This window comes from Moschus berezovskii, chromosome 26 (genome assembly GCF_049115385.1).
Source record: "Moschus berezovskii isolate FMDL1 chromosome 26, NW_MosBer_1.0, whole genome shotgun sequence".
NCBI lineage: Eukaryota > Metazoa > Chordata > Mammalia > Artiodactyla > Moschidae > Moschus > Moschus berezovskii.
In genome coordinates, this window is record NC_142485.1 from 8,281,280 (window position 1) to 8,384,108 (window position 102,829).

The 102,829-nt window shown below is 50.6% G+C and overlaps 1 protein-coding gene across 1 annotated transcript; it reads right to left on the reverse strand.

Annotated features, from left to right (window-relative positions):
- Positions 1 to 212: 212 nt before the first annotated feature.
- IKBKB (inhibitor of nuclear factor kappa B kinase subunit beta) lies at positions 213 to 48,860 on the reverse strand. Its single transcript, XM_055416658.2, has 22 exons — positions 48,703 to 48,860; positions 48,174 to 48,295; positions 37,392 to 37,486; positions 35,231 to 35,348; positions 32,633 to 32,702; positions 20,224 to 20,312; positions 19,094 to 19,183; positions 16,465 to 16,589; positions 13,037 to 13,144; positions 11,635 to 11,764; positions 11,221 to 11,415; positions 10,560 to 10,674; positions 9,824 to 9,947; positions 9,148 to 9,299; positions 8,926 to 8,987; positions 7,844 to 7,953; positions 6,864 to 6,913; positions 6,679 to 6,778; positions 6,370 to 6,517; positions 4,767 to 4,894; positions 2,462 to 2,552; positions 213 to 1,445 (listed from the first exon to the last, which is right to left on the reverse strand). The coding sequence occupies exons 2-22, from the start codon at positions 48,276 to 48,278 to the stop codon at positions 1,380 to 1,382; spliced, it is 2,271 nt and encodes a 756-aa protein (XP_055272633.1). The 5' UTR covers positions 48,279 to 48,295; positions 48,703 to 48,860; the 3' UTR covers positions 213 to 1,379.
- Between the last annotated feature and the right edge of the window lie 53,969 nt (positions 48,861 to 102,829).

Sequence of the window (102,829 nt, forward strand, 5' to 3'; positions counted from 1 at the left end):
GACTCTGAGCTCAACACTTATCCTCTCCCTAATGTGACCCCACCCTGGCCCACCACTCCGGTCTGAATTCCCACTGTGTTCCTCACCAGTGTTCCCTAAATCACGCGTTATCGCGCTCCAGTTCTCTGGGCCGCTCATCAATGTTACATGCACACGAGAGAAAAATAAAAGGTGTTATTGTCGAGCGAGTTGGGGAAACAGCAGATTTAGGCAGAATTAAGCCAGTTTATTTTCATGGGGCTTTCCTCATCCTTCAGTAAACCAGTGCACAATGTGAATTTCTAAGAGGCACTTAAAGCATGAACCGTTGTTCCCCAAACTTCCTTTACATGGAACCCATGGTACCGCCTCCACGGAAGGCACTCTGTGAAACTCTTCTCGTCTGGCTTTCTTCTCCAACCAAACTTGCCTGCTTGGGATCATCCAAGCTCACCATGCTCTCCTTCTGTTACACAGAAGAGAAGCTTTTGTGAGACAGCAGAGAGGCAGTGCGGGCTCTGGCACTGTTTGATTTCATCAAACGTTCCATTACAGTTGGGTTTTTGAGTTTGTTAAGTCCTAACCAGAGGTATTATAAAAATAGACAATGGGATCTGAGTTACATTGCAAAATAGAGAATCTGTTTTTTAAATACATTCACTAAATAATACCGCGAGAGGATACAGAGGCGGAACCTCCTCCATCTCCTCACGGCCACAAACAGGGCAGGGCTGTGGTCACAGGGGGTCAGCAGGCTCGTGGGTGACAGACACCCTTTCCTTCTTCTCCAAGGCAGCTCACTCCCAGGGACTCTTTGGGACCCGCAGGAAGGGAGATGCTGTTCCCTCCTGGCTCCAGACAGTCATGCTGGCTGGAAGGACCGCAGCCTGGCAGCAGGTCACAGGTGGAAGGACAAATGTTAGCAGCAGTGAGATCAGAGGAAGGAGGATGGGGCAGGGCAGGATCCGGGGTTTTGAGGTCTGCTCAAGAGAAGCCGGATCCAGAGGAAACTCGAGCTACGCAGACAGACCTCCTCTGGAGAGCAGAAGGGGTCAGGAGGAGACAGCTGGCACCGAGCGCCGACCAGACCTCGTCCTGGGAGCCAGTCGGATGCGGCCACTGAGCCTGGAGCACCCCTCTCCCGCCGCAGGAGCAGTGGCGCCCTGGCGGCACCTCCTACACGCCGCCCCCGCATCCACGTCCGCTGGGTCTCTGGAGCGTAAAAAATCTGACGAGTGGACGAGCTGCTGGCCGTGCCCATGGAGGGCCATGCCTTCGGTCCACGGTGACCATCACAGCTGCTGGAGGAGCGCGATCTCCGTCTGGGTGCCGAGGACGCCGGGCACAATGACGCTGGGGCCTCGGGCCAGGCGGCCCGTCAGGGCCAGGGCCACCCACTGTCATGAGGCCCGCTCCAGGCTCTGCTGTTCCTCCTCCTCCGACTGCAACCAGCTCCAGTCTAGAGACTGAAAGTCAACGGTCACGTTAACAACCCTGCGGCCGCCCAGGGACCTGGTTTTCTTCTTCGGGAGGCAACCAGCACGATTTAGAAGGAAGGCAAGAGCCTTTCATTGACAATCGAGTTTCTGCAAGGGACCCCAGAGCCGGAGCTATGTCTTCAAGACCGTGCAGGAGCTTATCTTCAGATGGGCATGCAGCCCGAGACTCTGGCCAGGCGATGTAAGTGTTATTCCTGCAGCTCACAGCACTGACCTACGCTCACTGCACGCCCAGGTGCCCAGGGCTCGCCTCAGCTCTCCACCTCCAGCCTCACCAGGTGGAACCGCCTGGCAGAATTCCTTTTCCTCCGGCAGAAGCAATCAGGTAGTGCAAGTATCAAAGCGTACAGGGCCCAGAGGAGGAAGAGCAGCAAGAAGGAGACACAGAAGCCCCAAACCGGAGAAGGACACTTGAAGAAGTAAGAGGTGATTACCATGGGCAGTGACCCCGCCAATCCTTTCCCAAACCGAGAAGCTCCGGAAACTCTAGCGCGGGACTATATTGGCAGGAAATGGCCATTAAAAGACCCAAGCGAACGATTAAGCATCCTCTCAGCAAGTTCAGCTTTGCCTCGATGTCTCTGCACCTGAACTCATTTTTCTTTAGATCAGCTTCCCTAGAGTTAGGCTTGCTGAGTCCCTAAGCTCTGAGTCCCTGAGAGATGGGGTGGTGACGGCTTTGTCCCTGGAGCCAGCACTGCACCTCCGATGTGCATGTCCAGCGACTGCACGGAAGGAAGAGCGGGACAGAGGCCTTCCCACAGGGATGCTACCGGCCTCGCAAGGACCTAGCACGGTAAGGATGAGAGCAGACAGAGCAGTTAAGGTACCTGCGCTCGTCTGATGAATAAGAAGGGTGTACCAGAAAACCCCAAGTGTACACTGAGATCAAGGCAGCGGGGCGTCGCCTCTCTCTTAGCTTCTCCTCGTTTGCTGCAGAAAAGCAAAGGTGTGGAGCAGCGGGGGTCCCCGCGGGCCATTACCCTCAAACTCTGGTCCTGCTCCTTCATGGTGTCCTGCAGGGCGTTCTCCAGCTGGGTGCACAGCGTGTGCGCTTCAGCCACCAAGTCTTCACTAAAGAAAACAACTGGATTATTAGAATGTGATCAGTGTGAACTTTTCAAAAGTAATATATTACTGTGTACAAATATGCTAAAGGTTTCTGGAAAGATTTTTAAAATTAAATGATTATTCTGATACTGAGTGTCTTAAAATAGATGGCACTGCCTCGGGGATTTCATCCATCTTTGTGAGCGCTGTTACAGAAGCTGGAACCCAGCCGTGAGCATCGCCATTCACAACATGAGCAAGCAGAGGCCTGGCCTAATAAAAAAGTTCAGAGCCGAAGAGATTTCTGAGGCTTTCTCTAAACTGCCACAATCTGAAAATCTCTCCCCAATCACCTGTTTCACAGTTGTTGAAACTGACAAAGGCGTACAGACCACGAGACTTCCCCCGGTCTCCTTAGCTCCCTGAGACTAGGAGAGGCGTATTCTAGGAACAGATCTCACCTTTCCTATGATGAGAAATGCACATGTCCCACCTTCTCTACGATAAGAAACACACGTCCCGAGAACAGGCCGTGGCTGGAAAGGCGAGAGCAAAGCAAGCTATCTGTCCTGTTCTAACCTTGGCTCCAGGACGTGGGCAGACAGACGGCAGCCTGCGCCCCCAGGACGCGTTTCCTAGAGCTTTGAGGATCTCGTGGAGGAATGGGACAAACCCAACAGGAAGGGCCCTGCAGTTCCTCCTTTCACCACAAAGTGGGCGCTGGTGGGAGGAGCAGAGCCCAGACTCAGCCACCAGCCACTGACCAGGCACCAGGCTCTGGGCCGGCCCCAGAGGCCCCAGACCTGGTTACCATCCTCAAGGAGCTAACTGGAAGTTGGGGAGAGAATTAAGAATCCAACACGGGGAATTCTCTGGTGGTCCAGTGGTTAGGACTCTGTACCTTCACTACCGAGGGCCCAGGTTCAGTCCCTGCTCAGGGAAATACATTCTGCAAGCCAAGAGACCAAAAAGAGAAAGAAAAAAAGAAACCCAAACAGTACAGGCTACAAACTCCCCAAGTACAGGAACAGGACATTTTGAAAACAGCTTTACTGAGATATGTTCACAAACCATAAAGTTCGCCCGTTCAAGGTGCACGAGGACATGCTCCTGGTGCGCAAACAGCGTCGCGCATCCATCGCAGAGGCCTAGCCCTCGGCCGCTTTCAGCACCCAAGAGAAACCCTGCACCTGCTGTCAGTCATTCCCCTCCCTCAGCAATCGAGTCTCCTCTCTAGTCTGTAGATCTGCCCTCAGGAATCGATCTGCACTGTCTCCAGTGCCTGGGGCCCAGCAAGGGAAGGCTCTGAAGAAACGGGTGTGAGGCTGAACCAGAAACAAAGAACCACACAGGTGTCTCAGGAGACAGCGATCTGTGCGTACGTGTCCAGGCCGCGGAGGGGGTAGGAGGCAGGGCCGGGGCGGATGGAAGATGCCCCAGGGAGGGCGTCAGCATAGCCGAGAACCTGGGACTCCAGGATGCAGGGGGCTCGGCCCAGCCTGGTTACCCGGGGCTGCTGATCCCGAACCTGCACGTCCAGCAAGAGCCCAGAACCCACTGATGCTGCTGGTCTGGACCAGCCTCCAAGACCCCCAGGCTGAGCCAGGAGCTGCCTGGGAGTTGGGGTGAGCCTGGAGCCTGCCCACGTCCTGGAGGCTGGAAAAGGCTCAGCCTTGGCCCCGAGGCAGCTGGCTGCCAAGGCTGGTCCCTGAATATCCGGAAGAATAACTTGATCAAAACCGTCTCCAAAACCCGCCAAGGTTTGACCAGAGGGGGCCTGGGGGCAGCACTGGGCAGGAGGCAGGGAGGGAAAACCTCACGGGAAGGCTCTGAGGCTGCACTCCCAGCTCTGCAAAGGGGAGCGCACAGCAGGCAGGGCGGGGAGCGGTGAACGGGGTGGGGGAGAGGAGGGACCGGCGATGCGTGACCAGGACGCGGTGACCAGCAGACACCCTCGGGGACCTGCTTCTATGAGCAGATAGCAAGGGATGGATCCCATCCAGTGAGAGCAGCTCAGCCTCAGATAAGGACACCTGGCTGGGCAGGTCACAGGCAGCTCTGCGAGCAACACACCACACCCACCCCCACAGCGCCCAGCACAGGGGCCAGACACCAAGGGGAGCGCACGGAGCCACTGACGGGTGATGCGGACTGCCAACAAGACACCCACGCTTCCGCTCCCACGACCTCCCGGCACGCCCTGGACTTTGGCACTGGGCGCTGCGGATGAGGACTTACCTCTTCTCGGTGGCCTCGGGCAAGCTGTCGGGAGCCGCGCAGGGCTGCGACATCAGCTGGCCAGGGTGACTCAGGCGGGAGGCGTTCATGCTGTCCGGGCTCCCGCTGACGGGACCCCGGACCTTGCTCTAGAGGGCAAAACCGGAAAGAGAGTCAGCGGCCTGGGGGGCAGAGGGATGACTGAAATTCTGCTTTCATGGCAGGATGTTTTCTCATGAAGACACCTGGCCACGAGACACATGCTCTTCCTGCAGAAATCAGGCAACATTGCCGTCTGGTGGTTTGCACTTCAGCTTAGAAACTGTGTCTGCATCTGCAGGTATAACTTTTCAATTAAGGGCTCTAAATAGAGATTTGAGGGTTCTATTTTTCTTTTAATCAACCACTGGCCATTTAATTTTGGGTTTTATTGGCTCTGCAGGCTCTTGACTGCAGTCACAGGCTTCCCTAGTTGTGGCATGAGGGCTTAGCTGCCCTGTGGCATGTGGGATCTGAGTTTCCCGACCAGTGAACGAACCCTCATCCCCTGCATTGGAAGGTGGATTCTTTACCACTGGACCACCAGGGAAGGCCCTGAGGCTTCTGTTTCATTAGCTGGATTACTTAACAAAGGATATGAGAAGGATATGAGAAGGAAGGTACATTTACTCTTCCCAAGGAAAAGACAAACACACGGAGGTCCTAGGTGACTTTCGGGGACTTGCGCCACCTGGGGAACAGAAGAGCTCTTTGCTGGGCTGCGGCAGCCGGTGCACCTGCAGCCCGAGGCCGAGCGGCGCTGCTGTCAGCCTCCTCAGCCCCCCTGCTGCCTGCAGCGCGATTCCAGGCTTCTCTCGGCTCTTCTCCAGTCTCCGTTCTGCGGTTTCCCTCCGAGCCGCACTCGTGGGGTCACAGCTACACCGGGATGGTGGGCTCACACAGAGCGGGCTGAGCGCCGCACAGCACAGGCCTGGCTCAGGGCCCAGGAGGCACGCCCCACGGGGGCTGCACGCGGGTCTCCAGGAACCCAGGGTGTGACCTCGTTTGGAAAAAGCATCTTTGCAGATGGAGCTCAGGGTCCCATGATGAGACCACTCTGGATTATCTGGGTGGGACCTAAACCCAGGGCCAAGTGCTTTTACAAGACACACAGAAGAGGGCTTCCTTGGTGGGACAGTGGATGGCAGTCCGCCTGCCTATGCAGAGGACACAGGTTTGACCCCTGGTCCACGAAGACCCCACGTGCAGCGGAGTGGCTAAGCCCGCGCACCCTAGAGCCCGTGCTCTGCAACCAGAGAAGCCGCCGCAGTGAGAAGCCTGCACGCCGCCAGCTGGAGAGTAGCCCCCGCTCACCACAACCAGAGAAAGCGCGCAGGCAGCAACAGATCCAGTGCCGCCCAAAAGAGACAGATTTTACAAAGAGAGACGGAGAGAAGAAGGCCACACGGAGTCAGAGGCAGAGACTGGAGTGATGCTGCCACGAGCCAAGGAGTGCTGGGCCAGTGGCGTCTGAGAAGCGGCGAGGAGGGATTCTCCCCTTGAGCCTCCCGAGGGGGCCCGGCCCAGCTGACGCGTGGACGCCGACACTGCCGCCTCCAGGACGGGCCTGCCAGGGCTCACTCACACACGCGATCTTCAGGAGGTTCCAGAGCTCCTTCTGCCGCTTCTCCTGCAGCCGCACCACCGTCTTCTCGTCCTCGCTCATCAGGCTGACCACCTCCTCCACCTTGGGCAGCAGCTCCAGGGCCTTCTGCTTGCAGACCACGGTCTTACTGTGAAGACCAAGAGTGACGAGCTCCAGTGCACCCGGGTCGGGGGAGCAGGACATGGGCCCCGGCGGTGGTGACTCTGCTTGGCCACGGCAGGCAGGAGCTCCTCCGGGGCCCAGGGGAGGGGACGGGGCCTCTCCTAGCTCCACCCTCCGGCCTGATACCTGAGCTGCGTATAAATCACTCGCACTTTCTTCTCAAAGCCTTGGATTGCCTGGAGGAGCAGCCGCACCATTTCCTGACTGTCCCCATCAGTCCGCTGGTCTGCAAAGCGGGACGGAGCCACACGGTCTGTGGGGGGACCAGCCTGGTGCCCAGGCGCGGGGGACCTGGGAGGCGGCCCACTCACCTCTCGGTCTCTCCCTCAGCCTGCGGTAAAGCTCCCGCGCCTGCTCTTCTCTGAAACACACAAGGCAGTGGCTCCATCAGCACCGAAGCCACTGCCAGCAGCATCACCGACTTCTAGAAGCTGGGCGGGCAGCACATCCTGGCTGGAGGGAAGGCTGCTTCCTGGGGATGTCACGGGTGAAACCCATGACACAGGAAGACCCGGCTCACTGTTGAAACTCCAACTCAAAGCTCACTGTCAAGACTTCCTGAGAGTGCTCAGGACAGAAGCCTCCTCTGTCCCTCAGCATTCCCCACCTGCCTGGCCCCTGCAATTCAGAGGTGCGGGTCCTGAGTTCAGAGAACATGGCCCCTGAAACTCAAGCCAGGAGCAGACATGCCCTCCCCTGGGCCCGAACACAGTGAGATAGGCTGACATTTCCAGGGGTCGACTGTTTGAAAACCAGAATATAATAAAACACTGAATAACCTGACAAAATACAGGCTACAGATAATCAGATTTCAAAGACTGGAGCCTCCGGTCCCAAGAGTCCTGGCAGAAGCATCAGAGGCCTGGCTGAGCCCCAGGGAGGGTCCCTGGAGCCAAGGCCAAGTCCTGATCACGACTCAAATGAAGAGCCAAGGTCCCACCTTCTAAGACTTGCCTGGCTCCTTCCCTTCCTACTTCCTGCTTCTAGGGCCATGCCCAGGTTGGGATATGCTGGGCAGCCAGGCATCTGACCTGATGCTTTGGAGTTCACAAACCATGGCTCGGGGTGTTATCTGAACTGGTCCCCACAACTGTGAGGTCATACAGTTCTTCTGTGTCAGGTGAGGCTCAGAGGAAAGGAGGTTTGCCCAGGCCCAGCTTCCAGACGTGCTGAGAAGACCTCCCCAGGATGGGGCTGCACGGGAGTGCGCGCTCCAGCAGACCCGCGCTCGAACAGCCTGACCACCCACGTGCAGACACACGCCCGCGCGTGGACACACGCACACACTCACAGGTCATCCAGCGTCCCGCCCTGTTTCCGGCCCATGGGGCTGCGCTGCAGGTCCACGATGTCCGTCTGCAGGGCCATCATCCGCTCCACCAAGTGCTTCACCTCATTCTCCTGGACACAGAGCCGCGCAGAGACTGAGCCCCAACGGACTCGGCCAGGGACTCCCGAGCCTCAGCACGGACCTTCAGCTGCCCGGCTGGAAGGGACATGGCCTTGGGAATCCGCAGCTGGGATCTAGGCCTGCCACCCGCAAGCTCTGTGGCCCTGGGGCAGGTCACCCTGGCCCCAAGCTGCAGTCTCCCCCACCGGAAACTGCAGCGAGATGTGATGGGGCCTGAGAAGACCTGGCCTGGCCCTGGTGTGGAGACGAGCCGGGGCACGCTCCCCTCTCCTAACTCGTCCTTGATCTCAGGGGTTACGCCCACGAGGACAGAGATAAGGGGAGTGGGGGAGTGGAGTGGTGGCTCACGTCCCCGTGCCTGAACAAGGTGTCACCCACCTCGAACGAGGCACATCGGCACCAATTTATAGAAACAAGATGCTATGACACGGAGGGGAGGCTCCCTGCCCGAGTCCACTGGGCGGATGGTGGAAAAGTCCAGGAAAAGGCCTTCGGGCCCAGGCTTCCCGAGTGAGGTCCACCAGGGCACCCCGCCTCCCTGCCTAGCCTCACGATCAACACTATTCAGCGGCATCTGATTCACAGCCCTCAGACCTGCCCCTTCAGACCCGTTCCTTCCTATGGGTTCAGTGTCCCGAGGAGGAGGTCAGGGCAACTTCTGACATGACCAAGTCCTGCTCCTTTATCCGAGGGCCCCTCTCATAGGGAGAGGTCTGCGCTCCCTGGGACACGTCACGTCGTAAGCCTGACTCAAATCTGTGTGGCTCCCGGACCAGCCACACTGGGGACCTCTGCCTGGCACCCCCCACCTCCTTCCAGCAAGTGCTAGCTGAGGACAGCGAGCCTGGCGAGGAAAATGTGATTTCTGACACAGAAGCTGGACTGAGCATTCAGTGAGAAAGGGGAAAAATGGCAGGGAAGAGGGTGCCCTAGGCCGGGCTGGGACCCAGGGAGCCTCCTACCCGTCCGCAGAGCTCCACGGCCTGCTCCATCTCCCTCCAGGCTAGCAGCAGCTTGTCCGATGCTGGAGGAAAAACACGGAGGAAAAAAAAGTTAAAAACAAAATGAAAACACGCCAAAACCAAGAAAGTAAAAAGGAACTCCGTTATAAGAGGACAAAAGAAACACTTGAGAGAGAAGAAGTTTAACGGTCTCTCCAGATTGATTGCAAAGGACACACTCACTGATCCCAAACTCCGTCTGCTCCCTGTACTTCTCCAGGTCAATCTGGATGCTGGTCTTAAAGAAGTCCAGCTTGGCCTTGAGCTGCTGGGACATGGAGGCCATGGAGTTCTTCATCTTGGACAGACAGCTGTTGTTCCGCAGCAGATTCATCCTGCAGGGGCCCCCGAGAGACACACCACGGGCATCTTTGGGATCCAGATACCACTTCCCAGACAATAATAAAAGCGGCCTCCAACACCTTGGCAGGCCCCTACTATAATTAGTATAATCATAACAAGAGCAGCCACTTATAACCATCACGACAATTTCCCGGTCCGTGGCAATGGGTGAGGCTCTGCTCCGAAACTGGAATTAGGTGCAGTGCCACGCAAAGGAACCCAGACCAGCCATAACCTGGGGAAGGAGTTGGCCCAGCCCGGCAGGGTGGCCGACCCACAGTGGAGCCAGGTCAGCCCTCCGGCCAGCCACTCCCCGCCCCGCCCACACCCCTGGTCCGCGTGCTGACCACACGCGCCTGGTGGGTCTAACAGGCCCTCCCTCCATCCCACCCGCCGACGGTTTCCTGCCCTTCCAGAGCAAAGTCTTCCTTCCTGCCCCTCCCAACGGCGGCTGACCTGGGGCCCCCGCCTTAGGCCCCACCCTGCGGCTGGGCCACCGGGCACGCTGGGCACCTACATGGCTGCACGCTGGCCCTGCTGCAGGCGGCTGCAGTCTTCCTTCAGGGCCTGGATGCTGTGCCAGACTTGGCCCCACACCTTCCGCAGCTGGAAGAACGGGAGGTTCCTCTTGGGCTCTTGCACTGAGTGGAAACAGAGGCGGAGGTCAGGGTGCAGTGCCTGTGGTGGACAACAGCACCCCGCCCCTAGAGCCCGCTGGCTCAGCCACGCCACGCGGTTATGTGACGGCCTGGCCATTGCACAACTGCCTTGGGTGTTGAGCCTACTTCCTGTCGCTCGTTTTGCGCCCCGGGGCACACCCACATCCAAATTTACAGACGCACAGAACATGCTGCAAGGAAGACCCAGGAGTCTGGCGGCAGTTTTCCCTGGGAAACTGGGGACACGGAGGGGCTTCCCCTTCACTGTATTATTCTATCGTACCTTTTGGTACCTTGTGCATGTATCCATCACCAACGTACAAAGACAACTTCAAAAATAAAATGGTTTTACAATTCAAGGTCAACAGCCATCCTCCCTGTCCTCTGTTCAGCTGAGGCTGGCATTAACGGAGGATGTCCTGTCCTGCCTCCGGCAGGGCTGCTCCCCACATGTGCGACTGGAGACGGCTGTCTGAGGACCAGGTGGACTCGCCTGCTTGGGGGGGACCCCTCGCTTGGGCCAGGGCTTTCCCCCTAGCTTTGTCCCAAGAGCTCTAAGGGATCATTTTTTTTTAAAGTATAGGCCATGCTTACGGATGCAGCTGACACTTTCAGGCTGGGGCTGCGGGGAGACCTGGCTTTCATAGGCGACCCTGCTGTTGTCAAAGAGGAAAACGAGGTCCATGTCCAGCGTGCGGCCCTCGTTCAGCTGCAAAGGGACCAGAGGCAGAATGAGGTCTCGTGGCCCCCACCCCACCGTCCCCCAAGAAACGGGGGAGACTACAGAGCATGCTCGGCCAGGACGTGCCAGGCACCCAGCAGGCCTCTCCCAGCGCCTCTGGCCTCTGCTGCCCTTGGCTGCTTCCTTTCGGCTTCTGACCTGAACGCACAGCTTGTCTATGTTCTGCTCTATCCTCTGTCTTTACCACGTGACTCAGACGCCTGCCATCTCCTTCACTGTCCAACGCCTCTTCCCCCGCGTTAAATCTGCAGCTCATTTTGTGCAGCAGTCAGCACGGTACCGCACGTGACAGGGGGGTCAAAAACAGTTTCGGTTGATGTGGAAGAATGAAGCGTCGCTTTGGCAGCAAGGACAAAAAGCATTCCCAGTGGTCTGGAAGGAACAGGTAAAGCGTGGGGCTATCCGTGTCTCCTACCAAGCCTGCGGGATCTCGCATTCCCACCTTGGAATGGGCGGGCGCCTGCGCGGTGGTGTGGCGGACCGGCTGCAGTGCCCGCAGGAGGCTGGGCTCACCTTGCCGTCCGAGAGGCACTGGGCGGCGGGCTTGTCGGGGATCAGGGCCAGCCCCGCTTCCTGCAGCAGCTCCTGGTCCTCCTCGAGAATGCCTGTGTCCTGGCGGATGCGGACCTTCAGGCTCTGCAGGCTCTCGTCCTCAGCCACGGGGTAGGTGTGCAGGGTGCCCGTGACCATGTTCAGGACATGAAGCAGCTGCAAAAACCCGGGGGTCACGGGAAACACGGCTTGATGGGGACGCCAGCCTACTGGCCCTGCCTCTCTGAGGCCCCGCCCAGGGTCTGCACGCCGGAGTCTTTACCCTCCTGTGCGTCCCCACCGATGGCTTCATGACCCGTCGGTCAGCAAGGGTCCCATCATACCCTCACAGGGGTCAGGGGGCCCACGGCCTGGGGGGACCAGGCGCAGGCTCACCTTCAAGTTCAAGATGTCGTCCAGGGCCTTGAAGCAGCCGTTGGGCCCGTAAACAGGGTCGGTGCCCCTCTGGCGCGGGTGCCACATCAGCATCAGCTGCAGCCACTTCTCCAGCCGCTGGGCCAGGACGCTGGGGGTAGGCAGCGGGGGTGTGTGTGTGTGCACCCACGCACGTGTGCGAGGCCCAGCACCAGCTTCCCATCCCATGTGTGTGCCTGTACGCGTGTGAAGCCCAGCACCAGCTTCCCGCCCAATGTGTGTGCATGCATGTATGTGTGAGGCCCAGCACCAGCTTCCCATCCCACGTGTTTGCATGCACGCGTGTGTGAGGCCCAGCACGAGCTTCCTGGCACACGTGGGGACTGAAAAGCACACATGCATCCCACTTCCCACGTGACCATCACACGACAAGGCCAAAGTGATCCCTCAGGCTGAACCACCCGGAAGAAGCGTGAGCCTTCCCCTAACAAGATGAATCGCTCGGAGACTTGACCCCCCCACCCCCAGCGAATCTACGCAAACACCCTCCCGTTGGGGGCCCCCGGGCAGAGGGCCTTGCGAGACCCTCCAGGCAGCTTTCCAGGTGCTGAGCAGCCCCCTCCCACATCAGGAGCGCCACCCAACGATCTGGCCCACACCGCCGGTTCGATCCGCATTGTCAGTCACTCCCTGGAAAGCATCTGAGGGGCCCACACGCACTGCTGGGAACCCCCAGCACCCCTCCCTGCCCCCTGACAGAAGCCCTCCAGAGGTCAACAGCACTACCTGCTGCCTCTCCCTAGCTGCCCCCAAGTCTTTCCCCTTGAAGAGCCTTCCTCTTCACCCACCCGTCCTGCCTATCAGTCCAGATCCTTCCGGGAACTTCCAGCCCAGCTCCTCTACAGGGGACCCCATCCCCCTCCTCCTAAGACTCATGGAAACTGTGAGCTAAGTGCCTCGGCGTGGGGCTGCCGGCTGCTGTCTTCCGAATCATCTCCTGCTTCTGGTAAAGTGACCTGACGGCTCATATTCTGGCTCTGAGACCAGACCACTATGCTGTTCAAAATGCAAAGGTTTATGTATTGGCAATAACACAGTGCCAGGCTGCGGGAGGACAGGCGAAGAGCAGGAAGGGGCAACTCCCCACCCTTCAGAGGCTTGCGGCGGACCAGGACAGAGCCGCCACAGGTGAGGAGGGCGACAAGCGGCGCTGGGAACCGAGGCAGTGACTCCAGACGGGTGGGGTGGGGACAGCGTGCTGAGCAGCACCGGGGGCCAGGGACGCCGGCCCTGCCCCCTGTCTGCAGAAAGGACGGACAGGCTGCAGAGGAGGAGCAGGAGGGCCAGGGACGCCGGCCCCGCCCCCGTCTTCAGAAAGGACGGACAGGCCGCAGAGGAGGAGCAGGAGGGGCCGGGGCCGTACCTGTTGAGGTTGTTGGGACGCGGCAGCGAGCTGGAGAACCTCACGGCCCCGTTCAGGTCCTCGCTCACCACGATGTCCAGCTCGCTCTTCTGCCGGACTTTGGAGTGCCTGTGGATGTGGGGGGACCGCCATGCTGGGTGTAATGACCCTGATGTCAGCGGGTGCCCAACAGCCCCTTACACGGGTGACTTTCCACTTGACAGCCAGGCAGGATCCCCCTGGGGTGCTACTGAACCACTTGTGACGCCCAGCGCTGGGACGCGTCTTTGGGAGGCTAAGGGTGTTGGTGCTGCCTGGGGAGAGTCGGGAACCTGCGGGCTTGTGCTGCGGTCTCCTGACCTCGCCCCGGCCCATCCGGCTCACTCTTCTCCTTTCCATCTAACACAGAGGATGGAGACAGGATGTCCGCACCACGCTTCCTGCACATGAAACCTGCACACGCCACGCACTTCCCTCTAAATGCAACGGCTATGCCTGACTTCTGAAGGCAAGTGAAGCGCTAACATTTTCTAACTAGGAGACCCTTTTGATGTATCTGAAATAGTGTTTAAGGAACAAGGACTTTAAACTGGCTTCACATGTTCTCGGCGACAAGGGTGTTGACAGGAGTCTGAACAATGCTTCACAGAGAATCAAGCGCTGACAGGGAATGTACCCTTCTCCGCCAGGAGACCTCTGTGGGGTAGGCCGTTTTCAGTCCCCCATCCCCCACCCTCACCAGGTGAGGAAATGACCTGCCCAAGGTCGCACAACTAGAGAAAGACAGAACCAGGGACTTGGATCCAAGGACAGGTGCTCTTTCTATTTTGTCTGAATGTCCGCGTCCTTCCTTTCCAAAAAGACGTTGGAGGTTCAGACAGAAAATGCTTTAGCTTGCAGTCTCATTGGCAGGGGGGTAAACTGAGTCACGTGGAGCACACAGAGCCTGGAAGAGCCAGGGTGTGGCTCGAACCTGCCTGCTGGAAGTCAGGCTGTCATTACAGGATGGTGCTCTGATAGAAACTCAAGTCTGTCCACGGGAAACTACACAGATAAATGAAAGGACGGTGAGTGAAACGCTTACTGCCTAGATTGGCCCTAAGATGCATTTTCAAGACTGGTCCTTCAAAGCAGCTTTACGATAGGATAATAAAGCTCAAATTGCATTTGTCCTGAAATTGCTATCTACCTGCCATTTGAGATGACAGAGAAATTGTTAAAGCTGCTTCAGGCATTACAGGCAGACCAGAATGGCACGTCTCACAAACTCTTGGGTTTCAGAGACGTGTGCTTGGAAGTGGTCACCTGGCCTCCCAGCAACGTGAGGGAGGATGGCTCTGCAGACAGCTGGGCCATCAGGGATGGTTTCAAATGGCATTTCCTCTAGTTCTGATGGATTCTGATTCACCGTGCTATAAATAATGGAAACGCTCAACATTTGAACAGAACTGCAGTCATCCCTCGGTGAGTTAAAAACATGTCGCATGTACAGTTTAAAGTCACTGTCGTGACGGTCGCATGATGCGGCGTGACTGTAACGCAAGGAGCTAAATCAGCACTGCAGAGCCCAGCTCAGGGCGCAGCTTGTGCTACCGTCAGTCCCCACGGGAGGGCGCCCTCCGCCACGTCACCAGGGCCCTCGGGCGTGGAGACCGAGCCTGGTTCATCCTTCCCTGTGTCTGGTGTGTGAACGGTGACCGAACTGGACTGCATCACAGAAAGCCACTCTCCTTGGACAGATTCCAAAGGCTACGTCTTGGTCCTACAAACACACACTCTCATGATGTACATGTGTCCTTTGAGGAAGTCTGTGTTTTTGGTACTTCTAGAAAGATACTGAGAAACGTGACATCAGCCAGTGCTGCCCCACAAAGGGGGCAGGGGGAGAGGACCCCTGCCTGTTCCTGGTGGAAATGTTACTTATACAGACTTTCTGTGGAGCACGTTGTTAGTACAAACCAAAAACCTTGAACATGTGCACGATCTTTGGTATGTTGATCCCACTTCTAGGAACTTATCCCAGGGAAATAACTGGACGGACCAGGATGTCCCTGAGTTGTTTTGTTTAAGTGTGAGAGGCAGGCTCTGTGGGAGTGCGTATGGTAGCCTACTTTGTTTTTTGAACAAATGCAGGCACACAGAAGAAGAGTCTGGAGACGGAGGAATGTCAGTGGAGGCGGGAGGAGATTCTCAGTGTAAAAACCGTGGGGGAGCACCCACAGGGCAGCGTGCCTGCGATGTCATCACCGAGCTGAGGACGGGGTGTGACAAATGGGCAGGAGACAGATGCGTGCCTGCTCACTTGTGTACAGACAAAACATCCCTGAGGTGGACCCAAAGCCAACAGCGTCAGGCGTCTGTAGCGGGGACCCAAGTAGGAGGCGTGGGATGACTTTTCCCTCTTCTGCTTTCTGAAGGATGAACCCCGTGAACTTAGCACTGCTCCAAACACTAAAACTGGAGATAAAAAATTCTGGACAACGGTGCTACCGTTTTAGTTAGTGTGTGGTCCCTCAAAGAATCACTGTGAATGAACCCTAATTGGTTCAATGGAACATTAACTTTTAAATGACGCATTTCAGTAACGATTAACTTTTATGTATATAATAAATCACATATTAGTTTTACAATTAGAAGAAAAGTTTAAAAATATAGAGTAGATTTTAAAACCTTAATCGTATCCCTCATTAGAAAACATATTTTTGGCAGTGTACTCGGCTCACATTTTAAGCTACTGATGCTTCTAAAACCAAATTTCATAGTTTCTGATCTTATGTTTAGATCTTTAATCCATTTTATTGTGTATGGTGTTAGAAAGTGTTCTAGTTTCATTCTTTTACCGATACAGTGTATTAACGCATATATACGGAACTTACAATGACGGTAACAATGATCCTATATTCAAAGCAGCAAAAGAACAGACCACTGGACTATGTGGGAGAGGGCGAGGGTGGGATGATGAGAGAACAGCACTGAAACGTGTATGTTGCCGTATGTAAAAAAAAAAAAAATACTGAGGTGCAGTAAAATTTGTCAACAATAAACTTTCATATATATACGTCTCAAGATTTGTCATGTGAACACTCCCTTTGCTTGTTTACCAACAGAGAGTGTTGTTGGCATAAGCGTACACCCACCCCCTGACACACACACACACACACTCTGTAAACACACTGGCTTCTTGCCCTGCACAGAGCAGTCATTTACACGGACTGGATTTAAGGCTGTTAAGGCTCAGAATCCAGGCCGACACTTAACACTCCATCTCTCCAGGCTTTTGGAGCTCAGACTGCACACATGCTGGGCTGGGTCCCGACAGGACTTCCTTGGGCAACAGATCACAGGGGTCTCAGGCCCGGCCCAGGGTGCCCCATGAGACCGGGAAGGCGAGGCAACGTCTGACAAGGATGGGGGCCACCCTCCCGAGGGCGGGCCCGGGCCTCACTCACCACTGCACCGGCTGCCAGTTGGGCAGGAAGGGCCGGAAGCCGGTGATGCACTCGAAGGCCAAGGTGCCAAAGCTCCAGTAGTCCACGGTCACCGTGTACTTCTGCTGCTCCAGCAGCTCGGGGGCCTGCAGGGACAGGGGGCACACACCTGAGCTGAGCCTGCTCTGAGGGACCCCACGGTGGGGGGCACCCGGCATTCTGACCTGCCCCACGCTCCGCGGACCCTGCTCTGAGGGAGGAGGCGACCGCGAATCAGGCAGGTAGAACTGAGACTCTCTGGTCTCATTCCATCCCCGGGCTGAAACAAGGGCCTTCAGGGGGCAGGGGGTTGAGGTGTGTGTGTACCCTTCTCCTGGGCGCCATGCAGGGCCACAAGGGGAAGTGATCCAGGGCACACAAACCCGGGCACAGCATATGCAACGAATGCCGGCCTGCCCCCTAACGCGGTCCACAGCCCAAGATGGGACAGAATGTCACAGTCGGGCAGGAAAGGCCAGCTGCCCAAGCAGTCAGGCTGCGGTGACAGGAAGCTTCCCAGCACGGGCGGGGTGCGGCCGGCTCAAGATGCCTGAGGACAGACATCCCGGAAAAAACCCTGAGGAGCGGAGGTGTGCAGGCAGGAGTGAGCCCAGGCTGGCTGCAGGTGGGACACGAAGGACCACAAGCCAAAACGAAACGCATGGGACGGTCGGGCTGGCCTCTGTGTCTGGTTCTGGACAGAAGTTTTGGCCCCATGAATGGTAAGAGCTCGGGCCCCGGATTCACTGCCACTGAGCTGACAAGGGGTCCAGAGGACACGGGGCAGGACCCCCAGGACCCCGCTCTGTGGGCACAGGTGTTGAGTCACAGTCCCAGGTCCCCACCCTGAAACCTCTACCCCTCAGAGCAGGGGATAAAACCTATTAACCCCCACTGCCCAGTGGGGGTTAATAGAAAGTGTGGATGCACTCACAAGGACCTCAATGACTGCTTTTTCTCTTTTCTATGTAAGACCCAGGTAGGCTATTTAAGCTCATGGAGCCCAGTGGCTTTCAACGTTCTTCTGTTTCTCTTTCATAAACTGCAGACTCCGTTTTTCAGTCCACACTTCCTGATCATCCTTTGCATGCAATCGGTCACTAAGTCCTGCTGAGCCTGTTCCAGGCCTTTCTTGTTTTTTGTTGTTGTTGTTATTTGTTTGTTTGCTTGTGTGTTTTTTTTTCTGCCACACTGCGTGGCTTGTGGGCTCTTAGTTCCCTGACCAGGGATCAAACTCCGGGCCTTGGAGGTGAAACCGTGGAGTCCTAACCTCCCCAGGGAGGCCCCCCTTTCAGGCACTCCTTGAGCCGTCCTCTACATCCTCAGGGCTGCCCACCCCAATGGCCTCCAAACCACCGGCCCACTGCCTGCAATTCACCTTCCACACTGTGCCAAGTGCGATCTCTTCCAAAGGTAAACCTGATTCCTCTCAGGCTTAAGACCCTTCACTGTCCCTCCAGAGGTTTCAGGATCAAGTATGGAATCTCTAATGCAGCCAGGGAGGCTCTGAATGATCTGTTCCCCCGCCTCCCTCTCCAGCCTCAATCCGAGATGCCCTCCTCCCTCTCTGGTTCCGGCAGTGCCTTCTGGGCGCCTCCTGTCGCCCCACCACCTGGAACTCCCTCTTCATCCCCCTGGACCCTGCAGGTCAAACACCAGGTCCTCCTAACATATAACATCCCGCGCCTTCCCTCTGCAGTCCTTATCACAACTCTAATCACCTCATTATCTGTGTATCAGGGCCATGTCCATCTTCTTCCTAAACTCTAAAACAACACTTGCAGCATGTCTGCAGGAAGTGAGTAACAGCTTCCAGGAAAAATAAATTTGGAAAGCACTGGGTTCCAAGTAAAGTGGCTTTCTTAGTATAAGAAAGAAATATATTTAAGTGCGAGTTTGATGTATGAAGCAGGGCAGCCAGAGCCAGCGCCCTGTGACAACCTGGAAGGATGGGGTTGGGGAGGCAGGCAGGTGGGCGGGGGACTCAGGATGCAGGGGGACACGTGTATGCCTGTGGCTGATCCACACTGATGTGCGGCAAAAACCATCACAATATTGTAAAGCAATTATCCTTCAATTAAATAAGTAATTTTTTAAGAAAAAGCCTTAAATATATGCACGCGCAATGTGGTTCCCCTCCCCCCAAAAAATAAAACGTAAAAAGAAAAACTACAGGTGATCAGTATTTCTTAGATGAATGGGGGACTCAAATAGAACCACAATATTCAGACCAAATAAGAAGAAGAAAGGGTGGGAGCTGGAAGCCAGCCCTCTCGTGGCCTGAGCTGCTGCGTGGGAACGGAGGCCCCTCTGGAGCACCGGGAACCTGGTTTAAACTCTCTGGGTCAAAACACGGCCGCAGGGGGGGTTACGGGACACGTGCGGGCCCAGGAGCAGAGCCCTTAGACACGAGAGGATGACCATGCCCTCCACAGGGCCTCTGGGAGGCTGAGGAGTCTGACCTCACACACCAGTGTGTTTCCTGAGCATCCAGGAATCATCCAGAGAGCCGGCAAGCTCAGATGGCAGAAGGCAAGGAAGGAAGCAGAGCCCTGCAGCCACGGCCTCCTGAGAGAGGCTGACACACAGAGCTGGGAACCCCGCCTCTTACCAGGTACTGCAGGGTTCCCACGAAGGAAGTGCAGAGGCTGCCCTGGTCCAGCTCCTTGGCATACCCCAGGTCAATAATTTTGTGTATTAACTGAAAGAAAAAACAGGGAGGGGGAGACATCTGAGGGTTATGCAAGTCCGCTGGCCTTCAAGAATCCCCAACACCTTTGCTGGCACAGAGGGTATCTCTGAATTCCCAGTCCTAAGACCCTAAGCTCCTCAGGACCGCCAAATACGCAGGAGAATGCCCTAGACACGGTAGGTTCAGGCAAAAGAAAACAATGTAAAAACGCCAGGCACGTGTCCTCCGTTGCCTGGCGATCATCGGCTGGAGGAAGGTCAGAATTAGACCATGCACCGGCCGTCGGGACTGTGAACCCCGGACTGGACGTGACGCGAAGGACCAGGCGGGGCTCCTTCTCAGCAATACCTTACATTCTCGAACCTCCGATGGACTTCCGGGAATGAGTGACCGGGGACAGAGGCCAGGGCCAGGACGGGCGTGGGTTTCGCTGACGGAAGCCGCGGGGAGAGATCAGATGGCCCACGGATGAGCGGTTACATTCCACTCATCTGAGCCCTGCTCACCACCCAGCTGAACAAACATGGCCCAGCCCTGCGGGGAGGTGACCCCACACCTGAGCCAGGGGGCCCCCAAGAGCTCTGGAGAAACTGCAGGCTGGGCCGGGCCAGCTCCAAATACATCCTTTCGGCCACGTCCAGAACCCACCTACAGCTAGATTACCTGTGAGCTTCAAAAGCTGAGACTCCCAAACAAATGGAAAACAAAAAAATGTCGTTTCCAAGAAGTGCGAGGCCCAAAGGCTGGGGGGGGTGGGGGAGGGGTGGCAGTTGGAAGACAAACATTATTTTTCTTATCAGATTCCTGCAACTTGGGATGGTCAACAATGTGGTCTGTTCAAACTGGCTTCAATCTGTGAGCCAGAACTTTTCGCTGGATTTTGTTTCGATTCAAAGAGCGCTCCCAGGGAATCAAAGCAAATACGTGAGCAAGGAAACCCAAACGTAAGCAGACCCGCACAGCGCATTCCTTGCCCCCGCCGCCTGCCCCCAGCTGCTCAGCCCACAATCCCCCACCCCTCCCCGAGGCTGGCCCGCGGGGTCACTCACTCTCTGCTCCCCTTGCTGCAGGACAATGTTTTCTGGTTTCAGATCGCGATGGATGATTCTGTTCTCATGAAGGTATCGAAGCGCAGAGGCTGAGAGGGTGGAAAGGGGAGTGAGTTCCCGTTAAGCCTAGACAATGCCTTTCACGCGGCACTGCCTCCCCAGTGAAAGATGGTTATCGCATGTTCCGGACACACACCCCGACTCCATGCAGGGGCTCCCAGTGGCGGGGGGAGGACAGGCCCACAGACGCCCCACAGGTGAAGGGAGGGGGACCTGGCTACGTGAGCAGAACTTGGGCCAGCACCGGAATCTGCCTGGTTCACGCAAAGAACTCTGAGTCTTCCATCCATGAGGTCACCACCTCCCGTCTCGAACAGCAGTTCTCAAACGGCACTGCCCGGTCCGGCAGCATCAGACTTGGTACACAGAAATGCCAAACTCTCGGGTCCCACCCCAGGTGGAGTGAATCAGAAACCGGGGGTGACCCCGCGGTCTGCTCTTTACCAAGCCCTCCAGGAGGTGCTGATTAAGTTTGAGAAGGGGACCTTCTCTGGTCTAGAGGCTCGGAAAGTAAATTCTGCGGGGTGGGCAAGGGGGAGGGGGCCCTCTGGGCAGACAGCACTTGGTCCTCGGACGCAGAGGACGCAGGGCAGACGTGCCTCCAAGGAAGAAGCAGGGTGGGGAGCCTAGAAGGGGAGAGTGGGGGGCGCCTTCAATTCATCTGCTGGTCCAGTGTGTGCGTCTGCCGTATGCCCCGTCCTCTGCTGGGCTCTGAGGGCTGTGAAATAAGGGAGGACGTGGTTCTCAACTTAAAAGCCCTCAGAATCTAGCTGACAAGGAAGCAGCCTGCACCACCTGGCTCACTTGCTACCACAGCCTCTGCTATGAAGAGCAAAGGTGACCACATGACCCAGGATGGCCAAAGCTCAGACGCCCATCAGGACCTGGTTTTCACCCCTAAGAGAGGTTTTAACAGAAGTCCTAACAACCTGTTCCACAGATGAAAGAAACAAGGAAGTACTGGAAAGAGATAAAACGATCTTTATCTGGAAATGATCTGACTCTAAGCCTAGAAGACTCAATAGACCAAAAACTGGGGAAAATGTAGCAAGTTGTCTGGAAGCAAAACAAGTAGATACAAATCAACAGTTTTTGTCCCTGTCATAGATCCAGCTGAAAGGAAAAAAAAAAAAATCCCATTCACACTAACAGCAAAATGTCTAAAATACCACAGGATTGTTGTTGTTGCTAAGTCACTTCAGTCGTGTCCGACTCTGTGCGACCCCATGGACGGCAGCCCAGTAGGCTCCGCCGTCCCTGGGATTCTCCAGGCAAGAACACTGGAGTGGGTTGCCATTTCCTTCTCCAACGTGTGAAAGTGAAAAGTGAAAGTGAAGTTGCTCAGTCTTGTCCGACTAGTAGCGACCCCATGAACTGTAGCCCACCAGGCTCCTCTGTCCATGGGATTTTCTAGGCAAGAGTACTGGAGTGGCTTGCCATTGCCTTCTCCATACCACAGGATAAATTTAGCAAAAAAAAAAAAAAAAAAAAATTAGCACCATGGGAGGAAAACTATACAGCATAAAAAAAAAGCAAATAACACAAAGAGGTTTTAAAAGTTTATGGCGACTACAGAAAAGAGTACTGAGGGTCCTTAAACAACTAAAGTTACCAGATGAACCACATATTCAGTTCAGTAGCTCAGTCGTGTCCGACTCTCCGCGACCCCATGAATCACAGCACGCCAGGCCTCCCTGTCCATCACCAACTCCCGGAGTTCACTCAAACTCATGTCCACAGAGTCGGTGATGCCATCCAGCCATCTCATTCTCGGTTGTCCCCTTCTCTTCCCGCCCCCCAATCCCTCCCAGCATCAGAGTCTTTTCCAGTGAGTCAACTCTTTGTATGAGGTGGCCAAAGTATTGGAGTTTCAGCTTTAGCAGCAGTCCATATTACTATCTCTAATAAAATTAATTCAAGAAGATAGATGTACCACTATGTTCACTGAAGTGCTATTTACAAAAGCCAAACATGGAAGCGACCTAAACGTCCATTCACAGGTCGAGGGATGAAGATGACGTACATACACCACATGTACAATGGAATATGACTCAGCCATGGAAAAAGAATGCAATAACGCCGTGCAGCCACATGGATGGACCCTGAGATTATCGCAGTAAGTGAAACAAACCAGACGAAGATAAATATCACATGGTATCACTTACCTGTGGAATCTAAAAGAAAATGATACAAATGAACTTACATGCAAACAGAAATAGACTCACAGACATGGAAAAGGGTTACCAAAGGGGAAGAAGTGGGAGGGATAAATTAGGAGTTTGAGATTAATAAACACGCACTGCTGCTGCTGCTGCTAAGTCACTTCAGTCGTGTCCGACTCTGTGTGACCCCACAGACGGAAGCCCACCAGGCTCCCCTGTCCCTGGGATTCTCCAGGCAAGAACACTGGAGTGGGTTGCCATTTCCTTCTCCAATGTGTGGAAGTGGAAAGTGAAAAGTGAAAGTGAAGTCGCTCAGTCGTGTCCGACTCTTAGCGACCCCACGGACTGCAGCCTACCAGGCTCCTCCATCCATGGGATTTTCTAGGCAAGAGTACTGGAGTGGCTTGCCATTGCCTTCTCGCACTACACTATATAAAATAATCAACAAGGACCTACTGTATAGCACACAGAACTATATTCAATATCTTGTAATAAACTATAATGGAAAAGAATGAAAAATACACACACACATATATATAACTGAATCACTTTGCTGTACACTTGAAATATTATAAATCAACTACACTTCACTTAAAAAGAAAGAAAAATTTATGGCAAAAGATACTATACAAACAGCAAAAGACCAAAAAAAGGGAAAAAAATATCTGTAACACATATGCCAAAAAGCATGCATCTACAGACAAAAACTCCTACGAACCAATAAGAAAGCAATGCAGGTGTTTGGGAAGCAACACTACTATTTTTCAAAATCATGTTACTTTTCTAAAGAAAAAAATGCAGTTTTTTACTTTAAAGGAACATAAAAGAAAACAAAGAAGTGGTTTAGACAGGTGCTTCCCAGGGTTTTAGATTCAGGCCAGTAGAAATAAGGATAAAAACTGCGGATGGCGTTCAAGAGAAGATGACTATGTTTTTATTTTCCGAGGTTAGGTACATTTAAAAATAATATTATTTACTATCAACAGAACTGAGTAATTAGTGATTTAATAAAGAAAAGACTATTCCAATACACAAACAAAGAAAGCAAACCAGTAGAAAAACTGGCAAAGAACACATGAAGGGGTAACTTATAGGAGTAGAAATGAAACACAGCCCGCAAACGATTATGCAATTATGTAAGAAGTCGCTCAAGCTCACTGGCTGTCCATAAAGTACAGACGAAAGGAACAACAAAATGCCTTTTCACTTCTTCAACCAGAAGGAATTTCAGATGAGATGTAAAAGGCACTCCCTACATCGCTGGAAGGAGTAATAACTGCTGTGCAATTGGGGGAAAGAGACACGGCAAAAGGTATTCCAGTTTAAGATGGACATATCGTCTGAGCCTTTGCTTCTGCCTCTGGCAATCCAGCTTACAAGCCAAAAGCACCATCAGGCACAAAGATGGGTGCGGACTGCACAGTGTCAAGTGAGATCATTAGAGACGAACGAAGAGTCACCCATCAGGGAAGGGCTGAAGGAATCATGGGAAATCCACAGTATAACCGGCAATTATCAGAAATTACTTATGCTTACATCACCTGACTCAGGGATGTCAATGTAATAGCATGAACCTTTTTTTATTATTAGAGGCAGAAAAAGGTCAAAAGCAAAAGCGATAACCACACTAAGAAAAGTTTACTGAAGGGTGCTGGGCCAGGGCATAGCAGGGAAGGGGTGCACCCCCAGGGAGAAGAGACACCCTTCGCAGAACCCAAGGGACCAGATATGCTGTGTAAAGACTTTTCATGCTGAGTGTTTTCTGAAAACACAGGGAAACCCCTGAGAGTTAAACACCCAACTTCCACCTTCTCATGGGCGTTCCAGCTGCACATTATGTGAAATCGCAAAATCTCTCACTGAATCTGCCCTTCAATCCAGCCTTTGACCATAGAGTTTCAACACTTCTTACTTGTTCTCTCTTCTTCTTTGCTTTCACAACTGGGTACAGCAGATTGGCTTAGGCCCAACGAACATCCAGATGAAGCAACCTGCCCACTGCTCTCAGAGGGCACACCCCATATGCCACCCACCTTGTTCTGCTGGGGGACTTTCCTGGCCATCATGGCCATGGTTAAGATGCCCGTCCACTGCAGGCGGCACGGGTTCCATCCCTGGTCGGGGACTGAGATCGCACGTACCACGGGGCGTGGCAAAAAAAAAAAAAAGACTGGTGCTTCTCACCGGCACTTTCATTTTTGTTTTACTGACTTTTACTAGAGTCAAAGCACAGTGTGAAAACCGCCTGGGCACGACCCTGCCCGCGGGGATGCTGCCTCCTCTTACATGAACTCACGGCCAGTGGGAAGCACCCGTGGGGGAAGACGGGGTGTGTCTGCTCAGCCACCGAGTCCCCAAGGCCTGTGTGGCTGTGTGATATGAGCGTCATGGGCTCTTACAGAAAGGCGGCGGTCAGTTTGTCCAGGGCCAGGACACGTGAACGTTGGGACTCACTGTAGTTTGAACAAGTAGGAATGCCTGGACTAATGCAAGGCTTCTGACGCTGGACATGAACGTCCCAGCGAGAGAGGCGTGGGGTAGGACAAGCAGGGCGCTGCCCCGAGAAGCCCCTGGGGAGACAGAGCACTCACATCAGACGGAGGGCACAGCTCGGTGCCACGACGCTCGAGAGCCGTGCCCCGGTCTTTAGGGAGGACGGAGGGCAAGCCGGTGACCCAGCCGGTGACCCTGTTACCAGCGGGCTCTCCTCATACTGAAGCCACTGCACCTAACACACCTGAGCTCTCATTTCAGGAAGTCACTCATTTTCAAGTGCTTTTTATCAACCTAATCACATCTGGAATCACAATATCCTATACAGGTGTGTGTGTGTGTGTGTGTGTGTGTGTGTGCACACACTGTGTATCTATATGCAGACTATATACACACATTGACTACTCGTACACTGACAATCCCATATACGTCGTTACACATGGTTTCCTTCACTGAGTGAAATGGTCAAAATGTTGACGGGCAAGGGCTCGGTGACAGCGCCCCTTCCAGGATCAGTCCTTGAAAGGCCCAGTTCGCTCTGACTGTGTCTTATTTAACAGAATGGGACCACAGGGGGGCAGTGTCATGAATCCGAATTTTCTCAAGGCGAGAGAACTTAATTTGACTTAAATTCGATGGAACATGAGAATTTGAGATGGAAAAAAGAAATACCTGTGTGTCTGGAATTTTCTTAAAAATCGAAGCCCCTAACAGCAGAGGTACTGCACGCGCGTAAGACTGGAGAAGGGGACCACAAAGAGGGAGAGCCTGCAGGTCCCATGTTCTCATGCTCCAGTGACAGGACAGAGGTGCCGAGGGGCACTCTGTGTGAACTTCATTCCACGCGGTGGCACCTCCTCAGACAGACGCTGCTCCGGGGGGTCTGTGTCAAGCACCACACCTTCCTGGGTCCTTGCAGGAACAGCACTCAGGTCTTGGACTCCAGCTTCCCGTCGGCTCGTGAGGGAGACACGGACATATTAACTGCACACTGTGACACTCCCGAGTTCTCACTGATGAGCCAGAATCCCAAACCACGCTCCAGAGATGAGGGAACAGACAGGACCAGCTAGACTCCCATGCAGAGAAGCGGCTGTGTGAGGACTGTGTCCACGAAGCCTATGGACTACACCCTGAGCTGAAAGGGACCACTGAGCTCTCCTGAGGGTACGCTTGCTCGGGTTACATGCCACGGGGAAGAAATGCAGAGATTGATGGACCAGGGATGCTCCAGGTGGTCCAGCGGTTAAAGAATCTGCCTGCCAGTGCAGGGGACACAGGTTCGATCCCTGGTCCGGGATTCCACATGCCATGGAGCAACCAAGCCCATGTGCCACAACTACTAACCCCATGTGCCTAGAGCCCACACTCTGCAACAAGAGAAGCCCCCACAGTGACCAGCCTGCGCACCCCAAAGCAGAGGAGCCCTGACTCGCTGCACCTAGAGAAAAGCCTGCAAGCAGCAACACAGACCCTGCACAGCCAAAGATAAACAAAAGAAAAGTTCTTAAGAATTAAAAAAAAAAAAAGATCACAGACCAGCAAGCTGACACATAGATTAGGAGAGATAGAAAAGACAGTCATCAGTCGGTGGTTTAAGTCACCATGATGGAGAAGGGCAAGAGGACATTTGTTCACTCAGTAAAAGCTGGCTGTGACCCTACCAAGTGCCAGTCACTCTGATGTCACTGGGCTTTCCAAGTAAGACGGGATGGAAGGCCAAGTGCGGAAGTGTGGAGGAAGACCTAGTCCCTCGAATGGGTTCTTGGCTAAAGGAGAGCCTGTGACTCACGAGCGAGGTGGCAGGGTGGTGTTGCCAGTGCTGAGAGGGAAGTGCAGAGTCACCCTCTCTTCTTCCCGCTGTCCTAAACAAGTGTCTTCTGTGTGGCTGGAGCTGTTGAAAATATGCCGCTGGATCGAACCATTTCCTTCACTTACTGCGCAAATAATCTGGTCTACACAGCATGGCTCATATCCGAAAGGAATTCTAAGGAAATCAGTCCTGAATACTCATTGGAAGGACTGATGCTGAAGCTGAAACTCCAATACTTTGGCCACCTAACGCGAAGAACTGACTCCTTGGAAAAGACCCAGATGCTGGGAAAGACTGAAAGCAGGAGGAGAAGGGGATGATAGAAGATGAGATGGTCGGATGGCATCACCGACTTGATGGATGTGCGTTTGAGTAAGCTCCGGGAGTTGGTGATGGACAGGGAAGCCTGGCATGCTGCAGCCCGTGGGGTCACAGAGAGTTAGATATGACTGAGAGACTGAATGGAACTGAACTGAACTGAATCTGGTCTACAGGCCCCAAACCCAGAGGTCAGTCCTTACTGTCGAGGACAGGCAGAGGCCAAGCAGCAACAGTACTGGGTGGAGGAGGCCACGAGGGCAGAAGAATCCAAGAGGGAGGCCTGCTGTGCTCGCTGGGCCAGGGCGGTCCCCACAGAGGGGCAGGGGCCAGAGCAGCGTTCCGAAAGGCGCACGGGCAGAGCTCACGAGGGGATCAAAGAGGGCTCCAGCCAATCAGGAGAGACGGGAGGCTACGACTTTGGCCTCGACCCAGTGGGGGAACTGTGACGGACGTGTCCTCTCAGAAGCACGAGAGAGGGATCAGTCAGTGGGAATAGGCGCCCAGGAGAGTGAGGGGCTAGGGATGCTCTGAATGAGTGGAGGCAGTGGGCACGGGAAGGGAAAGCGGGCTGTGCACACGAAGGAAGACTGGAGGCTTCAAGCGGCGCGGGCGCGGAGCGGAAAGAGGTGCAGATTCTGAGAAGAGACGAGATTCAAAGTCGGCACCCGCGTCCGGGTGACCGGCAGGAAGGCGGAGCCAGGGACAGGAGGACGTCAGGGGGGGACTAGGTTTAGGGAAGACGTGGAGGACTTCACCTTGGAAGTGACCTGGGGAGAAGCACCATGGAGACATGGATCCGGAGCTGAGGATGGAGGTCAGAGCTGAACACACAGACTTGGGAGAAGATTCAGTGGATCGAGATGCCGTGAGAAAGACCCGGCAAACGGAATACTGGAGGCAGCGGGCAATCACCAGGCGCAGAGAGGGACACACAGGCAGGGGCAAGAACAGACAGACAGACAGCAAAGAGACGAAGATCTAAGAAGAGGATGCAGGAAGGGGGAGGCCAGGAGACCCCGGGGAGCCGTCAGGCAGGGGCGGCACAGCGAACGTCAGAGATATTCTAGGCGGCCTTTCTGAAAACCAGAACCCAAACAGCGAAGACGCAACACTCAGAAGAGACCCTGAGGCTCACCCAGTTCACGTGCTCATTTCAAGCTGAGGACACACAGGCCCAGAAAGTCACCTTGGTTTTCTAGAGGAAAGGCCCCTGAATGAGGAGGCAGAGTCAGGGGAGTGGGGAAGGCCAGGTCTGAGAGCAGCTCTTTTATTCTGATTATGTTCGTTAAACCTGGTTGCTTACGATTTTCCAGGTACTCTATATACAAATAATCTGAATTTCTGAGATTCAGCAGTCACCTTTCACGACAATCAGCAGTACAGGCAGAATGCAGGTATTCAACAGAACAAGCAAGGAGAGCCACAATGAAAGAAAACAGAGCAGAGAGCCCAGGGCTCCGATTCCCGAAAGCCCTGCGCTCCCTCTGGAACCCTCCCTGTCCTGTGAGGCGGACAGGCTGGACGTCGGCTAGGAGACGCTTCGGCAGAGACCAGACAGTGAATGAGAGAACAAAGCACAGACAGAACAGTGGGGGTGCCCGGAGGCTCGAGGACAGGGCGGCTGGTCACCACGACTCCCCGGCCGCCTGGGGAACCAAGATCAGTGCGGAGCCAGGGTCCAGGAGGGCCCCAGGGATCGCTTACTGTCCCATCCGGCTGGTCTGGGCGTGGGGAGTCCCCACCCCTCAGGCAGCAGAGACCCGGGGCTCCAGAACGGACAAGAGTTTGCTGTCAGCTGGCAGAAGGAAACATATGGCAATGTTTTTCAGAGGATAATGAGTCCACTGACTTACAACTTCCTTGAGCTATTTTAAGGTCGCTTTATGTGGAAGACAGATCACTTCCAGCTGCCTCAGCACCTGTCTCCAGACCTCTCAGCAGCGTAAGGGCAGCATTCTAACAGGCCCGCCAGTCCCGGCACAGGAAACGGGCTCACCCACAGGTTTCCCAGGCGTCTACTCACGTGCTCGTGTGCTCTCTGCAAGATCTTCTCAGGCAACGTGAAGCTCCCTGGGAAATTCCTGCCTGTGTCTATCATCCTGATGCTGCTCCGCCTGGGCATCTCTGGGAGACCAGTGGCACCGGAGAGGTTAAAGCTAAGTAGGGGTCATAAGCCAGTCAAAGCTATGGTGTTTCCAGTAGTCATGTATGGATGTGACAGCTGAACCGCAGAGGAGGCTGAGCACCAAAGAACTGATGCTTTTGAACAATGGTGTTGGAAAAGACTCTTGAGAGTCCTTTGGACTGCAAAGAGATCCAACCAGTCCATCCTAAAGGAAATCAGTCCTGAATATTCATTGCAAAGACTGATGCTGAAACTGAAACTCCAATACTTTGGCCACGTGATGCAAAGAACTGACTCATCTGAAAAGACCCTGAGGCTGGGAAAGACTGAAGGCAGGAGGAGAAGGGGGGCAGCAGAGGATGAGAGAGTTAGATAGTATTACCAACTCAACGGATGTGAATCTGAGCAAAGTCTGGGAGATACTGAAGGACAGAAGAGCCTGGTGTGCTGCAGTCCACTGGGTCACAAAGAGTTGGACACGACTGAGTGACTGAACAAGAAGAACAAGGAGGCATCCAGAGAGGGCCATGTACCCGCCTCGCGGGCAGGGGGCCTCTGGCCATATCTGCAGTCAGCCTGGCAGGGACCAGCAGGGCAGCTCCAGAGAGGGACGTGGTCAGCCCTCGGGACTAACTGGAACAAAACAGGCTCAGGAAACGTTCCAGAATACAAAAGAATTATGTGAGAGGACCTCCCAGAAACCCTTTTGAACTCGGGCTCTGTGACGACATTGTGCAAAAGAAATAAACTTCATGAATCTCGTACACAAATCAGAAAAGGGCCTGAAAGGACAATATGAACTTATCAGCAATCCCCCAATCAGACGGCCAGACGGCATCCAGGAGGCAGCCACTTCCGGGGAGGGACGTCCTGGAAGACAGCCACCCGCCCAGCTCACCGGACCTCAGCCCTGGGTCACAGCCCAACTGAGGACAGCGGAGGTTTTCAAAAAGGGGAACCTGGGGGGCTGGGGGAAGGACAGGACGGACGAGCGTGTGGCAACTGCCCTACCCTCCTGAGGGTTCTCACAGGCAAGTTTCATGCCCGTTTCACAGCAAATAAAGCTGCTGCCCTTCAGAAGTAACAGGGGACTTCCCTGATGGCCTAGTGCTTAAGAGTCTGCCAGCCAATCCAGGGGACACGGGTTTGATCCCACGGGCTTCAGGGACGAGGCCAGTGAGCCGCAGTTACTGAGCCCCAGTGCCACAGCCGCTGAAGCCTGTCCACACGAGAGCCTGTGCTCTGCAACAAGTGAAGACGTGCAATGAGAAGCCCACGGACCCCAGTGGGGAACAGTCCTGACTCGCCGCAGCTAGAGGAAGGCCGAGTGCGAAAATGGAGACCCGGCGCCGTTCAACCCAGATCCCTTAAAAGAAATAAGCAATGTGCCAAAGGGCACGCTGCTAACAGGCGGCAAGAGCTGGTATCTACTCCCGACGGTTCCTTTAATCACATGTGAACAGCTGTCCTTTTAAATAAAAACTAGGTCCTTCTAATTCCCTTTGGGATTTATTTCATCCACTGACAAGTATGTATAAAGCAGCTGTTACGCAAAGTACTGCTATTCCAGATGCTGGAGACACAGCGTTGACAGTCTTGGCCTTCACGAGTTTAATTCTAGTAGACCAGTACTTCAAAGAAAGGCTCGTTATTTCCAACTCGGGGCCACAGAGAGGAAGACAGGGAACCAGCGACCTAACGACCTTTGATATTCACCCACTGACAGGAGAGTGGAACCACATAAGCTTACCTGGGGCTTACCTGTCCTCACTATTCTGACTTACGTGTAACTTACAAACACACACACACACACACCTTGAATACATAATAGAAAGCTACCATAGGAGGCACTGGTACCTGGACGTGACACGTGGCCACACCGAGAATGTGAGACCCGCAGAGGCTCCGTAAGTACCCCGAGGGTCACTGGAGGACGCTGAAGGGACACGAGGGAGGAGACAGTTTTGTGTGCCTGAGACAATCACTCAGAGACTATCTTAATAACAATTTCCTGAACGCACAAATAAACTACTGAGTGAAAGCACAACATTTCAAGAAATAACATACAGAAAAGACTTGAAGCTCTAACCAGAAACAAAAGCTGTCCACAAAGAGCAAAAGAACACGCTCCAACCTTCTAACCTGCCTTCAACTCAAGAGAATAAACTGTGATGTGGCCACTGGTGCAGAAGACAGGTAAACATCCCTGCGCAGCGGGGATGGCCCAGCGTGGGGCAGGGGTCCAGGGAGCAGGTGGGATCTTGGCCGAAGGACTGGACTCTCCAGGGAGTCAGAGAGGGCGCCTCCCTCTCTGAAGAAGTCTGGCTGATGATGGACCCACACTCAGGTCACATAAAACTGCCGCAACGTCTTCACGCTGCACATCTGAAACTCACATGTGTCACACATCAATTACACCTCAACAGAGCTGGAAAAGCAGCCCCGGACTGGTGCCACGTCATCTCGTCCTCACCGTGAACCCCATCCACAGGACACACACAGGCTCGGGAGTGAGAGGAATTTTCCACATCCCACTGCTCGGATCCTAACCAGAAGCACACCATCACTCCATTCCCCCTCGCCCAGAGTGAAGAGGTGGCAGGGGCAATGTCAAAGCCCTGGGCACTGCAAGCCCCCCTACCCTCCCAGGCCAAGCGTCAGCAATGCGGCTTTACAGACGGGGTGAGAAGGCAATAACTGGTTGAACTGGGTGACAGGCGCATGGTTTTCACTGCACTGCTCTTCCGACTTTCCTATATGCTTGGTATTTTCCTAAACAGAAAGTCTGAACATACCAAAAGAAAAAACACACAGCTTCCAAGAGGGTGCAGTGGGCGAGGGGTGAAAGCGGTGTCGTTCCCCAAACTGGGGGCAAACGTTGAGTGACGAACCCTGGGTACCTCTCAACTCCCGATCTCAGACTGTCACCTTGCACCATCAACCTTGCAGATTTACCCCCAAAAGAGCAGGCACTAGGGCCGGGGAGCTGCTATCTGACCCCTGCACGCTGAGGTTGGGCTCCTGCCGCCCAGGCCAGCCGGGCCTGCTCAGAGGGCCATCAACACCCTCCTCGGAGGACGCCAAGGGTTAAACGGGGTTTAAAGGAGCACCACTTTTTCCTATGGCTTCGGCCAGCAAAAGAACTACCAAAGAGGAAGTAGAAAAATTCACTGCCAAGGGATGAGATGCACTCAAAGGACAACCCACCCCATCGCCAGCCGTTCCGGGAACGCTGGGAGCGGAGCTCTCTAACGGGAAAGGAAACTCACTCTTCTGTGCACGCGACTTAGCCCAGAAGGGAGATCTGTCTGAGTTCAGTGCCCCCACCCCCGCCAACCCCACCTCCGCAGAGACCGGTGGACCCGTCACCTCCCCTCCACCCCCGCGAGGCCCCTCCCTGGCGGGCACAGCCGGACATCCGGGGCCGGGGTTTACCGATGTCGCTCAGCAAGGTGAGGATGGCTCCTTCCCGCAGGCCGCAGCAGTTCTCAAACTGGTTCAGGTACTGTCGAGAAGGGGAGAGGGGCGTCAGGGGGAGTGGTCAGCAGCCACCAGTGTGCCGTCCACCAGGGTCCTCCGCCAGCCGAGGCCATCTGAGCACTCCCCGGGTCCTGGGCGGGCAGGCGGCAGGACTGGCTGGGGCCGGGCCGGGGCAGGGATGGAGGGAGGAGGCCTGCGAGCTCCTGGAGGGGCTCACGTGTGCGACCCTGACCCTGAGCCGTTCTTGGAGCCTCACCTGAGCCACGGTCCCGGGGAAGCGGGCAACAGCTAGATCAGCCACTGCTGATCCACTGCTCCCAAGAGCCCTGGGGACCCACTGAACCCCTCCTTCTGATCCCTTCCCCTTGCCCTGGGTGGGGATGACAGCAGGGACCACGTGGCAAGCACTCACCACGTGCCGGCACCAGGATGGAGCCAGAAGAGAAACGGGGAAGCACACGATGCTGGGTCTGGGAATGGCCAAGTGTGGACACAGCATCACCTGGCTGTCCTGCCCCCCAAGCCCCAAACCTGTGCACCTTCTTCCCGAGGGAAGAGTGAGGGGGTGTGGACGGAAGCAACCTCATTTTGGTACAAAGCCAGCTTGTGCCCAGAGCCCGCAAGGCCCTCGTGCTCTTCGTGGATGGAGAGCCACGTGGATGTGCTCCGTGGAGCCCTCCTGCCATATCTCACTGAATCCTGCCCTGACCTCCTCTGCGGCCAGCGTCGGTGGCCTTTCTGGCTCACGGGTGAAGATGCTGGACCGAAGGGGTCCAGGCATCCATCTGCCCCCACAGCCACCGCAGGACAGAGCTGCCCCAGGACGCAAGTCCACCTGAGGCTTGGGCCCTCCTGGCCTGGGCAGCCTATCGAGGGGCTTGGTCTGCTGCGAGAAGCCAGCCTCAACTTCAAAAACCAATTGCCCAACAAGAGGGGCACCGATGTTAAGTCCGTGAGCTATTCCCATACTGGGCACACACACCTCACTACTCTAATCAGTTCTGGCTTTTAGATTCACTCGCGCATTGGCCAAGCATGTCTCCCTGCCCAGGCGTGCGGATTTTGAGCGTTCAGGAGCAGGGAAAGACAGGCCACTCCACTTGGAAGCGAGAGGACGGACTCCGGGTGCTGAGGCAGCAGCACCACCCCGCCCTGATCCCCCCTGGTGATCGCGTGGACGCAGGCCCCGTGGGGCGCCACCCCGCCTCCACTGCCCCACCCTGCACCCCGGGCCGGGTCAATCACACCCCAGTCTGTATCACTCTTCCCCGGTGGCCCGGCTCCCCGCTGCCCACAAGATGACGTCAGAGGTCCTCTGCTGCCGTAAGCTGGTCGCCTCCCACCTACCGCCCACGCTGCCCGCCAAGGAGTGTCCACTCAGCTACAGGGACACGACTTTATGTCCCTAAATAGCAGCAGTTAGTAATCCAGTGGCTGTCAAAGGTCAGGAAAATAAAAGAGGAAACTGGAAGTGCTGTCGCGTCCCCGTTTCTCCTGTTATCAGTCCCTGCCAGGGGGCCGTGCCAGCAACTGTGCTCACATCCTGCCTTGACACCCCCGGACGGGCCACCCCCTGGGCAGGAGACGGCCACTCGGGCACATGGGCCTCATGGAAAGTCCCTCTGGAGAGGGGCAGGGGCCAGGAGAGCAGTGGGAAAGCAGGCAGCGCTGGCTCTGGGAACGGCCGAGGGGACACGAGGCACCTGCTGGCTGTCCTGCCCGCCCGCCCCATCCCTGACCGCCACACCATGCACCTACTTCTGGGGTGAGGACTGGGGGGGTGTGGACGGACAGGCGGCCTCTCTGCAATACCAAGCCGCCTTCTGCCCAGCGCCTGCACGGGCCTCACGCTCTGTCTTCACACTGCTGTTCTCATAGATGGAGCAGGGCCCGCGGCTGGGACCTGCAGGTGAGACCCGGGCTCTGCCGCTGCAGCTGTGGCGGCCCTGCCCCTCTGGGCCATGATGCGCCCCCCTTCACTGGGGATCCCATCTGTTTCCCCTGCATCGCGGGGCTGCTCACGAGGCCATGAATAAGAGCAGGTTGTGGTACCGTTTCAGAAATAGGACACGCACGGTCCCCAGGACCCACCCCGCGGTGCATGGTCTGATACAGAGACCTGCAGACGTGGCGGGAAGGCAGGCGGGGAGTGGAGCCCAGAAGCTGCGTCAGCGGCGGCTCTGGGTCCCCGGCCCGGCCTGTGGGGGCCGGAGTCAGTCCCTTCCTGCCCCGCTCCGTGACCCCAGGCAGCCGTGTCTGGGAGAAGCTGTGCTCACAGGGACGGCGGACACGGGGCACTAAAGGGCTGACACGGCCCTACCTGCTGGGGAAGGAAGGTCTGTATGGGGCTGGTCCTGCCCTGCCCTCGACTCAGACCAGGTGATGTTCCCTCGGCACTAGAGGGACAGCCGCAGGGTGCACGGCAAGCCCCACCCTGACCTCGGCGCCTCCGCCCCACCCTCCCCGGCCCGAAGGCAACCCCCACCCCAGGCCCTGCAGCCTCACCTTGCCCCTCCGCTCAGGGCCCCGCCCCTGCAGGCCCCACAGCCTCACCTTGCGCAGGTCCCCACCCTGGCAGTACTCCATGGCCAGCAGGGGCAGGTCATTGGAAGCCAGGCTTTGCATGCCTTCAGGGACGTCCCGGGCGGCCACCACATTGGGGTGGTTCAGCCTAGAGGGTAAGGGACACGGGTGAGGGGGCGGACACTGGGCTCACCCCTGCCCCCCAGGGCCTCGAGGTGCCAGGGCCTGGCGGATGGAGGGGCAAGGGCACGGCTGGTCCCTCACCCAGGGCCCGGCAGCGCTTGGTCCGCGCCATGAGCCCTGGTCGTGCGAGGGCCAGAGGGGGGCTGGGTTCTCCTCAGAGGCCCCACGGCAGGCCCCCCGCGCTCCCCAACCACTCTAAAACAGAGAAAGCAGAGGGACTGCGTCAGCACGCCACTGGGTGGGGACGGGGAGTGTGTGTATGTGCGTGCGTGCGTGTGGGGTGTATGGGGGGTGTCTGTGTATGGTTTGTGTGTCTGTAGCACATGTGTGTGTCTGTGTGGCGTGTGTGGTGTGTGTATCTATGTCTGCTCGTGTGGTGTGTGTTTGTGGTGTGTGTGTGTGTGTGCACGTGGGGTGTATGGGGGGGTGTCTGTGTGTGGTTTGTGTGTCTGTGGAGTGTGGGTGGTGTGTCTGTGCATGTGGCATGTGTGCGTGGTGTGTGTATGTGGTGTGTGCATGGGGGGTGTCTATGTGGAGTGTGGGTGGTGTGTCTGTATGGCATGTGTGTGTGGTGTGTGTGTGCGCGTGTCTGCTCGTGTGGTGTGTGTGTGTGTGGGGTGTATGTGGGGTGTCTGTGTGTGGTTTATGTGTCTGTAGCACATGTGTGTGTCTGTGTGGCGTGTGTGGTGTGTGTATCTATGTCTGCTCGTGTGGTGTGTGTTTGTGGTGTGTGTGTGTGTGTGCACGTGGGGTGTATGGGGGGGTGTCTGTGTGTGGTTTGTGTGTCTGTGGAGTGTGGGTGGTGTGTCTGTGCATGTGGCATGTGTGCGTGGTGTGTGTATGTGGTGTGTGCATGGGGGGTGTCTATGTGGAGTGTGGGTGGTGTGTCTGTATGGCATGTGTGTGTGGTGTGTGTGTGCGCGTGTCTGCTCGTGTGGTGTGTGTGCGTGTGGGGTGTATGTGGGGTGTCTGTGTGTGGTTTATGTGTCTGTAGCACATGTGTGTGTCTGTGTGGCGTGTGTGGCGTGTGTGTCTATGTCTGCTCGTGTGGTGTGTGTTTGTGGTGTGTGTGTGCGTGCACGTGGGGTGTATGGGGGGTGTCTGTGTGTGGTTTGTATGTCTGTGGAGTGTGGGTGGTGTGTCTGCAGCGTGTCTGTGCATGTGGCGTGTGTGTGTGGTGTGTGTGCGCGCGTGTCTGCTCGTGTGGTGTGTGTGCGTGTGGGGTGTATGTGGGGTGTCTGTGTGTGGTTTGTGTCTGTAGCACATGTGTGTGTCTGTGTGGCGTGTATGGTGTGTGTATCTATATCTGCTCGTGTGGTGTGTGTTTGTGGTGTGTGTGTGCATGCACGTGGGGTGTATGGGGGGTGTCTGTGTGTGGTTTGTGTGTCTGTGGAGTGTGGGTGGTGTGTCTGCGGCGTGTCTGTGCATGTGGCGTGTGTGTGTGTGTGAGGGTGTATCTGCTTGTAGAGTGTGCGGTGTGTGTGCACACGTGCTCATGTGAACAAGGAAACACCCCCTTCCCCGGGTGGGAAGGGAGCCCCTGCTGGGCTGAGACTCCCCCATGCCTTCCCAGCTGGGAGGGCAGCCCCCCAGCCCCCCTTCCCCCCACCCGCCCCGGCCCCCCTGGAGGAACAGACTCTGGCAAAAGGTTCACAGCAGGGACACTCACCTACCAGCTCAGAACTGGAAACACTTGGGAAAAGGATCTTTGCTGACAGAGAAAATGGCTATTTTATATCATATAACAAAGGAAGCCCACCCAGAACCCTGGGCGGGGCAGGGTGGTGGGCTGTCACTGCCGCTGCCCTGGCGACTACCCGCCTGGACAGCCTGGCTGGGGCCCTGACACCTCTATAAGGGTATCAGCGCTGGGCCTCACGCCTCTTTCCAGAGAGCTGTGGCTGTGGCTGCAGATCCTGAGGCCCTCCTCCAGAGTCACCGGCATCCCCTGAGCCCTTCGGTCCCCCACCCCCGCGTTCCCCCAGGAAGCTGGCGCCCAGGCCCTCACCTCCTCATGATCTGGATCTCCAGGCACCAGCGCTCGCGGTTCCGGGGACTGAGCTCCTGCCGGCACTGCTTGATGGCGATCTGCTCGCCTGTCTCCTGCAGAGGATGTGCAGGACGATCAGAGACAGCCAAGGGTCAAACCCACAGCTGTCGCCTCTGGGCCCAGAACACAGCCCGCGCTCAGCTCTAGGTCCCCAAGGCCGGCAGCGTGACCGCTGAACGGATGGCCCCAAGGCCCCTCCATCCCGTCTCCCGGCCTGCCCCCTGCTCATCTCAACCCACCTAACATCTGCACCCAGGCCTTGCCCCATCCCCACCTCCCCCTCGAGACCTCTTCGGACCACTTCTACCCAAGAGAATCCTCATTTCTTAACCCCTGGCACTACTGGGCTTGACCTCGGACCCATGCAAAAGGCACTTCCCTGTGCTTCAGCCTAACAGTTAATGCCCTGGCTTCAGGTTTCATGTTCCTCCCGCTGGGAGGGGTGGAGAGGGGGGTGTCTCTCTCCTCAGAGAGAATGCAAGCGTGGTATAGGGGATGGAACACCACAGGCTGATTCAAATCCCAACACAGCCGTTCACCAGCTGTGACGCCGGGCGGACCACGGGCCCTGGCTCGGTTTCTCGATCTGTAAAGTGGGAACACTGACACCCACCTTTCAGGGGTGCCTCGGGGCTGAGCCCCTAGCAGCATCCAGCCCTTAGCAAGCATTGGGCAACTCTCCTGGGGGCAGACCCACGCAGGCACCGCTGGCATTTAAAACTCCCTGAAGCTGGGCTCTAACCCGCCTTTCCATCCCCCTCCTGCGACTCCACCTCGGGTCTCCAATGCTCAGTCAGGGTCAGACCGCTGGCCCAGCCTCTGGTCTCTGCTCCGGGGCAAGGCCCGGGTGCCCCCCACAGCAGGGGCTCCTGCCCTCCTGTCTCAACAGGGCACTCCTTCACGGCACTTACCCACCAAAGATTTCTTTTCTGCAGGGTCACAGGGTTACTTTCTCTTTTCTCTGTTACACTATAGGCCTGTCCACGCTCAGGAGTTTAACCTCTAATGCAATAACTGACATAGTGCCCTTCATGGAAGCTTCATGAACAGGAAGGAGGGAATCGCTACAATTCTTGTGAACGACAGACGGCCTGGGTCCTGAGGATTAACTCTTCCCTCCCCCCCGGGTGTCCAGGCAGTACCCAGGTCAGCGCTCAGCCACCCCATCCCTGGCCCCTGGGGCCCCAGGCCCCTGCGGTGAGAGCCCCCTAAGAGCCCACATGGCCTGGGACCAGCTCTGACCTGCAGGGCAGGCAGAGGAGAAATCCAGCAAGAAAAGGCTTCAGAATGGTACCAAAATTCCACTGGGGCCCAGATGAAAGATGGGTGTCCTAGAGGCCCCATTGGACCATTTTCTCTGTTTATGAAGATGTGCATTATGAGGACTCCTAAGTCTTATAAGTGCAGGAATTCATTGGGTCCAGACTGGGACTCAATGGATGCATGCCGAGGTCATGGCAAGGTCCCCAGAACACATGCTTCCTCAGGGCGGCAGACACACATCCAGGTCACAGGTCCACGAATCCAGCCACAATCCCTGCAGAACAAGGGCCCACCCGGGAGGAAACGGACAGTGGGGGTCGGGGCTCCCCAGGTGGCGCTAGTGGTAAAGAACCCGCCTGCCAATGCAGGAGACGTAAGAGACTTGGGTTCGATCCCTGGATAGGGAAGACCCCCTGGAGGAGGAGATGGCAACCCACTCTGGAGTACTTGCCTGGGAGATCCTACGGACAGAGGAGCCTGGCGGGCTGCTGCCCACAGGGTCACAGAGAGTTGGACACAACTGAAGCGACTTAGGGCACGCAGACAAGAAACAGACAGTGTCCACTGGGACGCCTGACTCGCTGGTCAGCAGACCCATCCCTAAAACTGACATTCGCCAACGAAAGCTTCAGGAATGAGGTGGAGGCATCTTTTGACTGTGACAGCTCCAAGGCCAGCAGCAGATACTTCCAGCACCCCCACCCAGGGCACTCTCCCAAGTGGCTTCTATAAAGTCCCCACACGGCTGTGGTTAAGCCTCGGTCCCAGTCTCCTTATATGCTTACTCTTTTTCTTTTCCGAACAGCTCCACTGCGAAATCATTCACACACCATTCGATTCATCCATGGAAAGCACACAGCTTGATGGTCCAGGGTACACGCAGAGTAACGTGGCCAAAGCCACAGTTCGTTTCAGAGCACGCTCGCCAGGACCTCCCTGGTGGTCCAGTGGCTAGGACTCGGGGCTCGCGGTGCAGAGGGCCAGGGTTCAGTCCCTGGTCGGGGATCTAGACCCCACGTGCCGCAACTGACAGCTTCACACGCTGCAAGTACAGGTCCCGCATGCCACACCAGGACTGAAGATCTCAGGTGCCGCAACTAAGACCCACAGAGGCTTCACTCAGCTCAGTTCAGTCCTCGGTCATGTCCGACTCTCCGCGACCCCACGGACTAAAGCACGCCAGACCTCCCTGTACATCACCAAGCCCCAGAGCCTACTCAAACTCATGTCCATTGAGTTGGTGATGCCATCCAACCATCTCACCCTCTGTCATTCCCTTCTCCTCCTGCCTTCAATCTTTCCCAGCATCCAGGTCTTTTCCAGTCAATCGGTTCTTCACATCAGGTGGCCAAAGGATTGGAGTTTCAGCTTCAGCATCGGTCCTTCCAATGAACATTCAGGATTGATGTCCTTTAGGATGGACTGGTTGGATCTCCTTGCAGTCCAAAGGACTAACTAGTTAATTATTTTAAAAGAGAACATACTCATCACCTCCCACAGAAATCCCCACCCCAGGCCTAGATGAGCACCCATCGACACACTGCCTCTGCAGATTTAGCCGCCTGGACACTTCATATAAACAGGATTGTGTAAGATGTGCCTTTCTGTGGCGGCCCCTCATCCGGCAGGATTTTGAAGGCTCACCTCTGGCAGCCCATGCCTGCTTTGAGCCACGCTCCCCAGCATCGCCCACGGCAGCAGGTGCTGACGGCCAGGCTCTGCCACTTTGTCCACTCACTGTGCCGTCAGAACCCTGATCTCTGGCCAGGATTCAGAGATGCCCTTGAAGCAGAGCTGAGCTCTTTCAAAAACTGGCAGTCCTGCTGCTCTTGAACCCACCAGGACAACTGGACGAGCGACCTTGGAGGGAAGTCCAGCTGGCACTGCTCAAGAGTTAGGGTGTGTGTCAAGAGGCCACGGTTTCTTTCATCTTGACAAACAACCAGAACGCGTTACATCGCACGAGACTTTCCACCCTCTGCAGCGTGAACTTCCCGAATCCCCTGCTCTCAAACTGACTCGAATCTGCTTTTGAGTTTCACTTCCCGTTCGGGTTCAGACTCGTTTTTTTGCCCAGTTCTCTGGTAACTCCACCAACAGCCATTCCGATATGTGTCTAGAAGCTTGTTTGCAGGTGGGCGGGATCATGCAGAAATCTGAGCTCCAGCAACGAGAGGAGCCGGACAGCCACACTGCAGAGGGAGGTCAGGCCGCCGGGAGTGGCCGGTGAGCATGTGATGTTGAGACGGACGGCTGTTTTAAGCAGCCGTTCAGTAGAAGACGCTGCAGCTCATGGTTTGTTACTGCACCATCTCCCCAAGTTTAAACACCTGCACCTACTTTAATATACACGACCATGCATTCATTTTCCATCGCTGCTGCAAGACACTGCCACCAGCTCGCTGGCTTAAAACGACACCAATTTACTTCCCGATGGTTCTAGAGGTTCAGAAGTCTGGCGAGGGTCTCACGGGACTGAAGTCAAGCTATTGGCGGGCCATGTCCTTTTCAGAGGCCCTAGGAAAGAACAGCTTCATATCCGCCCTAGAAACTAGGGTCTGCCTGCAACCTGTGGCCAGCAGTGACCAGTCCAGCCTCTGCGGGCGTGCTGCTCACACCAACCCTCCAGTCTCCCTCATCACTTTCAGTGACCCCTGCGTCACACTGGGTCCACCCAGATCGTCCAGGATGAGCTTCCCAACTCAGGTCAGCTGATCAGCAACACTGATTCCCTCTGGAGCGCAACCTAACACATTCACAGGCTCAGGGGGTTAGGACGCAGACATCTTGGGAGGGGCCATCATTCTTCTGAGCATAAACAGTACGCTTCCTTCATGAAGATGACAGACGGGGCTTCTCTGGTGGACCAGTGTTAAGAATCTGCCTTGCAATGTAGGGGACACCAGGTTCGATCCCTGGTCCTGGAAGACTCCACATGCCATGGGACAACTAAGCCCGTGCACCACAACCACTGAGCCCGTGCTCTAGAGCCCGTGAGGCACAGTTACTGAAGCCCGCATGCCCAGAGCCTGCGCCCTGCAACCAGAAAAGCTACTGCGACGAGCAGCCCAGGCACCGCAATGAAGGGCAGCCCGCACTCGCTGCAATGAGAGAAAAGGCCGGGCGGGAGATGCAGCACAGCCAAAATAAGAACGAAAATGAATGAATGAATCTTAAAAAAAAAAAAGACAGATAAGTCAAACCCAGCACAGCCAAAATAAGAACGAAAATAAATGACTCTTTAAAAAAAAATGACAGATAAGTCAAACCCAAAGGGCAGACATTACACGCCTTAGGAAATATTTTATAGAATCCGCCTGTATATACACTGGGTGACTGCAGATAGCTGTAATTTCCTGCCTAACACAAACACTGGAGCTCACACACAGCCGTCACCTGGCCCATCCCAGAATCCGCTAACAGACCCTGATACTGAAGACTGATATTAAAGACTGAAGAACAGTCAAACTCTACCTAAAGAGTGAATTTTGTGACGTCAAAGCGGAACATACCACAGGGTTAAGTGGGCACAGGCCCCAACACTGAGTGGGCAGCTCAGCCTGGTCCTGCGGTGCCAGGGGAAACCCTGCCTTCCCAGGCCTGAGGGTCCCACACAGACACAGACACGTCTTACCCCATTCCGTCTTTCCATGATTAATTTTTCACTTGAAACAGAAGCCCAGTTAGAAGGACCTTCTGTGACTAAACACATATGTTCTCTGGAAAGCAAAATTCAATTAATCATGAACAGACTGTGAAGATGATTTTGAAACTCTGGGGATGTCTGTCCCCAAGTTGCAATGACACTCCAGGGCATGGATGACCAACTCTGTTTGGCCTGGAACCTCCCAGTCTCAGCTCAGTTCTCTGGAATCCCAGACTTGGCCCGAACCATCTTAGTACCCAACTCCTAGGAAGTTGGGACAAAATTTAAAAGCAGTGTATCTGGAGAAAATGGAGAAAGAGGACCAAGATGGTGTCTCCATCGAAGGCAGTTGATTACGAAGGTCCTTCAAGTCTCTGTGACCTTTTCACCTTTTGCGTACAAAGTTGAGTGTACTCTGAAGTGGGGCAGCTTGGCGGCACAGGCTCCCCCAGACTCTGGGACCCCTGGACGGCACTATAGGAGAAGCGAACTGAAAGCCAGACTCTGAAGGAGCCACTGGCCTCCCTGGCAGCCTTTAATGGCCGGGGGGCCACCAACAGGAAGCCAAGGGGTCTGTCCACACCCTCGGGTCACGAAGTCACCTCCTGTTACCAAGGCAACCACTCAACAGGCCTCTGTGGTCTAAGAGGGGGACTGGAAACACCTTCCGTGTTCCTTCTCAGATCCTCCTTCCCAGATGAGTGTTTCGGGAAGGAGGGCCCCAGAGACAGCACTCCTGCGCAGTCAGAAGGCTGAGGTCTGGCTGCAGCTCCGCCCAGTGACCGGTCCACATGGAGCCGGCTGACCCCGCCCACTGCCGGCGCCTCCAGACCCATCCACAGGAGCTCGGGAGGAAGCAGGTCAGATCACCGGCGATCCCTCATGCCTCAACTGGTGAATGTGTGACCTTGAGCTCATTACCTAAGCCTCTGGGTCTTTATACACAAGGTGGGGGTGACTGCACCCCTTCTGGTGCTGTCGGTCAAATGAGACGGAACGTCTGACCCTCGGGTGCACATCCCTACTTCCTCTCCCCACGCCACCTGCTGTCTCTGCTCCCCCCACACTGCGTGCAGCCTGTGCTCTGTGCAAAGTCCCTTCAGGCGTGTCCAACTCTGCGTGACCCTATGGACTGCAGCCTGCCAGGCTCCTCTGTCCACGGGATTCTCCAGGCAGGAATACCTCACCTCCCGTCAAATCCTGCCTGAGGATCCTCCTATCACGCCAGAGCATGCAGGAGGCGGCGTGGATAAGGCACCCAGCACACCTGGTGATGACACCCTCACTGAACAGGAGCCGTGATGATTTCTGCACAGTCTGGTGCTCGTATTTACACCTATCTGATATGTTCCTGAGTAGTCATTTCACTCCTTCGACTAGAGCGTGAGCATAGTAAGTCAGGATGGTCAAAAAGATGGACCCCTGATGGCTCAGGTCAGCGCTCAAAGCCTGTAAGACTTGAAGACACACAGGCTACAGCGAGCGTAGTGTCGTCCGGTGAGGGGACAGGGAGAGCTGGCCCCACTCCTCGAGTGGGGACCAGTGTGTCCACAGGGATCAGGCAGCACTTTCCAGCCCTTCCCATCACAGCACGCGGAGGGTGTGACACGAGCAAGGCGCCCTGGGACGCCTCACTCGTCCAAGACTCAGGATGCCAGTGCATCTCTGCAAGGTGCTCTGGTGGCTTTGGGCCCAGACAGGCTGACAGCAGCAGGGATCAGTAGAAGTCAGGATGTCTTCGGGGAGAGCTGACTGCCCCACCCAGCACTGCCTGGGCCCCGTTCCATGTGTCCCCCCGACCCAGAGCAGGGCTCCCTGCAGCAGCACCCACCTTCTGCACATCAGCCTCCCTTGCACCCGGCTCCCCTGTCAACTCACCCGCTCACACCCGCTGGCCAGGACCTAACCTCGGCAGGGGCTCTGAACAGGTCGCCCCCTCAGCCTGGACCCTCTTCCTACCCTCCCCGCCTGGCCAGAGCCCACCAACCCTCAGGTTGCTTGTTCCTCCCGCCTGGTGATGCCCCCAGGACAGCCTTCCCAACCCCCAGACCCCTCCTGATCCCCGGTATAAGGTCTCAGCAACCTGGGGTCCCTCTCCCAGGCTGTGATGACCATAGTTGAGAGTTTACGTTTATAATACTTGATTAACGGTGCTTTCCTTTTTTCAAAAAGGCCTTCACCAAACAGTGGCTGACTCTTGGGCACCCAATACATGCTCAACATAGAATTTCTGTGAGGGAACTGAAAGAGGCCCAAAGGCAGACAGGATCCAGGCTGACAGGAGCCCTCCTCCGCAGACACACTGGCCACGCGGGGGGCTCAGGAGCTCAGGGAGAACCGACCCCCAGCTCCGCCGGGTGGGCCTCGCTGACTGACCTGCTGGAGCCCAGAGGGCAGAGGCAGGGAGGGTAAGGGCCCCAGACGGCAGACTGAGAGCTTGGCTTTCGGTTCTTTTTTAAAAAAATAAGGTTTTTGAACAGAAGAAACTTGAAATAGAAGACACACACTCTCTATCTCTTGGGCTCACAGCTAGAAAGCCAGAAACAGCCTCCATCTGACAACCGTACCCCAAGGCCAGAGAGCACACAGGGCCCCCAGGGGTGGAGACGGCAGACAGTGGCCCACTCTGCGATAGAATGCTCTCTCAAGGAAGCCGAGATGTGGCTGCAGTGGGACGCAGGCTGGAGCAGAGACTCTGAAGGCCCTGGCCCGTCTGAAAGCGCCCGGCCCAGGTCTGTGTGGGCTGAGCATGGGGCTGAGCTCCAGGAGTTGGTGATGGACAGGGAGGCACGGTGTGCTGCAGTCCACGCAGTCGCAAAGTCGGACACGACTGAGTGACTGAACTGAACTGAGGAAGGAGCTAGCTCTTCCGTCCTGATGCCAGGGCTCTGCTGCACCCCCCTCGCCCCCGCAGCCACGGGGTTTGCTGGAGTCGGGAGTTTGCCGGGTGACTCTGAGACCTCCCACCTGCAGGACTGTCCTCGGGCCCCCACGTTCCTCCAGGGGCTGCTCCACCCATTCAGAGCTCCATGTCTTCCAGCTGATACGGGAGGCTGGGGGTCTGAGATGACTTCTGCGGTGACTGGCCGGAGGCCGGCATGACTCTCCCTGCTGGCTGCAACCAGGCTCCTGGGAATCCACCATCTCTTCAAGTCCAGAAGGATGCTCGAGGCCCTTCATTAAAAAGTGGGTACCTTCCCTCAAGGGCTTCAGTGTGTCTGAATTTTGGGTCAAGAAGCTAGTATTAGCTATAGCGTGAGTGAGAGTTCCCCCGAGCAGAGGTCTCCAAACTGGGTACAGGTAGGGGTTACTCAAAACAGGAATCCAAAAAAAACAAACACCGGAAATGAAGCTTTCCTGCTATTAACTGTGCAGCACCACGCTCAGAGCATCTGTCAGGTCGCGTGTCACTTCTAACACTTGGGGGATCCCAAGGACAATGGGTCTTCCACCAGCAGGGGCGGACAGGGGCCGGTGGGGACACGCTGGAGGTTCCAAGTGCCCCACTTACGTAGAATTGTGGACAGTACCATCCGATTTTAATAAGTTCAGTTCAGCCACTCAGTTGTGCCTGACTCTTTGAGACCCCATGGATTGCAGCACACCAGGGTTCCCTGTCCATTACCAACACCCAGAGTTTACTCTAAGTCATGTCCATTGAGTTGGTGATGCCATCCAACCATCTCATCCTCTGGCGTCCCCTTTTTCTCCTGCCTTCAACCTTTCCCAGCATCAGGGTCTTTTCCAATGAGTCAATTCTTCGCATCAGGTGACCAAAGTATAAAAATTTCAGCTTCAGGATCGGTCCTTCCAATGAATATTCAGAACTGACCTCCTTTAGGATGGACTGGTTGGATCTCCTTGCAGTCCAAGGATCTCTCAAGAGTCTTCTCCAACTCCCAGTCCAAAAGCATCAATTCTTCGGCGCTCAGCTTTCTTTATGGTCCAACTCTCACCTTCACACATGGCTACTGGAAAAACCATAGCTTTGACTAGACAGACTTTGTTGGCAAAGTAATGTCTCTGCTTTTAGTTGGTGATGGACAGGGAGGCCTGGCCTGCTATGATTCATGGGGTCGCAAAGAGTCGGACATGACTGAGCAACTGAACTGAACTGAACTGAAGGTTGGTCATAACTTTTCTCCCAAGGAGCAAGCATCTTTTAATATCATGGATATAGTCACCATCCGCAGTGATTTGGGAACCCAAAAATTCCCCATCTACTTGCCATGAAGTGATGGGACTGGATGCCATGATCTTAGTTTTCTGAATACTGAGTTTTAAGCCAACTTTTTCACTCTCCTCTTTCACTTCCATCAAGAGGTTCTTTAGTTCTCCTTCGCTCTCTGCCATAAGGGTGGTGTCATCTGCATATCTGAGGTTACTGATATTTCTCCCAGCAATCTTGATTCCAGCTTGTGCTTCATCCAGCCCACTGTTTCTCATGATGTACTCTGCATATAAGTTAAATAAGCATGGTGACAATATACAGCCTTGAAGTATATTCCTTTCCCAATTTGGAACCAGTCTGTTGTTCCATGTCCAGTTCTAACTGTTGCTTTTTGACCTGCATACGTATTTCTCAGGAGGCAGGAAAGGTGGTCTGGTATTCCCATCTCTTTCAGAATTTTCCACAGTTTGTTGTGATTCACACAAAGGCTTTGGCATAGTCAATAAAGCTGAAACGTTTTTCTGGAACTCTCTTGCTTTTTCAATGATCCAATGGATGTTGGCAATTTGATCTCAGGTTCCTCCGCCTTTTCTAAATCCAGCTTGAACATCTGCAAGTTCATGGTTTAAGTACTGACTTGGACGATTTTGAGCATTACTTCACTAGCGTGTGAGATGAGTGTAGTTGTGCAGTAGTTTGAACATTCTTTGGCACTGCCTTTCTTAGGGACTGGAATGAAAAGTGACCTTTTAGAGTCCTGTGGCCACTGTGGACTTTTCCAAATTTGCTGGCATACTGAGTGTAGCACTTTCACAGCATCATCTTTTAGGATCTGAAACAGCTCAACTGGAATTCCATCACCTCCACTAGCTTTGTTCACAGTGATGCTTCCTAAGGCCCACTTGACTTTGCATTCCAGGATTTTAACAGAAGGACTCTCATAAAATGGATGAGTCGCTTAAAGAGATTCTTGTGGAGAATTTTAGTGCATGTAACACCAGGGCACACAGGAATATGGAAGCCCTAAGGCTTGTGGGGTGAAAAACTCATGTGTCAAAGACATTAAGAAAACAATGAAGATCTATGAGGTGTAAAATTGGCGCAAAGAATTCAAAATTATAAAAATTACTTGAAACCCGCATGTTCACCCAACATCCTCATCGATAACTCTCATTTTCGTCTGCCTCTGTATAACTCTCGCTGTGAGGTATTCTGGGAAGACACCATAACTGGTAAGTATTTAAAATGTTTTTTAAATTAACTTTTAAAACATTCAAAAATGTTTTATTATTTTCACACTTTATATTTTTCTAGAGTGTGAAAACATGTTTGCATGTTTCATAACATCTAATACATCAGGACACCATACATTAGTAGGTGATAATATTAGGTTAGCAAAGATATGTAATTTTTAAAATATATATTTGAAGCTGAAAACTTAATTTTTGTTTTGACTATTTAGGTGACAGTAAAGGTTGGAGACCACTAACCTAGGGTCAGCTTAGGGGACCTGAGGCTACCTTCCCAGGCCCTTTCTCTCCCAAGAAGCCCAGGGCCAAGGTGAGCCCCATTCACGGGCTGGGGGGCGGTGTGCGGTGAGACTTAGTCTGCACCCCCAGCCCTGCCGCCCCCCGGCTCCTCCCAGCAGCACAGAGCCTACCTGATTGTGCCATCGGATGACGTTCCCGAATCCCCCTGTCCCCAGCCGCTCTTTCATTTCCCAGGCCCCACATGTCTGGGCTGGCAGGGACGGTGACCAGCTCATACTGAAGTCCTGCTAAGCTGCAAGCAGTGTGGGGGTGGGGGAGACGACAAAAGGGGACGGTTAGGAAGAGCGGGACTCGAGAAGACGGACACGGTCAAGGGGTGCCACAGCTGACTCTGCATGGCCCTGCGTCAAAGCAGGTGGCTGGGTCTGGCTCTCGTCTGGGGAGCCCAGTCCTGTCTCTCGCAGCCCCCCACCCAGCCCACCGCGAAGCCGCACGGACGCCGCAGGGGCAGGACGCCCCCCGCGCCCCCGGCTGCGGCCCGCTCGGCCGCCGCGTCCCGGGCCGGCACCACCCGCCGGGGCCTCCCGCCCGCCCGCCCCGCCCGGGAAGCCCCGGACTCGGGGCCGGTCACGCGCGCCTCCGCGAGCCTCGCAGACGGGGGCGCGGGGAGCCCCGGGGGCGCCCGCCCGAGGCGCTCACCTGGCGGCGGGGCGCGGGCGCCGCCCCGAAGGCAGGAACGCGCGGGGCCCTCGCAGCCGCCTGCCGGGCGCCGCTTCCTCAAACGCTTCCTGCTCTGACGTCACGGGGCACGTGGGTCGCGGCCTTAAAGGGGCCGCCGGCCCAGCCTTCCCCGCCCCTGCCGGGACCGACCCTGGGAAAGACGCCCGCGCGCGCCGCAGACGTGCGACTTCTACCTGAGCGCTTTCTGGGGAAGGTGGGGATTTCCTCTCCCGGCCCCCCGGCCCCGGGGTCAGCGTGACCGCGCTTCCTAGACTTTGAAGTAGGGGAATTTCCCGCTCCCCCTCCCTCCCGCTAGCATGGATTTACGGACGGTTTACGAGAATTAGCCTGGGCCTCTAGCTTTTCCGGCTGCAATCCCTCACCTGGTCTGCAGACTCCTGGGCTCAGATCGAGAATGATAAATCACACCTGTAGTCCCTAGGCGTGACAACCTCCGCTTCCCCCTTAAGAAAAATGAAGAAGGGGGGCGAAATCTAACAGTGTAACACAAAACTGCAGGCTCAGCCCCAGTAACGGGCGGAAATTGTCAGACGAGCTCTCAGCCTGTTAATGCTTCATCTCCTACCTCCTTGGCATCATGATTCGAGTTTATTATTGAGTTTCTCAGTTCGAGGGCAACATATTAGCAAAGATGTGTCTGTGTGTGTATTATTACTCAAGCAGGGATAAGTATGAAAGGCAATCTGAAGATGATAGCTCACTTCACAGAGTGACAGAGTGCTTAATAAGTCAGTCAGTTCAGTCTCTCAGTCGTGTCCAACTCTGTGACCCCATGGACTGCAGGACGCTAGACGTCCCTGTTCATCACCAATTCCCAGAGCTTGCTCAAACTCACTTCCATCAAGTTGGTGATGCCATCGACCCATCTCATCCTCTGTCATCCCCTTCTCCTCCTGCCTTCAATCTTTCCCAGCATCAGGGTCTTTTCCAGTGAGTCAGTTCTTCACATCAGATGGCCAAAGGATTGGAGTTTCAGCTTCAGCCATCAGTCCTTCCAATGAACACCCAGGACTGATCTCCTTTAGGATGGACTGGTTGGATCTCCTTGCAGTCCAGGGGACTCTCAAGAGTCTTTTGAACACCACAGTTCAAAACCATCAATTCTTCGATACTCAGCTTTCTTTACGGTCCAACTCCCACATCCATACATGACTACTGGAAAAACCATAGTCTTGACTAGACAGACCTTTGTAAGTGCCTGCCACAAAATCTGTACTTAGGTTTCCTCATCCAGTCCTCAAGGCCACCCTACAAATTATTATCTCCATTTTACAGATGAGAAGACTGAAGCTCAGAAAGAAAGTCACAGGCTTTTAAGTGGATAATGATCTGATGTTCAAACCCCAGCAGCTGGTTTTGAGTGCAAGTTTTTAATGTGTAGCTAAAAGTATCATACTACTAAGTTCAGAAGGATTTTAAATCTAGGTACTGCTGTTGACTACCTCTGGGACTTTAGGTACTCAGGTACCTAAAGACTTTAGGTACTTCAAGTTACTCAGACCACTCCAAGCAGCCCGTTGCTCTTTAAAATGTAGGTGACTTAGCAGCAGCAGCAGCAGCAACATTGATGGATGGACTTGGAGGGCATTATGCTTAGTGAAATATGTCAGACAGAGAAAAGCAAATACAGTATGATATCACTTATATGAGGAATCTAAAAAAATGCAACAAACTAGTGAATATAACAAAAAGCAACAGAATCACATACGGAGATCAGACTCATGGTTAACAGTGGGAAGAAGGCAGAGGGGAGGGACATGATCAGTTCAGCTCAGTCGCTCAGTCGTGTCCGACTCTCCGCGACCCCATCAATCACAGCACGCCAGGCCTCCCTGTCCATCACCAACTCCCGGAGCTCACTCAAACTCATGTCCATCGAGTCAGTGATGCCATCCAGCCATCTCATTCTCTGTCGTCCCCTTCTCCTCCCGCCCCCATCCCTCCCAGCATCAGAGTCTTTTCCAGTGAGTCAACTCGTCGCATGAGGTGGCCAAAGTATTGCAGTTTCAGCTTTAGCATCAGTCCTTCCAATGAACACCCAGGATTGATCTCCTTTAGAATGGACTGGTTGGATCTCCTTGCAGTCCAAGGGACTCTCAAAAGTCTTCTCCAACACCGCAGTTCAAAAGCGTCAATTCTTCGGTGATCAGCTTTCTTCACAGTCCAACTCTCACATCCATACATGACCACGGTAAAAACCATAGCCTTGACTAGACGGACAAAGTAATGTCTCTTGCTTTTTAATATACTATCTAGGTTGGTCATAACTTTCCTTCCAAGGAGTAAGCACAAACTACTATCTTTAGGATAAATAAGTTATGAGGATACATTGTATAGCATGGGGAATATATCTAATATTTTGTAATAACTATGAAAATGAAAGTGAAATCACGCAGTCATGTCCAACTCTTAGTGACCCCTTGGACGACACAGTCCATGGAATTCTCCAGGCCAGAATACTGGAGTATTCTTTCCCTTCTCGAGGGGATCTTCCCAACCAGGGATCGAATCCAGGTCTCCCACATTGCAGGCAGATATTTTACCAACTGAGCCACAAGGGAAGTCCAAGAACACCGGAATGGGTAGCCTATCCCTTCTCCAGTGGATCTTCCTGACCCAGGAATCAAACCAGGCTATCCTGCAGAGCAGGCAGATTCTTTACCAACTGAGCTAGAGTATAATCTCTAAAAATTTTGAATCACTGTGTTGTGTACCTGAAACTAATACTGTAAATCAACTATGGTGCTTGGTGCTAAGTTGTTTCAGTCATGTCCGACTCTTTGTGTCCCTATGGACTGTAGCCTGCCAGGCTCCTCTGTCCGTGGGATTCTCCAGGCAAGAATACTGGAGTGGATTGCCATACCCTCCTCCAGGGTATCTTTCAGAGCCAGGGTTCAAACCTACATTTTCAGTGGTTCCTGCATTGCAGGCAGATTCTTTACTGCTGAGCCACCGGGAAGCCCCCAGATCAACTGTACCTCGATTTTTAAAAAAGTAGACAGCATAAGGTTGAATTGCATGAAGTTATCATTTTTTAAAAATAAAACGAAACCAGTTGAAACATCAGCAACAAAGATTAGCAGTTTTATGTGGTTCAGCCTGAAAACAACAGAACGCACAAGTCAGAGATGGGAGGGGCTGGGGAGCTTGTTATGAAGGACAGATGATAAGATGGTAAGAGCCGTGCCTGACACAGAGAAACTCTGACCTGGACACAGCCTGAGTCTGAACTTAACTCTTAGGAACAGACATCAACACGAGCAGAGGGGTCAGTGCGACCAGGGTTGACCCAGGCATGCCAGGATGCTCAGAGTTTCTTCATTTATGCTATTGCCCCTGCTAACCAACACACTTGACCTCAAAGCAGAAAGAGAAAGGAACATGAGTAAATAGTTGTAAAACACTTAGAATAGTGCCTGACATGTTTTCAGTGCAATATGTTTCTTTAATAAATCAGTTTTAAAAATAAATTTATTTTCATAAATAAAAGAACTCCTATGGGTGCTGGGCCCTATGTAGAGTCTGTTTCCTGTGGGACATCACAAAAGATTTCCTTTTGATCCTGTTCTCTGAAAATCACTGTCCCTGAGAAACTTAATGAGACATCCATGGACATGCTAAAAATTCACTCTGTGCCACTATAATTTAAGCATTTTCATTTGCTCAGCTCAAAATAACTTTGTTTTCAACTGAATATAAATCTCTCTGATAAGTCACATATTGCTGGACTTAAAAAAAAAATTAATGACAGCCCAGGAAGGAGTCTCTGGGTTTTATCATATCCCAAGATGTTTATCTTGTTAAACTCCTATTCCCTCCAGATAAGATACTCACTGCCTACATCTGGTCTTTATCCTGTTCTAGAGATGAGTGAGCTGATTGTTTACACAAAATTATATTCAGATGCAGAGGAAAAATCTTTCTTTTTCTTCCTGTTTTGAGGCTGAATATGCTATTTTGGATAATCCACAAGCACTGAGCAGCCTGAGTGCCTAGCGCAATCCTGGGTACCACTGTACCAGGGGCTCCAGCTCTCATCAGAGGTATCTAGAATCTTATTGGAGGCATGTGACTCCCTGAGAGTTACCGTGATGAGAGATGGGGATCTCTCATCACCAAGTCATACAGAGTCCAGTGCTAATTTGTTCTGCTGTAGAGGCCATATGGCACTGCTGGTAAGGATACCATTTCCGAGGGGGTTATTTTAAAATAAAAATCTTCTTCAGAGGGTAAGTCAAAGATAAATATCCTCTTGCTCCGTCTTTGAGAACCAAGCAGAACTGAGCTCCTTTGAGTAAGGAAAGGACTGTTTTCTGAGCAATCTGGAAGCTGACTCATCAGTTCAGTTCAGTCGCTCAGTCGTGTCCGACTCTCCGCGACCCCATCAATCACAGCACGCCAGGCCTCCCTGTCCATCACCAACTCCCGGAGTACACTCAAACTCATGTCCACAGAGTCGGTGATGCCATCCAGCCATCTCATTCTCCGTCGTCCCCTTCTCCTCCCGCCCCCAACCTTTCCCAGCATCAGAGTCTTTTCCAGTGAGTCAACTCGTCGCATGAGGTGGCCAAAGTATTGCAGTTTCAGCTTTAGCATCAGTCCCTCCAATGAACATCCAGGATTGATCTCCTTTAGAATGGACTGGTTGGATCTCCTTGCAGTATAAGGGACACTCAAGAGTCTTCTCCAACACCACAGTTCAAAAGCATCGATTCTTCAGCGATCAGCCTTCTTCACAGTCCAACTCTCACATCCATACATGACCACGGGAAATACCATAGCCTTGACTAGACGGACCTTGGTTGGCAAAGTAATGTCTCTGCTTTTTTTTTACTATCAAGGTTGGTCATAACTTTCCTTCCAAGGAGCAAGCGTCTTTTAATTTCATGGCTGCAATCAGCATCTGCAGTGATTTTGGAGCCCAAAAAAATAAAGTCTGACACTGTTTCCACTGTTTTTCCATCTATTTCCCATGAAGTGATGGGACCAGATGCCATGATCTTTGTTTTCTGAATGTTGAGCTTCAAGCCAACCTTTTCACTCTCCTCTTTCACTTTCATCAAGAGGCTTTTGAGTTCCTCTTCACTTTCTGCCATAAGGGTAGTGTCATCTGCATATCTGAGGTTATTGATATTTCTCCCAGCAATCTTGATTCCAGCTTGTGCTTCTTCCAGCCCAGCGTTCCTCATGATGTACTCTGCACATAAGTTAAATAAGCAAGGTGACAATATACAACCTTGACGTACACCTTTTCCTATTTGGAACCAGTCTGTTGTTCCATGTCCAGTTCTAACTGTTGCTTCCTGACCTGCATACAGGTTTCTCAAGAGGCAGGTCAGGTGGTCTGGGATTCCCATCTCTTTCAGACTTAAATTGAAGAAAGTAGGGAAAACCACTAGACCATTCAGATATGACCTAAATCAAATCCCTTATGATTATACAGTGGAAGTGAGAAATAGATTAAAGGGACTAGATCTGATTGATAGAGTGCCTGATGAACTCTGGACGGAGGTTCGTGACATTGTACAGGAGACAGGGACCAAGACCATCCCCATGGAAAAGAAATGCAAAAGAGCGAAATGGCTGTCTGAGGAGGCCTTACAAATAGCTGTGAAAAGAAGAGAGGCGAAAAGCAAAGGAGAAAAGGAAAGATATAAGCATCTGAATGCAGAGTTCCAAAGAATAGCAAGGAGAGATAAGAAAGACTTCCTCAGTGATCAATGCAAAGAAATAGAGGAAAACAACAGAATAGGAAAAACAAGAGACCTCTTCAAGAAAATTAGAGATTCCAAGGGAACATTTCATGCAAAGATGGGCTCGATAAAGGACAGAAATGGTATGGACCTAACAGAAGCAGAGGATATTAAGAAGAGGTGGCAGGAATACACAGAACAACTGTACAAAAAAGATCTTCACAACCAAGATAGTCACGATAATGTGATCACTGACCTAGAGCCAGACATCTTGGAATGTGAAGTCAAGTGGGCCTTAGAAAGCATCACTACTAACAAAGCTAGTGGAGGTGATGGAATTCCAGTTGAGCTATTTCAAGTCTTGAAAGATGATGCTGTGAAAGTGCTGCACTCAATATGCCAGCAGATTTGGAAAACTCAACAGTGGCCACAGGACTGGAAGAGGTCAGTCTTCATTCCAATCCCAAAGAAAGGCAATGCCAAAGAATGCTCAAACTACCGCACAATTGCACTCGTCTCACACGCTAGTAAAGTCATGCTCAAAATTCTCCAAGCCAGGCTTCAGCAGTATGTAAACCGTGAACTCCCAGATGTTCAAGCAGGTTTTAGAAAAGGCAGAGGCACCAGATATCAAATTGCCAACATCCGTTGGATCATGGAGAAAGCAAGAGAGTTTCAGAAAAACATCTATTTCTGCTTCATTGACTATGCCAAAGCCTTTGACTGTGTCGATCACAATAAACTGTGGAAAGCTGACTCATACACAGTAAGAAAAGGCAGATTGAAAGATAGGAAGGAGATAAAACAGACCCCTGGGCGGATGGAGGAATTCCCCAGGCCCTCAGCCCCAGAGTCAGTTCTGGCTCAGTGATTTCGAGCGATTCTTTCATTATCGTTCCAAGTTCGTTTTATCCCAGCCCTGCAGGGAGAGGACTCTGCAAGTCAGGACGCGTTCCTGCAAAAAACAAAAATTCTCTTGTCACAAAGGTTGGAAAACGTGTTTAGTTGGAGGGCGTGAAGACATCTGCCTTTCTTCTAGAGCAGACGGTGAATGGCGAGGGTGGGCTGACGACTGACAGTGAGAATGAACTTGGGTCCATCTTTCGCACAGAGCCAGCTGCTGTGAGGAAGGGAAGGACGTGCAGTCAGCTTCTCCCTCTGCGAATGAGACCCTGGCCGGCTGGCCATCGGGCCTCGAAGCTTGGGTGAAACAAGAGCTGGGATTAGGGGCCCTGAGTCACCCTTCTTGGAGGGATGATACTGGGGGAGGAAATCAGTTTGTAAGCTCCCTTCATTTTTACGTGCATAGGTTTTTATTCCAGGAAATTCAAATGAAAGAGGAAGAAGTTGCCCATCCCTTGGCCGTGGTGGCGGGGAAACCGTGAATGTGGGTTGGGCGTGTGTGTTCTTCCTGGTAGGATGTTTCTTAGTACACCTTAGTTCTGAGGTCTTAACCTCTACTCCATGGGGGCAGAGATGTGGTTCACTGCTGCATTCTCAGTGCCTGGAACATCATAGGCTCTCAATAAAAAATGCACTGAATGGATGGGGAATGGGCCAAGGCAACTGGTGATACATACTGTACCCTTTACCATTTGATTAGAAGTGGTCTCTGAAGTCAGAGATGTGATCGTAACCCTGACTCTGTATTTTTTTGGTTTTGTGAAGAGGCAGTTCATTGGCCCTCACTGAGGTTTACTTTTCTTATCTCTAAATTGTTGTTGTTGCTAAATTGCTCAGTTATGTCCAACTCTTTGCAACCCCTTGGTTGCTGCAATGAGATACATCCTAAAATTCAAGAATGAAAGAAATAATTATACAGGTATACAAACTGAAAAGTAACATCCTTGGACTGCAGCACACCAGGCTTCCCTGTCCTTCACTATCTCTCAGTGTTTGCTCAGACTCACGTGTTTGAGGGTCTCCTATGGAGGCACGGGTCAGCAGTGGCTCCCTCTGGGGACAGGGGGTCTGGCTTCAGCAGACCTGGGAGGCATGGCACGTGGTATAACTCCTCCAGGTTGACATTAGCCCCACCACAGAGCTGCCGGGTGGACAATCCACAAATTATATCAAAGAAGTTCTCAAACTGCTGCGAAAGTTTGGGGCCCCACAAGAGACGTCCCAACCTGGCGATCTGGTAAAAGGACTGGGACTCCCCAGCGAATCTGACTTTGAAGGTCAGCAGGATGTTGTTACAGAACTCCCATAGGACTGGGAAAACACAGACTCTTGGAGGGCACAAACAAAACCTTGTGTGTACTAGCACCCAGGAGCAAGGGGCACTGACCCCCCAAAAGACTGAGCCTGACTCTCCTGTGAGTGTTTGGGAGTCTCCGGCGGAAGCCTGGGTCAGCAGTGGCCTGCAACAGCAGTCCGGGCAGGTGCAGCATGCTGGCATAAGTCCTTTTGGAGGAGGTTGCCATTATTCCATAGAAAGTGAAAGCGAAGTCGCTCTGTCATGTCTGACTTTGTGACCCCATGGACTATAGCTCACCTAGCCTACCAGGCTCCTCCGTCCATGGAATTTTCCAGGCAAGAGTACTGGAGTAGGTTGCCATTTCCTTCTCCAGGGGATTTTCCCAACCCAGGGATCAAACCTGGTTTCCCGCATTGTAGGCAAACACTTTTACCATCTGAGCCACCAGGGAAGTCATCCTACAGAACCTATAGCCTACTGTAGAGACTGGAGCTCCTAGGACTAAGCCCCTCAGTCCAAAATACAGGGAGGGAGCACAGCCTAACCCATCAGCAAAAAATTGGATTAAAGATTTACCCAGCATGGTCCTGCCCACCAGAGCAAGACCCAGTTTCCCCCATAGCGAGTCCCCGCATTGGGAAGCTTCAGAAGCCTCTTATCCTCATCCATCAGAGGGCAGACAGAATGAAACCACAATCTCTAAAGTGGGGGCTAATAATCATTAAAAAGTCTACAAATAACAAATGCTGGAGAGGGTGTGGAATAAAGGGAACCTTCTTACAGAGTTGGTGGAAATGTAAATTAATGCAATAGCTATGGAGGGCTTTCAAAAAACTAAAAATAGAGTTACCATGTGATCCTGCAATCCTACTCCTGGGCATTTATCTAGAGAAAACCCATAATTCAAAAAGATACATGTACCCCTATGTTCATTGCAGCACTATTTACAGTAACCAGGACATGGAAGCAACCTAAATATCCATTGACAGATGAACAGGTAAAGAAAATGTGGTACATATATACAATGGAATACTGCTGCGCCATTAAAAAGAATGAAATAATGCCATTTGCATCAACAGGAATGGACCTAGAGATGATCAGTTCAGTTCAGTTCAGTCGCTCAGTCGTGTCCAACTCTTTGCGACCCCATGAATCACAGCACGCCAGGCCTCCCTGTCCACCACCAACTCCTGGAGTTCACTCAAACTCATGTCCATCGAGTCGGTGATGCCATCCAGCCATCTCATTCTCTGTTGTCCCCTTCTCCTCCTGCCCCCAATCCCTCCCAGCATCAGACTCTTTTCCAGTGAGTCAACTCGTCGCATGAGGTGGCCAAAGTATTGGAGTTTCAGCTGCAACATCAGACCTTCCAATGAACACCCAGGATTGATCTCCTTTAGGATGGACTGGTTGGATCTCCTTGCAGTCCAAGGGACTCTCAAGAGTCTTCTCCAACACCACAGTTCAAAAGCATCAATTCTTCGGCGCTCAGCTTTCTTCACCGTCCGACTCTCACATCCACACATACTAAGCCAAATAAGTGAGATGAAGACAAATACCGTATGATTTCACTTAAATGTGGAATCTAAAATGTGACATAAGTGAATGTTTGTATGAAGTGGAAAGACGGACTCAGAGAACAGACTTGTGGTTGTTCAGGGAGAAGAGGGGGTGACGTGGAAGTTTGGGATTAACAGATGCAAACCGTTGTATGGGGACTGGACAAACGACAAGGTCCTATGTGTGGCCCAGGGAGCTACACTCAATGTCCTGTGATAAACCACAGAGGCAAAGAATGTGAAAAAGAATGTATATATGTGTGTGTGTGTGTGTGTGTGTATAACTGAAACTGTTACACAGCAGAAATCAGCACAACTTTTTAAATCAACTATATTTCAATAAAATTAAATCAATTGCGGGCTAGTAAAACCTACTCCTTGTGGGTGTATGGTTTAAGTGAGATAATATATATAAAGTGCCTAATACAGAGCTTGGTGCTTACTAGGACCTCTTTGAACAGTAGCTATTAATACTGTTGTTTTTAAAATGCAATAATCCAGAATGCAACTGAGACCCTTGTCCTTGGTGATTCAGGTGGAGTGGGCTCCAGCCCACCCCCACTTACAGTGAAAAGCCCTGTTTCCCTTCAGCTTTCCTGTCTCTCCAGGAATTTGATGCCAGAAGTGGTATGTGATGCTAGGTGAGACGGGTAATATGTTCCTCAGGCTCCTCTGCTTCTTGCTCAGTTCTTAACTGTCCTTTCTAAGTCACTCCTCCCCTTTACCACTGTCAGCTATTTTGTCTCCACACTCCCTTCTAGTCCCCAAGAGCCGTGATCACTAACGTTTTTTTCTTAAAAAAACTTCAGCTTTTTACTGACTCATGTTACAAAAGGTATTTAATCGAAAAGACGCAAGCCCAGGTCATCATCGGACCCCTAGGGTTCTTCTGTCTTTGCTTTCATTCTCTTCTCCTCCTCCAGGAGCAGGGCTGGAGGCAAAGGGCCATGAGACCCTGTGCTGTCCCTGAGGCTCCCACTGCCGCTGACCAGGGCCTTTGCAAATCAGCCTGGCCAGAGGCTTCAGCATTTCCCTCAGCTGCTTGGAGGAGGGCATTCCTCTTCTCTGTGACCGTCACCACAGTGGCCCAGGATGGTGGCCCAGGGTTGGGCTGGTGGCCGCCAGGCCTGGTGCCGATGGTTGCATACAGGGATGGTCCCCTCTCCCGACAGTGCCAGTGTCCTGCCTGCCTGCTCTGTGCCCCGCTGTCCCCACATCAACTCCTGCTGCCAAAGGCGCAATAACTGCACACGGGAAGTCTCCACAGTACCCGCTCAGTCATTATTTCTGCTTAGAGGAGTTTCATCAGTTTCAATGAATCCTTCCACCACCCTGGGTTTGTATATCCTGTGCTCCGCCCAGGCCTTCTGCTCCAATGCAACCAAGTGATCATTCGCAGATGGACTGTACTTATAGACTCTGCCAAAGGTTTGCAGAGATGGAGGACTTGCATCCCAGCCCCACAGGCAATTTGAAATAAATGTCAGACAGCTTCTCTTCAGCGATCCCATTCCCACGTGGCCCAGATCCCCCACTGACACCTCCACCCCAGTCCCCCACCCTGGTCCCCACCCTGCCCACTCTGGGTGCTTTGAGGGCTTTCTTTAGTCACGGTGACCAGGGACGTGTCTCTGATGGTTGTGCCAGGCTTCTTATTGCCGTGGCGTCTCTTGTCGAGGAACACGGGCTCTAGGCACTCAGACTTCAGTAGTTACAGAAAACAGGCCTGAGGTTGCAGCTCCCTGGCTCTGCGGCACGGACTCAGTAGTCGTGCATTGGCTCAGGCGCCTCTGAACGTGTGGAATCTTCCTGGACCAGGGTTGGAACCTGTGTCCCCTGCATTGGCAGGCAGATTCTCATCTACTGAGCCACCAGGGAAGTCCCCTAAATAAAAAAAAAAATTTCCCCTCATCTCTGCTGTTACTACTGCTACCTGCCAGTCTGGATCAGTTCGTGATGATCTGGTGGGTGGGTCTGTGTAGTGGGCAGAACCCAGAGGGACGGTTCTCAGGAGAAAAAAATTGTAGACCCTGCTCATTTCATTCACAGAGGCTATCAGGTCACTTGAACACTAGAGAAACGCTCTCCTTCATTTTGAGCATTAAAAAAAATTAGGCTTAGGGACTTCCCTGGTGGTCCGATGGTTTAAGCCTTCACCTTCCAATGTAGGGCATGCAGACTGATCCCTGGTCCGGGGAGGTAAAATCCCACCTGGCTTGTGGTCAAAAAACATAAAACAGAAGCAGTATTGTAACAAATTCCATTATGACTTTAAAAATTATCCATATCAAAGAAAATCTGTAAAAAAAATTAGGCTTATAGAGGTATTGTTGACATACTATCAAATGTACCAATTTTCACCGAAGGAGTTATTTTCCCACTGCGTGTAGCCTAGCAGCTCTCCTGTGAATCACCTGGTAGAACGTCTCCATCACGCAGTCTGCCTCCCTTGGGCCCCCTTGCAGTCCGCCCCGCCCCACCAGCCCAGCCCCTGGCCAGCACTGATGGAGTTATCACGGCAGTTACGCAGTTTGGCCCATGATCATGTAACCATTTCTAGAGAACTGCTGAGGTGGCCAGGCTGCTGGATTGAGCTGGGTTTCTCCTGCCAGAGTCAGAGGCTGGAGATGATCAAGTAGACACACTGGGAAAGGCCTGGGGCAGCAGCTCTAGGCCCGGCTGAGCCATCCAAGAAAGGGAGGAGGGCTCAACGTTAAGCCCAGGAATGTGGAACAGAGAGAAGAGGGAAAGGCCACTCCAGGGGGAGAAGGGGGCCACATGGCCAGAGATGGGAACGAATTAAAGTCCTGTTCTGTGTCGCAATTCAACTGTCAGACCCCAACCCATCCTGAGCCCAGGGTGCTGTCAGCACGTCCCCTGGTAGCGGAGTGCAGTCTGTCCCACCAGCCTGCCTTTTCTCCAAAGGCAGATCTCCCAATAGATAAAGCGGATCTTGGAATCCCCACCTGCTTCCTGCCTCCCTGTGCTGGGGCCTCTCTGTCTCCGAAGACATCTCACCCAGCTTCTCTCTCCCTTGGGCGTCTGACGCCAGCTTCATGCCCTTTTCCCTGAGGGGGACCACTTGCTGGGGCGCTTGCATTTTAATTGGAGAAAGAAAAGGAAGTGAATTCACATCTTTTACCAGATGGAAGGAAAAATTCAAACAGGAAGAAACGAAGTAAATGAAAAGTAAAAAATTCTCTCTCCAGGTCTTAATTCCTGGTCTGTCCCCCCAAAAGCCACCACGTCACCATTTCCTGTGTGTCCTTTGTAGTGGGAGGGACACACACACAAGGCTCTGTACCTTCCCTTTTTTGCTACGTCAGTCTTGGAACTCTTTCCATGGCAGCATGTGTATTAATTTTGATATAATTTCAGATTTTCTGAAAACCTGCAAGAACAGTAGAAGGAACCCTGTACACCCATGAGCCAGACTCACCGATGACTGACCTTTCACCCCCTTCACTTTGCCTGTCTCCCCATCTACATATTACTCTTCTGAACCATTTTGGATGATGTTAGAGACCATCTACCTCTTACCCCAAATTATATCAGTGTGTATTTGCCAAGGACAGGAACTTCTTTACCATAACTACAGTCCAGTTATTACTATCAGGAGATTTAACATCCATACGTAGCTGTTATCCGATTGACAGTCCATGCTTAAATTCCTCAGGTCTTCCTGCTATGTTCCTTATGGCTTTTCCACACCCTGCTCTACCCCACATCTAGGATTTAATCAGGGTCACACATTGCATTTCGTTGTCCTATCTCCTTAGTCTCCTCCAATCTGGAAACATTCCTCAGCCTTGCTTTGTCTTCCTGGACCTAAGCGTTTTGAAAGAGTGCACACCAGTTTTTTGCAATGTACCTCAGTAGGGGTTCACCTGATGTGATGTCAAAACTTGATGGCACATCAAGGTATCTTGGGGGGGTGGCATCATTTTACCCCACTTGTTCTTGGTGCCTTTAACTTTGATCCCTTGGTTTAGGTGGTTTCTGTCAGATTTCTGCACTTGTAAACTTACTATTTTCCATTTGTAAGTAAGGTGTAGTTTGTGTAAGGAATCCAACTGCTCCTTAGATTTTCGTCCATTTGCTTCCCATCCACTGAGGATGATCTAACACTGTCATTCCCATTCTCGTATTCTACTGCAAAGAACTTGATTTTTTAGCTGAAATTCTACTGTAAAAAAGAGCTTTCCTCTTTGCACCCTTTATCCATGTCTTTGTTTTGTTTATATTAGTTTAAGCCTTTGCATTCTTATTTTATTCAATGGATTGTAATCCAGTGTTATTATTTTTATAAATTAAAACAATTTAAGCTATTTTTTAAAATTAATTTTGATGCTTAAATTATCTCAGCTGGCCAGTGAAAGCCACTTCAACTTGGCTTCTGTGTCCTTTTGGTGAGTTCCCATCCTTCTCCGAGCCCTTCCTTAGATTCTAGAAACACTTTGGCACCAAAATGTTTCCAGGGTTTTCTGTCTATGCCACCGTCCTGGAATCAGCCTTTTCTCCAAGAAGTCCTGGTTCCTTTCAGTGGAAAATGATATTTGGAAGTGAAGATTAGGGAGCTGGCAGCATATACATTTTCACCTAATTGATTTATCAGCGGGATATGATTCTGTTGTATGTATGTAGCATGATTTCTAACCAGTCACCTCTTCATGAACATGTGTAGTGTTAATTTTAGTGATTACAAAAGTGCGCTGCTGTGAATATTCTCGATTTACATTTGGGAATATACCTGTAGAGAAGATTTCTAGCAGTGAAATGCTCAATCAGGTTTATGGGTTCAAAAATGTGATAGGGAATATGGAAAAGAATGCATGTGTATGTATTACTGAATCACCTTGCTGTACAGTGGAATTAATACAACATTGCAAATCAACTATACTCCAAAAAAATACATTTAAAGAAATGTGACAGGTGTTTTTAATTATTTTTTGAAAAAAGTTACTCTACATCAGTGATGGAGTGTCTATTAACCTGAATCTTTCTAACTCTGAATACTATAAAAAAATTTAAATTTTGTCAATTTGATGATGATTTTAAGTGGATTTCTTGTGTTACAAGTGACATTGATTGTGTTACATCATTGTGTTACAATCTTTCATCGGTTTATTGGCCATTTGTATTTCATATTGCCTGGTCAAATTCTTTGCCCATAAACGCACGTTCTCTTTATTCTTATTGATATAGAACTTCTTTGTAAATAAAGACATTAACCTTTTGATAAATTTTTTCCCAATTTATTTTCTCACACTGTTGAGTGTGATTTTTTTTTTAAATTTCCAATAGCAAATGTATTGACTTTTCGAGGCTTCTAGGCTTTATATTCTGATTAGACAAACCCTCCCTACTACAAAATTATCTATAAACCTCATTCAAGTTTTCTCTTTGTACTTTTGTGGTTTCTTTTTTTTAATTATTTATTTATTCATTTTTGGCTGTGCTGAGTCTTCATTGCTGTGTGCAAACTTTCTCTAGTCACACAGAGTGGGGACTATTCTTCATTGTGGTGCGAGGATTTCTCATTGCAGTGGCTTCTCTTGTTCCAAAGCACAAGAGGGGCTTAGTAGCCCCTCAGCATGTGGAAACTTCTCAGACTAGGGCTCAAACCCATGGCCCCTGCATTGGCAGGTGGATTCTTAACCACTGGACCACCAGGGAAACTCTGTGGTCTTCTTTTTTAGGTTTTATCGCTTATTTAGAATTTTGTTATGTGGAAAGAATGAGGTAGGGATTTATCACTATTTTCCCACTGCCCCGGGAGGCTAGTTCCAGCCATTTATTAGAAAATCCATCTTTTTTCACATTGCATTGAAGATCACCCTTATCAGAAACTTCATCCTCCACTTTGTTTCATTCAGCTCTCTTTTATTCTCTGTGTATGGGGGAACAATTTTAATGATGGCAGCTTCATACTGTCTGAATATCTGGAAGATGATAGATGATCTTATTTAAACTTCAAAATAACAGAGAGAAAAATATTTTCTCCTGTCATTGACAATGAGGAAATGGAAGAGACAAGAGACATCTTGCTCCAGGCGGGAGAGAAGTTACTAGAACCCACTCCAAGAGAAGTTACCTGGACCCACTCCAAACTGTCTATTGGTCTCCTGGACTTTTTTTTTTTTTTTTAATGTGTGACCTTACAGCACGGCTTAATAGGTTCTGAAGTCCTACTAAGGCTCATAAGAGCCAAAAAGTCATTAGCTTTTTCCTGGGACAAAGTTCTTGAAGTTCATCTTGCTGCTGCTGCTAAGTCATTTCGGTCACATCCGACTCTGTGCGACCCCATAGACGGAAGCCCACCAGGCTCCCCCGTCCCTGGGATTCTCCAGGCAAGAACACTGGAATGGGTTGACATTTCCTTCTCCAATGTGTGAAAGTGAAAAGTGAAAGTGAAGTTGCTCAGTTGTGTCCGACCCTTAGCGACCCCACGGACTGCAGCCTACCAGGCTCCTCCATCCATGGGATTTTCTAGGCAAGAGTACTGGAGTGGCTTGCCATTGCCTTCTCCGAGTTCATCTTAGATACCCCCAATTAATAGAAATATTCCTTGCTCTGTGTAATAAGCTGTTTCTGAAAGTTTGTATTAGCCAATTTTTACAAATTTTACAATTTTTTAAAATGAACCAGAGTAGTTCTCTGTTGAAAAAAACTTCAGAGATCTAGCAAAGCAGAGTCCTCTTGCAACTGTAAAATTTTCTCCTTCACTGATCTTTTAGTGACTATCATTTGGAGCGGATATTCAGACCTCTTAAAAAGAGGCACACCCATTCTCTTAGAAGCTAACTGCATATGACAAGGGTGCATGAACCAGAGGTGAAAGGAGTAATAAGGTTGGACTCCGTAGTAAAGATCAGCACTTCCTAGAGAATAGCCTTCTTCTTTACCAGCATCTGAAATTCACTGAATGGTTACCTGGGAAAATGACCAGCAAGGCAACGGTGGTATCAACAGTCTAAGACACCAGTTCACCTTCCTGAGACAGGAAACCTGAAATTGCTGTGTAGGGACAGTCAAAGGGCGGTAAAGCTGCTGAAGAAACTGTTTTCCACTGGCTTTCCTGTGGTTTTCTGCACCAAGATCAAGAAGGTTTCTAACTAGATGTTTCCTGATACACAGAGTTATGGTTGAGTGAGCATCACCCCAGGCCTGATCCGTGCTGAACAAAGCAGAAGTGTACAGTTCAGAAAGTGAAACTCCCACAAGGCAACTCACAGAGATTAACTCTACTGCAATGCTTTTCCACTTAATACTCTGTCTTGAAAACACGTCTGGGGACGTCCCAATGGATGAGAATCCGCCTGCCAAGGCAGGGGACTTGGGTTCGATCCCTGGTCTGTGAGCCACAACTGCTGAGCCTGAGCTGTAGAGCCCCAAAGCGCAACTGCTGAGCCTGCTGTGCTGCCCTTGCACCCGAGAGCCAGGACTCCACAACAAGAGAGGCCATTACAATGAGAAGCTCGCACACTGCAGCCAGAGAGAGAGTAGCCCCTGCTCACTGCAACTAGAGAAAGCCCACGCAAAAGCAGCGGAGACCCAGTGCGGCCACAGTCAATAGTCCAGTTCAGTTCACTCGCTCAGTCGTATCTGACTCTCTGTGACCCCATGAACCTCAGCACCCCAGGCCTCCCTGTCCATCACCAACTCCTGTAGTTCACCCAAACTCATGTCCATCGAGTCGGTGATGCCATCCAGCCATCTCATTCTCTGTCATCCCCGTCTCCTCCCACCTTCAATCTTTCCCAGCATCAGGGTCTTTTCAAATGAGTCAGCTCTTCGCATCAGGTGGCCAAAATATTGGGGCTTCAGCTTCAACATCAGTCCTTCCAATGATCACCCAGGACTGATTTCCTTTAGGATGGACTGGTTGGATCTCCTTGCAGTCCAAGGGACTCTCAAGAGTCTTCTCCAGCACCACAGTTCAAAAGCATCAATTCTTCGGCGATCAGCTTTCTTTATAGTCCAACTCTCACATCCATATGTGACCACTGGAAAAACCATAGCCTTGACTAGATGGAACTTTGTTGACAAAGTGATGTCTCTGCTTTTTAATATGCTATGTAGGTTGGTCATAACTCTCCTTCCAAGGAGTAAGCATCCTTTAATTTCATGGCTGCAGTCAGCATCCACAGTGATTTTGGAGCCCCCAAAAATAAAGCCTGACACTGTTCCCACTGTTTACCCATCTATATGCCATGAAGTGATGGGACTGGATGCCAGTAAATAAATAAAATGAAAGAAAAGGAAATAGGTCTGTGTCAGTTATTATTTTTGGAAGCTTCATATCCCACCGATGGACGTATCGCTTCTTAACCTTTCTCCTATTGATGCTGTTCCACATTTTGGCTACCGTATCCCTGCTTCAGTAAACATCCTTGTACAAGTACATTTGTGCACTGGTCAAGAATTTCAGAGACATCCCTGGAAGTGGAATTGTGAACTCCGCAGTTACGCAGATGTAAATGTAGTAGTAATCATTACCACATGGCTTTCCAAAGTGTCTGTCTTTTACAGGCTTCTCCAGGTGACAGATCTGGTGTCTGGTGGGCTGAGGGCTACCTTTCTCCTCTGAGTCTGAGGGTCCCTGATTCTCCTGTGATCACAATATGATTTAACTACGGACTCCTAGAGCACTTCCCTGGTGGCTCAGTGGTAAAGCATTTGCCTACAATGCAGGAGACACAGGTTTGAACCTGGGCCAGGAAGATCCCCTAGAGGAAGGCATGGCAACCCATTCCAGTATTCTTGCCTGGAAAATCCTATGGACAGAGGAGCTTGGTAGGCTACAGTCCATGGGGTTGCAAAAGAGTCAGACATAACTTAGCAACTAAACAGCAGTGGGCCCCTAGACACACGGGGTCAGTCTTCATTTACTTTGTTGTCACATGGGTGCCCCGTGGGGTCTAGATGAAGCCGTCACAGCTCTCTACCTGCCTGTATTATTCTCAACCAGCCAAAGGCTTCTCCACTCAGAGCCAGGTGGCTCCTGTGGCTGGGCCATCGTGAGCACAATCCAACTGCGATACTGAGGGGGTGACGTGTCTTGACCTGTTTGGTTGTCCTCCTTAGGTCAGAAGGAGTAGACCCATGGCATCGATCAATTGCGATGCTCCCACTTTTTTGGGGGGTACTGCTGGGAAAGGGGGGGTGACCCTAACTTGTACAGAAGCATTAATAGTGTGATTTCTAAACAAAGGGCCTAAAAGCCCCTTAAGGCTAGAGCTTTCGAGATGGTCCCCCTGTCTGGGGAAGGACACACAGACCTTGGCACAGCCAACAGGCAAGCCTTGGTACCCCTCTGACTTCCATTCAGAGGGAAAGCCAAGTTGCATTTCCTGAGGGTTCCCCGTGTATCTCTGGACTAGTCAGTGGGGGAATCAGTCTCTGAATCCAGTACCTGAACCCAGGTCTCACTGATTCAAAAGCCTGTCTAGAGAAGGGATAGACTTTTCAACAAAAAGTGCTGGGAAAAGTGGATATCCACATGAAAATGAAGGAACTCGGACCCTTAATTTATGCCATATGCTACAAACACTAACTAAAAATGGGGATATAGCAAGAATAAACCCCAAGCAATCCAATTAAAATGGGCAAAGAACCTAAATAGACATTTTCCCAGAGGTGTATGGCACAGCCAGCAGGTACATAAAAACATGCCCAGCATCACTGATTAACAGGGAAATGGAAATCAAGACCATGTGAGACATCACCTCACACCTGTCAGAACAGGTGTAAGGGTGAGGATAAGGATGTGGAGGGAAGGGCACTCTCGTGTGCGCTGTTGGGGGAGTTGTTTGGATTGATCAAAAGTTCCTTTGGTTTTTAAATAAAAGTAAAAGACACATTTTTTCATTTTTGCCAAGAGCTTTATTGAACAATGTATCCGCCATTTTGTTCCACTACCGTCTGCCATTTTTAAGGCAACTTCATAATTCCATCTTCCCAAAACTTTTACCTTTTTGAGCAAAGAATTGTTCCAGATGCCTTCTAAAGTCTTCCAGGGAACTGAAATTTTTTTCCATTAAGAGAATTTTATAAAGACCCAAACAAATGGACATCTGAACGCACAATGTCTGGTGAATAAGGCAGTTGAATCAGAACTTTCCAGCCAACTTGTAACAGTTTTTACCTGGTCATTAAAACTCTTAGAAGAAAACATAGAGGAAAAGGTTCACAACTTTGGATTTGGTTATGACATAAGCAAAACAAGCAGCAACAACAAAAAACAGGCAAATTTGACCTCAAAAAGTTAAAATTCTGTGCAGCAAAAGACATAATCAATAGAGTGCAAAGACAACTCATGGAATGGAAGAAAATATTTGCAAACATCTATCTAATCCAGAATATATGGGTAACTCTTACAACTCATCAACAACAAAACCCTTATGCGCAGAGGGCTTTGAAGAAATCCTTTGTCTCCAAAGAAGATATGCAAGTGACATAGAAGCACATGAAAATATGCTTAGCATCATTCAGTTCAGTTCAGTTCAGTTCAGTCGCTCAGTCGTGTCCGACTCTTTGCAACTCTTTGTGACCCCATGAATCACAGCACGCCACGCCTCCTTGTCCATCACCAACTCCCAGAGTTCACTCAAACTCATATCCATCGAGTCGGTGATGCCACCCAGCCATCTCATTCTCTGTCGTCCCTGTCTCCTCCCGCCCCTAATCCCTCCCAGCATCAGAGTCTTTTCCAGTGAGTCAACTCGTCGCATGAGGTGGCCAAAGTATTGGAGTTTCAGTTTTAGAATCAGTCCTTCCAATGGGAAATTCAAATCAAACCTACAGTGAGATACCACCTCACATCCATTAGGATACCAGCAAACAAAAACAGAAAACAACAAATATTGGAGAGGAGGTAAAAAATCAGAACGCTTGAACACTGTTGTTGAGACTTGTAAAATGATGGGCCCACTGTGAGAAACAGCATGGAGCTCTCAAAAAATTAAAAGTAGAGCTCCCATATGATTCAGCAATCCCCCTTCTGGGTACAAACTCAAAATAATTGAAAGTAGGGACTTGAAGAGGTATCATTATTTACAATAGCTGGAAGTTGGAAGCAACCCCATTGTCAATTGATGGGCGAGCAAAATGCGGTCTGCACACTATGGAATACTATTCATCCTTTAAAAGGCTGGAGATTCTGACAGATGCCACAGCATGGATGGACCTTGAGAACATTAAGCCAAGTGAAATATGCCGATCATGAAAAAGACAAATAATGCATGATTCCACTGATATGACGTACCTAGAGTAGTCAGACTCATAGCGACTGAAAGTAGGCTAGCGGTTACCAGAGACGGGGGAGGGAAATGGGGAGTTATTGTTTAACATAGTTAGTAATGTTTAATGGGCATAGAGTGTCAGTTTCACGAGATGGCAAGAGATCTAGAGATGTATGTTGGTGATGGTTGCATAATAATGTGAATATTATACACCTTAAAAATGGTTAAAATGGTAAATTTTATATAAATGTGTATTGACCACAATTACAAAAATGTTTATAAATTCATCAAATGAACTTTCTTACGAAACAGAAACAGACTCACAGACTTAGAAAGCAAACTTATGGTTGCCAGGGGACAGAAATAGATAGGAAGTTTGAGATGGACACATCCACACAGCTATAATTAAAATGGAGAACCAACAAGGACCTACAGTATGGCCTAGAGAATTCTGTTCAATGTTCTGGGGCAGCCTGGATGGGAGGGGAGTTTGGAGGAGAATAGATACAAGTATATGTATGGCTCAGTCCCTTCTCTGTCCCACCTAAAACTATCACAACATTGTTAATTGGCTACAACCCAATGCAGAATAAAAAGTTTTTTATAAAAAAAAATTCACGCTAGTTCTCCTCTAGTGTAGGAAGGATCTACATTGTTGCTCAAAAGTGTGCCTCAGAGACCATCCGTTTCCTAAAAGTTCAAATTCCTAGGCCGCACACGCAACCTATGGAATCAGACTCTGGGAAGAAGAGCCCAGGAACCTACCTTTGGACGAGCTCAGATGGTTCCTAAGCCCACCAGTTTGAGAACCGCTTCCCTTCAACCATGGGGCTTCCCTTATGGCTTGGTTGGTAAAGAATCCACCTGCAATGCAGGAGACTCCGGTTCCTTTCCTGGGTTGGGAAGATCCCCTGGAGAAGGGATAGGCTACCCATTCCAGTGTGCTTGGGCTTGCCTTATAGTTCAGCTGGTAAAGAATCCGCCTGCAATGTGGGAGACCTGGGTTCGATCCCTGAGTCAGGAAGATCTCCTGGAGAAGGGAAAGGCTACCCACTCCAGTGTTCTGGCCTGGAGAATTCCATGGACTGTAGAGTCCATGGGGTTGCAAACAGTCGGACATGACTGAGTGACTTTCACTTTCTCTACAACCAAGCGGCCAGCTGGGGAAACAAAGCAATCCTCCAACACTCCGCCCTTGGGCAGGAAAAGTGAGAGCATGGTCTTTGAAAGCAGAATGACACGCAAAAATTGGCTTGCTTTTGCCGCAGGGGTGTGGTCTGTGAGCAGTCAGCCCCGTCTTCACTGCCTCTCTGGAGGCTCAGGACAGGGCCTAACAGCTGAGGTCTGACATAACTGATAAAGTCAAGAATGCTCTCTGCTTCACCAGGTTAGCATGAGGCTGACCTGAGAAATATCAGTGCATACAAACTCTGCTTTGAAGTCATATGGAAATACAAATTATTATTATCTTGGAATTCTGAGATAAATCATTTTGGCAACAGCACATTCTCAAATCAGAGTCTCGAATGCAGTAAAAGACATTCCTCAATATGGTTTAAAAAAAAAGAGCACAGAGGGACTTCCCTGGTGATCCAGTGACTGTCTCCAACTCCCAATGCAGGGGGCCTGGGTTCGATCCTTGGTCAGGGAATTAGATCCCCCATGCCACAGCTTGGAGAAGGAAATGGCAACCCACTCCAATATTCTTGTCTGGGAAAGTCCATGGACAGAGGACTGGCAGGCTACAGCCCATGGGGTTGCAAAGAGTCGGCCACGACAGCACACCAGTACATGCCATGACTAAGAGTCCATATACTGCAACTAAGAGTTTTCATGCTGCAATCAATACGGGGTGCAGCCAAATAAATAATATATAAATAAAAATATATTATTTATTTAAATTATTTTATTTATTAAAAAAATATATATATATATTTTAAAATAGAGCACAGGGACAGAACTGATGCCCAGTACAGCCTGATACAATCTAGGAAAGAGTTCCCATGGTGTTTCTTGCCTTCCAATCCATGGGCCAATTACAGGAGCAGCCCAGTGTTGCTGGATAATCCACTGATAGATGATAACTTCACACATAAAATTAGCTGTGAATTACTTCTCCAATCATTGCTATTTCAATACGGGAGTTCAGTAAAGAAGATTAAGAGAAGCAAAAGGAACTTGGCACACTTAAATGAGGCCTGCTCGCTCAAAACATCATCTGCAGTGCCGCGTGTTAGAGGCACAGCCTGTCCAGCCACGTGTCCAGCAGCCAGAGCACTGGAACGGCCAAGGACACAGACCCCCTTGTTTTCTAAACAGGAAACAGAATGGACTCTGTTTTTACTAGCTTATTGCCCAAATCAGGGATCAGAGTAGAACAAGGTGAAGGTTTAATTAAATAATCCATTCAGATAAAATGACCCCACAGGTACGATACACATTGTGGCCTGGATTTCAACATTTTTGTTGGGAGACCCCCACGCAGGACAAATGCCCAAATAAAATGATACTTTTAATGAAAATTCTTCATGTATCACAGGTGGAACCAAAGCATGATTACTGCAAGTAGTTACACAGCCCCCCCCCCCAAATAATAGGAAACCTGTTTTGGAGTTTATACAGACAAGAGGGTGTCCAGCCTTGAAAACATATCAGTGTCCCCCTTGTGGAGTTACTGCTAATCAAGCTGGAAGCCTTTGGGGTCCTGTAGCATCAGAGCTCAACTAAGTTTCTATTTATAGTAGAAGTTCTCAAGTATAAACAAAATTCAAGAATGCATATAAATCTAAAAGCTCAAATAGTATGTGTCCAACTACAGATGCTCTTGAAATGATTAACCAAAAGATCAGGACTGTTGATTCTTATTTTAATGCTCTGAGCATCAGTCCACCATGGAGCTTATGTGCAATTATAACCTTGGGGTTCCTGCCAGGACTGACTGCCTTCCTGAAACTGATTCTGCTAGTATTTTCGGTGCCAAGTGCCACTGTAAGATGAGTCTTGTTGATAACAGCATCTAACATCTGCAATATTGGTTCTATTCAAAATGTTAGGAATTTTTATCCCAACCTCAGGGTTGATACTCTAAACTGCCCTACTTTAATTTTAAAAATTAAACAATTTGGCCACACCATGTATCACGCAGGGTCTCGGTTCCCTGACCCAGCCCACATTCCCTGCAGTGGAAGTGTGGAGTCTTAACCACTAGATCACCAGGTTTAATGCTAGTTGCTCGGTCAGGTCTGACTCTTTGCGACCCCACGGACTGTAGCCTGCCAGGTTCCTCTGTCCATAGGATTCTCCAGGCAAGAATACTGGAGTGGTTGCCCTTCCCTCCTTCAGGGGATCTTCCTGACCCAGCAATCAAACTCCAGTCTGCTGCATTGCAAGCTGATTCTTTACCATCTGAGCCACCAGGAAAAGACCACCAGAGAAGTCCCCAGACTGCCCCTACTTTAAACGGATGCTCTAGGTTAGTCATATTAGCAGGCCTCTCCACTGAGATGGAAGTACACCATGGAGCGATCTGAGCTGGAATCCCACACCCTCCACTGCCCCCCCAGGCTCTCTTTCTTCCCCTCCACTATTAACAGCAGGACTTTTACCACCGTCACTTATAAGCACATGAGGTTAGATTTCCATATTAACTTTCTATTTCTTTCTTTCATTTGTTTCGAGTGTGTTTGTAATCATTCTTTGAAGCATTTTTATGACAGGGGCTCTAAAATCGTCATCACATAATTCTGACATCTCTGTCAACTCCATCTTGACACCTACGGATGGTCATCGTTTTACTCAATATATTGACTGTTTGAGACCTTCCTGGTTCTTGGCATAAGGAGTGATTTGGGGTATCATGTTAGGAGGTTCTGGATCTTTTTCAAATCTTGTGTTTTAATGAGGTGCCTCTGACCCTGCTCTGGAGGGGCAGGTGTGGGCAGCAAAACCAGAAATGAATGAACAGCCTTTGGCACATACCAGCCAAACAGGCCGGCAAGTGTTTAACAACCCTGGCTATTCTTTGGCTGTTACTACCAACAAACACAAAAAGTGTAAATGTACCAACTTACACTCGTCAGCAGGACGTGTCTTTCACAAAGCTGTCAGAATTACTCTCAGACACTATGAGAACTGCACTCTGCACCTGGCAGCCTTCTGTCCCTACGCTCTCTTGTAGGTTTCTGCATTTCAGAACGAAGGTCACAGGTGATAGCTTTAGGGAGACCAGACCTGGTCGCTACCTTGCCTGAAACCAGTTCTGGCAGTTTTGAAACCTTGCAAAGACAAAAAAATGCAAGACCTTTATTGAAATATAAAACCTCTCCCTGTTCCCCAGAGATGGTGGGTATAGTTCTTGAGGCACTAGTCTACGGTGGATTCCCCTCTGCCAGGCAAAGGTGAAGCCATTGTCCTATTTCCTCCAGACTCTATCTCTATAGTTTTGTTTAGCACAGGTGGACGGGGGGTCCAAGACAGCCAACAGCACAGTATAACCAGGAGGAAAGTGAAAGTGAAGTCACTCAGTCGTGTCCGATTCTCTGTGACGCCATGGACTGTAGCCTACTAGGCTCCTCCGTCCATGGGATTTTCCAGGTAAGAGTATTAGAGTGTGTTGCCATTTCCTTCTCCAGGGGATCTTCCCAACCCAGGGATTGAACCCAGGTCTCCCACATTGCAGGCAGACACTACCATCTGAGCCACCAGGGATGCAAGCTACAGTCAGGAGGGGAGGAGTCCAGTTTCCTCACTTTGCCAGTGTTGATCCCTAAGGGTGGGGTCATCAATGCTTCGGGGGTGGGTGGAGGTTCCAGCTCCCCACGTGCTCTCCATGACACATATCGTGGGGGTGACCTTGTCAGCGCTGGACAATGAAGAAAGTTCTGGTTCTTCTCTCTGCTCCTCTGACAGCCCCCAGAAGGGAGGCAAGGGCCTCTGGTTCCAGCCAGGGGAGGGTGGAGGTCCAAGCACCCCCTCGGCCATGGCTGGTGTGGGTGACTGAGGGTCCACAGTTTTCTGCACTGTCTGGCTAGGGTAGAGTACTGTCTTTAAGCTGCCTGTCTCACTTAGGAGACAGGCTGCCCTTTCCCTGAGCCTTTGGTAGTAGGAGCAGGCTTTCCTTGAGGGTTTTGTTTTGTTTTTTCTTTTGGGCGGTACCTACTGGTGTTTCCAGGTGACTCCCTCCTCCAGCTTCAAGTCTGGGAAACAGACGAGGCAAAAGAAAATCCAGAGAACTCACCACCACTGCCTGGGTCTCGAGGCCTCCCAGACAGTTTGCCTTCTCTCCACCTTCCAGATGCTTCTTAAGTGTGTTCTATTATGTAATGTCCAGGGTTTCCAGTTGTATTTAGCAGGAAGAATACAGAAAACCTGTTTATTCCACCTTCCCAGAGTGGCAGAACCTATCTGTTAAAAATTAAAATCCTGCCCTTTGGGGATATATTTTTAAGAAGACTTTTTTAAAAAATCACAACTGGCTTTTGAATTAGCAGCAATAACAGCAGCACTAATTCAAGCATATGAAGGTTTATAGGGGTGGAACCTCTTATAACTGCTCATGATTTAACAGCTATATTATTTAATTGGTAATTCAAATCACAAGGAAATTTATAGGAGTGCTATTTATTTGTGTGAGGATCATAAACATTACTGAGCTGACTTAACAAGTCTAACTTTTCTCCTTTTATTTATCTAATTGGGGGCAAACCTGTAACTAATGATTCTTTCTTTTAATCAAGCATTGCTGTTTTATGGATCAGTCCAGATTTAGTGATGACAGTGCTTTCTAAGTATGCAGTCATTATAAAAGTATAGTCATTTAGTCATACTATAATACTATATAGTAGCATATGTATTTATCATTTTAACTGCACTAAACTATCTTTTGTATATTAACATGCCCACATAAATTTATCTGTAATCTCTCTTCTACTCTTATAACTTAATCCTATAATTGTTCTTGGGTTCAAGTACTGTAAATACAACTTAAATTAAACCTTGAATTGTGATTCTACATAGAGAATCTTTCTCATTTACTAAGAAAAATTTTAAGAATTTCTAATTCCTGTTACTTTCTATAACAGTGTTTCATAAAAAAATTTTAGATGATTTTTTGTTTGTTTCAGAAGCCAAAACCTTGGTGATATTCCAATTTAAAAAGTACTAATGTATGAAAACTTTAGCAATAATAAACCCGAAGGTCACTTTTCCTATGTTATTCACACGTTTGCACAAGATATGTCAATATTCAAATAGCTCTTACGTATGCCATTTGTTTTTCTTTTTTAAAAATTTTTATTGGAGTGTAGTTGCTTCACAATGTTCTGTTAGTTTCTCTTGTATAGCAAAGTGAATCAGCTCTACATACACGTGCGTGCATGCATGCTAAAGCACTTCAGCCATGTCTGACTCTGTGCAACCCTGTGGGCTGTAGCCCTCCAGGCTCCTCTGTCCATGGGATTCTCTAGGCAAGAATACCAGAGTGGGTTGCCACGCCATCCTCCAGGAGATCTTCCTGAAAACCCAGGGATTGAACCCGTGTCTCTTATGTCTCCTGCACTGGCAGTCGAATTCTTAACTACTAGAGCCACCTGGGAAACCCATATGTATACATACACCCCCTGTGTTTTGGGGTTCCTTCCTGCTTAGATCACCTGGGCTGCACAGTAGGCTCTCATCCATTGCCCACTTCCTACACATTAGCGTGTGTCTGTCAGCCGCAGCCCCCCAGTTCATCTCAGCTCCTCGCCCGCTTGGGGTCCATGTATTTGCTGTCCATGTCTGTGTCTCCATTTCTGCTTTGTAAATAAGATCACCTGCTTTGTAAATAAGATCACAGATTTTTCCGCCTAAACTCCTTAATATATGATACTTGTTTTTCTCTTTCTGACTTACTTCGCTCTGTATGACAGACTCTAGGCCCACCCATACTGTTGAGAATGGCATTATTTCATTCTTTTTTAGTGGCTGAATAGCGGTGCACTGTGCATATGTAGAACATCTGCTTTACCCATCCCTTTGTTGACGGACCTTCAGGTTGTTTCCATGTCCTGGCTCTTGTAAATAGTGCTGCAATGAGCACGTGCCTTTTTAACCAGTTTTCTTACTCTTACACTTACTCCTGCAGGTCAGATGACTTTCCATTTCAAACCCACACTCACCAACAATGCAAATATTTAGGCTCTTCATATATGTTAGATTTGATTATATTTCAGTAATCTTTATTCCTCCTGCCTTTTAAGAACGTGTCCAATTCTGAAATTTTCAAATATTAATGCATCTTTACTCAAAACTTAATCAATTACTCAAAACATCTATCCTGATTTATGATCACTGTAATTCTTATGCCTAACAGTGTTTTCAAGCTTTTTTTTTTTTTTAATTCATTTGACTGCATTGGATCTTGATTATGGCCCACAGGATTTTCCTTTTTTTCAGTTATGGCTTGCAGGATCTTCAGCTTCAAGGTGCAAACTCTTAGTTGTATCATGTAGGATCTGGTTTCCTGATCAGTTATTGAACCTGCACCCCCAGCATTGGGAGGGTGGAATCTTAGCCAGTGGGCCACCAGGGAAGTCCCTATTTTCAAACTTTCTATTGCGTGAGAAGGCAGAGAAGTCATGTCATGTTATTAACTGGTTAAAGATATAGTCAAACAATTACAGACACAACATCCTTCCAAACAGTTCTCTGCAACTGTCTTGAAAATTCAGCTTTCAATCAGGTTTTGAAAAACTTACATTTAACTCTACTTCATAAGCTTTTAGTTACTTATTATAATCGACCCTACTTGGCCTCCATTTAAGGCGTACTTAAAAGACCTGAGAAATCACCCCCATTTGGGTCTGGTCATGACGGCCTCCTACAGCAGAAGTTTTCCACCACTAACAGCCCTACCTCATCCCAGGACAAGAGCAAGAACAGGATTTGTTTACACTAATCTGAGTCCAATAGCTCTTAGAGTAAACAAAACAAAACACTCTGTTTATCAGCCTAGATGGTAATCTAAGTTCCGTGAAAACATCAGATTTAAAAATTGTTGCTTTTCAACCTTTGACCTGCTAAGAGTATTAGTAATACCAATTGAGAGTAATTACATTTGCTTAAAAGGAAGATAACTGACTCAAAGGACATGAGTTTGAGCAAACTCCAGGAAATAGTGAAGGACACGGAAGCCTGGTGTGCTGTAGTCCATGGGGTCACAAAGAGGTGGACACAGTTTAGCGACCGAACAACAACACAGATGGCAAACACGAATGGAAAGATGCTCTACATCCTATGTCATGAAGGAATTACGAATTTCAACCATGAGACACCACTGCACACCTGTTAGAACAGCTCAAATACAGAGCTCTGACATCATCAAATGCAGGTGAGCGTCTGGAGCAACAGGAAGTATTTCCTTCATCACTGGTAGGAATGGAAAATGGTGTGGCTACTTGGGAAGACAGCTTGGCAAATTCTTACAACACTAAACATTCTCTTACCGTTAGACTCAACAATCGTTCTCCTTAGTATTTACTCAAAATGAGCTGAAAACGTACGTCGACACCAAACTCTGCACACGGATGTTTATAGGAGCTTTATTCAGAATTGCCAAAATTGGAAAGCAGAGATGTCCTTCAGTGGATGATGGATAATTCACCTGTGGTACATTCAAGCCTGGAAATTTATTCAACAATAAAAAGATATGCGCCATCAAGTCATGAAAAGACATGCAGGAACCTAAAATGTGTGTATTCCTAAGTAAAAGAAGCCAATGTAAAAAAAAGCCACATACTATACAATTCCAACTACACAACATTTGGGAAAAGGAAAATCTATGGAGATGGTAAAAAGATCAGTGGTTGGCAGGGGTGAGGGGGAGGAATGAGTGAACAGGGGAACACAGGGGTTTACAGGCCGTGAAACTACTGTGTATGATATTATACTGGTGGATAGAGTTTTCCAAATCTATAGAAAGTGCTATACAACGCCAACAGTGAGCCCTAATGTAAGCAACAGGCTTTGAGCACTCATAATGGATCCATGTAGGTTCATCAGTTGTAACAAACGTACTTGTTGATAGTGGAAAGTGGCAGGGGTACATGAAAACTTTCCATATTCTGCTCACTTTTGCTTTGAACTTAAAACTGCTCTAAAATAAAGTCTATTTGAAACATTTAAAAAATTTTTGCCTTTTCAACTTTCTGCTTATGAAGAGTAGCAATACGCCAACTGGAATTAAGCCAATGTATTTAAAAATCGATTACAAGGAACACATGCTTTTTTATAAGGCAGTTTTGTTCATAATTCTGTTCATCAAAGCTTTAAGGATGAACAGATGTTGATGAGACAGGAAGCCTAGTCTCATCCTTTCTTTTTAATGTGGCATCTTTAACAACTTTAGCTTTTTCCAGTTTTTCTTTTTTAAAGACTCACTTTAGTTGAATGTTTTTTCTCATACTTTTTAAAATTATACATTGTGAAATATTTCCACCTTCAGGAAAGTGGAGAAAATAATGTAACAGACAACCGCACATCCAGAAATGAATATTAACACTTCACTATGACTTGGTTCATCAGCATAGTTAAAAGACAAGGTGCATTACATTTTCCGTATCACATACGATCTGTAACCTTATCATCAAGCATATCATCTCTACATTCTTTCCTTGATCAGCCAACTCACGAGAGACCAGCAACCCTGTTGGTGAAGATACTTCTTGCCCTGACCTGTTGTTCAAAGCGGTTTCTAAGCTGAGCTATGGCTGGTCCTTCCTTCAGGGTCATGCAATCTAAAATTGCCCTTCATTCCTCTTAGATAAGGCATCATGACGATGAGCTCATGACTAACTGGTCCACAGTCATGCAAAACCATGATTTATTCAGTTGGGTGTCCCTTATTTTGTTTTAATGTAACCTTAACATTTAATGTAACATACACACAGAAATGGGAATCCCAGACCACCTGACCTGCCTCTTGAGAAACCTGTACGCAGGTCAGGAAGCAACAGTCAGAACTGGACATGGAACAGCAGACTGGTTCCAAATAGGAAAAGGAGTACGTCAAGGCTGTATGTTGTCACCCTGCTTATTTAACTTATATGCAGAGTACATTATGAGGAACGCTGGGCTGGAAGAAGCACAAGCTGGGATCAAGATTGCTGGGAGAAATATTAATAACCTCAGATATGCAGATGAACTACCCTTATGGCAGAAAGTAAAGAGGAACTCAAAAGCCCCTTGATGAAAGTGAAAGAGGAGAGTGAAAAGGTTGGCCTGAAGCTCAACATTCAAAAAACAAAGATCATGGCATCTGGTCCCATCACTTCATGGGAAATAGATGGGGAAACAGTGGAAACAGTGTCAGACTTTATTTTTTGGGGCTTCAAAATCACTGCAGATGCTGATTGCAGCCATGAAATTAAAAGATGCTTGCTCCTTGGAAGGAAAGTTATGACTAACCTAGATAGCATATTAAAAAGCAGAGACTTTACTTTGCCAACCAAGGTCCATCTAGTCAAGGCTATGGTTTTTCCCGTGGTCATGTATGGATGTGAGAGTTGGACTGTGAAGAAAGCTGATCTCCGAAGAATTGATGCTTTTGAACTGTGGTGCTGGAGAAGACTCTTGAGAGTCCCTTGGACTGCAAAGAGATCCAACCAGTCCATTCTAAAGGAGATCAATCCTGGGTGTTCATTGGAAGGACTGATGCTGAAGCTGAAACCCCAATACTTTGGCCACCTCATGCGTCGAGTTGACTCACTGGAAAAGAGTCTGATGCTAGGAAGAATTGGGGGTGGGAGGAGACGGGGACGACAGAGAATGAGATGGCTGGATGGCATCACCGACTCGATGGACATGGGTTTGAGTGAACTCCGGGAGTTGGTGATGGACAGGGAGGCCTGGCGTGCTGTGATTCATGGGGTCGCAGAGAGTCGGACATGACTGAGCGACTGAACTGAACTGAACTGACACACAGAAAAGTATATAAATTGTAAGGCTGCAGCTTGACATCACTCAGATCACATGGTATCTTGTTAAGTGAGAGAGATGCTACAATGCAGATATGATGAAAACACCTAAATATAGTCTAAGAGTTTATAACGTGTGATCTATGAATGCTATTTTCTTAATGTTTATAAGACAAAATAAATATTTTATCAAAATACTTTATCTAAGTGTGTAATAAGTATCCATACATGGGCACAAAGGTACATGAGGTAGGTAAGCATAAACTAGAAATAAATATGAAAGTGAACGTGAAGGTCACTCAGTCGTGTCCAACTCTTTGCAACCCCATGGACTATACAATCCATAGACTTCTCCAGGCCAGAATACTGGAGTGGGTAACCTTTCCCTTCTCCAGGGGATCTTCCCAACCCAGGGAGAGAACTCAGGTCTCCCGCGTGGCAGGCAGATTCTTTACCAGATGAGCCACCAGGGAAGCCCAAGAATACTGGCATGGGTAGCCTATCCCTTCTCCAGCTGGTCTTCCCAACCCAAGAATTGAACTGGGGTCTCCTGTATTGCAGGTGAATTCTTTACCAACTGAGCTATGAGGGAAGCCACTGCAAAGCTTCCTGAATTACTCAGCCTTATTACTTTTAACATCTTGTTTGAACCTCTAAAGTAAGAGTAATATATACAATGGCAACAGCTATTATCCTATTTTTAAAAAATTATTTATTTATTTATTAATTTTTTGGCCCTGCTGGGTCTTTGCAGCTGCTCAGGCTTTTCTCTCGCTGTGGAGCAAGGCTCTAGGGCACATGGGCTTCGGTAGTTGCAGCTCTGGGGTTCTAGAGCACGGACTCAGTAGTCATGGCGTACTGACCCAGTCGCTCCATGGAGAGATCTTTCCAGACCAGGGGTTGAAACCATGTCACCTGAGTGGGCAGGCAGATTCTTCACCCCTGAGACACCAAGGAAGCCCTAATACCCTTTATTAGAAGACTAAATTTTAGGTATGCTGCTGCTGCTGCTACGTCGCTTCAGTCGTGTCCGACTCTGTGCGACCCCATAGACGGCAGCCCACCAGGCTCCCCCATCCCTGGGATTCTCCAGGCAAGAACACTGGAGTGGGTTGCCATTTCCTTCTCCAATGCATGAAATTGAAAAGTGAAAGTGAAGTCACTCAGTTGTGTCCGACTGTGTGCGCTAGTGGGTATAGATGGCGTTAAAATGACTAATGTAGCCTATAGAATTTTCACCTTGGTTTGACATTGATGTAAATTACCTGATCTTATGCTTCAATAGGAGAGGGCAATGGCAACCCACTCAAGTACTCTTGCCTGGAGAATCCCATGGACGGAGGAGCCTGGTGGGCTGCAGTCCATGGGGTCCTGAAGAGTCGGACAAAACTGAGAGACTTCATTTTCACTTTCATACCTTGGAGAAGGAAATGGCAACCCACTCCAGTGTTCTTGCCTGGAGAATCCCAGGGACGGGGGAGCCTGTTGGGCTGCCGTCTATGGGGTCGCACAGAGTCGGACACGACTGACGTGACTTGGCAGCAGCAGCAGCATGCTTCAGTATGGACACAGCACACAACGCTTCCTGAGTGGATCTTGCTTACATTAAATCTGGGCAACGAGAACACCCAGGTGGTTTCACAGGCCCATAAACCCGAAGGTGGGGTCTGGCTTCCTTGTTGGGGGTCAGCAGAATTACACATGCCAGCAAACCAAGGGGCAGGGACTCCAGTTCAGAAAACTGAAAGGCTGAAGCACTGAGAACACCATGAGGCAGCTCACCATGTCTTGTTTGATCACATCCCCATGGAACCAAATGATCAATAGATAGTTTTAAGTTATCAAACAATAAAGGATGGTTTGACTAAGCTGTTCTTCGAATGGCATATTTCACCCTAGCAATTGGGTTCATATAGTTGACCCAAACCAGCACTTCCCAGTGTAAAGCACATCTAAGAATTGGGAATTCAAATTCAAATTCAGCTGAACTATGGAGAGCTCCAGCTAAAATAAGAATGGAGATACTTTATTTTTTCCCTTTTTTCCAATTGAGGTGGGGTGGGTTTCCAACATATAGAAAAGTTGAAAGAATTAGTATCAGTTCAGTCGCTCAGTCATGTCCAACTCCTTGCGACCCCATGGACTGCAGCATGCCAGGTTTCCCTGTCCTTCACCATCTCCTGGAGCTTGCTCAAACTCATGTCCATTGAGTCGGTGATGCCATCCAACCATTTCGTCTTCTGCTGTCCCCTTCTCCTGCCTTCAATCTTTCCCAGCATCAGGGTCTTTTCCAATGAGTCAGCTCTTCGCATCAGGTGGCCAAAGTATTGGAGCTTCAGCTTCAGGAGCAGTCCTTTCAATGAATATTCAGAAGAAATATTCACTGAAGAATTGAATCCTTGAAGAAGAAATACAAATTCAACTGAATTGTATAGAGCTCCAGGTGAAATAAAAATGAAGATACTTTATTTTTTCCCTTTTATTCAGTTGGGATGGGGTAGGTTTCCAATATACAGAAGAATTGAAAGAATGGTGCAATGGAAATCCTTATACCTTCCACCCAGATGAAACAGCTGTTAACATTTTGTCATATTCGTGTACTCTCTCTTTTTCTCTCAACCTCTCTGTCTCTCTGGGTAGGTAGATTGATCAATAGGTGTACAGCTATATCATTTATATTGATGCTTGGCTATGTCATTTGAAATTAAGCTGCAGACACAACAGGAGGATGGGTCACCCCTAAATATTCCATCGAGTCTTCTAAGGACAAGGATCAGTTCAGTTCAGTTCAGTTCAGTCGCTCAGTCGTGTCCAACTCTCTGCGACCCCATGAACCACAGCACGCCAGGCCTCCCTGTCCATCACCAACTCCCAGAGTACACTCAAACTCACCTCCATCGAGTTGGTGATGCCATCCAGCCATCTCATTCTCTGCTGTCCCCATCTCCTCCTACCCCCAATCCCTCCCAGCATCAGACTCTTTTCCAGTGAGTCAACTCATCTCATGAGGTGGCCAAAGTATTGCAGTTTCAGCTTTAGCATCAGTCCTTCCAATGAACACCCAGGATTGATCTCCTTTAGAATGGACTGGTTGGACTTCCTTGCAGTCCAAGGGACTCTCAAGAGTCTTCTCCAGCACCACAGTTCAAAAGCATCAATTCTTCGGAGATCAGCTTTCTTCACAGTCCAACTCTCACATCCATACATGACCATGGGAAAAACCATAGCCTTGGCTAGACGGACCTTGGTTGGCAAAGTAATGTCTCTGCTTTTTAATATGCTATCTAGGCTGGTCATAACTTTCCTTCCAAGGAGTAAGCGTCTTTTAATTTCATGGCTGCAATCAGCATCCTAACCACAGTCCTATTACAACACCTGAAAAAACTAGTAGTCTTTCCTTAAGAGCTGCTGCTGCTAAGTCACTTCAGTCGTGTCCGACTCTGTGTGACCCCATAGATGGAAGCCCACCAGGCTCCCCCATCCCTGGGATTCTCCAGGCAAGAACACGGGAGTGGGTTGCCATTTCCTTCTCCAATGTGTGAAAGTGAAAAGTGAAAGTGAAGTCGCTCAGTCGTGTCTGACCCCCAGGGACCCCACGGACTGCAGCCTACCAGGCTCCTTCATCCATGGGATTTTCTAGGCAAGAGTACTGGAGTGGCTTGCCATTGCCTTCTCCGTCCTTAAGAGCACCCGTATTCAAATTTCCTGCATTGGGCACACAATGTTTTTATTGCTTTTATTGCCTTGGAATTGCTCATTAATGTTCTTCAGTCAGTCCAGAAGTATCCTCCACCCTTTCCCCACCCCCCCGCCAGTGACCTTGACTTTATAATGACTCTATGACAGTCATCTTGTGGAATGTCCCACAGTCTGGATTTGCCCAGATTTGTCTAATTAGCCTGTTCATGTCACTGAACTTTTCCTCCCTCTTATGTATACTTTCTCTGAACCAGAAATTAGGTTCACAGCCTTGGGAGATGCAGATAAGACATTTTGAACCATTGTTCATGGGAGGTGTTGACTACTTTTTGCATCCCACTAGGAAGCACACACTGTCGGTCCTGGCTAATTTTGATCACTGATTAAAGGGGTGACCACCAGATCACCCCACTGCAGAGACACATGTTCTCTTTGCAGTTCACAGTGAAGCTGTGGACGGTACTTTGGTGCCATAAACATATGCTGTTCACTAACCATGACTGAGCAACTGAACTGAATGGAACAATCTCTCACCTAATGGTTTGAGCATCTGTGGACGATCGTTGACGGAATGAATGAGTATATGTGAGGCTGCAGATTGGTGATTTTTATTTTATTTTTGATATTTATTTATTTATTTGACTGTGCCAGGTTTTAGCTGCAGCCAGGGATCGAACCCAGGCCGCCTGCATTGGGAGAGTGAGGTTTTAGCCACCAGACCACCAAGGAAGTCCTGCAAATCGCTGAATTTTAGAAAGTGATGCTTAGAGAAATATACAAGTCCAGATCCTGATAAGAATTAGGTACTTACCATGATTCATCCTTGTAGTTCAGTCACTCAGTCGGGTCCGACTCTTTGTGACCCCGTGGACTGCAGCACTCCAGGCCTCCCTGTCCTTCACTGTCTCCTGGAGTTTGCTCAATCTCATGCCCGCTGAGTCAGTGATGCCATCCAACCATTTGTCCTCTGTTGCCCCTTTCTCCTCTTGCCCTCAATCTTTCCCAGCGTCAGAGTCTTCTCCAATGAATCGGCCCTTGGCATCAAGTGGCCTGAGCATTGGAGCTTCATCCTAAACTAACACAAACAAGGTAATTTTTTTTTTTGCCAAGGGATTGGTAGTAATGCCTTAAAAGTCATGTAATACATGGTGGTCATATCTCTCTGATAATCTGTTCTAGAACTGCTATTCCCCTACAAACCTCGGCTTCCTCACCCTTGAGATCAGCAAAGCCTTGACTGAGTAGAGAAAGCACAAACACGGAGATAAAGCTGTCAGGAAAAGGGACAGCCCCTGGGTTAAGAACAAAGGAGCTGCATTCTCTGGGTTAGAGAGTACGCCATTTGTGAATGTCTCCAAGGTTAAACAGTCCGAAAGAGGCTTTGTGTGCTGTGCTAAGTCACTTCGGTCATGTCCAGCTGTTTGCGACCCCATGGACCGTAGCCCACCAGGCTCCTCTGTCCATGGAATTTTCCAGCAAGAATATTGGCATGGGTTGCCATTTCCTCCTCCGGGGGGGTCGTCCCAACCCAGGGATCGAACCCACGTCTCCTGCATCTCTTGCCTTGCAGGTGGGTTCTTCACCACAGAGCCATCAGAGAAGCTCAAAAGAGGGCTTGAGAATTAGTAAAATCACTGCAGATGCTGATTGCAGCCAGGAAATTAAAAGACACTTACTCCTTGGAAGGAAAGTTATGACCAGCCTAGATAGCATGTTAAAAAGCAGAGACAATACTTTGCCAACCAAGGTCCGTCTAGTCAAGGCTATGGTTTTTCTCGTGGTCATGTATGGATGTGAGAGTTGGACTGTGAAGAAAGCTGATCGCTGAAGAATTGATGCTTTTGAACTGTGGTGCTGGAGAAGACTCTTGAGAGTCCCTTCGACTGCAAGGAGATCCACCCAGTCCATTCTAAAGGAGATAAATCCTGGGTGTTCATTGGAAGGACTGATGCTGAAGCTGAAACTGCAATACTTTGGCCACCTCATGCGACGAGTTGACTCACTGGAAAAGAGTCTGATGCTAGGAAGGATTAGGGGTGGGAGGAGACGGGGACAACAGAGAATGAGATGGCTGAATGGCATCACCGACTCGATGGACATGGGTTTGAGTGAACTCCAGGAGTTGGTGATGGACAGGGAGGCCTGGCGTGCTATGGTTCATGGGGTGGCAGAGAGTTGGACACAACTGAGCGGCTGAACTGAACTGAACTGAACTGAAAACAGTCTATGAAGCACTCATACCCAACAGCAATGAAAAATCCTTAATTCACAATAGTATGTATTTTATTGGAACACAGGGAGGAGATGGGTACGAACATGGCAAGCAGACTTGGAAATCAACTGTAGCTGAACCTGAGCAGACTTGGGGTTGGCTTGGGGGGTACCCGATTACCCTGAGTTCACCCTACTCCTTCCCTAAGTCTAATTAAACCATGTTTCACCTTTCTTAAAGCATTCATGCTCTCTTAAAGAAGGGAAAACAACACTGGGGATTTTGAGGGAGTGCTGTAAGAAAATGGCAAGCCATTGAAGTCATTGTAAATGTGAGACAAGATCAACACTTATATCTTCAGCATAAAAAATTAACCAGAACTAAACACACAACATTTTATGGGTCCAAAAATCCTGTAACTAAATGAACAACTCTTAAACAATGAACAGAATGAAGTCAACTATGTTGCAATATCATCAGAGGATCTATTAGAACAGGGGGAAAGGCCAGCTCCACCTAGATAGTGAGCTATGGAAAAATGGAATTTAGGTTAAACTTTAAATATACTCTTGACAATCATAGCCTCAAGATTATCTTAATGGAAAAAGAAGGCACAGGTCTTTTGAAATAGCAAATATTCTTTGTTAATAAATAAAAGCATCCAAAATTTGTAGTAGGCATACGAGAAGGAACCCATTTAAGTGGCTTAATTGTAATAATCAACCAGCACTCCTGACCAACTATTGAACCAAACTATATATTTTAGAAGAAATAATATTTGTATAAGTTAAAAATAAGAAAATCAGATTTCTTGGCATGTGCTCATGTGTGTGTGCTAAGTCACTTCAGTCGTGTCTGACTCTTTGTGACCGCATGGGCTGTAACCCACCCGGCTCCTCTGTCCATGGGATTCTCCAGGCAAGAATACTGGAGTGGCTTGCCATTTCCTTCTCCAGGGGATCTTTCCCAACCCAGCGATTGAACCCGTGTCTCTTGTGTCTCTTGCATTGGCAGGTTGGTTCTTTAACACAACAGCCAACTTTTCTTGGTGGTCGGAAGCCCTTTTCTTGGCATACCTCCATTTAAAGAATAAGAAGGACAAAAGGCTGGAAAGGTGAGGTGGGGACCAAGTGGGGGAGGCTTTTTCTAAGGGATCTGGACATTCTGCTGTGGGTAGTAGGGAGCCAATGAACGTTGTGGAGCCAAGAGATCATATGAAGAAGGCATTGCTGGGCGCTGACTGGGAACAACTCTCTGAGAAATGCTAGTGGCTAATTTGGGGGCATTCAATAAGTGGCAGGTTGGGCGCAGGCCTGGGGGACATTCCCTCTCTCAGGCTCATAGCCAGTCTGCAGCGTGGATACAGCCCCTGGTTTACAAATGAAGAAAAGGCTCAGAGAGCCTGTATCTTGCCCAAAGCTACGTTGCCTGCAGATTGTGGAACTAAGATTCAAAACAAGTCTGTTGATTCTGAAGCTGGTATAGTTTCCTCTGCCCCAGGCAGTGGCCATGGGGCAAGGCAGCACCTGCCCAGACAACAACGCAGAGACCTGTCTCTGTGCATCGGGGATCGAGGGCCAGGCCTGGGGATGGGGAGCCGGGGGCACTGGGGTTTCTGCCATCTTTCCAAGGACCATGCTGACACCAGGGGTTCCGTAGCCCCTTGCTCCCTCCCTCACCACTGTATTTTATTTTTTAAATGAATGCACTTATTTATTTTTCGTTGCATTGCGTCTTTGTTGCTGTGCGCCAGTGTTTCTCTAGTTTCAACAAACAGGGGCTACTCCTTGTTGCCGTGTGTGGGCTTCTCATTGCGGTAGCTTCTCTTGCTACCGCACAGGCACAGGCTCTAGGGCATGCAGGCTTCAGAAGCTGCAGCTCCCAGTTTCTAGGGCACAGGCCAAGCAGTTGTGGTGCACGGGCTTAGTTGCTCTGGGATATGTGGAATCTTCCCGGACCAAGGATCGAACCCACATCTCTGGCACTGAGCAGGTGGATTCTTTACCACGGAGCCACCAGGGAAGCCCTTCGCCACTTTAATAACCACAGGACCTTGCAGAAGTCACCTTGCCCTCACTCTCACCCTCTAGAGCCTGGGCAAAGGAATGAAGAAATGGGACACGAGACAGACATAAGATGGGAATTCAGAGCTAAGGTATTTGGCTCTGACTCTCAAGTGTGTCACTTTAAAATTTCTCTACTCTCACTTCCTTCTTACCTATTGAACCACCGTCACTCTCAGCCACTGTTACCACCAGAAGCAGGGACAGGGCAGGTGCACGCAATTGACAAGAAAGGGAAGCGGAAGAACCCTGGGGGGTGGGGTGGGTGACCATTTTTCTGGACTCAGCGTCTAGCTGCATTCAGAATATATAAAGACTATCTCTTTGGAGGTGATTTAAGAATCGAAATGGGGGCCTTCCCTGGTGGCTCAGTGGTAAAGAACCTGCCTGAGAATGCAGGAGACACAGGTTCAATTCCTGGTCTGGGAAGATCCCACATGCAGCTAAGCTGGCGCAGCATGACCGCTGATTCTGTACTTTAGAGACTGGGAGCTGCGATTATGGAACCGAAGCGCCTAGAGCCCATGCTCCGCGACAAGATGACCCACCGCAATGAGAAGCCCACGCACGGCTGCCCACAACTAGAGATGAGCCCAAGCAGCAATGATGAAGATCCAGCACTGGCCAAAAAAAAAAGACACCAAGAATCGAGATGGGATTAGTGACCACGTTGGGTACAGTTGCATAATCACATTCCCCGGGTTTCTCAAACTTCATTACGCATATGAATCACCCAGGGATCTTGTTAGAATAAAGGTTCTGATTCAGCAGGTCCAGGGAGGGGCCCAGGGCTCCAGTCCAAGTTCACACCTTGAATGACCAGGAACCAGACCCATGTCAAGGACGACCCTCTGTCAAGTGGCCTCGGAGGTCTTGGTGTGGAGATGATGTGAAGAACGGACTGAAAGCTGTTTGAATAAATGACACACTTCGATGTCAATTATTATTTAATTCATCAAGGGTCCACTGAGTACCCACCACACGCCTGGCCGATATGGAAGACAGAATTCCTGCAAATGACACTCAATATCAGAGCCTGGGCTCAAAGAACTGGAGCATCTAGCAGCTGAGCCAACATGAAGGCAGGGCCCAGGACAGAGCTGGGCAGGGAGGTGCTGAGCAGGAATCTCTGGAATTCCTCTCCCTCTGTGACCTCGGGCATGACGCCTGCTGCCCGGCATGGGCTCCAGGTGGGCCCCCCTCCCAGGGTAATGCCACAGAGCAGAAACGGAGGCCACAGAGGCACGCCCTCCCCACAGGGCTCCCCTGGCTCCCCGCCATCCACATGGGAGGCTCCAGCTGGCCTAACAGGGTGATGGATCAGCACCCCTTCTCGAGATCTGCACCCCTGCCGCACTGCATCACCCACGGTTTAACTTTCTTCCAACTCTGAGAGATCCTGGCATTCTCTCCCCACTGACAGGGGAGGCCACATTGATGGGACGAGGAAGGGAGGGGGTCCTCAGAGCTGGGGGTCTCCAGGGGCAGCAGGGAGACAGCCAGGGTCTGGCGCCAAACACACCAGCCACTCAAGGCGGTGAGCTTTGGGCAAGGGTTCCATCACAAAATGGGATTAATAGTGCCGACCTCGGACTTCCCTGGTGGCGCAGTGAATAGGCTTCCACCTGCTGATGCAGGGGACACGGGTTTGATCCCTGCTCCGGAAAGATCCCGCCTGTGAGCCACAGCTACTGGGGCAGTGTGCCTAGAGTCCGAGACCTGCAGCCAGAGGGGCCACCAAAATGAGAAGCTCATGCACCACAAGGAAGAGGAACCCCCACTTGCCCGTGCAAAGTGCAAGCCCGCCTATGCAAGTTTGTCCGTGCAAAGCTACAAAGAGAAAACCCGTGCAATGCACCGAAGACCCAGTGTGACCAAAAAACAAACCAAATAATGATCCTCACTGTGTTCTGGGAGAGTGAAACTGGGGTTGTGGATGTAAAGCATCTGGAAGAGGACTGACCACAGATGCCTCGAGCCTGTTCTTCCTCTTCCCCTTGGCCCTGAGGGCAGAGCCCCCCGAGCTGCCTGCAGCTTCTCCAGCCTCTTACTCCCGTTCCCCCAAGTCTAACCACATTACTGGCTGGTAGCAGCCTGAACATCCTGTGGGGTGCTGACTGCAGGGCCTTTGCCCGGGCGTGTGTGTCCCTTTCCAGCCAGGCTGCCCGCTCTGAACCTGGCCATGTCAGGAGATCACCTGTAGCCTGGACACACCCTTGGAGGCAGGATGGGCAAATGGCAGCCCACGGGCTATATCTAGCTTGCCGCGGGTTGGGTGCATACGGCTGTATCAGAGCACGGCTGCACTCGCGTGCTGACACGTGGCTGCTTTGTGCTGCCGTGATGAGACTGTAATCACCATGGGGATGCTGTGGCCCTGGACTGTGTGGCACACTGCATAGAAATCTACCAGGAACGCCTCAGGTCCATCCCTGTCTCCTCTCTAGACTGTCAGCTACCTGAGGGCAGGGTGAGGGTCCCCCAGCCCTGCCTTGCGTGTAGCAAAATTCCAGCCGACCTCAGAGAGGAAAAGAGAGCACATAAAAAAAAGGGATGCGTGTCTCTGACTTCCTCATCCCCGGGTGGAGTGGGGACTCATCGAGGGGCTCGAACAGGATTTGGCACAGGATTTGTTTGATCGCCATGAGGCCCCTGGGACTCCAGTAAGCATATCCGAAAGAAATGGTGACCCAAAGTAGCTTATCTGGAGGACGAAAAGCTGCATCTTGACCAGTGCTTCTGAGGATGCCCCCAGGACACCGTGGGACTGCAAGGCAGAGTCCCTGGACGGAAGGACGGTGGGGAAGCCGGGCGGACGCTGTGTACACCCGCCTCCATCCGAGGAGAGTCCACAGTCAGATTCTGTAAAGAGGGGAGCCCGCAGACTGCATCAGCGCGTCGTGAACTGGTGGTGGTTTTCGGGATGAAGCTTCCAGGGGCTGTATGTTCCCCTTTCCCTGGAGAGTCAGAACTGAGCCTTCCTCCAGACGGGCAGCACCTTCACCGTGCAGTTGTATTTCACTTGGTCTGAGTCATTTCTTTGGAGCAGCAGCAAGGTGGATTTCGTGGTGTCCTAGAGAGAGCCCTGGACAGGGTGCTGGAGCCATCGGGATCCAGCACTGCCACTGCTGGTCCAGGGACACAAAAGTGCAGCGCGTAGGCTAAGTCAAGTGGAATCCAGGGCTGCTTCCAGCTCCGTAATACTGCAACTCGCATTTGTTCCCCCTTTGGTTTGGGAATACAGGAGTCCCTCCTAGTGCCTGGGACTGTGATGCCAGGGTCCCAGGGCGACGGAGGCGGTGTGTGTTCCCCGAGGCGACCTGCACCCTCTGCTTCTATCTTCCTGCACCCTCTCTGCTTCTCTTGCTCGCAGAGCCCACTCCCCAGGCCACAGTGATGGGCCCACGACCCAGGCTGGGCCGGTCCCCAGGCTGGTTCTGTGGTGACGGGCTGTGAGAACTGTCCTGTCTGTGTTGCCTGGAATCAGGGAGCGCTGTTTCAGAGGCCTCATCACACAGAGAGAAGGGGACAGATGGTGAGCAAAGACCAGGGCCTGCAGCCCAGTAGGCCAGCTTACCGGCTCCCTTGTTAATAAATACCCTCTGTCCTGAAGTCCAAGCAGGGGCCGGACCTCCCCAGCACACAGCTGAGTCCTGCCTTCTCTCAGGGCTTCAGGTAGCTCAAGGCACCAAGAACCCCCCTCCCCGATGCCCTTTCCAGAAGAGTCTTTGCTGGGCTAAGTTGCAGAGTAGCTACACAAGGGACTCGAGTCAGGCTGGACTACATGCTCGTTTGTCACTTCCTAGTCATGTGACCTGCAGAAGGCAATGGCACCCCGCTCCAGTACTCTTGCCTGGAAAATCCCATGGACGGAGGAGCCTGGTAGGCTGCGGTCCATGGGGTCACGAAGAGTCGGACACGACTGAGCGACTTCACTTTCCCTTTTCACCTTCATGTATTGGAGAAGGAAATGACAACCCACTCCAGTGTTCTTGCCTGGAGAATCCCAGGGACGGGGGAGCCTGGTGGGCTGCCATATATGGGTCACACAGAGTTGGACATGACTGAAGCGACTTAGCAGCAGCAGCAGTCATGTGACATTCAGCTCTCAGAGCCTCTGTTTCCTCATCTGCAAAATGGGCGCGATACAGTCTCTCCCTCCCATGGCACCTGTCAAGGGCCTGACTGTGGAGCGTCGTGTGAGACGTGACTGTTTATACTCTCCCTGGGAATTCAGACCTTCTCTGTTGCAACCCAGGAAGTTTAGACTCAATGAAAACCCACTCTCCCTTCGGCATGCCAGGGCATGAGCACATCTATCAACATTCGTGTTTAGCTTTCTGTCCAGCCCCGGCCGGATAGGACCACTTCAGATGCGTTTTTTGTTTATTGCTTTACCTTGAATCACTTATGGGAATTCGGCACTTGGGCACCACTTCCTGATTAGGACGCACAGAGTGCTGAAGAGAAACGGTGCGGCTTAATCTCTCCAACCCTCCACCCCCTGGACCATCCTCCCGCACCCTGCCCACACAGCTGGATGGCCCCAGGGTGGTCTGAGAAAGATCCAGGAGCTGGGCTGCCAGGTGGGGTCCTACAGGCAGCCCTGCCCCGCCCCCACCTCCGTTCCCATCTGTATTCTTTATGAAAGATTGGATTTCATTCCCAATTAGCGGGTGAGAAAAGTGGCCTGGGGACGAATGACCAGGGGCTTAGTTAGTCTGACATCTGGACCGTGTCCATGCTAAAACAGGCAGTCAGAGAGCCTGTGGGCAGATACAGTCCAGACACGTGCCCATCTGTCCTACTGCCCCCTGTTGCCTCTCTCGGGGAGAACGCCCCTGGAAGGACTACCAACCCCACCCACCCCCCAACAGAAGCATAACTTCCTGACCCTCCATCCTGGGCTGGCAGAGCATCGCTTGGGGGGAGGCCCCATCCCCACTGCCATCACCACCAAAGCTGGACTCCCAGCCCAGTGGGAGGTCAGTCCACGGGGCCAAGTGTAACGACTCTGGCAAGGGCATGCCTTTGGCATCTCTGGGGATGGAAAAAGAGTGACGGGTCCAGGCCCAGCAGGGTGGGGGCAGGTGGGGAGGGCACATCCCGTGTGGCAGCTCCCAGGTTTTTGGTGTCCACGCCCTCCTCCCTGCCCGGATGTCACAGGATGCAGGGATGGGGTCTTCTCTTCCCATCCCCACATGACCCGAGCCAGAGGAAACAGGACACACAAGGTCAGGAACTTCTGGGGTGACAGGGGCCAGCCGGGAGGCTCTGCCTTGAGGACACAGAGAACGCCCAGAGGCACTGGCTCCAGAGGCCACGTGGCCCACCACAGAGGCGCCCCTCTGGCCAGCACGCTGCGACAGTTGGCTTCTGATGCCATGTGGGTTCTGCTGGGAGCAGGACAGACAAAAACATCAACAAACTTAATCCTCCCTGCAGCTGCCTCCTGCCAGCGGCTGCTGTGGGCTCTTGGCTTGCTGGCTGACAGGTGACCGGAGCCCTCTGCTCCGTGCTGTTGTGGCTGAGCCCAGCTTCTATTTCGGGGGACCTCTACGGCTCCCTCCAGTACTGTGAGCAATTCTGTGGTCACAGGCGAGTCCTCTCTGGGCCTCTGTCTGCTGCTCCAGGAATTGGGTCCAACACCATCTGCGTCTTGCTCCTAAGCGACCACCTTTGTGAACAGCAGTGAGCGTGTACCTGAAAGAGCTTTGTGAGAGACCACGCACTGCATGAAATTAGTTATTAACATAATCACGTGGTGTCTGCAAGGCGGGCTCACCCTGGAAGCATTTGGCATCTCCTGATTGAGGCCTCTTCCCCTGTGTCTCTTCTCCAAGCATCCTTGGGTACCACAGCCTCGGACGACGCCATGGGGATCACACGGTCAGCACCACCCTGCAGGAGAAGCTTCACCCTTCAGACTCAGATCTCCTTTCATGCCCCAGCGAGGTTAAGGGCAAGGAAGCTGTCTTCCCTCCCAGCCTCATGCTGCCCCGAGCTGTCCCTGGTCCCCGCCTCCCTCGCTCTTCAAGGAGCAAGGGTTCTGGAATCGCCTCTGCCCTTCAGCACCACCCACCCAACCCCTGACCCCTTTGCCCTCTGCCAGCCTGGGAACAATGGTTTATTACTACAATGCCCATGAATATGCTAAAAATACTCTTTATTCCAAATCCAGGCTTGGATCTGACCCCTCAACACTTCCTCCAGAGGGGTTCCCTGACTCCCTTGCTTGCAAATAGTATTTCAGAGCAGTTGCTTCTCAAATCGTCAGCTTATAAATAACCTCTCCTTTGCCAAGAACCGTATTGGGAGAGTGTTTTTTAAAAGTTGGCATCAAAATGCTTTGTAAACTAATTATTTCCCTTTTAAAAATTTTATAGTCTTTATTTTTATTTTTTCGTAAACATAGTTGATGCACAATGGTGTGTTAATTTCTGCTGTACAGTAAAGCAATTCAGTTATACACATATGTACACTTTTTCTATGTTCTTTTCCATGATAGTTTATCACAGGATACTGAATACAGTTCCCTGGACTGTTCACTAGGACCCTCTTGTTTATCCATTCTCTACATAAGAGTTTGCGTCTACTGATCCCAAACTCCCAACCCATTCCTTCCCTACCTCCTTCCTCTTGGCAACCACCAGTCTATTCTTTGTGTCTATGACGCTTTATATTTCATCCGTTCAGTTCAGTTCAGTCACTCAGCCGTGTCCGACTCTTTAGGACCCCATGGACTGCAGCACGCTAGCCCTCCCTGTCCATCACCAATTCCTGGAGTCTACCCAAACTCATGTCCATTGAGTCACTGATGTCATCCAACCTTCTTATCCTCTGTCATCCCCTTCTTCTCCCGCCTTCAATTTTTCCAAGCATCAGGGTCTTTTCAAATGAATCAGTTCTTCAAATCAGGTGGCCAAAATATTGGAGTTTCAGCTTCAACATCAGTCCTTCTAGTGAACACTGAGGACTGATCTTTAGGATGGACTGGTTGGATCTCCTTGTAGTTCAAGGGACTCTCAAGAGTTTTCTCCAACACCACAGTTCAAAAGCATCAATTCTTCTGCACTCAACTTTCTTTATATTCCAACTCTCACATCCTTACATGACTACTGGAAAAACGACAGCTTTGACTAGATAGACCTTTGTGGGCAAAGTAATGTCTCTGCTTTTTAATATGCTATCTAGGTTGATCATAACTTTCCTTCCAAGGAGTAAGCATCTTTTAATCTCATGGCTGCAGTCGCCATCTGCAGTGATTTTGGAGCCCCAAAAAATAAAGTCAGCCACTGTTTCCCCATCTATTTACCATGAAGTGATGGGGCCGGATGCCATGATCTTAGTTTTCTGAATGTTGAGCTTTAAGCCAACTTTTTCACTCTCTTCTTTCACTTTCATCAAGAGGCTCTTCAGTTCTTCTTCACTTTCTGCCATAAGGGTGGTGTCATCTGCATATCTGAGGTTATTGATATTTCTCCCAGCAATCTTGATTCTAGCTTGTGCTTCATCCAGCCCAGCATTTCTCATGATGTACTCTGAGTATAAGATAAATAAGCAGGGTGACAATATACAGCCTTGACGTACTCCCTTTCCTATTTGGAACCACTCTGTTGTTTCATGTCCAGTTTTAACTGTTGTTTCCTGATCTGCATACAGATTTCTCAAGAGGCAGGTCAGATGGTCTGGTATTCCCATCTCTTTCAGAATTTTCCACAGTTTATTGTGATCCACACAGCCAAAGGCTTTGGCTTAGTCAATAAAGCAGAAATAGATATTTTTCTGGAACTCTCTTGCTTTTTCCATGATCGAACGGATGTTGGCAATTTGATCTCTGGTTCCTCTGCCTTTTCTAAAACCAACTTGAGCATCTGGAGTTCACAGTCCATGTATTGTTGAAGCCTGACTTGGAGAATTTTGAGCATTACTTTGCTAGCGTGTGAGATGAGTGCAATTGTGCAGTAATTTGAGCATTCTTTGGCATTGCCTTCCTTAGGGACTGTAATGAAAACCGACCTTTTACAGTCCTGCATTTTCCAAATTTGCTGGCATATTGAGTGCAGCACTTCCACAGAACCATCTTTTAGGATTCGAAATAGCTCGTCTGGAATTCCGTCGCCTCCACTAGCTTTGTTCGTAGTGACGCTTCCTAAGGGCCACTTGACTTCACATTCCAGGATGTCTGGCTCTAGGTGAGTGATCACCCCATCATGATTATCTGGGTCGTGAAGATCTTTTTTGTACTGTTCTGTGTATTCTTGCCACCTCGTCTTAATATCTTCTGCTTCTGTCAGGTCTGGTTCTGTTATATTTCATTATAGTTCATTTGTGTCATATTTTAGATTTCACATGTAAGTGATCACATATGTCCTTTGTCCTTCTCTGCCTTGCTTTCTTCACTGAGTGTTATCATCTCTAGGTCCATTCACGTTGCTGCAAACGGCATTATTTCATTCTTTTTGTGTGCTAAGTTGCTTCAGTCACGTCCAACTCTTTGAGAGACTGTAGAGTGTAGACCGCCAGACTCCTCTGTCCACGGGATTCTCCAGCAAGCATGCAGGAGTGGGCTGCTATGCCCTCCTCCAGGGGGTCTTCCCAACCCAGGGATTGAACCCCGAATCTCTTATGTCTCCTGCATTGGCAGGTGGACTCTTTACCACTAGCACCACCTGTGAAAGTCACTCAGTCGTGAATGACCCTTTGCGACACCATGGACTATCCAGTCCATGAAATTCTCCAGGCCAGAATACTGGAGTGGGTAGCCTTTCCCTTCTCCAAGGGGTCTTCCCCTACCCAGGATTCGAACCCAGGTCTCCCACATTGTGGGCAGATTCTTTACTGGCTGAGCCATAGGAAAAGCCCAAGAATACTGGAGTGAGTAGCCTTTCTCTCCTCCAGTGGATCTTCCTGACCCAGGAATAGAACCGGGGTCTTCTGCATTGCAGGCAGATTCTTTACCAAGTGAGATATCAGGGAAGCGCCACGTGGGAAGCCCCAGTTCAGCTGCTTATGGACAATTATAACCCGGTTACTTCTTCACTTTCCAAAGTAGTTTCTCTCTATCCTAAACACATCACGTAGGACCTTGAGAATGGGTGGGTCTGTGCCCTTGATCTGTGGCTGTCGTGGTGTGGTGACAGGTAGATGGGTCCGTGCCCACAAAGGTCTTTCTTTCACATTGGAGGGTGGGTCAGACTATTCAGGTCAACAAGTGGGTGTTCAGTGCTCTGCGTTCTGGCAGCTTCCCTCCAATTCTAATAAAAGCTGTGGCCTGGGCCATTCCTGAACCACACAGTGAGGTAGGACAAGTGACATTTAGGATGGGATTAAAGCCATCAGTCTGGAGTCAAACAGGAAGCCCTGTGCCCCTCAGATAAACAGCTGGAAAGAATCTGATGTCAGATTTGTTCAGATTGGTGCAAACCCCTCAGAGGGGGAGAAAATGCACGATCAGTCAGGATGAGTTAGGAGTGCATCCCCTAGAAAACACGTCACTTCCCTGGGGTGGAGGAGACAGGCGCTGTGGAGGCCACACCAGAGGAGATTCACCGGGCAAAAATGCTCCACTCAGGAAGAGGCTGTGGGCAGGGAGCCTGGGATGCTGCAGCCGGAGGGGGTCCAGCGGAAACTGGGTGTTCCTGTCGCCCTGGACACATGCAGTTCCCCCTCAGTAACCAGAACTGATTGCCCAGAACAGCCTCGCCCACCCAATGGTGTTGGGTGAGGTCATGGGAGGTGCAGCGGGGTTTGATGTTCTCTGAGCGCCTGTCCCAGACACAGCCAGGACTTGACCCCAAGGAGTCAGCTTTGGGTAGTTCTGTAGCCTCTTAATTTGGTGATAATTGCTGTTGTTATTTTAAAACAAAAGGGAAATGGCCAGAAAGACTGAAAGGAAACAACTCAAGTATATGCTTCTGATGAGGCCGCCAGGTTGGGTGACTCTGGATACAGTATGACGTCACCCCCACCCGCAGCCTCACCTCCCTCGTCCCACCCCGGCATCACCCTGACAGCAACTCTGATGGCCACTTTTGAGGCTCGTGTACCTAAACTTAATGGACCACAGACACCAAATTCCAAGATGATGATGGAATCCTTATAGATACTGATTGATAGGCGTGCATGTTCAGTCACTTCAGTCGTGTCCGACTCTGTGTGACCCCATAGGCGGAAGCCCACCAGGCTCCCCCGTCCCTGGGATTCTCCAGGCAAGAACACTGGAGTGGGTTGCCATTTCCTTCTCCAATGTGTGAAAGTGAAAAGTGAAGTTGAAATCGCTCAGTCGTGTCTATCATGTCCTATTCTTTGCTACCGCATGGACTGTAGCCCACCAGGCTCCTCTGTCCAATTCTCCAGACAAGAATACCGGAGTGGGTTGCTAATTCCTTCTCCAGGGGATCTTCCTGATGCAGGGATGGAACCCGGGTCTCCTGCACTGGCAAGTGGATTCTTAACCACTGTGCCACCTGGGAAGCCGGATTAGGTAGGAGGGACATGTGTCTAAGTAGATTGTGGTGGGTGGTTTCACAGACCTGTTCATCTCCGCCCCAAAAACCTGGATTCTTGGTGTCATTTGAAAAAAATATTCAAATGTTAGAGATGATTACACATCAACTGAAATCAACTTATAAAACAAGCTTAGGTCTATCTCTTTAAATAAGATATAATCTTGCCATATTCAAAATCAATTTAGAAAATAACATTAGAGGTACAATTTATTGTTCACAATCGTCAAATGTGCATACATAAATATATTGTTATGCCATTCTGTATCAGACATGGCCACCTTTGGAATTTTCAAGTAAATATTTCTAGAAATAATCAACATTTTTAGAGAAGTTTTATGTACAGAAAAATTAAGCAGAATTTGGTGTTTACCGATATCTCTGTCTCTTCCTGTATTATTATCTTATATTTAGTGTGGCAATATGCGGTATTATTTTGAAATAATTTCCCACTTACAGAAAAGTTGTGAGAGTAGGTCACAACACTCGAATACACCCTAGTGTATGATTTGTACCAGAACAGCCATTTTTCAGGGCACTTCCTGGACACTGGGCCTATCCTGTTTGGCAAGTCACCGGAACGGCAGGCCAGCGGGGGAACGTGGTCTGGATGAAGGCATGGAGAACACACGTCTGATGACACTGTGTCAGATCCACTGTGATTTTTATCCCATCCCTGAGAAACCAGATGGCTACCCAAATTAAACCTTCTTTGAATGTACACAGCATTTCTGCTTTCTGGTGCCAAGCCATCTTGTCATAAGCCTCTTGTCCGGTTCTCTTCTTTGAGTTTCCAGACACCGCATCATTTCTTACTCAGCTGATTGGGGTCTCAGCGAAGTCCCTGTTCTCGAGCCCATCTTGTGCGATAAGGGGTCGGGACTGGTGACTCATGATTTTCTGGGTAGAGGCCGCTGCAGAAACAGCAGCAGCTGGACAGCCTTGTAGAATTCTGTAGGAATGTTTCCTTCCTGTTCCCTGAGCCCACTTGGTCTCTGCGTTATCTGCGCCTGAGTTTTATTTTCCTTGAAAGCAAAAACCTTTGATACAATTTTCCCAGGATGTGATTTCACCAAGATTAATTTTCATTTCCCTTTTATTGCTTTTTTTTCCCTCAGTCATCTTGTGATTAAAAGATCAAGGCTCCCATTGTCATCAGAGCGGAGTCTCTACTCCCACCTCCTCACTGTTAGCCTTTCCCAGAGTTCAGGAAAGAGAAAAGCACTCTCATACTTAGTAGGAACACGAAGACCCATTCTTAGGACCGGGGTATTTATGGGTATGAGTCACTGGATTGTGTTTCGGGGCACAAAGCTCTGGGCACCTGCTGACGACTGGAAAACTCTCCCCTCTCAATCCCCGGTTCTAAGTCTGCCCCAAGACATCAGGTCAGCTCAGGTCCAGTAGACAACTCCTCCCCACCGGAGACCACTTTGAAGTTTAACTGACCCAATATGCATTTTAACTGGGGCCTAAAAATCTAAGGGATCATGTTTCTCTTTTTAAATTTTTATTTTATACTAGAGTATTTGGGCTTCCCCCAGGTGGTGCTAGTGGTAAAGAACCCACCTGCCAATGCAGGAGACTAAGAGATGCGGGTTTGATGCCTGGATGGGGAAGATCCCCTGGAGGAGGGCATGGCAACCCGCTCTAGTATTCTTGCCTGGGAAATCCCAAGGACGGAGGAGCCAGGTGGGCTTCAGTCGGTAGGGTAACAAAGAGTCAGACATGACTGAGCAAGCATGCATATTTGATTTACGATGTTGTGTTAGTTTCAGGTCTGCAGCAAAGGGATTCAGTTATACATGTACATAGATCCATTCTTTTCAGCCTATTTGCCCATCGAGGTCATTATAGAATATTGAGGAGAGGTCCTGTACTATATGGTAGGTCATTGTTTTATCCATTTTACTTATAGCAGTGTGTGTATGTCAATCCCATGCTCCTAATCTATCCCCTACCACGTTTCCCCCTGGGTAACCATAGGTTTATTTTCAAAATCTGTGAGTCTATTTCTGTTTTATAAATAAGTTCATTTGTATTCTTTTTTTTTTTTTTAGTTTCCACATTTAAGTGCTATCATATGGGTATTTTTCTTTCTCAATCTGACTTATTTCACTTAATAAGACCATCTCTAGGCCTACCCATGTTGCTGCAAATGGCACTATTTCATTCTTTTTTATGGCCAAGTAATATTCCATTGTACATATTACCAAGGGATCACATTTCTATGGATGGAATTGCAGGCACCCTGATGGGGAAGGGGGCTGGGATGGGGTGAGGGGAGGATCTCTCCACCCTCCCGTTTAGTCACATTCTGCCCCTCACCCCCTCCCTGGTAGGGTCTCTGCCTAGGCTTTCAGAGCCCATACCCAGACTGTGGTCTGTTCATCCTCTGCTGCTGCTGCTGCTGCTAAGTCACTTCAGTCGTGTCCGACTCTGTGCGACCCCATAGATGGCAGCCCACCAGGCTCCCCCGTCCCTGGGATTCTCCAGGCAAGAACACTGGAGTGGGTTGCCATTTCCTTCTCCAATGCATGAAAGTGAAAAGTGAAAGTGAAGTCGCTCAGTCGTGTCCGACTCTTCGCGACCCCACGGACTGCCGCCCACCAGGCTCCTCCGTCCATGGGATTTTCCAGGCAAGAGTACTGGAGTGGGGTGCCATCGCCTTCCGGTTCATCCTCTACAGGTGCCCAAATTAAAGTCCTGTTACTACCACCCCTACCCCTGCTGAACCAAAGTGCCAAAAAACCCCAAAACCCTCCAAGCCTCATTCTGGCAAAGTAGACTATCTCGAGGCACTCCCCACCCCCCAACCCCTGCCCGTTGTAGCTTGTCTGATGCTGGTCTGCAGCTTGCCTGGCTCCAATGCACCAGGATATGCCTGACTTGGTCCCCCACTGCCCCTTTCCTGTAACGGCCGTTGGCAGGGCTGTGGTTTGATTAAAATGTAGAAAACTGGTTCGACCTTGACCACGCTGGCCTTATTTTCCAAACCCCGAATCAGCTCTCATCGCTTGATAAACACATGCGTGCTTAGGATTAGAATACAGGACACCTGGCCGGTTGTCCCTCGCTCTTCTCGGCCAGCCCCCGGCATCCTGTCCAGCACCCTTCCTCGTCCTACTCTCTCACCATCACGGTGCCTGGTCTCCAGTAGACATTGACATAACGGATGCCACCGATTGTGCCCTGTGACGTGCCAGGGATCTCGCGTGCTTTGTCTCTCCCTAATCCGTACGTGACCTCAGACGTGAAAGCTCAGCATCACTGAAAAACTTGGCTGAGGTCACATCCCTCATGCCTGGTACAGCTGATTCAAGCGTCTGCCTTTCCCTACATGGCTCGGCCCTGGGCCCTGACTTACGAGTCCTCTGCAGGGGGTTACCAAAGCTGACGGAGCATTTACGATTAAGAGCAAGCTCCAGAACACTAAAACACTTCCCAGTGTTGGGGTGGGGAGGGAGGAATGGAGTTTCTAGCATTGCAAGCCCCATGGAGTCAGAGCATCAACTCAGCACCACCACCTGTATCCCCCAGCCCAACCAGAGATCTCGGGAGCTGAAAAGACCTCAGTAATCAAGGGTTCACTTTATAAAGAAGTGAAATGATTTCCCCCAGGGCAGTGGAGCTAGGAGTGGCTCACTCCAGGCTGGGGCACTTTGCACTGGAGGTGTGCAGGTGGGACCTGCCTACCTCTGCTAACCTGTCCCCACCCCAGCCCCGGGTCTCCAGCCCGCAGGGCGGCTGGCCTGCCTGGCCCGCTGTTTCAATCTCCTGTGTCCAGAGGGGCAGCGTGACTGCTGGAGAGTCCAAAAGAACCCCATCCACTCTGTGTGTCTTTGTTTAGAATTGTAAACGCCTCTCTCTACCGCCTGGGGCTTAGAGCTAACGGATCCTCAGGGTCCCTTTAACGAGGTTGAGATTAGGGTTTGAAAGGAAGATGGTTCTTCGGG

Coding starts and splice junctions, on each gene's coding strand:
- IKBKB (XM_055416658.2), bottom strand. CDS start 48,278: ATGAGCTGGTCACCGTCCCTGCCAGCCCAGACATGTGGGGCCTGGGAA. Junction 32,703..35,230: donor AGGGTGGGGACCTGCGCAAG/GTGAGGCTGTGG, acceptor CCTTCTCGACAG/TACCTGAACCAGTTTGAGAA. Junction 10,675..11,220: donor AGTGCCTCTCGGACGGCAAG/GTGAGCCCAGCC, acceptor GTCCCTTTGCAG/CTGAACGAGGGCCGCACGCT.